The 121,896-nt window shown below is 48.3% G+C and overlaps 2 protein-coding genes and 1 long non-coding RNA gene across 6 annotated transcripts; 1 reads left to right on the forward strand and 2 right to left on the reverse strand.

The window, feature by feature from the left end:
• Positions 1-17,931: 17,931 nt before the first annotated feature.
• On the reverse strand, positions 17,932-24,601 carry LOC307196028. Its single transcript, XR_013831027.1, has 3 exons — positions 24,131-24,601; positions 22,959-23,080; positions 17,932-18,288 (listed from the first exon to the last, which is right to left on the reverse strand). It is a non-coding gene; the product is annotated as an uncharacterized lncRNA (long non-coding RNA).
• Positions 24,602-41,362: 16,761 nt separating this feature from the next.
• PDIA6 (protein disulfide isomerase family A member 6) lies at positions 41,363-64,882 on the forward strand. Its single transcript, XM_079941288.1, has 13 exons — positions 41,363-41,502; positions 46,882-47,023; positions 50,301-50,358; positions 50,803-50,929; positions 54,016-54,122; positions 55,813-55,943; positions 56,342-56,456; positions 56,988-57,128; positions 57,907-57,991; positions 58,114-58,186; positions 59,311-59,469; positions 63,298-63,394; positions 64,001-64,882. The coding sequence occupies exons 1-13, from the start codon at positions 41,484-41,486 to the stop codon at positions 64,067-64,069; spliced, it is 1,323 nt and encodes a 440-aa protein (XP_079797414.1). The 5' UTR covers positions 41,363-41,483; the 3' UTR covers positions 64,070-64,882.
• A 176-nt stretch (positions 64,883-65,058) lies between these two features.
• Positions 65,059-120,382, reverse strand: ATP6V1C2 (ATPase H+ transporting V1 subunit C2). 4 transcript variants are annotated; one of them, XM_079941289.1, is made up of 14 exons: positions 119,528-120,382; positions 118,200-118,354; positions 115,541-115,608; positions 90,106-90,191; positions 83,219-83,313; positions 78,883-78,974; positions 77,476-77,574; positions 76,801-76,869; positions 74,798-74,890; positions 74,586-74,679; positions 72,067-72,204; positions 71,144-71,241; positions 65,477-65,609; positions 65,059-65,198 (listed from the first exon to the last, which is right to left on the reverse strand). In XM_079941289.1, the coding sequence occupies exons 2-14, from the start codon at positions 118,326-118,328 to the stop codon at positions 65,109-65,111; spliced, it is 1,284 nt and encodes a 427-aa protein (XP_079797415.1). In that variant the 5' UTR covers positions 118,329-118,354; positions 119,528-120,382; the 3' UTR covers positions 65,059-65,108. The 4 variants fall into 4 exon arrangements, with proteins under 4 accessions (XP_079797415.1, XP_079797416.1, XP_079797418.1 ...); XM_079941290.1 differs by lacking the exon at positions 72,067-72,204; XM_079941291.1 differs by lacking the exons at positions 65,059-65,198; positions 65,477-65,609 and adding an exon at positions 69,344-69,921.
• Positions 120,383-121,896: the final 1,514 nt, after the last annotated feature.

Raw genomic sequence — 121,896 nt, forward strand, 5'->3', positions numbered from 1 at the left:
TGTGTAGGTTAATTCACAAAAAATTAACATCTATATGATTTTGACTATTTTGTATCAATAAACATGATACATATTCCCGTTTCTTTTCTAATACTTTTTAGTAAAAATTATATCATTTTCTCAACCTTGGCATTACATACTTTTAAATTTATTTCTATGCACTTATTATTATTTATACTCTAAGTGCTATTTTTAATATCATTCTCTTTAATAGACTGTTGGAGTATTAAAGTGCATTTGACTTTATCCTGCCTTTCCTCTACAAACTGTATGCCTGGTTGTTGAGGACAAGGTTATTTTTACCCCCGTATTCTAGCTGATAATTGAGGGAATTATAGAATTAAACTGTCACCATTTCACAATTCCTAATGGATTAATGGATATAAGTAATGATCACCAATAGCTACTGACATCCCCCCAAAATAAAGAGCCAGTCATTATGTGCCTCTTAATTGAAGAGTACAAGAATACCCTATGAGTGAAAAAAAAAATGAAAAAGAAAACAAACAAAATATAAAAACTTAAAAAAAAAAAAAGAATACCCTATGAAGTAGCCTTGCCTAAAAAAATTCAGTCTAAAACTGATCAAGCAATTAATAATTTACAGGAAAAACAGAGTATAGAAGAACATGTTAAACACCACGGGCATGCAGTAGGCAAAATCCACAACAAACAAACCAGTTTGTTCGACAAATAAATTGCGGGCTTCACTGCTGGCGCAGTGGTTGAGAGTCCGCCTGCCGATGCAGGGGACACGGGTTCGTGCCCCGGTCCGGGAAGATCCCACGTGCCACGGAGCGGCTGGGCCCGTGAGCCATGGCCGCTGAGCCTGCACGTCCGGAGCCTGTGCTCCGCAATGGGAGAGGCCACAACAGTGAGAGGCCCATGTGCCACAAAAAATAAATAAATAAATAAATAAATTGCAAGGAAAAATAAGAAACCACAGAGACGTATCTATAGATTACAAGAGACCCAAGAGACACATTAACAAATCACAGTGTGAGTCGAACAAACTATATGTATGAGAATTGGAGAAATTTGAACTCTGACTACTACATAATAAGGATTCATTGTTAACATCAGTTTTTAAGTGTAATAATGGTATTATTTTTAGACTGTCTCTATCTTTTAAAGATACATACTGAAGTACTTATGGGTAAAATTGTAAGCTGTCTGGGATTTGCTTCAAAAATAATCCAGGATAGAGGAGTGGGTGGGGATGGATGACCAGGACCGGTCATGAGTTCATAAATCATTTAAGCTGGTGATATGCACATGAGAGTTTAATAAGCTATTTTCTCCACTTCCGTACATTTAAAAATTTTTCCACAGTATAAACCTTTTTTAAAAAGCTAAAAGAAAATAATGTCACTTATCCATTGGATGCAATTTTCTATATATTGATATATATATTACATCAAGCTTTCTAAATGTATTTTTTTCAAATTTTCTATGTACAAACTGAATTTTTTATCTGCTTTCCCTATCAGTTAATGAGAGAGGTATAGTTAAATCTTCCAATTTGATGGTAGATTCGTCAACTTCCTCTTATAGTTCTTTTCTTAAACCAACTTTTGCTTTATATATTTTAAGGCGATATTACTAGGTAAATACAAGTTTAGAGTTATAATATCTTTCTGATGAATTCTTTTATTAATATGCAATAATCCTCTTTATCTCCAGTAATTCCTTAACCTCTATTTTGCCTGCAATTAGATTATATTGTATACCTGCTACTTACATAATATTGCACATCAACTATACTTTAATAAGAATAATCAAAAAAAGAAAAACAAACAAAAAATCTATTACACTAAAAAATGCATACTTAATAAAACCTGACGATAATAATTGTATCTTCCTTCCAAACAAAAAAACCTTATAATTCATTTGCTAAGTTTTCTAGTATATTTGTTCCACTTCATTTCTTTAATCTTACAAATTAGTAATTATTACTATTATTGTTGTTGTTGTTTTGGTATAATCAAAGGCTGCTTGGATTTACATACTTACCAACTTCTTTGCCCTCATCTCTTTTTACATTTCAGATCTTCCATCTAGAACGAGCCCCCTGCTTTTAGAATTTCCTTTAGTGAGATCGTGTTTGTGATAAGCTCTCCATTTTTGTCTTGAAATGTCTGTATTTTACCCTTATTCTTGTAGAATAATGTTTCTGTATATAACACTCTAGATTTCCAGTTATATTTCCCAGTTATGTATTACAGATATATAGTGCCCTTTGAAAGTACACTCTCTTCTGGCTTCCACTGTTGCTATTAAGAAGTTAGCTGTACTGCCTTTTTACAAATAGTACTGAGAGCGAAAAAGGAAACCCCCTACACCTCCAGAAAAGGAAGTCAAAACAAAGCCAAGAAAGTAATACAGAAAAGGTGCGCATAGTCACCACCAACAACAAAAAATGATGAGACGAATGAAGGAGAACTTGTTCCATGTCACCCACATTCGGGCAGCCCAAGACACTGCAACTCTGAGGTATCCAAGTACCCTGAAAAAAATGCACCCTGAATAATCAGCTTGACCCATATGCTGTCATCAGGTTTCCCCGGCCACAGAGACCGCCATGAAGATGGAGAACAGCTGCACACGGGTGTTCTCCATGGACGTCAAGGCCGACAAGTATCAGATCAGATGAGCTGTGAAGAGGCTGTCTGATGCTGGTGTGGCCGAGGCCGTGCCCTCACCTGGCCTGATGGAGAGAAGGCGGCACTGGAACTGGCCAACGAGATTGGGGGATTATCTAAACAGGGCAGAGCCGGTGAGTTCTCAATAGAATAAGCTTTTCCACCATCCACAAAAGGAAGGAGGAGGAGAAAGAAAAGGAGGAGAAAGAGAAGAAATCTCTTAGTATAAATTGTCATTCCTTTGAAAGCATCTGACTCTCTTCTTGTTGCCTTTAATGTCTTCTTGTCTTTGGTGTCCTGTAGATTCAGTTTGACATGATACCAGCTCTTTTTTATTCTTTACAACAGCCCATTGAGGCAGGCAAGACAGTTACTCGGGAAAAGCCCAAACGGACTTTTTGGCCAGCCCAATATCACTTGAAAGATGCAGAAGCTGAGGCTGAGAGGTCAAGGGTTACAAGGGAAAGAAAGACTGGAAGGCACTTTCAACCACGAAACGTCCTACTCTTTATAATAAAGGATGAAGAAACAGCTAAGTTAGATGTAGGTTCTGCCAGAACTAGAAGCAGAGACCTCAAAGAATGTCAGAGATCTCACTGAGGGCGTCGGGCTGGCCCTTAGGACTGCACACGTGTGACAGGAAGGTCATGAGAGTAGAGAGGCTAGTTCTCAGCTTCTCAGACCCAGAAGCTCCAACCTCCTGATCTCCCCACTGCTAACACCCAAGCTCTTGAGATGTTGATTGGGAGGATAAGAAAGGATTTCCGAGAATTAATTTGCAACTCAAAACAGAATGACCAGAGGGCTCAGACAGTCCAGAGCAGTGATCTCCCAATTTTTTTAATGTGCCACCCACCAGTAAAATGTCTAGAGTATGCATCCTCAATAAATGCACTTTTATCTTTTACAGATTGTTAAGTAGTGAATAAGACTAAAGTACCACATTATGTACACTGTAACAAGTAAACTGAAAATAGAATGGGGGTGCAGGTGGTGGGATGATTGGGAAGTTGGGATTGACATGTATGCACTAGTATGTATAAAACAGATAACTAATAAGAACCTGCTGTATAAAAAAAATTAAATTAAATTAAAAAAAAGAAAATAGAATGTCAGAAAAGGATGAAATATAAATACAAATGGAAGTTCTAATATTTGTCCCCAGTCTCCAGTGAACCATCTTGTCTCTCAAAGCAGCAATAACAAAACAATAACAGCAAGGTTCCTGCTGAAAACCTTATGAGCTACAAATGTTTTCTTTACATCTGAGGAAACCAAGGATAAGTAAGGTCACAACCTTGATCTGCATCACACCAAGTGGGGGACACAGCCAGGACCTGAACTCGGGTCCGCCTGGCTTCAAGTCCTGAGTATGACCTTTTCCCCCACTGTCTTTGCCCCAGTTTCAGGGGCAAGTTAGCTAAGACAGGAGCCTCAGCAGGAGTGGGATCACCAGTGCTCTCACAGTCAGTAATTACAGCTGAAACAGCCATGGCTTCAATACCATATTTAATTTTTGTAAATACTTGGCTTTCTGACTGCATATAAATAAAAATGCCCATTACACTAACCAGAGACCCAGAATTAGAAAATAAGCCATTTTTAAACCACCAAAACATCTAGAGGTATATAATTATTCACTGCCTACAGACTTGATATTTTTAAAAGGGTTGCAAAGAGCAGGAATAATGAAGCTGGCATTATTACTCCATCATTAGATCACCATTGTGTTTTAGTCACGTGATTAACAGATTTCCCTCCTGATTGAAACTGAAATGCCTGTCAGGATTAGCTGGATTTCAGGGTCAGTCATGGGAAAATATAAAATGGAAGTGGCGGTTTTGATTACACAAGCCTAGAAACTGGCAGGGTGCAGCCTCAGACACCAGCCTGCTGTCCTGGACAATCTACCAAGTAACAGTGTGAGCTCCCTGTGATGCCTCTGATTTGATGCAGTTGGAAGGAAATTCCTGTCCAGATGGCAAACTGTCACTGCCTGGTGCCCCCTCCCCTAACATCGACCTGAAGAAATTACAAAGCAAGAGAAGCACGGGTCAGAGGAGCAAACACCAAGAACCACGAGGTCAGAAGGTTCCGAAAACCAAAGAACGGCGTAAGCAATGCCTGGCATCAAAGGCGCCCCCCAAACATCACCCACACGACCTGCTGAGATGACCGGGCTTCGCCCACCACGGCCACGGGGAGCATCACCCCCCAGAGGTCTGGCAGCGTCTCGGAGCGGGCAGGACACCGGCAACACTAACTGAGAATTGGAAGCTGGTTTCACGCGGGTCTTCCGAATGGGGAAAGCTTGACCAGGACCACGCAGGGGCCATGACTCTGATTCTGAGGCCAAGGGTTCAACGAATCTGAGGGCACAAACAGGCTTCTGATGTTTTCCATCGAAAAGTTGATAGTCTTTCTGGAAATTTCTATAAGAACAACCAAGCAATTACCTGGAAAAATAAAGTTAGTGAAGACAGAGAAATAGCACAGGGTCCTATTAGTGTAGGCAGGAGGGGCAGTCCAGGCCTGGTATGGGTAGACCTCTGTTCTTACTGGTTGGAGTGGGGCTGGCGCTGGGGTGCTGGAAGACCCCCAGAGATGGCAGTGAGAGGGAAGGTTAGGGCACTTTTAAGTTCCGCTCTGGCCGCCATTCTGCCATCCTTAGAACAGTCATCGTGGGCCCATCAGGCCAGGCCCCTGCCCCTAGTCTCTGTGAGGTAAGCCGAGCAGTACGTGATCCTTCGCTGGGGTGAAGATATGAGAAAACAGGTGAGGACAGATCCCCGACCTCAGGCAGCACCCCAAGCACCCACAGCACGGGGGCCCGAGGGGACTGGCTCCTTCCAAGGCTGCTGAGCTTCAGAGATACAACCCCGACCAGAGCTTCAGGGAGGGAAACAAAAAATGGAAGTGATTCTGTGGGATCTGGACCTCCACACCCTGGGTTCTATAGGCAAAGGAGAATTCTTTTTCCTTCTCTCCTCCTAGGGTCTCCAGCTTTGAACTGGACAGGTTGACAAAGAGGAAAATTTATTAGCTGTGCGTCACGCATACACATGGGAGTACCCAGAAGTGGAGAACTCAAAGGGGGTTAGAATTTGGGGTCTCTTCATCTAATTTAGTAGCGGAAAGGGATGGGGAGAAAGGACATTTTGGGAAAGGCAAATGACTTTTTGGAAAGATAAATGGGCCTTTCGGGGAATAGACGGAGATATGGCCGTTTGTGACAATGTCTGGATGGGTGGTGCAGACTCCGGAGGGGTTTATGACAATTGAGTTCTCTTTGGAGACTCTGCTTTCAGGCAGATAAGGGATTTCAGGAACTCAAATGCCTTCAGCTCAAAATAATTCTTATGTCAACATGGCAGATTTGTGGTGGCAGACCCTGATCCCTTGAGCTCCATCCCTCCCCTCCCATTAGACTCTGGGATCGACACAGGCCTGGTCTTTGACATTCCTATGGGGTCCTGAACCCACCAAGGCCAAAGTAGCCAGGTTCCTGAGAAGGACAGCCATTCTGAAATAAAGACGGCCAAAGAAACATCATTTACCCCCTGAAGCAGAAGGATTGGAAGAGGACGACAAAAAATTTTAAAGAGCATAATAATCAAAATACCTAAGATAAAGGAAGACTTGGCAAAAACCACCTGTAAGAATAAGAAAACATTTTTTTTTAAAGAAGAGGAAGGGCAAAGAACTTGAGGAGACATTTCGCCAGAGAATATAACACAAACGGCCAATGAGCACAGGAGAAGAGACTGAACACCATTAGTCATTAAGGAAATGCAAATCGAAACCACAATGAGGTACCACTGCATACTCATCAGGATGGCTATTACGAAGGGGGAAAAGACAGAAAATAACAAAAGTTGAAGAGGTTATGAAGAAATTGGAATGCTTGCTGATGGAAATGGGGCAGCTGCTATGGAAAACGGTACAGCGGTTCCTCAAAAAGTTAATCACAGAATCACCATTTGACCCAGCAAATGGGTATAAACCCAAAAGAACTGGAAGCCAGGACTTGAACAGATACTTGTACACCCATCGTCATAGCAGCATTGCTCACAGCAGCCAAAAGGTGGAAGCAACCCCAGTGTCTACTGACAGATGAATGAATAAACAAAACACGGTATATACAAACAAAGGAATATTATTCAGACTTAAAAAGGAAGGAAAGGAGGGATAAATTAGGAATATGGGATTAACAGACACAAACCACATAAAATACATAAGCAACAAGGATTTACAGTGTAGTATAGGGAACTATATTCAATATCGTGTAATAACTTATAATGGAAAATAATCTGAAAAAAATATATAACGGAATCACTTTGCTACACACCTGAAACTAATGCAATACTGTAAATCAACTATATTTCAATTACGAAAAAGATAACTAAAAAAAAAAAAGGAAGGAAATTCCAGCACATGTTATAACATGGTTGCCAGAGGAGAGAGGAAATGGGGAGTTATTTTTTCAGTTTGGGATGATGAAAAAGTTCTGGTGGCGGTGATGGTGGTGGCGCAAGAATGTACTTAATGCTACTGAACTGTCCACTTAAAGTGGTTACAATGGTAAATTTTATGTTATGCATATTTTATTATGATTTTTTTAAAGATTTCATCCAGTTATCTCCATTGAGACAAGACTCTACTCTCGCTATAATTTGAGCATCGCTAGGAAGCTGCAGTGTCCCTGGCAGGGACATTTCCTGGGCACCCTGCGCCTCAAGCCACGTGTCCAGAGGTGTCGCTCTTTAAGGAAGAGACCAACCGCACGCCGGCCCTCTCTCCACACCGGTCTCATAAAGCAGTTTTGAGGATAAAATGAGTAACGCCTCCAATGTGCCTAAAACCATAGCTGGCTCACGGTAACCCCCGATATTTTAATTAACATTACGATTTCGAACATCTTCACAGAACTTAAAGCGTTTTAGTTTCTCGTTTAAAGTAGAATTGCAGATCTTTTGTCTTGGTTCTCCAGAATCGGCCTCATCCCGCGCGCAGATGAGAACCATGCTAAGTGAAAGCCCCAGAGCATCCCAGAAGCTACCAACAAGTTGCCCTCAACCTTTGGTCTTTATGCTTCCCTGAGAATCAGAAACTTTAGCTTACATCCCAGGTCCTCATCGTTGGCGCCGTGACCCCAGTCGGGCAAGTGGGTGAGCCTGCTGAGGCCTCACCTGTGCGCGTGAAGGTGAGCTGGGCCCAGCAGCAGAATTCTGGGCTCGGATGTGTTGTGGGTCGTGGAGGGCGGGGGGTGCCCAGATCAGGGCACTCGGGCTTGCTCGGGGAAGCATGTACGCAGGCGCACTGGCAGACGCAGGAGGCCTCGGGTCTCGGGAGGGCTGACTCGGTCATCGGATGGAGCCAGCCTGGCCTCCCGCCCAGAGAGCAGCTCGGGGCTCAAGGCCTGAAGAGCTTCTGGCTCCAGTAGGAGGGGCTGCCCGGAGGCCCAGGTGCAGCAGGAAGGTTGTCACACAGCCAGAGGCACCTAGCAGGCCACAGGCCCCTCGCCTGGGGCTTCACTGGGCCCACTCACTGCCTGTCCATTCCTGGGCGACTTCCTGAGACCAGCATCCAGGCTTCGAGGGTCCATCTCCAAGCCCTCTGGCCACCTGCTCTCACCACCAGGCCTCCCTCAACCTCCTCTAGCACCCCACCAGCCTTACCATACCACGACCGCTGCCCACACCCCAAAATCTTGCTTTTTCACAGTACATCTTAGTGGTGCAACTGAAATATTGGTTCCTCCTCCTTCCAGGACAGGGAGAGCTAATATCCTGACTGTGCTATAAGGCAGGGGATAATTACATCCCATTCTTCTAGCACAGAAAAGATAAGATTTTTTTGTTTCCTATGAAAACAGGCTGAATATTTATATTCTGCCATAATTTCAATGCATCACCTTCTAATGAGTGAGCTGCGGCCCCTGCCTTGAGATTCTGCTCAGTCAGCAGCTAGGTGTCAAGGAGAGCGCCCTCTGGTGAGGGAACTAGGGGACAGTTAGGCTGGGAGCAAGCGGTGCAAAAAGATGTCTGGATAGCAGCCTGGGGGCGGGACTACGGTGTCCTAGGACAGTCACTCGAGAATCAGGGTTTGGGCTGGGCGGAGATGGGGCTGCAGAAAGAGTGGAGCATTGTAAGAGCAAGTTGGCAGGAGAGGGGAACCAGCCGGTGCTTCAGGGCCATTTCCCAGGAGCCCTTTGACTGGTCCGAGGGGGCTGGCTTGGAGGACTTGGAAAAAGGCAGGGATGGAAGGGCTACGGTAGTCCTAGGAAGCAGGATTCCCATCAACTGAGGGAGGCAGTCAGTGCTCCCTCGAGCCTCTGAATTCAAGCAACGATACCCAAAACTGGGACAGACCCAGAGCGCCCTGACAAGGAACGTGTAAACGCAAGGCACCCTCCCGGCCAGCAGCAAGATGCTGCCCAAGTCCGCTGCTGGTGTACGTGGAGCCTGGGATTTGGGGCACAGAGCAGCTGACGGACGATGCATGGAACACTCTTGTCGACGGTGGGCAGCTCAGAGCATCCTTTCTTCTCTGTATCCTCAGGGCACAGGTAGGCACCCTCTAGGAGTCTGCTGACTGGAGCAGACTTCCGGCAGTCTGTCTCTGATGCATGCTCACCTCAAAACAGGCCTTGCTTTCTCTTTTAGTTCCTGTCTCTCAGAGGTCTGGCCCGAGTCCCCACCTGCCAAGCCTGGACAGGAGCCAGTTGTGTGTTTACGTGCTTGCTTGTTGTGTTTCTTCCTTGCCTCCTCCCAAAAAGGATCTGAGATCACTTTCCACGATATGAACGAGATGGAAAGTGGATACCTTTAAAAATCAGGGTGTTGGATAACAGTTGGTCAGTTTCTTACAAACTAAATATATTCTTACCGTATCATCCAGCAATCACAGTCCTTGGTATTTACCCAGATGAGTTGGAAACATCCCCACACTAGAACCTGCACATGGATGTTTATAGCAGCTTTACTCATAATTGCCAAAAGTTGAAAGCAACCAATATCCTTCAGTGGGTAAATGGACAAGCTGGGGGATATCCAGGCAGTGGGAAATTATTCAGCACTAAAAAGAAATAAGCCATCAAGCCATAAACAGACGTGGCAGAAACTTAAATGCATGTTACTAAGTGAAAGAAGCCAATCTGAGAAGACTACATATTGCATGGTTCCAACTACATATACGACATCCTGGAGAAACCAAAACTATGGAGACAGCAAAAAGATAAGTGGTTGCTAGGGCTCGGGGGAGGGAGGGATAAGCAAGAACAGCGGATTTTTAGGGTAGTGAAAACTATGCTGTATGATGCTGTAATGTTAGAGACACGTCATTATTCATTTGTTAAAATTCACAGGATCCACAACAGCAAGAGTAAACTGTAAACTATGGACTCTGGGTGATGAGGTGTGTGACGTGTGTTCATCATTTGTAACAAATGTACCCTCTGCGGTGGGAGGCTGATAGAGGGGAGGCTGTGCATGTGTGGGGCAGGGGGTGTATGACAAATCTCTGTACCCTCCTCTCAGTTCTGCTTTGAACCTAAAACTGCTCTAAAAACAAAACTCGATTTTTTAAAAATCTGGGCAATGAAAAACACTAGTAAAGTGGAAAGATAATGCCTGGGACATCCCTGGTGGCACAGTGGTTACAAATCCGTCTGCCAGTGCAAGGGACACGGGTTTGAGCCCTGGTCCGGGAAGATCCCACATGTCGTGGAGCAACTAAGCCCGTGCGCCACAACTACTGAGCCCGTGCTCTAGAGTCCACGAGCCACAACTACTGAGCCCGCGAGCCACAACTACTGAAGCCCATGTGCCTAGAGCCCGTGCTCCGCAACAAGAGAAGCCACCGCAATGAGAAGCCTGTGCACCGCGACGAAGAGTAGCCCCCACTCGCCGCAACTAGAGAAAGCCCGCGCACAGTAACAAAGACCCAATGCAGTCAAAAAATAAACAAATAAATAAAAATAAATAATAAGGAAAAAAAAGAAGATAATGTCTGAAGGAAAGTTAATGGGTACGTATTCAGTTACATATTCTGATACGTATTCTGTTTCCCTTCCCAGTCCTGTCCCCTTCAGTTACAAAATCAGGACAAAGATTCCTAAGAGCAGAAATTGAGACCCGATCAGTTAACATGTTTACTATACCAGGTAAAATAAAACAACTAGTCCTATATGCATCTGCATTTACAGATCTCAAAAATACAGAAGGTTGAGTAGAAAAGCAAGTTCGAAACATTGTCAACAAGAGAACAATAAAATATCTAAATACATTCTGTGACGCTGCATGTTGCTTACAGAAGCATGCGGGACAAATTATGAAATCATGGTATGGATGCATGCCGAATACATGACAACAGTCGCCTCTCAGGAGAGCTGAAGGGGACAGGACTGAGAAGGGAAACAGAAGGGGCTTCAAATATTACCTGCAGTGTTTTATTTCAATAAAACAAGCAAACGAAAATGTCTGAAGTTGAATATCTGTTCCTTTAGGGTGTCAGAAATGTGAGAGCTATTATCCTTTGCACTTTGTATTTTTAAGAATTCAAAATAACTATTGCTAACTTCATCATAAAAAACGTTACCACATCCAAAATGGTAAAATCGAGCCAGCCAGTCAGAAGGTGGCTTTTCCTGGGGAAAATGTGTCCCCAGGCGCTCATAAACAGGGCAGGTGGGATGCAGCCAGCAAGGGCCTCGATGACCAAGTGCTTTCAGTAAGCACGGTGGCCAGTCCTTCCACATCCCTCGGGACAAACCAAAGGCACAAGAACAAAAGAACTAGGGAGAAAGGACCTGAGTTGGACCCCACCTGAGGCCATTTTAAATTATTTTATATGATACTTAAGAGAACCAGAGGGGGGGGCCCTGACATCCATCCTCAAGGATCTGCAGGAACAGTGGCAACACTTCCTTAAAGTTCTCCGGGCCCGCGAGGACTGAGCTACTCCACCTCCATCAATGGTCTCATCGCACACCCAGGCTCAGAGGCTGCCTTCTGTAACCATGAGGGACAAGGGGACTGCCAGCGACAGGATGATAACATGGCAATTCACCCTGATTTGCCCAGGAAACGCCCCCTCTCTCTTGCCTAAAGAAAGACCTTGTCCCTGTCATGTTGTTCTTTGTTCGACAGCAATTGCTAGGTCCACCCCGTGCCAGGCACAAGGCCAGAGACACTACCTTCCTAGACTTTGGGTCCCGGCATTGCAGAAACACTGTACTTGTAGGTGCCCCATGACACGCCACGCCAGCCCACACCTGCGTGTTCTGCAGAGGCTGCTTCAGTGGTCGGAAACATCTTTCTACAAGTCCCACCAGGCTGACTCCTTCTCATGCTACATGACCCAGTTCAGGCATCGCCGCCTCCAGGAAGTCTCCGGGGATTGCCTAGTGCTGGATTAGGTGCCCCTCATTCTGGTTTCTTCCCTCTAGTTTGTTGCATTTCCTCCAAGGAACATGTTTACTAGGTTATCTCCTCCACTCAGCTGGACCTCAGGGGTGGGGGCCAGACCTTACTCATCCTGGCATCTCCTGAGCCTGGCACACAGCAGCCCTCGGTACTTACCCATAGAAGGGAACTCCACGAACAAACGCCTGCGCCCAGCCCTGCCTCGGAGACCAGCTCACTGTCTGTCTATTGGGAGATGGTGTTACTAGAACAAATATCAGACATCGGGTGGGCTAAGTGCTCTCCCTGAGGCGTGCGAGGTGCCCAGAGGGAGCACCCGCAGGGGAATGGCAGCCTTGGAGGTCTAATACCCCTCCCCCATTTTCTGCTCATCAGTAAAAGCTGCTGAAACTGAGTTTGGGGTCGCATCAGCCCCCACTGCTGCAGGAGGATCCACAGCGGGAGGGACAGAAGGGCACCGCCAGTGTCTCAGGAGAGCTTAGAGTCCCACAGAGGATTCTTAAGAACACTTAGTGACGTTTAACTCCCTAGGTGACAGAGTCCAACTCGCAGCTCATTTCCCTGCTGGGACCCTGCTCCTATCCTGTTCCCCCCCTCAGGTTAACGTCGCATTCAGGGAGGTGACCCTGGCAAAGCACTTAAGTTCTATTAGCCTGTGATAGCCTAATACGTGCCTGTCATCCACTACCTGGAAATTTAGAGGAAAGTTGGGGTAATTTTTACCAATCTCTAAGTACCTCTAAGTAGGAAATTGGCTGACAAACCCATGCAGACATTCTAGAACATCGTGTTCTTGTGTAATGTGGTCTCACTTTCTAGAACACTTATCCCTGTTGAGAACACGCTGTTGCTAGGTTACGACCAGTGAGTAAACACCCTGACTTTCTATTATTGTTTCATAGAATCCCAGCCCCTGTCACTTCATTAAAATGGCTCTGCTAAGGGTGCCCGTGACCTCCTAATCGGTCTCTCTAATGGACACTTTCTAGTACCTCCCTTGCCAGACCTGTGGCCCACGAACTTGGGTATTTATCTCTGTGGCCTCTGGAACATTCCTTGGGCCTCTTTGCTCCTTCCCCTGTGCCCCTCCCCTGCAGCCTGCCCCTTAAATATGGCTGGTCCCCAAGCTCCTCCACCACGGCCGGGATAGGGTGAGGGGATGAGGCCCAGGCAGCAATTCTCAGGAGTGCAGGGTCTGCGCCCGAGATGGAGGGCCTCCTGCAATCTGCAACCCAGGCCCCCGGCTGGCTTCTTCCCTCTGATGCGGTCTCCCCAGGTACACTGGTCCAGGCCGCCCCATAAGCACAGGCCTCACCTCCCACATCTACTGGGGCTTCTCCCCGAGCTTTTCCCCAGCCTCAGGCCCATGTGTCCACCTTCCTTCTGACGTCTCCACCAGGACGTCCTTGGCTGCCCCAAAGCAACCTCCCTCACCTTCCCAGGAGATTGCATCCCCCATCTCAGTGAGTAAGGTCACCTTTCTCCTTCAGTTACCCAAGGTAGGGAAGTGAAAGTCATCCCCCCACCAAAAAGAAAAAAACACATCTCTATCACCTGGGCACGACAACTTCATGTATTTCTCCAAATCACCCCCACTGTGACTGCCTTACATCAGACCCTCACATCTCTCTCCTGGACTGTTGCAAAATTCACCTAGTCACTCTCCTTGCCTCTACCTGGATAACCTACCTCGCCCAGTCATCCAAGACTCAGTGCATTCCTGCCGTAACGAATAGACTCACGAACAGGAATTTGTGCGTAGAATGAATTCCCTTCCAGTGCAGGACTATTTGGCAATATTTGTCAAAAATTTAAATGCAAATGCCCTTTGACTTAGCAATCCCACTTCAGGGAATTCATGCTCCGCACACATTCCTACGTATGAGGATATTAATTGCAGCCTTGTTCGTAATAGCGAGACACTGGAAACAACCTCAATGCCCATTCCTAGGGTAAATGTTGAGTACAGCATGCTGGACCCATGGAACATTTTATAGGCAACAGAAAGACCATGGCAGCTCTATATGTACTAATACAGGATGACTCACAATGCAAAGAGCAGAACAGTGTTGTATCATGTGCTACCACTGTGCTCAAAGTGGGTATATCCATATACACGCTTACATTTGGATTCTGTCTGGAATAAAACACCAAAAAGGGACAGTGATTGCTTTTGAGATGAAGACTCGGGGATAAAGGCCAGGGGAGACTTGTCACTACATACTTTTTGCACCGTCAAAAATTCCTTATGCTGGGGCCTCCCTGGTGGCGCAGTGGTTGAGAGTCCGTCTGCCGATGCAGGGGACACGGGTTCGTGCCCCGGTCCGGGAAGATCCCACATGCCATGGAGCGGCTGGGCCCGTGAGCCATGGCCACTGAGCCTGCGCGTCCGGAGCCTGTGTTCTGCAACGGGAGAGGCCACAGCAGTGAGAGACCCGTGTACCGCAAAAAAAAAAAAAAAAATTCTTTACACTGACCATGTTTTTAACCTTTTCAAATAAAAATACGTTCAACCCGTCTTGCATGCTGGGTATCTGGGACGGTCACAGTTGATACCTGTCATAGAGTAAGTAACATCTGTGAGGTATTTTTAGCACCTTTTCACTCCCAAAAGTGTCCTGAGTGGTTGACACATTATATCCTTTCTCCATCGGTGACACTAAAGATATAGTCTACCCTCCATAACTGGAGTTGCACATCTTCCTCATCTGGCCCATCTCCCCAACCCCATCCGTCGCGGCCCCTGGATAGCTTTCTTTTGTTTTGTTTTGTTTGTTTGTTTTTGCGGGCCTCTCACTGTTGTGGCCTCTCCCGTTGCGGAGCACAGGCTCCGGACGCGCAGGCTCAGTGGCCATGGCTCACGGGCCCAGCCGCTCCGCAGCATGTGGGATCTTCCCAGACCAGGGCACGAACCCGTGTCCCCTGCATGGGCAGGTGGACTCTCAACCACCGCGCCACCAGGGAAGCCCCCCCCCCACCCCGGATAGCTTTTTAAACTCCAGAAACTGTTTACTGAACGGCTTACTGCTCCCCTGCACACAAGGTATTTTTAGCCCCCTTTGTACCCTCTACTGGGGAAACCTAGGTCCCCACCCAGCCCCAGGCACAGCCAGCCACTCGGCCCTCCAGACTCTGGCCCCAGGCATTGCCTCCTGTCACTGCACTGTTCTGAAAGCCACACAGAGCCCGAAGCCTCCAGCACAACATGAAGCTCTTACATTCCTGATTTCTCTGCTATTCTTGAGGGCTGGAACTGTGTCCTGTTTGAAATCGAAGAAAACGGTAAAGCACTGACTTCCAGCCCAGCTCCAGAGTCAGAAACACTTGGTTTGAATCAGGAGTCTGCCACTTAGCTGTACATCCTTGGACCAGTTACTTCAGCTCCCTGAGTTTTCCTTTCTTCATCTGTTTTTCCACTCAACCTCCAATTTTTTTTTTGAGATCTGTGAATGTGGATGCATGTAGTGCTAGCTGGTTTATTTCACCTGGTGTAGTAAACATGTTAATTGATCGAGTTTCTCTGTTTTCGCTCTTAGGAATCTCTGCCCTGACTAACTGAATGTACACACATTAACTTTCCTGCGGGCATTGATCGAGTTTCTCTGTTTTCATGCTCTTAGGAATCTCTGCCCTGACTAACTGAATGTACACACATTAACTTTCTTGTGGGCATTCTCTATCTACTTCACCTATTTTTCTTCGCCCAGATTTTTTAATGTATCCACTCTTCATCCCGTTTGTATCTGGGTACACTGTCTCAAGCCCTTCTGGGGATGAGCAGGAAGGACACATAAGCAAGAGAGCACACTAACAACACCAGGCCAGACCCCCCCCCCCAGGGAAAGACCCAGAAGAAAAGGGGAGCCTGTCATGAGGTGAACAAGCATCAAACAACAGACAGCCAGCAACTGCTAGAATGGAGTCTCCCCACAGCACTGCTGAGTGGCCCATGAACATATTTGAGCCTCAGTTTCCTCATCTGTAAAATGGGGACAACAAGGGTGCCTACTTCACAGAGTTAAAGATGAAATAATTCAGGGAGTTCCCTGGTGGCTTAGTGGTTAGGATTCAGAGCTTTCACTGCAGGGGTCACAGGTCCGATACCTGGCGGGGGAACTAAGATCCCACATGCCGTGTTGTGCAGCCAAAATAATAATAGTACTAATTCATGAAAGACCTTCCTACAGTGCCTGGCACATAGGAGGGACAATAAATGTTGGCAACACATGAGCTGATACAGGATGTGGAAGCACTCTCAGAGCTCACCTAGAGAAATCCAGCCCCCCTCACTCAGGACTCAGAAAGAAGTTACTGGAGCTGTCCTACCATGCTCACAGGCTCTCCCCATGGAACTCTGACTCTGTCTAGGAAGATCATCTTCCTGCCTGGAAGACAGGACAACTGACCCGAGCTGGCATGTAGCCAGGTCCTGTCCGCATCGGGCAAGCTTGTCCTCACTCGTGCCTGCTATCAAGAACCCAAAGGAGAAGGCATTCTGCAGGAAGAGGTGCTCAGGGGTGTCAGAGGTTTTCTCTTCAAAAGAGAAAACCTGCCATTTTTAGAAGGCGGAAAGATTTTTAAGTGGTAGTTGAGAGAGTCAATTGAAAACCAGATCAGCGATGAGATATCTGCTCTTACATAGCCTGTGTGCACAGGGTCACAGGCTTTCACAGACCTGATCAAGGCCGGGTTCTAATACTGGTGCTTCTGAGGCCAGGGCACCCCTGGGGCCTGGGGCTACAGAAGGCAGTGTTTCCATGGCCAGGACCCACGTGGTCAGCAGACGGCTAAGTGGTCAAAGAAGGACAAAGCGAGGGCGAGCACTGAGCTCTGGGAGCGGAATCCAGCAGGGATTCCAGACCTCGTGAGGGATGCGCTAGAAGGAACACAAGAAGCAGATGAATACCCCTTACTCGCAGCGTGACTTCAAACGTGGTACTTAACGTCTCTGAACCTCTTACTTACTTACCTGTGCAGCACGGGTGATGATAACCGTGTAGATTAAGAATACGGATGACAACGGGGTGGCACAGATTACACAGTTAAGTAGTACTGGGTTTCATCCCTCTCACAATACTTTTTAACTTTTTTTTTTTTTTTTTTGTGGTACGCGGGCCTCTCATCGCTGTGGCCTCTCCCGTTGTGGAGCACAGGCTCCAGACGCGCAGGCCCAGCTGCCATGGCTCACGGGCCCAGCCGCTCCGCGGCATGTGGGATCCTCCCGGACCGGGGCACGAACCCGTGTCCCCTGCATCGGCAGGCAGACTCTCAACCACTGCGCCACCAGGGAAGCCCTCACAATACTTTTTCAATGCAGCCTTGCAACATCACAGAACTTTGAAAAGCTGTGCGGGAGACACACTCTTACCCCTCACACAGCCCACCATGCTTCTGGTCCCTAACTGTGTCAGTTGTCACTTTATTATCTCTCAGCTCCAAATTCACCCTGTTTGCCCGCCTTGGGGATACGGGAGCTGGACCCTGGAAACATTTCCCCTGGCCAGCTGGTGCAAGGTTAGGCTCTGTCCCTAGAGGGCGCTGGAGGGACACTGCAAGGCCACGCAGGGGAAAGGGCTTCTCTCCCGGCTCCCAGGCCGCCAGGAGGACTGGGGTGCTGCAGTCGTGGAGGCATTCCTTCTCCGGCAAACCTCACCACCACCCAGCAAGCCGCTTTCACTTTCGAGGACGAGCTCCAGCCTGCTCTCCCAGCCCAACAGCTTGGCCCTGGAGACCGCTCTGGCCCCCATTCTGGCAGGTTTTTTGTTCCTGCAGGGGTCACGCCCTCTCCTAAAGGTCTGAGTCCCATCCTGGGGACTCCAAGTCCACAGTCCCTTCCTTGTCTACTTCCCGTCGGCCCCCGCGGGGGCAGCGGCTCCCCGCACCTGCTATTCCTGTGTGTGCGTGTCCTCGAGGACTCTTTTGCCCTTTTAGTGGTGAACCACGTGGATTAGTGTCCTAGGGCTGCCATAAACAACTGGTGGCTTTAAACAACAGAAATGTATTCTCTCACCGTTCTGGAGACTAGAAGTCCAAAAGCAAGGTGTCCACCAGGGCTCACCCCTCCTGGAGGCTCTACGGGAGCAGCCGCGCCACACCTGTCTCGGCTTCTGGTGTCGCCAGCCATCCTGCGCATCCCTTGCCTTACAGCTGCATCACTCCAGTCGCGGCCTCTGTCGTCAGATGGCGTTCTCCTGCGCATCTCCGTCCAAATTTCCCTCTTCCTATAAGGACACGAGCCATATTGGATTAGGGTCCATCCTAATGACCTCATCTTAACTTGATTACATCTGCAAAGACCCTATTTCCAAATAAGGTCAGACTCACAAGTACCATAGATTTCGGCTTCAACACATCTTCTGGGGGGAGATACGATCCAGCCGATAACACCCCCTTTTGCTAGCTGATCATTCTTTTTATGACATTTCCCCCGTGCAAATTACTGCTGTGGTCTCTGCTTCCTGACTCACTCAAGTCACCGTGCCTCTCATCTCTACCCCTCCAGCACCCTGAGCCGCTCACTGCCTCTGCGCTCACCCGCCTGCAACCCCATTCAGAAGGCAGCACACAAGACCATGTCACTTCGTTGCTTACAACCCTCCAGAGGCTTCTCAGCCAGGATGAAATCCATGTTCTGCCCTGGCTTGCTGCCCTCACTCATTCTATACCTACAGCCCCCTGCTCACTCACCATGCGCCAAGCCCACTGACCTAGTTTTAGGCCTCGAACCTGCCAACGCCATCCCCATCTCAGGGTCTTAGCTGTGCTGCTCCTTCGGCTGGGCCTGCTGTCACTCCCCAAGACACTCGCCCGCTGCCTCCTGGTTGTTCAGGCCTCTGCTCAGCATCTGCTCCAAGGAGAGGCCCTTTCTGAGCAGCTGGACTGTCCTCCTGGTCACCCTCTGCCACATGGCCTCATCTGATAACCTTTCCCACATATATCTGTACCTAAGATCACTGTATTTGTTTGTTCTGTGTCTGTAAAATGTAAACCCCTGGGACGAGGACTCTGGCTTTGTCCTTGCCTACTGTCTCCAGCACCAAGTATGTGCCCAGCACGTAGTAGGTGCTCAATAAATAGCTGATGACTGACTACTGACATTTTAGAGTTTATTAGGACTGGAGTCTGAAGAATACTGTGGTTACTCACCCAATGTTTTCAAAAATCAGACTTTTACAAATAACAATAACCTAAAAGAAATTTTGCATTTTCTGTTTCCTTCTTAAAACTCAGCACCTTTGTCCTCTCTCCTTTGTGTCCTGGAAAACGCCGTATGGTCAGACCTGCAGCTGACTGAGGTCATATTCTGCTTTAGGGACCTTTAGTGACCCTGTGTGACTTCCAGGTGGACAAGGGCCATCCTGCCAAGAAGAACTTCCACACAGGCCTGTCCAGAAGCAAGGCCAGAAACTAGAAGGTTCTCCAAGTACAGGTGCTGGTTTCTGAGAAGCAGCACTTTCAGGTACAGAGAAGACGGACAGTCGGTTGTGGCGAGGGCTTTGCTTCCCAATGTGTCACCTCTGTGTCCTTGGACAGTCATAGATCTCCTCCTGGAAATAAGTGTATATTCTCCATCTGGGTCGGGTCAGGAGACCCTGCTTTGAGGGAAATGTACCCAGTGGAGAGATCACCTACAATCTTGCAGTGTTCCAACTGTGATAAATTTACTGCCAATTAAGCTGTTTTCTAATACAAACCAACATAATCATTAAGAGAACAATCTTGATGGAATTAGCATTTGCTTAAACTCCTGGGAACTGTTCACAAGATAAAAACCTACAAATGATTAAAGCAAATTGCCTGGAGTCTGCTTCCTTGGTTGGGGGGCTCCACCCAGATCAGCCTCCTGTAGGAAACCTGAGAGGTTTCCAAATGGAGCTGTCTTGCCTGGAGGCTTGGCATGTGTGTCAGATCCCAGCAGACTTGGATCCCAAGGAGATTCCATTCCTCCCTTCTCCACTTTGGGAGCTCGAGAGAAGCACATCCAGGTGGTGGGAGAATGGCCAGTTCTGGGCAAAAGAGCCTCCGTGTGGACCTCGGCACCCGCTGTATACGGCACCGTATTGTAGTGGTACAATACGCAAAGTGCCTGGCACAGCGTGGGCTGCCATCAGCGGTGCTGCTGGATCATCATCTCTAGGGCCTGTGTAGGGGAGGGATCGAGGCCACAGCCCAGCAGCCTCCCAGCTGTCCAGTCAGAACCCCTCAGCCCCTTGCTTCTCACAACCCCATTCCTGGAACACAAGGTGGGCAGGGCAACCTGTTGGTTCTCAGCTGCCTCCCTGGCACCCAGAACCTGTGTGCGCACGCTGGGACCTCCATAAACATCTGTAGAATGACCACGTGAATGAATGAGCACCAGCTCCCAACGCTAACCACCGTCTTTGCTAACGTGCCTCTCACCTCGAGAAGTTTCTAGAGGGTCTCAGATGTCATCCCTGGGTCCCTCTGTTCCTGAGATCCATGCCAGTCTATCCAAGTGGTCCCCTTAGCTCTCCAGAGAAGCCCCTGTACAGTCTCTACCCTTCCAAACCCCTAGAGGTGATGACGCCCGTGCCGGTAGAGCAGGTCTGGGCCCCCGGCAAAGACGGTCCACTGACCTCTTGCCTTCGGTCAGCATCCTTCAGGGTCTCAGGTGAAACTCAGACAGAATAAAAGTCTAATTCTAAACATCCCTTTGCACAGATATAGAAATAGGATGAAATAAAACGCAGAATGCACATGATTTCTGAGACAAAATGCAAGACTTCAAAGATATTCCTTGTTTGTCCTGCTCCAGCTCGGGCAGCTCTGCCCACACCTGTGCACGCCTGTGACATCAGGAAGCAGCAGGGGCTGCACGAACTTGCCCACCAGGCTGCCGGTTCAAACCCCAGGTCCGATACCCGGTAGCTGGGAGTCCTTGCGCAAGTTACGTAACCTCCCTGTGCCTGGGCTTCCGTGCCTGTAAGATAGGGATAATAATAGTACCTGCCTCACCAGGTTGTCATGAGGGCTAAACGAGTCTATATTTGTAAGACACTTCCAAGCATTCCTTAAATCTTCATCTGTGCTTTCTTTCCCAACCTCACCCTGGCTTCACCTTTTTTTTCCTCTTCTCGTTTTATTTCTCTCTGATTACCCACGTTTTAAAAATCTTGTCATATTGAATTATCTTTACACACTTTGGGGAGCTAAGCAGGGCACAAATAAATAATATACGCTCTGTTCTCCTCTCTGCTGCGCTCCTTGGATATCTAGTAAGTCTTTATGAGAATGTCAGTCCTGGAGAGGGGGTTGTACCCAGCATGGGGGAGGGGGCAGCGTGCTCGTGGCACAGCTAATGGAATAGGAGAGGGGGTGGGAGAGCGGTGACAGTAAGAACAGAAGCAAGGGGCAGAGCCAGGGCCTTAACCAGGCTGCTTCCAGAAGATACTCCTTCTCAGCACCAAACCCAGGCAGCTTCAGTGTTCTATTGTTTAAGAGAGGCAGGGTTTCCTTGTTGTAAGGGGGACATATCATTATTAACCTTTACTAATTTTTAAAGATGGGGAAACAGAGCCTCAGAGAGATGCTATCCTCTCTCTGTGCGTGGAGCATCAGGGCCTGGAGGGCTAGTTAGTTCCAGGTGGGTTTCCCTGGCCCTGCCTGCTACACCAAGGGCTTCCGCGCAAGACACACGTCCCTTCCTTGTTACATAGAGTAAGCCGTTTCTTTCTTTTTTTAATCCCCATAGAACACAAGTGGGAATAAAAAGGCACAATACTGAGAAAATGTGCTGGAATTAGACAGTGGTGAGAGCTGTACAACCTTGTGAATATTAAAAAAACAAAACCAGAAAACACTGAGTTGGACACTTTTAAAAGGTAGATTTTATGTCATGTGAACTATATCTTAATTTTTTAAAAGCCTAAAAATAATTTGTTTAAAATCTCAGAGCCCCAAAGCCCCAGTTCTATTCTAGACAAGGACGCTGCAGGCCTGATGTCAAGACAGTGCCCACAGCTGCAGCTGTAGGACGAGACAGCCTTAAAGGAGTGTGACCATCTGTAAGTGAACTGCAGGAGCCTTAGCTGATATCTGCTCGCTAGGAGAGAGACCCTCAGAAAAAGAGGGCTAGCTGCCCACTTCCATTCCATTAGTGACCAAAGTAATTTTAATTTGTCAAACAGATATATCAATGAGTTTAATGGTTTAATGAGTTCTTGGTGCGAGGAAGAGCTAAGGTATTTGGGTACCAAAAAAGATGTAACTTTACCTCCCTGAAGGCAGCAGATGGAGGTGTGTCTTCAGCTGGGCTGGGTAAATGTGTCCTTCTTTCAGGCTCTAATTTGAGTCCCTGGGATACAGGATGACCCAAACACTGGTGAGAGTGGCCGCGTCACCCCCACCCCAGAGGGTCCACAGCGCCTGCCCCAGTCCCCCTGGAGGGGATTCCGGTTTGTGGGACAGAAAGCTGACCCTCCAGCCAGGGTCTCCACTCCCCGGGGCAGAGCCGCTGGTCCTCTTCAGAGTGGCCTGTTGAATTCAGTGTGGTTGACTGTGCTGGATGTGGTGATATAAAGGCCTGGAGGGAAGGGGAACCCGGGCTTGGCCCCAGGTGGTGCTGAGGTGCGGGTGAGGGGTAGAGAGAGGAGGAGGGGTGTGGATTGAGGGTGCCCTGAGCATCCTTTACCTCTAAGGTGAGGGTTTGGGTTTTAGGGCCTCAGAAGTTGCTTCTATAGTAAAAGAAGCCGATTTCTCCATCCCCACACACAGAAGGTTCGGGTTCAGGAATCTGGGGACTCCTCCTGAGTCTAGGCTAACTTCTCATCCGGGTGCTACGGTCCTAGATTGAAAGTTTTTTAAAGAGACAGGCCTTTCTCTTCCAGCCCCGAGAGCAAGGTGAGGCCAGCAGTGAGGAGGGTCTCCTTACCTCCAGGGTGGACACATCCAGCAGACAGCTCTCCGGGGTGTTAGTTCCTGGGGCCGCCGTAACAAAGCACCGCGGACTGAGGGACTGAAACAACAGAGGTTGATGGCCTTGCGCTTCTGGAGCTAAAAATCCAAGATCAAAGTGTTGGCAGGGTTGGCTGCTTCTGAGTGTCCCTCTTTATAAGGACACCAGTCATACTGAATTAGGGGCTCGCCTCCTCCAGGATGACCTCATCTTAACTAATTACATCTGCAATGATGCTACTTCCTGATAAGGTCACATTCTGATGTGCTGGGGGTTAGGACTTCAACCCATGAATTTGGCAGGGTGGTGGCGGGGGACATAATTCAGCCCGTTAACACCTGCTTGTGGGTTTCTGTTCTCAGCCCCCAAGTGTGCAGGCTAGAGAGCAGAGCCAGCCCCTGAGGTCCCCTCTGCCCACTGTGGGTCTCTCCAGTCAGTCTCACCTCTGAGGTAAACAGGACCAGAGAGGGACACCCTGTTCTGTTCCCTTCATGAGGAAAAGTCATGCTTACAAGTGTCCATATTACTTACAAGGGCTTCCCTGGTGGCACAGAGCTAAGAATCCGCCGGCCAATGCAGGGAACACGGGTTCAAGCCCTGGTCCGGGAAGATCCCACGTGCCGTGGAGTAGCTAAGCCCTTCCGCCACAACTACTGAGCCCGCGCTCTGGAGCCCGTGAGCCACAACTACTGAGCCCATGTGCCGCAACTACTGAAGCCCGCGCCTAGAGCCCATGCTCCGCAACAAGAGAAGCCACCGCAATGAGAAGCCCACGCACCGCAACGAAGAGTAGCCCCTGCTCGCCGCAACTAGAGAAAGCCCGCACACGGCAACGAAGACTCAACGCAGCCAAAAATAAATAAATACATTTACTTATTTAAAAAATATATATTACTTATAAGATGGGGGTGTCGCCTCTCTTTCCAAATGCCAGATTTGAGATGCTGCTTCCTGATTTTGCCCTCCCTCTGTGCGAGAATTAGACCAGGTAAGGCAGGAAGCAAGATTTTGTTTCAGCTACTGCTGTCACTGTCCACACTGACCAATGGCCACTGTCACTTCATGCAGAACTCTGAGAAGTTCTGTCACAGAGAACCAGCCAAAACAGGGGGAAACAGGCCGAGGATCAAGTGACACATTTCCCTCACCTCGGTTAACAGGATCATCTCGGGCTGGAACAGCGCTTTACGGCTTCCAGGCAAGGCTGCAGCCCTTACTTAACTTGAGGGCTGAGGCTACGGTCCCGAGGAAAGGTGACGCTCGAGGGTGCAATCCAGGCCAGCACTCTGCACCAGTGTCCTCCCGGGTCCAAGTCAAACTTTGTTTAGTCTTAGTCCAAAACAAAATGTTTTGTTCACGAAAACAATGGCTTGATTTCGCTCCCCCAGAAAGGGATTCAAACGCACTTAGGAGCCCTACTTCCTGTTCCCCGCCAGCCTCCCGGCCTCCCGGGCCGCGGCGCTGCCCCCACGCCAGTCCGCAGCGCCACCTGCTGGGCGACGCCGGCCGCGCGGCTCCCCTCCCGCCGCTTTCGTCCCGGCCTGAGCCGCGGGCATCGAGAGCGCGGAGTACGCGGGGCTGCAAGAAACAAGCCCAGGAAGGAAGCCCAGAAGGTGATGGGTGGGAACGTGGAGTCGCATTGATTCACTGCGGGCCTGTAAGATCAGGAACACGGGCTGACGGTCTTGCGTGTGCCGCGCGCCGCCCTCACCTTCCAGACCTGTGACCCTGAACCTCTCTTGCCTTGTCACGTCTAAAAGAAAAATAACGCGTCTCGGCTCACAGACTGCTTGTGAGGTCCGCAGGACCTCAGGCCTGCAGGTAAAATGTGAAGTGGCGGCTGACCCAGAATACGTGCTGGAGAAACACAGAAGTATTGTTAATTTCATAAACACATGCTATAAAATCAATTCATTCGACAAACGTTTTCTGAGCGGCCATGTGTGCCGGCCGCACAGCGTCCAAAGGGAAGGGAAGAGCCTACCTCTCTGTGTTTAGAAAACGAAGGACCCGGCAGACTCCCCTAGGCCACCGGAGCCCTGGTCCTTCATCCAGTCAAAACCTGTTCACTGAGCACCTGGACCGTCCAGGCCCAAGGAGAGCACATCCTTCAGAGCCCCAGTCCGGAGGGGCCAGGGGCCAGCGGATGCCTGGGGCAGTACCACAGGGTGATGCCTGCCAGAAGTCTGTGCCCAGACCCCCAGGAGGGAGGGAAGCCTCTCAGAGGAGGAGGCGTACAAATCTAGAAGGTTCTGGAATGTTCTCTTTCCACTGAGAGTTTTTTTTCTCTCCAAAGCACACAGCTGCGGGCAGCACCTGTGGCCCACATAGAATCAGAGCTTCCGTTTGATCCAGCTTGAGATTTTTACCTTTTTAATCTCTGCTCAGAAATGGAGCCCGAATGGAAATGGAATTGCTGCCTCCTTTTGAAATCATGCAGCTGCTGCCGCCAGAAAAAAAAATTAAAATGCATCGGGGATTTTTCTTCCGCTCTGCGTCGCGCTTACTGTGTAAGCTCTTGGGATTCCGCAACATAAATTATGAATTGAGAAAATTCATAATGCCGGGTTTAGATCTTCTTCAGACATTTGGAGGTTGCAGGAGGATGAGGAATTTATTTTAGAATTCTGGGTCTCTGTGGCATCATCAAAAGATAAGAGAAATACAGAGAAGCACTGACGAGGGCTGGGAGAAAGGAACATTCTCTACCACGAGCGCCGGCGGCTTCTGATAACCAGATGCGGGCAGCCGCTCCAGGATCCTGGTACCCAGACTTCCGCTCCGAGACACTTTGTAGCTTCTAGCCCTGAGGACATGGTGTAACCTCTCCAGCGTTGATTTCTTTATCCACTTATTATCCTGGAGAGCCTGCTGTGCGTCAGCACTTTCCCCGGGGAATGCTCATGGGCCTGAGTCACGGCCTTACCCTGCAGGAGCTCCAGACCTCCGTCACTGCGAGAAGGTTGCGTCACAATTCAAGGGGTCTGTGCTAAGTACACGGGCATTCGGGAACCTTCTGAGAAGGGGCTCAGGAAAGTTCTGAGCAGACTGCAGTCACCATTTACTTGACAGAAGCCAGGGGATGAGTCCTCCAAGGGCTCGTGAGGTCCCAGGGCCTTTGCCTTTGTCTGTGACATTTATTTACGCACCTGCAGGACTGATTGAAAACCCCAAGTGTGGTGGGATGCATGCAAGCGTGGAGAAATTGCAGCAAAGAAGCCTTGAGAAACTGCCTCCCGGACATCCTGATCCCAGGAATCCCAAAGAGGGACAAGGTGGTGGCAGCTGTGTGGAGAAGGGGAGTGGGGGGGAGAAAGTGGGTGGTAGGAGGGGCGGAGACCCTGAAACTCCCTCAGGCAGGAACCAGCCCGGACCAGATTGGGTCTGGAGGCCAAACTGACATCCACCCCTCCTGTGAAGCTGGCCTGACCACTGGGGATGGGCTAGGTGGGCTGCAGCCTCAGGTGTGCTCCCAAGGCTGCTTATTGAACCTGGTCAGCACCTGGTGACACAGCCTGTCCAGGCTATGAAGAGGGCTGGCAGGGATCTAGCCCTGCCCTGTGTACAGGGCTGCCACATAAAACACTGTATTTGCAGCTGGAAGTGAGAGACTATGGCCACGCTGCCAGAAGAGGCTTTCAGTCCAGAAGGAATTGGTCACCTTCTCCCCAGGCAGCGTGACCGGTGCAGCATATTCTCAGCACTCCGAGTGACTCTGCAGTGGTGGGAGAGCCCTTGCAGATCAACCAGGCCAGGGGTTTCCACCAGTTAAGAGCGTACCCTTTACATAGACTATAATATAAACGGGGCCCCTGGAACTGGGCAGAGCTGTGGCCCCAGCCACAAGGGTCAAGGGGAGGCTGGGGGGGGGGCAGAGGGGGGTCACAGAGCCAATCAACTCGAAGCCTCTCTGTCCCCTCCTTGTACCCCTCCTACTGCAGTAAATTCATCTCTGGCTCTAAGTATTAAGTTGAAACTAACCCAAGCGAACTGTAAGTGAAAGGAATCCCAGAAAGAAAGACATTGGTCGAGGGATTCTTTCAGCAGGGGCTTGAAGCAGAGTGGAGGTCCCCGCGCTTCCCCAAGGGCCCTCCGAGTTTAACAGGTGGGAAAGACCACCTCGTGGCTCAGGGTCAGGGAGAGGCTGGTTGGCGCCTGTGCAGGACAGGGTCCTTAGTGACCAGAAGAAGGGGGCTGAGAGGTTAGCTGGGGAGAAATGAGATGCTCTCCCGAAGGGCTGCCCTAAGCGGTTCATGCCCGGAGGAGGCCACACCAGCCCATCCATTTACCTCTTGAAAAATCGGCCGAGGTAGCACTGGGGACTGCACCCGAGTTCTAGTCTGCTCTGTGAAGTGGCTCTAAACTGAGGCTACTTCCTTGGAGTGTTTTCTCCATTTAACTGAATTTAGGTATCATTCACAAATGTCTTTGCCTCCCTGGGCTGGATTTGGGATTTCAGAGTAAACTCATGAATTCTCCTTCCAGAAAACAATCTGGAATAATCTAGTCTCTTAGGATGTGCTCCCTTGGCCTGCAAAGGAGGGCATGGACGACACCACACAGCACGGGCGCTTAGCGCCACCTGGTGATCCTTCTAATTATACTGGGGCGCCGTAGACAGGCGGCAGGTGAAGGCATTTGGACTTGATAGTGTAACTACTGGGCCACTGAAGTTCGATTTGTGTCACCGTTTCACGCGGCCTCTAAGTCTCAAAGGAATCCACAGTCAGGCTTTCGAGGTTACCTCCAAGTGAGATTCACCATTTAGTCACGAGGATGCGCTGGCAGGTAGAAAAAGTGAAACATTCATTAAACTGCTTTGGACTTGCGTCATCAAGTCACACCACTTGGGATGGACTAGATCGTATTAACTTTTTTTAATTCTACAAATTATCTTGTGACGAGCCCTCCTGGATAGCATTACATTTTTTAAATTTAAAGCATTGATTCTCTTAAAAGTAAACATGTAAAGTCCATCATAACCTTATAACCCTGCTTTGACTAGTCTTTGGGTTTAATGTGTCCAAGAATAAAATAAGGAAGGGGCCTGGGCCTCTCTCAACCTCTGGAAGTCTCTGGAAAGCTCTGGAAAGTTCTGGGGAAGGATGGAATGGAAGAGAACCAGAAGGAGGTGAAGCAAGGAGGCACTTGTAATAGTTCAGGCCTGAGATGCTGGAACCTGAGCTGGGCCAGGATCTGTGTGGATGGAGAGGAGAGATGCTGCTTAGGTTTCAGGTTTGGCAGGATTTGGCGATAGATTCTGCGAAAGGAGTAAAGTGGTTTATGATGCCCTGCCTGCTGATGAGGGCAGATCCTGGTAACCACAGGACCTTTGGTTTGGAGAGCAGAGAGTCAATGCCCTTGGTGTCAATGGCAGAGTATCAGGCAGGGGAGGTGGCGGAATGAGAGCTTGAAGAAACAGGAAGGGGCCAAACTGCTCAACCAGGAAAGGGAGCAGGGATGTGAAATGTGGACATTCCAGAGGCTTCAGGAGCCAGGGGTCCTGGGGACCGCCCCGGGGAGGGTCTCCACAGGACAGGGCCCTGGGTATCACGGGACCCAGAAGACCTGGAGAGATTTGGTTCAGTCAGATGAGAGGCTTCAGGGAATTCTGAGACCTGCTGAGGTCAGCCCATAATGGGAACGGCCTGGGGACCCAGGCCCAGGACAGGGGAGGGAGGCGTCCAGGATGAACCCCCAGCTTCTCTCTCTGATGACCCGGCCTCTGAAGACCGAATTCTTGAGGAAGAGCCAGCTTGCTGGGGAGGTGATACAATCAGGTGTCCCCAGATCACACCAACCTGTGGGTTTGAATGGAGCTGTCCTATTATAACAGCAGAGTGCTGAGAATTCTCCCTGAGAATTTCCCCAGGGAGCCGCCGGTGCTGGGGGGACACTGCCTGACCCACCAAGCCAGAGCGGGAGGTCATTTCCCCTTTGTGCTCCTCCCTGAAGGAGGGGTCTCCCAGGAGCATGCTTGTGCCCCCAGTTCTCAGAGGTCCCCATAAGAATCAGGGGAGAAACAGAGCAAGGCTGGGCCATGCCCAGCATCGCCCTCCCCGGCAGTGACCGCGTGTACACGTGGCATTTCGCCTGTCCCCTCTCCTCCCAGGGTGCCGTCTGGATGTACGGGGAAGCCTCCTGTGTCCTGTGCAAACGGGGAAGGGAGACGGAGCCTCAGTGATATCTGCTGGGGGTGGGGGAACCAGTACCTGCTAATCCCAGCCCAGATTGGAGCAGGCTAACCAAAGACCCTGGAGTATTCTAAGGTCAGCCCCGGAAGTAGGGCATACAAACAGTCCATGACCGATACCAGAGATCCAGCTGGAGATCAGGGAGATTTGGGGAGATTCAGAAAGGGAGGGCCCTTGTCTCTGTCCTCAGGAAGCTCTCCTGAGACTTGCTAGAACAGCAATACCTAATAACTAAGGCTCAAACTCTGAAGTGAACACCCTGTTTTTCGGTTTTAGCTTTGCCTAGAAGCCCCACAAATTGTTTAGGAAGGTAAAGCCAGGCCAGAACATTAACCAAATGCCACTGGGTCGATATCCAAGCCTCCTGTTTGACTTGCTACAGGCCATGGAGGGTGGAGCTATTGCCGGGCTATGAAAGGCCTCCTTAGAGGAAAGACTCGCAGATAAGGAGAATACGCCCAGTTATCCCTGTTTGCTGAACTAGGATGAAAATCACTGATTATTGCCCTTAGCTGGGATCCTCACAGCCACAGAAACACTTACAATGCTGCAGAGGGACAGCACTGACTTCTCAAGAAAGGCTTCTGCTTTCTGGGTGTTTGCTTAACATCAGTTCAGATATTGCTGAGTAGGAGGTGATACCCAGGTGCGCAGCCAGAGGCCTCCCCTCAGGGGAACTGGGGACCTGGCCTTCCCGATGCCTCTTTCTCTTCTCTCTGCTGCTGCTCCCCAGGTATCATGTATTTATCCAGCACTCATTTATTGGAGACTTGCCTTGCAAGGGGTACTCTGTTCAGCCCCATGAGGGCTGATAGTTGATTGACTAAATCTTGCCCTCCACTTCTTACGGGGCAACGGTAGAGACGGAGGGAGCAAGGCGAAGTGAGTTGGGGATGCGCTGATACTTCCAGCTAAGAGGAAAGGAGGGGGGCGGGGAGTAGGCAGATTTCATCAAGGCTGTGAAGGATGGGCAGTATTTCATCAACAAAAAAGTGAGAAAAGGGCATTCCAATCTGTGAATAAATTTCCAACTCTGAATTAAATAAATCTCTGAAGACTCTTTTAGAACATGGCCCTGAAATGCTTTGCCACTCTTCTCACTCAGAGATGGGTCTAGTCCCCTCCCCTTGAATCTGGGCCCTATGACTGCTCAACTAATGTCAGTTTCCTGGTCCAGGCCTTAAACTGGCAGCTTCCTCTTCCTAACTCTTAGGATGCTCACTCTTGAACCCAGCTTCCAGACCAGAAAGGAACCCCCAACTAGCCCATGCGAAAAGACACAGGGAGAGGCACCTGTAGGTGTTCTGGCCAAGAGCCCCGGCGGAGGTCCCAGCCAGCAGCCAGGGTCAAGGTCCAGACATTGAGTGAGGCTGCAGGTGCTTCCAGCTCCTAGCCCCCGAGCCACCCTGGCTGCCGCCGTGCAAAGAACTGGCCTCCGGTAAAGTGAGAATAGTGATTTCCAACCTGCAAGGTTTGCATGAGGATTAAATGGAACAAAATATATGATGTATCCCATCACCAGGAACAAACCAGCGGCGACAAAGTTAGGCTCGGTAGCTTCCTGCCGTATGATGTGGGCTGGGGGCAGGAGGGACTGCAGAGAAACGGGGAAAACGCTCATCAAAGGGAGAAGTAAGATTGCTATATGATTTTGGAGAAGAGTAGAGTTTAGGTAAAACTTAAGCGAAGCAGCGTATCAATAGGCTCAAAGCCAAAGAGAATTTTGTATAAAAGGATCACCGTCCGACCAGAGCTACAGAGTGGACTCAGGGTCCTCTTTCCTTAGAAACCACGAAGTTGAGACAAATGTGTTCAATTGCGCCCAGAAAGCCCTGGGCTGGAAATAGAGGCGACTTCTCACCGTCACAATGACTCAGACCTTCCAGGCGAGACAGAGCTGTTCCGTACTTGCTGTATGGATCTCAGAACAGCGAAGCTTCTGATGATCCGTGCCTTTAGGGGACTGGGTTCTTCAGCACTGCGTCCTTTTGTTGATTAACCAGCTTTTACAGGTTCACGTATGTGAATGCCGGGCACGCTGCCTACATATAGTGAACGTTCACTAATGGTTTCCCCATTTCTGCACCTCGCCTCCTCTTCTCTCTCACTTTTCAGCCTAAGCTGCTTCTCTGGCCCGACCCCTGTCAGGGAAAAACCCCATAAGTGTCCAACCACCATGGCCATTGCACCCGATATGCAGAGGAAACTCCCCGAGTGAGAGCCTGCATCTGATTCACAATAGCCCAAAGGCGTGAGCATCTCCAGCGCCCACAGATGGATGAAAGGATAAGCGAACTGTGGTCTGTACATGCGATGGAATACTACTCAGCCTTGAAAAGGACAGAAATTGCAATAGAGGCTATAATATGGGTGGATCTTGAGGATGTTATGTTAAGTGAAATAAGCCAGACAGAAAAGAACAAATGTACGTGTGGTCCCACTTACATGAGGTGCCTAGAGTAATCAGATTCTGGGGCAAAATAGAAGGTGGTTGCCAAGGGCTGGAGGAGAGGGGAATGCGGTTACTATTTAATGGGCACAGACTTTCAGGTTAGGAAGATGAAAAAGTTCCAGAGACGGATGGAGGTGATGGTCCAACAATGTGAAGGTACCTAGTACCATTGAGCCACACACCTAAAAGTGGTTCAAATGGTTAATTTTATGTTGTGGATATTTTACTGCAATTTTTAAAAAGCCTCTCCCCACTTTTCCTTACTGAGAACAAGACGCCGCTCTGCTATATTCTGAGCCTCAGAATAGATGAAAGGGACTTCCCTGGGGGCGCAGTGGTTAAGAATCCGCCTGCCGATGCAGGGAACACGGGTTCAAGCCCTGATCCGGGAAGATCCCTCATGCTACGGAGCAACCAAGCCCGTGCGCCACAACTACTAAGCCCACGTGCCACAACTACTGAAGCCCTCGTGCCTAGAGCCTATGCTCGGCAACAAAGAGAAGCCACCGCAATGAAAAGCCCCAACATAGCCAAAAATAAATAAATAATTTTAAATAAATAAATACATAAATAAATAACAATTTTTAAGAAAGAATGAATGAGAAATTCAGACAGGAGCATCCCTAGGGAGAAGCCAGTGTACCCTGGAGGGGTCTGCCCCAGTCCTCTCCATTCGTACATTAGTCAAAGCAAAACTAAACTGTGTGACGAATTATTTCAAAATACAGTGGCCTAGAGCTATAGGGTCTCCTTTGTCTCTAAAATAGCAGCCGTGTGGCACTGACCTTCATAGTCCTTCTGGACTCACGTTCCTTCCCATCACTGTTCCTCACCCCAAGGGCACTGCGGTGGTCTGCGTGGTGGAAGTTGAGGTGCCCCACGGCTAAGGAGCAGCTGGGGAAGAGGGAAGAGAGTGCCAGGCTAAGTCGCTGGGACATCACCTCCTCTTTCATTCCATCGGCAAGGGCTTAGACAAGTACAGGGCAGCTGGGCAGCCACATACCCAGCTACAATTCTACTATGATGAAGGGAGAAGAGGACAGATTTTGGTGCTAAACTGGAGGTCTCTACCAAGAGTGACTCTGAAACAAGAGTCACCCTCAACACTGGTGCTTGAGGAGAGCTCTTTGCTCCGATCCGGAAGGATGACGAGGATGTCTAGAACTCGGAATTAGTGCCTGGAGACCCTTGGACCCAAATGGAGGAGGTTTGCCGCCATAACTCTATCCATTCTATCATAACCGTGTCACCATCAGCTGTTAAGGGTGAAGCAAGTGACTTGTTGCTAATAATAAAGTACACATGTCTGCAAACCGTTTACTATTTTATGTAGAGAGTAACCAGCTTAGCCTCTTAATGGCATCACTGTCCCTCGAGAAAAACCACATGGGCTTCCTGAGTGGGAGGGAAAGGCAGAGTGAGGCCCAGCATCCTGGAGTTGCGTGACGTGTGTTTGCATACGTGAGTTTTACCCCTCAGGAGCATCAGCAGGGCACTCCCGGCGTGAAGGGCTGGAAAGGCAAGGAAGTCTAAGAACAGGCAGGAAGATCCAGGGGAAAGAGCATGAATCCGAGACTCAAGGGACTCGGGTTCTAGTCTTCGATCTGCTGTTAACTAAGCCAAATGAGCCCATATCTTGAAAGCCTGTAACGTGCCAAGCACGTGTGCAGAAATGTCCTTGGGCGGATCACAGGACCTCTCTCCCTGTTGGTCACTTCCACCCCTGCCCCCATAAAGTTAAAGGTTGAATTCAGTATCTGCTGAAACCTCCCTCAACTCTATGATACCCGATTCTGTGACGTAAAACCTCACCCCCTGTGATCTTGGGGAGCGAAATGAATGGGACAAGAAGAAGAATTCACAGAGAAAAACCTCAGTCCCTGACACAGTCACCCTGCCAAGAATGCAGCTTGAATCTAATCACAAGAAAACAACAGATCAGCCCAAATGGGGAAGGTTGTATCAAAATAAAGTGGGTCAGAGGACTGTATCCTTTCAAAACATCAATGCCATAAAAGGCAAATTAAAATCGTGGAAATACTCCAGATTAAAAGAGGCTCAAGAAGGACTTCCCTGGTGGTGCAGTGGTTAAGAATCCACCTGCCAGTGCAGGGGACACGGGTTCAAGCCCTGGTCCGGGAAGATCCCACATGACACAGAGCAACTAAGCCCGTGTGCCAGAACTACTGAGCCTGCGCTCTAGAGCCCATGAGCCACAACTACTGAGTCCACGTGCCACAACTACTGAAGCCCAGGTGCCTAGAGCCCGTGCTCCGCAACAAGAGAAGCCACCACAGTGAGAAGCCCACGCACTGTAACGAAGAGTAGCCCCCACTCGCCGCAACTAGAGAAAGCCCACGTGCAGCAACAAAGACCCAATGCAGCCAAAAAAATAATTAACTAATTAATTTTTTTAAAAAAAGGTTCAAGACACATCACAACTTAATTAAACACCTGACCTTAGACTGGATCCCATGGGGGCAGGGTGTGTGATTTTTTTAAAAAAAAAGACATTAATGGGCCAACTAACAAAATGATACATTAGATGAAGTATTGTATCGATGTTAAATTGACTGAACTTGACATCAGTTATATGGCTGTGTAAGAGAATAACCACACATACACACAACGCACACATACAAAGAGAACAACTTATAAAGCAAATTGGATAAAAGGTTAATAACAGGTGACTTTGAGAAAAGGGTATACGGGAAACTTTGTACTATTTTTATTCTTTTTATATATGTATTTTTAAATTTATTTATTTCATTTATTTTTAATTTTTGGCTGCGTTGGGTCTTCGTTGTGCATGTGGGCTTTCTCTAGTTGTGGTGAGCAGGGGCTACTCTTCATTGTGGTGCACGGGTTTCTTATTGCGGTGGCTTCTCTTGTTGCGGAGCACAGGCTCTAGGGGCGCGGGCTCCAGTAGCTGTGGCATGCGGGCTCAGTAGTTGTGGCTTGTGGGCTCTAGAGCGCAGGCTCAGTAGTTGCGGTGCATGGGCTTAGTTGCTCCACGGCACGTGGGATCTTCCCGGACCAGGGCTTGAACCCGTGTCCCCTGCATTGGCAGGTGGATTCTTAACCACTGCGCCACCAGGGAAGCCCCTATTTTTATTCTTGCAACTTGTCTGTGAGTTTGAAGTTTTTTCCAAATAAAAAGTTATTTTAAAATGTCTTTCTCAGTCCTTAAATGTCTACCCAACTGTGGTCAGTATCAGAAATTCTGACACTTGGAAATATATTCCTTTGAGAAGTTTAGAAATAAGTTGTAGCGAGCACTCTCATATACTACAGATAGAACTGTAAACTGATTGAGGGCCTTCCTCTCCTCTCCTTTAAGGATGGAAAAGGTGCTACAGGAACTTGGGATTGACGGACAAGGGCAGACAAGCAATAATGACAATAACTGAGTGTGCGGGGCTGGAAATTATAAGGAAATGAAAGGAAAAGAAATGTCCAGTTTATTCATCAACATCACTACCCCTGCTTTAAAAAATTCTGGAGCTAGTGCGTACAAAGTTATAACCTATTACTTATTTATTATTATAATAATTATTATTGACTATATGAAGCATGGTGGGAATTTGAGTTATTAATTCTGCTTACTGTCCTAGACAAAAATCAGGGTTTCTGGACAGTCCTCCCTTGCTCCTTAAATCATCTGTTTTTTTCTTTTCTGGTTGGTGATCAAGGCTTTGAGGATAGAACAAGGAGAGGAGCCTGCGGTACTTCAACAATATTATTGCTGTCCTTTCTGTCTTTTCTGGGAACAGTGGCCCAGGGCTGGTGTTTGATCAGCTCAGCCTCCAGCCAAAGTCGGCAGGACTTTTTGAAATTGTCTCCAATCTTGGTCACCCAACGCTGAATGCTCCATGCTTATTTGCTGAGCGCCCAAAGAGCCACACAGAATGTGGGCTCAAAGTTCTAGAATTCGAGAAATTTAGTTATGTAAAATGCTTTAATCTCTTGTTCTTAAAACTCACAGTGTTGATAAAAGTGTAGCTGTTGAGACTGGTCCCAGTCAACCTGCAACGGAGGGCTGGTCAGGTTTCTCCACACACCATGCACTTCTCCACTTCTGTGCCTTTGGTCATGAACCTGCCCTCGCCTGGAACATCTCCTTGCCACACCAGAAACACTCTTCCACATCAGACTCCCTCAAGCAGAGCAGATTGCTGGCTTATTCCATGATCCCAGAGGACTTACTGTATACACCTTGTATGTACCTTCACTGTAGCTTTTTATTAACCTGCCTCCCTCATTGGACTGTGAGCTCCTTCGGGCAGGGAGCATCTCTTCATCATGTTAATATCCCCAGGACCTACCACCGTGCCTGAAATAAGGGGATATTCAGTAAATGTTTGTCGAATGAATGAGTGAAGGAAGGAATGAGTGAAAGAGTGAGTGAACAGTGAATTTTCCTTTGTTTACACCTGTAACCAAAGCCTTCTTTGTACTTTAGCTTTTAGATTCAAAGCCCTAAGAAGAGCCAGAGAGACTTCCCTGGTGGTGCAGTGGTGGAGAATCCACCTGCCAAAGAAGGGGACATGGGATTGAGCCCTGGTCCGGGAAGATCCCACATGCCTCAGAACAACTAAGCCCATGCGCCACAACTGCTGAGCCTGCGCTCTAGATCCCCTGAGCCACAACTACTGAAGCCCGTGTGCCTAGAGCCCGTGCTCCACAACAAGAGAAGCCACCACAGTGAGAAGCCCACACACCACAACGAAGAGTAGCCCCCGCTCGCCGCAACTAGAGAAAGCCCGCGTGCAGCAACAGAGACCCAACACAGCCAAAAATTAATTAATTAATTAATTTAAAAAAAAAGAAGAGCCAGAATGTTCTAGATGATAGCAAAGTGTACTGATAAACCTACCTTTTGATGGCTGAACCAGTGTTCTCTATATTCCCACACTAGGCCTTCAGTGCATAGCTGAGGGAAGCAGCAACATACCTCACGCCATAGACTAGCTGACTTTTTGTCTTAATTTACCACAATTCTCTTCGGTCCTGAGTAGTACTTATTAAGTGACCCCAGGCCTACTAAACAGTTTGTGTTGTGAGATATATTGTTGGAGCTGAGATTTAAACTGTAATACAATCATACACTCAGCAACACCTTGAAAATACCTTGGGGCATTGACAGGGAAACGTGTGTCTGGTCTTTTAAATACCTCACTGTGTCAACCTGCCGACATGATGTGGAAACAACCCAAGCGTCCATCAGAAGAACACGTACACCGTGGGCTGTTTATACAATGGGGTACAACAAGGGAATTTCCTGGCGGTCCAGTGGTTAGGACTCGGCACTTTCACTGCTACGGCCCGGGTTCAATCCCTGGTTGGGAAACTAAGATCCTGCAAGCCGCAAGGCACGGCCAAAAAAACAAAAAACAACAGAAAACAATCAGCCATGCCATGGATGAAACGTACCAACATAGCGCTAGATGAAAGAAGCCAGACACAAAATAGTACGTACTGATTGATCACACTTGTATAAAGTGCCAAAACAGGGCTTTCCTGGTGGCGCAGTGGTTGAGGGTCCGCCTGCTGATGCAGGGGACACGGGTTCGTGCCCCGGTCCGGGAAGATCCCACATGCCGCGGAGTGGCTGGGCCCGTGAGCCATGGCCACTGAGCCTGCGAGTCCGGAGCCTGTGCTCCGCAATGGGAGAGACCACAACAGTGAGAGGCCCGCGTACCACAAAAAAAAAACAAAAACAAAAACAAAGTGCCAAAACAGACAAAACTAATCTATGATGATAATTCATGGTATTAGTTACCTTTTGAAGGGGGTGTTAGGGGTTTTTCTGGGGTGCTGATTACATGGGATGTTTGCTTTACAAAAATGTCAAGGAACTCTTACCTTTAAAGATTTGTGCTCTTTTTTAGCGTATGTTTGTATGAGCCTGCTCAGAGTAACACAGACTGCGAGGCTTAAACAACAGATGTTTTTTGTCTCACAGTTCTGGACACTGGAAGTCCAAGATCAAGGTGCTGGCAGGGTTGCTTTCTCCTGAGGCCTCTCTCCTTGGCTTGTAGACGGCCGCCTTCTCACTGTGTCCTCACTTGGCCTTGTATGCATCTCTGGTATCTCTTCCTCTTCTTATGAGAAGGTCAGTCCTATCGGGTTAGAGCCCTGCCCCTATGACCTCACTTAACCTGTATTACCTCTCTAAAGACCCTATCTCCAAATTTAGTCATTTGGAGATTAAGGCTTTGACATCATGGATTTGGGGAAGACACAATTCAGTCCATAACAAGGTTTTATATATATATATATATGTGTGTGTGTGTGTGTGTGTGTGTGTTTGTGGTATGCGGGCCTCCCACTGTTGTGGCCTCTCCCGTTGCAGAGCACAGCCTCCAGATGCGCAGGCTCAGTGACCATGGCTCCCGGGCCCAGCTGCTCCGCGGCATGTGGGATCTTCCCGGACCGGGGCACGAACCCGTGTCCCCTGCATCAGTAGGCGGACTCTCAACCACTGCACCACCAGGGAAGCCCACAAGGTTATATTTTAATAAAAAGTTTACTTAAAGCAAAACAAAAGGCACAAACACAAACAAAAGAGTCCTTGGACTCCGAATCTTCCACAGGCAAGAGGCAGGCTTTGAAGGCTGGGCAGCCCCCTAGGAGATCAGGCTTCCTACCTCCCCCTTCAGATGTGAGTAGAAGACTAATCACCAGGGGAAGCCTCTGAGGATGGAGGGGGCCAGAGTTCCTCCCAGAGAGCAGAACTGGAACCTAATCGAGGAACCACCTTTCTCCAGTGTGGGAGCCTTACAGTGTCCACCCATTAGGATTTCAGAATTGCCCTGAACCAGGGACTTCTGTGTGTCTCCTATTCTCCTTTCTGAAAGGGAACATTTATTACGATTATCCTGTCCTGTCCCAACAACATTCATTGGGAGTTTCAGGGTGGGGAGGATCCTCTTCTTTTTAGTCCATGAGCTCTACACCATGAGGACTCACATCCTGACACAGGGGATCAACACCTCACCCAGACACCCAGGACTCTGAGCTGGGTGCAGTGATGGACGCTCCTCCTCCTTGGGGAGGGACTAAGCATGTTTCACGTGTGGAGGAAGAGTAAAGTGGATACACGGAGGTCAGAGGGTAGACTACTACGGAGATTGTCTTGATCCTAACCAGTCCACCTTCTCCGACACAGAAGACTATTTCCCATACTCCTTTGTAGTTACTTTGGGGTCACATGGCTGGCTTCCAGCCAATGGAATGTGAGTGGAAGGATGCTACCAGGCCTGGCCAAAAGTACCTGTGCAATCCTCCTCGTTCTCTCTTTGCTCTTTGGTCAGTTGGATGCAGAGGAGCCAATCAAGGACTCCAAGGAGGTTCTAGAACTGTGCTGTCCAATAGTTGCATGTGGCTGTCAATCACTTGAAATATGGCCCATCTAACATTAGATGTGGTGTAAGCGTAAAATATACACTGAGTTTCAAAGACTTAGTATGAAAAAAAGAATGTAAATAGCTCATTAATCATTTTTGTATGATCACATGTTGAAATGATAATGTTTGGGATATTTGGGGTTAAATTATATTATTAAAATTAATCTCTTTGTTTTTACTTTTTCAATGTGGTTACTAGAAATTTTTTAAATTCTGTGTGTGGTCGTTTCTCACATTATATTTCTGTTGGGCAGCCCTGTTCTAGAACAGTGTTTCTGCACTTTGTTTTGCATTATCACCCCCCTAAGGAGACTTTTAGATGTCTCTTCTCCTAATTTCTTCTCTCCTATGAAGTTTGAAACACATAGATATACTGTTTATCTGTTTATGTACTGTGGTCCTTGTAATATCTAAGATTTTCTCATCCTTCTGCCCCAAGAACCAATTGTGCCCCCTTGGGAGCAATATTTTCCATGTTGAAAGTGCATTTTTATTTTATTTTTATTATTATTTTTTTTTTTTGCGGTTTGCGGGCAGGCTCCGGATGCACAGGCTCAGCGGCCATGGCTCACGGGCCCAACCACTCCGCGGCATGGGGATCCTCCCGGACCGGGGCACGAAACCGTGTCCCCTGCATCGGCAGGTGGACTCTCAACCACTGCGCCACCAGGGAAGCCCTGAAAGTGCATTTTTAGAAGACAGTTTCTTTGTAAGATGGGAGGACCCAGATGGAAATCTGCTCCCTAATGAAAGCAAGAAACAAACCATTATGGTAAAAGCCACTGAGATTTTAAGGTTTTCCCTAAAATTTACCCCAACACACCAAAGCCTAGATTTTATAGTAGCATCAATAAACCCAAAGACATCTTACAGAATCAAAAATCAGGAATTGGGCTTCCCTGGTGGTGCAGTGGTTAAGAATCTGCCTGCCAATGCAGGGGACATGGGTTCGAGCCCTGGTTCGGGAAGATCCCACATGCCGCGGAGCAACTAAGCCCGTGCACCACAACTACTATGCCTGTGCTCTAGAGCTCACGAGCCACAACTACTGAGCCCATGTGCCACAACTACTGAAGCCTGCGCACCTAGAGCCCGTGCTCCGCAACAAGAGAAGCCACTGCAATGAGAAGCCCGCGCGCAGCGATGAAGACCCAATGCAGCCTAAAATAAATAATTTATTAAAAAAAGAAAACTCAGGCATCTACATCGCTCAGTCTATATATGATCTTAATGTCACACAGCCCCCAGCATCACCCCTTCATCTGGCTTTTGTTGCCAGCTTCCTTTTCATGGTGCCAGTTCACCCCACTGTGCCCTCTTCACTCCCTTTGCTCCCTTTGCTCTCTGTGCCTTGAATGACTTTCTCCTCCTTCCAGACTCAGCTCTAGTGCCGCTTCCTCCAGGAAGCCCTACCAGTCTCCACTACTCCCAGACCCCATAAATGCTTTGGCCAGAATCAGAGCTGTTTTATGCATTAAGCACTACAGAGAAATAAACCGTTAGTAATACAAAAAGAAAATGCTCGAGTCCGCTCTAAATGTCAGAGAGGAAATCACAGTGGAAAGATATTGAAGTCTTAGCCTGCTGTGCTTAAAATATTTCACTTTTGCATATTTTGCAAAACACATGACCGTGTGAACTCATTGCTAGGGCCCCTCTCGGGTGAGGAAGTAAACCCTGTAAGTTAGGAGCTCTGAAGCTTAAGCCCCACAGGGTTTCTACAGAGAACTGAGTGCCTGTCTGTGAAAAGCTTTGCAGTCTTGTGCCCTGGTCGTGGGAACTTTTAAAGTAATTCAACAAAATAAATACTTGTTGAATTATGTTATATACAGTATGTGTTTAGCAAGTGTTTTATGACTGAATACTCGTTCGGGCACAGGAAAAACTAATATGTCATTTGATAAGGTCGTAGATGTACTGAGGGCCCAAAGAAACTTATCCTCCCTAGAGACAAAGAGGATAAGGGTCGGGGGTGGGGGGGAACAAGGGATGAATGAGGGTTGGAAACGGTCTCGTTGGAAACAAGTGGGAAAAGAGAATCCTAAGGATCAGAGAGGCAAGCCAAGTACTGTACTCCTGGAGAGAAAAGGACGGAGAGCCCAGGAGCCACCGTAGGTACGTGAGGGACACGCGGGATGGAGGGGCTGGCCTGCCCCGCCCCCAGCTAGTCCCTCCTTCCGTCGCTCGCCCCGCCCCCTCAAAACCCAAACCGGTAACCTCTACCCGGCTGCCTCCCATTGGCTATGCAAATGAGAGAAGTCTGTCGGGACCAATAAGCCGCGGCCACGGCTTGGTGACGTCTTCCGGCCCTCCCCTGCCGCACCGCCCCGCGTTTGCCTCGCGGGCCGAGGACTGGACGTGAGGCGGCGGGGGCGCGGCACGGCGGAGGGGAGGCGGTGGCTGGACGAGGCGGTGGCTGGACTGCGCGGTGGCCCCGGACCTCGGCATGGCTCGCCTGGTGCTTGGTAGGCGCAGGCCTCTTCGTCCGGGGCGGGTGGAGGGGCAGCCTGGGAGACCGGGAATCCCCGTGGCGGGCCGCGGACGGGGGAGCGAGCGGGTGCGTGGCCTTGGCCGGGCCCGCGCTGGCGGGGAGGGTCGGTGGCCCGGCCCACGCGGAGGACGCAGTAGGGGAAGCCCCTGGGGCGGTGGGGGAGCTCCGGGGACTGGGGCTGCTCTTGGCCGGAGCCTCCTGCGCGGGCCCTCGGGCAGAAAAGTGCGGGGCGCGTGGGGAGATGAGGGCGCCCTTGGCGGGGGCGACTTCCCCCCATCCGGGAGGAGCGTGTGCGCGAGCGCGGCCGGAGGCGGGAGCCCCGCGACCGGGCTCGAACCCAGGGCGCCTGGGACAGCTCCGAGCGTGGGGCCGAGTGGCCGGTGCCGGGCTCCGGTGAAGGGGCGGCGTTGGGCGGGCCGGGTGTGAGCGAAGGCCGGGAGCTGCCTTTGAGCCCAGAGACCGGCTATGGCTGATCCCTGGCCGAGGTTGGGTACTGGGGGGCCACCTAGCAGGGGGACCTTGTTCTGGGCCTCGAGTGTGTGCGGGAGAGTCACGGGCTTCTCACACTGAAAGTTGTCCTCACCACCTGTTTTATGGAATTCCCACTTGTAAAAAACCTGAACTATCAAAACCCGGTCCTGAAATAAATCCTTCCTAAAGCGGGTCTTACGATGCAAGAGCACTTTAAATGTGGTTGCACTTCTAACAACCAAATTGAACCCAGACTTTCTGGACTTACGTAAATGTCAGTTTTAGAGACTACAGTAGTGTGGTTGAGGATCCCGTTCCTTCCTGGGCTCCCCTTGGTCCCAGCCAAGGTGCTCTGACAGTGGATACCTGAACACTGTGGATCCAGATAGCAGGGTTTGAGTCCCACCTCTCCGTCACCCCCGCATCTACTAGCTGTGTGGCTGGGAACTAGTTACTTAACCACTCTGGGCTAGTACTCCATAGGGTTGTTCTCAGGATTAAGGAATTTATATGTCTAAAGAGAGTAAACAAGATCGAAATATTTGCCGTATTAGAAACATTTGCCGTATTACCGTAGAGAGAATAGATGAGGGGGAAAGAACTTAGTTTCTGTACAGTTGCCTGCGAGTGACTTCAGACAGGGCTGTGGAAGACTGTACGATTCTTACAGTTAATTCATTATTATAAATGTAGTCAGCCTTTGGGGGCGCCCTCTCGGTTTCTGGATGAGTGCTTTGGGACCATGTACTCTTGCTGGCAGGTGTGGGACAGAGATGTTAGTGACGTGGATTTATAACATCCTTTACTACCCTGGAGGAATCATGGGAGGCCACAGATGGCAAGCTCATCTGCTCACATAGATTCTAGACCCTCGGGTGTTCCGGTTTCCCGTCGGTGCTGGTTATCAGCGAGTGGAATGGCCATGTGAGTTTTAGAAACAGAACGGTATTGGTCAGCCTTGACCTACTTTTTATCATCTTAAGTGGGCTGAGGGGTTTTGTGGGGGTAGTTGCTGACTACTTTTCAGCTGTTGGAATTTGTACCTCTTCTAATGCTTTTCTGAGTAGCGTGTTTGATTTCCTTGTAACCCTACTAGGTCTTACTGCCTTCTGAGGAACTTAGGTCTTGAACCTTCATCAAGACATTTCCACTGGCAGCCGTTTATGAGGAGGGAATGCTCCTGTGAGAACCAGGCCACTTTATAGATAAGAAAAGTCCAGCCCCCTTACTAGGGGGGGGAAAAAGCTCAAGTTCATGTCCTACTGAGTGTCATTAGGCATGACCATCTTTGTACAGCAGGGAGGCCCATTCCTGAGGTAAACAGTCATGGTTCATCCTTTGATGACTGCGGCCTGCTTGACACAGCATGAGGAGGAGGTGCATTGTTTATTGCTGTCCCTGATTGGCATGAGGAGGGAAAGAAGGCAACTCTCCTGCCACGGGCCATAGAATGCCCCTCCTGGGGTTATGCTTCTGTAGGCTCCAGCCCTTTGGTTAAAATTTGGGGTTGCATAGCAAGGTGCTGTTTCTAATTATGTGGCCTTAGGCAAGTTACCTTTTCTGCTCCATGTCCTGTGCTAAAAATGGGCGTGATGATACTCACCACATAGAGTAGATGAGCTACTGGTACACAGCGCTGTGTGAGTGTTATTCTTAGTTAAGACGGCAGTTTTTGGAGGGTACTTGGACAGATACATATATCAGAATGTCAGCCATACCCCATTCCCCTTGTAAGATTTTCTCTTAAAGAAATCATATCTATTTGAGGAGGGAAGAAGTATTAGAATTTTTAGTATTGGCCTGTTAATAGAGAAAAATGGAGACCATCAAATTATGTCAGTAGTGGATTAGGAACATGATACAGCCATTAAAAATGGTTACATGGGGGGTAATGGGTAATCCATAATTACTTATGTAGAAAATGTAACTTATTTTGAGTGAAAAAAGGTTACAGAAGGGAATGTATGTAGTAAGATCACATTTATATAAATTTTTAGGCCTCTGTATAGTGTAGATGTGTTAGTTAAGAGTACCCACCAAAATATTAATAGTTCATTCTGGTGGGACTGTTGATAGTTTTTCTTTTTTTGGCTTTTCTCATTTTTGAAACTTTCACAAGGAGCTCAGTATATTGAAAAACTAATAACTCCTACGGATTTTTTTTTTAAAGAAGATAAACGTCTTTAAACGTAGTAGATCTCCATAGAGGATTTCCTAAGACCAGTCTTCCTCTCACGCTTACTCAGATCTAGGACTGTCTCTGCTTAGGTTCTTGATTTACTTGCTTTATTAAATATGTCAAACTCTGTAATCTTCCCAGCAGCACCATCCAATAGAAATATAGTGCCAAGTTTGTATGTAATGTTATATTTTCTAGTAGCCACATTTAAAAAGACAAAAAGAAGTAGGTGAGATTAATTTTAATATATATTTATTTATCCAGTATATCTAAAATATCACCTCAAGAGGAAATCAATATCAGAAATATTAATGAGATAATTTACTTTTTTCCCCTACCAAGTCTTTGCGATTTGGTGTGCTGTTTACACCTACAGCACACCTCAGTTTGGGGCAGCCACGTGTGGCCAGCGGCTGCCATGTTGCACAGCAGTTAGCAAGGGAGCCTCGCTTTGTTTGGCTTGACCTCCATCCACACCCTTTCCCACCTCTTGAGATGGAAGACGAGGTCATTCGGTTGCAAGCTACCCCCGTCTCTGACTCTGGGTTCCCTCCCAGCCTCCTAATTCAGGCATTTTGTTACATTATTCCCTGTACTTTAGCCTCTCCCTCCACATATTTCTTCACTTTGTGCTCAGCTCACTCCCATCTTTAAAAAGAAAGCTTCCTTCTATCCCCCATTTTCTTACTGTCTCCTGCTCTTTCTAAGAAACTTGTTTAAAGAGTTATTGTGTGATTTTCACAGCTTGTCCCCTCCTGCTCTCTCCAGCCCTGTGCAGCCTGACTGCTGCTTACTTTCACTACTGTACCTCAACTGCCCGGGACCCCAGTGACCTCTCTGTCATTATATCCAGTGGACAGTTTGCAGTCGTTCCTACTTCACCTCCCAGTAGCCTTTGTTACTGTTGCTCATTCCGTCTTTCCCCTGGTTTATGTGAAACCGCTCTCCTGATAATTCTCCATCCACTGTCCACACTGCAGCCAGAATACTCTATAGAAAGCAAGTCTGATCCTACCCCCTGCATGGTAACCCTTTAGTGGCTTCACATCACCCTTAGGAAGGTCCACAGTTAAGTTCCTGCAATACTAGTCATGTCTATCATTCAAATGCAGTGTTCTCAAACAGTGTCATTGTTATTCATGCCCATGGCATACTGAACATTTTTATCTTGAACACTAAAAAGACAACATGGTTTAATGGGTAGAGCTTGGAAGTAGAAGTCAGGGAGCTGCTCTCCCAGTTATATGTGTGACCACAGACGGGCCACTTGCTCTCTATCTGCCCTTGTTTCCTTATTTACAAAATAGGGACGATTGCCACGTTCTCGTTAGTAGTGCTGTGAAAAATCAAGTGGATCCAATGCGTTTGAAAGTGATTTACAAATTCAAAGTGCCTTGTAAGTATAAGGTGGAGGATTTAGCAGTAGAACAATTAACACCAGTATACACTTATTCCAGAAGAAGTTTACCATTGGGTTGTTCAAAAAGTTCCATTTGAAATCTTCCAAATTCTGTTTACAAAGTAAGCATGTGAAACTGTGACTAAGATGGCATATACACACATGCTTTCTTAGAAGACAGGTGAGTCTCTTATAATTCTTTGCATCAAGAGATTAAAAGAAGGAAATTATATGGTCATCTTCATAGATGTTGAAAAGAAAGTAATAGAAATTTCTTTAATATCATTAAGTTTATCTGTTTCAACCCAAAAGCTAGCAAATGGGAAAATATACCTATTAAAGTAAAAAACGTTCTGTTATTTAGCATTATTCTGGAGATACTAGACAATGCAGTTAGAAAGCAAATTATATATTTTATAAAATTTCATATATAACATATATAATTTATGTTGTGTGTCTGTGTATACATACACAGACAAATTTAAAGGAGGTAAAATTCTGACATTACCAATTCAGAAAACTTGGATTTTTTAAATATTCAGAACTTGTTTTTCTATGTAATTGTTATAATCTGCATGTAAGTTCCCAGAGTAGCAACAAAAATACACTTGGTCCACAGTGTGGCTAAACTATGCTATTAATGATACAGACTCTCTGTCCTTCCTTTATAACACTATTCACATGAACATTCTTTGGGAGCTCATCCTGCAACAGTGTGAGCGCCTGATGATGTGCCATGGATAGTGTTAGTAGAAAGAAAAATATTTAAACAATCATTGCCCTTAAGAGAGTCACAGTCTAGTAGGGGAGGCAAATAATTATTTTTCCCATCGATAAGCTTTAATAAAGATAGCGTGCTAATACTGCAACTGAATAACACAACAAATACCATGTGGATTATCCAGGGTCACAGAGCTAGATGTAACTTGCCCATTTTCCAGTGCCCTTGCCCATGAAACGGTGATGATAGTACTGCCTCATGGAGTGTGGTTGTACAGAATGAAGGTGTTAGTGTAGGAAAAGCACTAAGAAGAGTACTTAAATCTGGTCCCAAGGCAGCTCAAGAGATGAGGGTGTGGGCTGTCTGTTCCCTTGTTCAGCACTGCACCGGGGGGACTCAAATTCCAGGGGCTACAGCAGCAGCCAGGCTGGGGGTGGGAGTTGGGGAGAAGGGGGTTAGGAGAGAGCTGACCCAGGCTGTCCTCTGTAAAGGGCCTTGGTCAGTTGAAAAGGACTTTGGTGGCCCACATTTCCTGTCAGCATGAACCCTGATGTTGATGGTGTGCTTTTTGTTGTTACTCCAGGTCTGATGAGCTGTACCCTCTTTATAGCAGTTAATGGTCTGTATTCGTCTAGTGATGATGTAATCGAATTAACTCCGTCAAACTTCAACCGAGAAGTTATTCAGAGTGATAGTTTGTGGCTTGTAGAATTCTATGCTCCATGGTAAGTATTATAAAATAGTTGTCAGTTATTTATGGTACTTTATAAAATTAAGAAAAATACTACATAAAAATGTAATTTTATTCAGCCGTCTCGTTTACCTAGTTTACTGATTAAGAGGTAGAGGACACATCCATGTAATACTAATAAGAATAGATCTCATAATGGCAAAATATAAATAAATAAAAGAGGTACAGGAGAGGGACACTGTTGATTGAGTCTGTTAAAGGGTGCAGAGATTGAGCCAATGACAAAAAAAATGGTGGAAGTAGCTAATAGTTGCAAGAAAGAAGGAAGGAAAAAACCCGTATAATTTTAGGAAGATACATCTTTATGATGAGGTAAGTGGGGTGAAGATGGAAGGGAAATTGAATTTTTTTTTTTTTTTTTTTTTTTGCGGTTCGCGGGCCTCTCGCTGTTGTGGCCTCTCCCGTTGCGGAGCGCAGGCTCCGGACATGCAGGCTCAGCGGCCATGGCTCACGGGCCCAGCCGCTCCGCGGCATGTGGGATCTTCCCGGACCAGGGCACGAACCCGTGTCCCCTGCATCGGCAGGCGGACTCTCAACCACTGTGCCACCAGGGAAGCCCGGGAAATTGACTTCATGCAGAGAGAATATCGGGCAAAGGAAAGGGAAGGACCAGTGGTTGACTCCATTTTGTTTCTTGAAGAGGGTTGCTTCCAAAAATAAGTAATTAGAAAATTTGGTTTGATTTAAAAGCTCTTCTCTTGCCTTACATCTGTTTCTGGGGCGGGGGGAGGGGAACAAACTTGTAATTACCATTCAAATTAATAGTGCCCAGTTTCATACAGCTGACCCTTGAGCAGCACAGGTGTGAACTGCGCCAAGTCCACTTACATGTGGATTTTTCTTTTTTTTCCAACAAATTTGTACTGCAGTGTTACACAATCCACTGTTAGTTGAATCCATGGATACAGAGGGCTGACTGTAAAGTTACATGCAGATTTTCCACTGCAGAGGGTCAGCACTTCTAACCCCCATGTTATTCAAGGGTCATCTGTGCAGTCAAAATGCAGTATTATTTATGTAGTTAAAACCTTTAACGGAAACAAAACAAAAAACCAACAAATACACATGTATAAAATAAAGGCTATAGGATCACAAAGGAAACCTAAAATGTTGGAATAACATTATTAAAATAGCAAAATAAATCTTGATATGATTATGTACTACTTATTTACTGGAACGTAAATACCAACATCTAACAGCTAGCTACCATAATACTGAAACAGTGATGAACATAAATGATGTTTAAAGATACCTGCAACAACTATAGTGGTGATAAGAAAATAGCTCTGATTTTTATTTGTGACAGTCACAAGTACTAACCAACTATGATATGTTGTTAATGTTTATAACTGAAGGAAATCCTAAATTTCCATTACAGGTTAATGAAAATACAGGATTTTTTCTTTCCCCATCAAAGTTCACAGAGCCCCTCAATTTTTATCCACCAGTCCTTTGGGGATTCTTAGACCCCAGTTGAAGAACCCTTGAGTTACAGGGTGTGCTGCTGTATTTATATTTGTGGCATTTTGATCTGTCTTTACATTGCTTTACATTGGAATTGAAGGGGGTATATACTCTGACAATCTCCGATTTGAGTCCTTATTTCATTAGAATAAATTGAAATTAAAGAGGCACAAAGTCCTGTAAAATTTTGACTTGTGGACTTCTAAGTAGCTCACCTAAATAGCAAAACATACTGTATATGTAGTATGTAGGATCAGCATTTCAGGACGTTTTGCTGAAAGATCCTGACTTTTAAAATATTGGATTGGACTTCCCTGGTGGCGCAGTGGTTAAGAATCCACTTGCCAACACAGGTGACACGGGTTCGAGCCCTGGTCTGGGAAGATCCCACATGCTGTGGAGCAACTAAGCCCGTGCGCCACAGCTACTGAAGCCTGCACGCGTGGAGCCTGTGCTCCGCAGCAAGAGAGGCTGCGCGGTGAGAAGCCGGTGCACCACAACGAAGAGCAGCCCCCACTCGCCGCAACTAGAGAAAGCCCGTGCACAGCAATGAAGACCAATGCAGCCAAAAATAAATAAATAAAATAAAATATTGGATTAAACTTAAGCCCCTATGAAAGGTGATGTTATATAGTGATTAAGAATGTGGGATCTGGAGCCAGGAAAACCTGTCAGGCAGCTTTGTCACTGGGTGGTATTGGGAGGGTTTCTTAACTTCTCAGGCTCTGTTTCATCATCTGTAAAATGAAAATGACAAAGCCTGCTTGCAGGATGGTTGTGCTGATTAAATGAAATCCTGTATGAAGAGTGCTCATCGTGGTGCTGGCACGTGGCATTGGCTCATTAGCTCCTTAGAGACTTAATTAGAAGAAAATATACTTTGTTTAAAAAAGGAAAAAGTCACCTATATAGATAAACTAGCTATGCTGTCTTCATACAATGGGTATTATACAGTGATGAAAATAATACAGCTACCTATAACCTCGATGACTGATTTAAACATAACAGATTTCTGTATATATAATGTTTAAAAGCAGTTTTCTGTGTGTGTTATATTTCATGATAATTCTTTGCAAGTACTGGTACCTAAAAGATTAAGATTATTTTTCCTTGTGTTCATGTGACTGTCACTCATTCGTGTTCTTTTATCACCACCTTGCGGTATCAAGTGCTTTTCACTTGTTAGCCATACTAAATGGGGACTACATGTGCATTTTTACCTCTACAAGCTGCTTGTGGGAGCCAAAGAACGTTGAGATTTAGGCACTGGAGATCTAGACTCTAAAACAGTTGCCTCATCTATAAAATGAAAAGTTTGGACTAGATCAGGGACTATCAAACCTTAATAGATTTAAGAGTCACTAGTAGAACTTATTAAAATAGAGGTTCCTGAACCCCTTCTCTAGGAACTCTGGTTTCTTGGGGCCCAAGAACCTGCACTTTGCTAAGCCATACAACTGGGACCGCACATGAGGCACATTTGACCAGATAAACACTAAAGTTTCCACTCAGGGAGAGAGTTATGAATGATAGTGTTTGTTTAAACTCTTTAAATACACTTTAACTCAGCAGTAATTTGGAAGCTTTTTTATGATGATATGAAAGAGGATCATAGTAGAATCAGGACAGTGAGTTCCTTCAGGTCACCGATCATGGTTTTTAGTGCTCTTCTCCCTGCAGGTCCCCACCCTCAGGGCATGTCACTCAGTAGACTGTTGGTGAACGTTTCTTGAATTGGGAATCAAGGACTTAACTGTTGCCTTCTTTGTGTTTTCATCCCCTGAAAGGTGTGGCCACTGCCAAAGGTTAACACCAGAATGGAAGAAAGTAGCAACTGCATTAAAAGTGAGTTTCTGAGATGTCCACATTCACCTGTGTATGTTAAAATAAGTTTAATTAAGCAAATGGACTTAATGTACAATAGGAAGTTAATTTGCATATTGAAGCCCAATACTCTTGTTCTGGTGCCAAAATTATGTAGGGAGCAAAGGGGTACTGTACATTCTAATATTTCTCTTGTCTGCTTCTGTTAATTCTGCTGCCCAGTCGAATGGCGTGATTATGCTTCACCGAGCTAGTTCTGGGAGCCGCACAGTTTCCTCACAGCTGACTTGCATGTTGCCCAGCTTTCCATTTAGGAATGGTTTCCCAGGCTAAAGTTCTCATTGATTCTGTTGGCGAATGGAACCTTTACTATCTTGTCTCTGAGTCTACATCATCAGATGATGGGTTCTTGTGGAACCTGCTCTGGTTGAAAGAAAAATAGATATTTCTTTTATGTTTCCACAGGATGTTGTAAAAGTTGGTGCAGTTGACGCAGATAAACATCAGTCCCTGGGAGGTCAATATGGCGTTCAGGGATTTCCTACCATTAAGATTTTTGGATCTAATAAAAACCAACCAGAAGATTATCAGGGTAAGGACTTTTCCTAATTACTTCATTCCATTGGTTGGAATTTTAATTTGAGCAGGTAGGTAGAAAATAGGGAACCTGGGACTCTATAACCTGTTGGCCCTGCTACCTGCAAGTTTCTCACCCTCTTCGTGCCTGAATTTCCTTATCTGTCAAATGGTATAGAGTAATTCCTACCTCTTCTGGGTTGCTCTAAAGACTTAATATGTGTCAAACAGGTTAAAAGTTTTTTTATTAACTGTTTATACTAGGTTAGGCCCACGGGCTTAGCAATGGGAGAGTAATGATGTTTCGTGCTTCCCTCTTTTTCATTACAGTTTTTAAAAAATACTAGTTACTGAATATTTTATAGTTAGTTAATATTTAATAAGTTTCTTTAATTACTTAATATTTGAAAAGATCTGCAAGTGTTTTCTTGCTCTGATTGCTCGTCCCTTCACTGTGGGGCGGGTCTAGAAGAGTCCTGTAATTTGGAAGTCAGTTTAAACTATTGCTATTACTATGGAGTATTTTGCCCATGAATCTTTATGCCTTGTAAACATGTATAGTATCTGAATATTAAAGCTATTACTTAGTCTTTTAAACTATTGATAATAAAGAAGTCCCACAAGTTCTTCATTTTATAGACAGTGGTCAGTTGTATCTGCTGTGAGTCACTGAGGCAAGTGGGCAGAGCATCTTGGCTCAGATTCCCTGTTCTTTTACAGAATCGCCTGTTATTTAAGATGTCACAAAGCATCATATTTAAGACAGGATTGCTAAGTTGAGCCATACCCAGGGTCCAATAAAAGTATTGGGCGTAATGTATTTAAAGTTTAAATTATGGCTCATTTGATCTTTTTTTAAAAAAGATTTTGTTACAAGGGGCATGTAAGTGACTAAACTTAGAGTCTAAAATCTTAGGTTTTGCTTTATGTGAGAGGAACAAGTTTTCAGGGTTGGAGGCGGGGAGAATCAGCATCACGATAAAAACAAAGTGACTGTTGTCTTATCTGTACTTGGTGTCCTGCATTGTATCCAGCAGATTGAGAAAACATTCTCAGAAAAGGGAATGTGAAGGGAGCAGAGAAACTATAGCGTGAGCTTTGAAGACAGCCTGGCCTGGGTTTAACTGCTGGCTAAACAGAATACCTTATCTCTCTGGATCTGCTTCTTGTTTGTAAAATGGGGATGTGAAAACCTGTTTTAGGCTACTGGAAGTTTCACTGAAATAGTACATGTAAAGCATGTAACTTGGTAAATGTCGGTGTGGTTGGTACCTCACCAAGATGGGGGTCAAAATACTTGGGGATGAGGCCTTAGACACATCATTTCTCCTAGACTCCCCAGCTCTAAAGTTCCATAAAATGATCAGTTTCATTTTTCTGACTAACCACCTGCTTTCCTGCTTTGGAATATAATTTGTTCATTTTGCTAACTTGTAAAAATGGAATGTTTAGAGCAGGGGTTAGCGTTTGTCCTGCTGCTTGTTTTTGTAAATGAAGTTTTTCAAAACATAGTCACACTTGTTCATTCATATGGTCTATGCCTACTTTCACACTAAAACAGCAGAATTGAGTAGCTGCAGCAGTATGGCCTGCAAAGATGAAAATAATTACTGTTTGGTCTTTTGCAGGAACAGTTTGCTCACCCTTGGTCTAGAGTGAGAAAACCCTCTCTGTCTTTTTCCCTAGTGTATTTCTTTTTTTTTCTCTTTTTTTTTTTTATATTTTCACTTTAAAAAAATTATTTATTTGGCTGCGTTGGGTCTTCATTGCCATGCGCAGGCTTTCTCTAGTTGCAGCGAGCGGGGACTACTCTGTTGCGGTGCACAGGCTTCTCATTGCGGTGGCTTCTCTTGTTACAGAGCACGGACTCTAGGCGTGCGGGCTTCAGTAGTTGTGCCACGTGGGCTCAGTAGTTGTGGCTCGTGGGCTTTAGAGCACAGGCTCAGTAGTTGCCGCGCATGGGCTTAGTTGCTCCATGGCATGTGGGATCTTCCTGGACCAGAGATCAAACCCGTGTCCCCTGCATTGGCAGGTGGATTCTTAACCACTGTGCCACCAGGGAAGTCCCCCTAGTGTTTTTCTTGATTTGGTATATTTCCAGGTGGAGATTGGTGGTGGAAGGGGCACTGGTTCAGAAAGTGGAGGTGTCTGCAGTAGATAAGGAGCAGAAGGCTGTTTTTATGTTGAGGTCTTGCCTTTCTGTCTCAGGAAGTGACATACTTGGTAATCTCAGCCAGGATGTAGTGCAGGATGATCTGAACACACTCCGAATGCTGCTGTTGTGTATTTTCTTTCTAATGTCAAGTCTGAAGCGTTCTCAGAAGTTTTTAATCTCTTCCTGGGCAGTTTGATTAGAAAACTCTATTTTTAAGAAAGGAGAAGAAAGAAGAAACTTTCTAAAAAGATTTTGTTAGTTTTGCCTTTAAACTCTGAAGATAGTCTCAAGGCATATATTATCCATATTCTTCTGAGTCAGTTAATAGTCCCCTAACTTCTTGAGCACATAGTTTTTGGTAAACTTCCAAAGGCTATTGTCACTACCTTTAATACGGGGCTTGTTAACTTCCTGTATTAGGAGTAAGTTCAGCTACAGAACCTAAAAGCCCCAAATAAGTGTTTTAAGCAAGGTAGAAAACAGTGGATTGCTTTCCAGTTTCTTAGCTTCGGACCCCTCGTATCCTACTTCTTATTATCTCAGAAATAGTTTTTCCATTTGCCTCATTTGGTACTTTGTGTTTAGAAATTTCCCCTGCTCTCTGAACTAGATAACCTTCTTTTTCATCTGTGTACGTGTTATACATTCAGTAAACATTTGTGAACTGTTCTCAATAGTAGATGGTATTTATGGGTGAACAGAATGTCCTCGTTCACACTAATAACCTAACACTGAAGAAGAGGATTTAGTTTTTCCCAGCGTAAAGTCTAGCAGGAAATACATTCTGGAAGAAACTGGCTGTCTTAAAGATACACGTGGTGTTAGGTCTGTTTGAACATCAGATGAAGCTGACAGGTATGTAAAGGTTCAAGTCTTCAGGTAGCATCCGATGTAGGCTCCCAGCCCGCCCGCCCCCGCTCACCTGATGGCCCGTTGTCTTCCCGTAGGTGGCAGAACTGGTGAAGCCATCGTAGACGCTGCTCTCGGTGCTCTGCGCCAGCTCGTAAAGGGCCGCCTTGGAGGCAGGAGTGGTGGATATAGTTCTGGAAAGCAAGTAAGGCTGTGTATAATGTCAGTTTTTAATGTGGCATGATCTTTAAGCCTGACTGTAAACTCCGCGTAGAAGATAATTACTTCTTAAAATATTTTAAATTGGTGGACTTTCGGTTAAAAAGTAATAGGAGGTTGACTCCCTCCAAAAGGGAGTCAGACACCCAGCCTACTCGCGTGGCCCCTCAGAATCACTGTCGCCATAGCCAGTCCCAGGGCGTCCGCCACAGCCGCAGGCCGGGAACCACGGCCCGAGACGGCTTCCTTGGCCCAGGGCCGAAGGACAAGAGCTTGGCCTGCAGTGGGAGAAAGAGCCCCAGGCCGTGGGAGTGGGAATCTGGCTTCCATGGCGTTTGTAGTTCCAAAGTGGAGAGAGGGAGACCAGCTCTCCTCCAGGTCAGCTTTGGGCAAACGTGGATGAAATTTGGATGACCTCCTGGCCCGTGTCTGTGGCAGTCGGGCTGAAATCCCTGGGCATCTTTACATAAATGGACAGGGAAGAAGATTCCTGTTCTCTGGATTGGTATTACAGATTCCCGTGTGTGAAATGTGGCGTAGTTATGTTCTTGCGAAAAGGCATTGAATTCTTCCTGGTACACACAGGCACACCTTGTCGTGTTGCACTTTTTACAGAGTGAAGGTCTGTGGCGGCCTTGTGTCGAGCAAGCCTCTTGGTGCCATTTTTGCAGCAGCATTTGCTCACTGTGTCGCATTTTGGAGATTCTGGCAATGTTTCAGAGTTTTTCATTATATTTATGGTGATCTTGATCGGTGATCTTTGGTGTTACTATTACAAGAAGATTATGATTTGCTGAAGGCTCAGATAAGGGTTAGCATTTTTCAGCACTGAAGTATTTTCTAATTACTGTATGGTCATTGTCTTTTAGATATAATGCTAGTGCACACTTACTAGACTACAGCATAGTGTAGACATAACCTTTATGTGCACCAGGAAACCAAAGCATTCATGTGAGTTGCTTTATTGTGATGCTCACTTTATTGCAGTGGCCTGGAACCGAACCCGCAGTATCTCCAAGGTCTGCCTGCGTGTGTACACACAGCCCTTCACTCTCTTAGGAGGCCAGTGAGACTAGCTTCTTTAGACAGACTCAGAGCTCACCAGAGATTTCATGATTTTGCCTTTTATTTCAGACTTAGACATTTAATGAGCACAGTTGTCTTTCCTACCCCCATGGCTTTTGGCCCAGGCAGCGGAAAGCACTGTATCGATCCTGACTGCTTCGTGGGTTTAGTACTGAAGAAAACTCCTTGAAAAGATAAAAGGATGAAATGTTATTTTTAGCTTTCTTAAATGGTAGGGACTTTATGAAGAGGTACTAACTGGATGTCCTGGGATGAACCAGCGCTGTTCTGAATTAGAATGGTGTTATTAAGGTGGTTCTTTGAGCCATGCTGAGGTTTCTCTTAATGAAGATAGAAGGGGGGGTGGAGTTCAGATACACGTTCCTTATTACACTGAGTGTACTTTAATTGTTTGAAAGTAAATACTGTTTGCCAAGTAAAAACAATAATATTAAGGAATGTCCCCAATCTGAGTAAAATAGTTTTCAGTTGAAAGAAGAACTCAAAACTTTTAAGTTGTAGAAATGATTATTGTTATACATATATTTAGAATAGGATTAGTGTTCGTTTTGGCCAAGTTGTAACTTAAGGTTTAATGTCACAAATGACAGGGTAGAAGTGACAGTTCAAGTAAGAAGGACGTGATTGAGCTGACGGACGACACCTTTGATAAGAGTGTTCTTGACAGTGAAGATGTTTGGATGGTTGAGTTCTATGCTCCTTGGTGTGGACACTGCAAAAAGTAAGTGCTTTGTACCAGGTGCTTTTTTAAGTCAGGTGCTTTTTAGTCTGTCCACGTGGCTCACTTTGAAAGAGCTGAACCAGGTCATAGGTAACCTCCAGGATCTCCTCCCCAAAAGCTCCGGCTCTGAATGAATGTTAAACATCGGCATTAGGGCCGAGTGTTTCCTCTCGTCATATTTTCAGTGATTAACAGGGAGCTGGCATCCAGAGTTGGGGGGCGTGGTGGACGAAGGACCAGGAAGTGAATGTGAAGGGGGCATCATGCCTTTCGTAAAGCTACACACAGAGTGTTTCCCAAGTGTGATTTAACCGGATTGGGCAGAAATGCACACACCAGTTAAAGTATTTGTGCTTACAGTTAAAATACACTGTTAAAGCGCAGGTATTTTTCTACAGTCTAGAGCCAGAATGGGCTGCGGCAGCTACAGAGGTAAAAGAGCAAACGAAAGGAAAAGTGAAGCTCGCAGCTGTGGACGCCACCGTTAACCAGGTTCTAGCCAGCCGATACGAGGTGCGTGTGCTTCCGAGGCTGATGTCTTTGTGAGGTGCCCTGTGTTTTCACCTGCTACACCATCTAGTACTCCTGGGCTTTCTAGGACGTGGGAGGGGGGAGGCTAGCCGTTTTGTAATGACGAAATTAAATCGTTTTACTGTTGTAACAAGTGAATCTGGCACTCAAGACTGTTGGGGGCTTTTTAGTTTTGTTTGTTTTGTTTTCAGTATCGCACTGCCTATGTGTTTAATGTGAGCCCGAGCTTTCGCGGGTTATTCGTACAGCTTTTGAAATTGGTTTATTTGTTCTAGAGCACATAGACTGTGTTAAGTATATATCCAGGGTTTGAATAAGATTCGGCTAAGCCTGGCAGTGAGACTGTTAAAACCCCCTGATTAACAGACCTCTGTGTGCTGTCCCTTACACATCGATGCAGGCTAGGGAATATTTTTGTTACATTAAATTACCTATAAGGTAGTTTTAGAAACCATAAAGATCTTATTTCTTATGAAATGGTAATTTGATTTGGACTCTGATATTTTTTAATAGATTAGGGGATTTCCTACAATCAAGATATTTCAGAAAGGCGAGTCTCCTGTGGATTATGATGGGGGACGGACGAGATCCGACATCGTTTCCCGGGCCCTTGATTTGTTTTCTGATAACGCTCCGCCTCCTGAGCTCCTTGAGGTAATTAAACCTCTTCAATCACTTGTAGTAAGGGAAGCTTTTCCGGGCTGATGATAGAGGATATTAAAGCAGTAATAGCTTGCTGTCTTTTCCAGTAAGCTCTTTCTCTTCTCTTTTAAAATTCTCTCTTTAGAGTGTTTTTGTACTTTCAGATGGGGAAAACTTGTCTGAAAATGGCTGCCTGTCATAAGTTTTAGTGCCAAAATAATCGCACTGTGAGCAGAAGTGTACCTTAGCGTCTTAAAGATAGAACGAATCCATTCTTTCATGTATCGCTCTCAAAACAATAGCTAACATCCATTGAGCACCTGACCATGTGACAAGCACGGTTCTGGTGTGTCTGTGTGGACTTTTCTCATTTAATTCTCCTCTGAACACTCAGAGGTAGATACTGTTTTTAATCTCCATTTTAAATATGGGGACACAGGCACAGAGAGCCTCAAATTCATGTGAATGTATGATACGTGTAAATGTGTCTTTTTTATCTGTCCAAACGACTAAATGTCGTAGCCAGGCTACGCGCAGGTATTCTGACCGTCCGTGTGTGTATACAAATGCCTCAGCACCACCGCGGATAGATGGCTGAGGGATAAAAGCAGAAGTCTTCACAGAACGTCTCGTGGTGTTTCTGTAACGCACACAGAAGTGTTACTTGGGAAGAGGCTTATCTAGCTCTTGAGTTGCTTTGCGCGTAACGAGAGTGACGGTGCTCACGCCAGCTTACCTCTGGGCTTTGTGTCACGTGGCCTTCCAACACCCTGTCTTCTGCGCCCCGCAGATCCTCAGCGAGGACATCGCCAGGAAGGCGTGCGAGGAGTACCAGCTCTGCGTCGTGGCTGTGCTGCCGCATATTCTAGACACGGGTATGGCGCGCCGCTTTCCATTCGTTGTGCTGTGTTCCTTGCTCTGAGAACGCTTAACTGACAGATTAATTTTACCCATTCCTTTATTTTTACCTTAAAATTTTTTTGTCCATTTACATCAGGAGCTGCAGGCAGAAATTCTTACTTGGAAGTTCTTCTGAAGTTGGCAGACAAATACAAAAAGAAAATATGGGGGTAAGTTATCGAACTGTCTCAGTGTCGTCCGGGTGGAAGAGTGCAGCGCTGCGCGAAAGCGGCTCCCTCTGTGTTTTCTGTAGGCTCTGTTCCTGGGCTCACTTTGGCATGTTTTTCTATTTAGGATATAAAAACACTGACCACCTAGGAGGAAATGAAGTCATGCAGGCCTCTTATTTATAACACACTTATTTGTACCCCAGCGCACTTTTTCTTAGAGGAATCGTGTTCTGATGGCGGTTGGTTCTAGGCTAGCAGGGAAAAACGCCATTAGTGACAGAGTTCAATTTTAGCAGAGCCTCGAAGGCTAGATAAAGAAAGCAGAAGCAGAGGTGTGTACCCTCTTCTGAGTGAGGGCCGGACGCAGGCAAATGTTTAAAACAAAGCTTGTCTCTGTTTCCATTGTATTAATAATCTTTTTGCTCCATGTCGTCCTTATCCGCTGCTGTCCCAGGCACCACGTGTCCCTGCTGTCCCTCTCACAGTGGCCTCACACCGCCTCCGTTAGTCCAGCAGGTGTTTACTGTGTGCCTGCAGAAGGCTGCGTGCCCAAGTTCCTTATTCTTCTCCCTTGTATGAGTGGAGGGAAGAGGTTTTTTTTTAGCGTTTTCTCCTTTTTTTTCTTGTGGCCTCTCTGTGGGGCATGCGGGATGTTACCCCGACCAGGGACCGGACAGCCCGGGAAGCCCCAAGGGCAGAGATGTGGTTGAGCATGTTTGTATGTATTAAACAATGGCATATCCTTAACTTTTAAAAAGAAGTTGTTACGCTGCTGAAGAACGTGCTTAATAACCCAAACGATGTTGGTAGGATTTCAGGTGACAGAGAAAATTCATCAGGTTTGTTGGACAGTATTTTGGGGACTGAGGGGAAAAACAGTCCTAGAGATAGACCAGTCCGTTTGGGGGACTTCCGGGGTTAGGGTCTAGGGAACATAGGAGAGGAACTGTAGTTACTTCAGAGCACATCTAGAACACATTATTTTAAAAACTAATCTTGAATTTTTCATTTATTTTTTCACCTATTTCATTCAAAAGATGTGTAATCTTTTGCTCTTTAATTGTTAGTCAGGTTCTGACTAACTCAAAGGGGATCTTTGCCCTAAAACCAACCTGCTTTTCTAGGTGGCTGTGGACGGAAGCCGGAGCCCAGCCTGAGCTTGAGAATGCGCTGGGGATCGGAGGGTTTGGGTACCCCGCCATGGCGGCTATTAACGCACGCAAGATGAAATTTGCTCTTCTGAAGGGATCGTTCAGTGAGCAAGGCATTAATGAGTTTCTCAGGTAAGTCCTTGCTTCTTTGAGTTGTTTTTGTTTTGTCTCTTTGTTCGGTTCTATTGTGGTAGTTGGTTCCAAACTAGATTTATATAGACTAGGCAATAAATGGAATAGTTTTGTGTTTCACATTTCAGAGAATTAACGTTTATAAATTAGAGCTTTGGAGTCGTCTTCCTGTGCGGTGGAAGTCTTCTACTTAGTGAGTCATACTAGCACATTCCTCCTCTCGGGCCACCTCGCCATTCTGTGCACTTGGCATTGGGCTTGTCCTCATTCTCATAAAGGTCTCATATGGGCTACAAGCAGTCCCGTCTCACCCACTCCCGCTCTAGGCTGCTTTGTACCCCTGGCTTCAGGTGATAGAGTTTCCACCCCTGGGCATTGGATTTAGAATGTAGTTATTTGAAAATGAGTGCACTAACTGAAGTGACTCCAAAACGTGCAAACAATATGATAGGTTCTCAGACTCAAAACCAACTTACAGAGCTCGCTAAGCTGCCCTGTTGTTCAGCTCATCCTAAAACTGACTTAGTCTTCATTTAGGCAAATACAGAATGTTAACCCATACTTTTCTTAGATTTGTGGTGATTTGATTAATGCCTCTTCCCTATTAACTGTGAGTTCCACAGAGTTTGAATCTTTTACACAAAACTTACCCCTAGTCGCCACTGTAGAGCCTGGCTGGTAATAAGCTCTTGTAAATATTTATGAATGAACGATTGACTTCTTGTCTCTGGAACAGTTTCAGTTAGGAAAGGCATCCCTACCCTCAGGGACATTGGCAGGAAGACTACTCATAAGTGTGCTTCATCCTTTTTCAACAGCGAATTCCAATCTAGAAAACCTTAGAGCTCTGAGTATAGGAGAGTAGTAAGTAACCTTGAGACTAAGCCTCTGGACTCACGTAAAGTACAGAGGAGGTAAATGCTTCCAGGAACAACAGCATGTTGTAAACTTGAGACAGTTACTTTTGCTTGAGATCATACAGGTCACTGGTTCTCAAACTTTGTGTCTTGGAGTTAACAGAAAACCTCAGATTACCAGTGGAGAAAAGTCTGCGGTAATGAATAGGAAGGAAACAAAACGTGGCAGTATGCTTGTTTCTAGCCACATGTGAGTCTTCTTTTCTAAGGAGACTGAACTTGTACGGAGCATGTCACTAGTGAGGAGACTGCTTCCAGCTGGCCGGGGTGGGGCCTGGCAGAGAGCTGGCGGATACATCTGCTTGGTGGCGAGAGGCACCAGCGTACGTACTTGAAAAACCACACACCTGCCACGTTCTGCGTGGCTATTGGAAAACCAAGGACAAAAACCATCAGTGCGTATACGCAGGTCGTCAAACAGCCCATAGAAGTTAATGGTAACAGTGAAGCTAAACTAACAATTTATAAATGTAGGGGCAGCAATTGAACACTGTGGTCAACCCAAGGTGACATTAGTGGTTTCTGCATCTTTCCTTAAGAATGTCATGTTATGGGAGTTCCCTGGTGGCCTAGTGGTTAAGATTCCGGGCTGTCACTATGGCCTGGGTTCAGTCCCTGGTTGGGGAACTGAGATCCTGCACGCTGCACGGTGTGGCCAAAAAAAAAAGTCATGTTGTGTTCTATTGGAGTAGCAGCCAGAAAAGGCAAGTATATAATTGTACTTTACGCCCCCAGAAGTGAAAAAGGGCCTGAGTCATATATTGGCTTGGCCAGAAAGTTCGTTCACGTTTTTCTGTAAGATGTCAAGCGAACTTTCTGGCCAAGCCGGTATATGCGTTCGTGGCCATTCAGTTTGAAGGCAGTGGCCATGCTTCTCCAGGCTTTCTTAGTTAGAAGAAAGATCTGTTAGCATTTAGCCTAAAAGGAAGATGGAGCCAGAGGGCAAGTGCGTAATTGAGCAATTAAAAAACCTTTTTTGTTATTTTTTAAATGATGATTGAACTCTCTGCCCTCAAGGTTTTGTTCCTTTTTGAAGGTTTGACATCTTTCCTCTAGTCTGTTTGCTTTTGCCGCTGACATTATTAAGTAGGAACCTAGAGGCTGATGTCGGGAGATAATAAATAACCTGATTAAGGACACAACTAGTAAGAAGCAGAACTGCTGACTTTTTATTATATACACGGGTTTGTGTTTCCCACATAAACCAGAGCCTGGCTTGTCCTGTGCCTTTCCCTAGTAAATTGAGCCATTCTGGCGGACGTAGTAGCCTGCGTGTGACACAGGTCTGACTTATTGCGCTGAATACCTCTGTCCTACCCGTACAGCACAGTTCATGGAATGGTGGTAAAGTGGGCTTTTACATATTTATAATCCTGTTTTCTGAATGTAACTGGCATGTGTACATCAAGGTTGCTCAACGTGGGCACTCTCAACATTCTGGGCCGGGTAGTTGTTTGTCTTGTGCATTATAGGATGTTTAGTAGCATCCCTGGCCTCTACCCCCGGATGCCAGCAGTGTACACACACACACACACACACACACACACACTCACACTCAGTGATTTTTGAGTTGTGACAATCAGAAATGTCTTCAGACATTTGCCGGATGTCCGCTGGGGGCAAAAATTGCCCTCAATTCCAGAACCGCTGACACACGTTGTCAAGTGTGCGAAGTAGCCAGAAGCGACGGGTAAAATTACCCAGTTTTCCTACCGTGCACAGTAACTATTGTCGGACACATACAGGAAACTTGACATCCTGTTTGTTTTTCTTTTACCCATATTCTTTTTTTTAATCGAAGTATAATTAATTTACAAATGTGTTAGTTTCAAGTGTACAGCGAAGTGATTCAGTTATGCATATATTTATCTATATATGTATTTTTCCATTTCTTTTTCCATTATAGGTTATTACAAGGTATTGCGTATAGTTCCCTGTGCTCTACAGTAGGACCTTGTTGTTTATCTGTTTTATATATAGTGGTGTGTAAATGTTAATCCCGAACTCCTAATTCTAAGCACCCTTCACCGAGGATATCTGGAGGCGCCTTTTTTTTTTTTTTTTTTTTTTTTTTTTGCGATACGCGGGCCTCTCACTGTTGTGGCCTCTCCCGTTGCAGAGCACAGGCTCCAGACGCGCAGGCTCAGTGGCCATGGCTCACGGGCCCAGCCGCTCTGCGGCATGTGGGATCTTCCCGGACCGGGGCACGAACCCGCGTCCGCTGCATCAGCAGGCGGACTCTCAACCACTGCGCCACCAGGGAAGCCCAAGGGGGCGCCTTTTATAAAGCAGCCTTGCTCACCGTCTGGTGATCGCCTCTACATCCTTCCAGGGAAATGTTTATCGATACCTGCCAAAGTCAAAACCTAACACACTGTTTCGTGGTACAACTCTTCTGTCTGAAAGCTTGACATGTGTGAAAATTGCCACCATCACCTATAGATCATTGAGGGGGCCTGTGGGTTCTGCTTCCTGTTAGAAATCTGAGAAAAGGATTTCAGTTTTAAGGTACCATCTTTCAAAAAGCCTTTCTAAAGTTAGTGTGGAATTTTGTTAATCAAGTGTTAGTGTTGGTCTAGACCATGTTCTGGGTCAACTTTGATCGTTTTACACACTTAAGTTGTATTTTAGCAAGATATGTTTGCTATTTTGTTTTAATTATTGGTAGTACCTGGCTTTACCTACTGCCAAGGCCTTAGTCAGGAATGTCATTATATTGTCATCTGGTTACATTGTTGTCCCTGATTGAAAAGATAATACTGTTCATGAAGTGCTTTTCCGGGGAGGGAGGTGAGAAATGCCTCTGTGCGGACATAGCAGGGAGTAGGGAAATCGTTACTTTGAAAAGTTGTTTCTCCATCCGCACCAGCAGTCCGTCGTTAACCCCGTGCTCTGCTCACTTTCCCCTAAGGGAGCTGTCTTTTGGGCGTGGATCTACAGCCCCCGTGGGAGGTGGGGTCTTCCCTGCCATCAGCACCAGAGAGCCCTGGGACGGCAAGGACGGCGAGGTGAGTCCCGGGGCCGAGCTGTGTGTGAGCAGGACTCGCTGTCGGGGCTTTGGTCCAGCCCCTTACTTTCCCGATCCCTGTGCATCTTTGCTACGTGTAAACCAGACCTTTGCATCACACCTAAGCCTTGCCGTGAGCATAACCTGAAGAATCACCCTCACGGGCCTTTCGGGGTGTTCTTTGTCGCAAGACCCTTCATCCCATCCTCCGTATTACACGGTGCTACGTGGCATAGGATATTCGCGACAGAGACACCGAGATCAATTTCAGCGAGGTTGCTTTCCTGACTGTTACCTGTAAAGTGAACATTTAAGCTAGAATTCATTAACTTTGAGAGAAGTACAAAATTGTAGCTTTGAAATTAGCATTTATTCCGGTACACTTCTGCCCACCCCCCTCCAAAGGACCAGTTAAATAGCTGTTAGTTTTCTATCTATATAATAATAGGCAAACTTAAAAGCAGGAGCTGGACTGGGGAGAAACTTGTGACCAGAGCCCCTCTGGAAGTTCAGTGCTCTGTAAACTGAGATGCCAGACTTCCAGGTCGCCCTGTCTGTGGTTCCGTGTAGACCCTGCAGGGCCTGATGGTGGCTTTCCGTTTTACAGCTTCCCGTGGAGGACGACATTGACCTGAGTGACGTGGAGCTCGATGACCTGGAGAAAGATGAGTTATGAGAGGTGCCGCACAGACTCGAGTTTTCTTTTCTTGGGAGCGGATTTTCCAGCAGTGAAGGAACATTCTTTCCAATCAGATGGATCTACCAGTGGCCTTTTTAACCAAGAAGTAACACTGATTGGTCATTTGAAAACACTGCAACAGTGAACTTCTGCGTCTCAAGAAAACAGTGAAAAATTCTGTGAATTGTCACAGCCGGTGAATTGGGTTGTTTCTGTCAAATAATATTTTGAAGAAAACTGATGGGCTGTTTAAGCGTTTTTCCCTCCCTCTGACTGCTGCTTGAATGTTCTTGGAGGCTGTTTCTTACATACCAGTTTTTTTAATGTGATCCTTTCCTTTGAATATTAATTGCTTTTTTCCATTAAAGAATAAAACTATTTTGGACAATGCCAATAAATGTATGAAATTAGTGTCCACATCCTAAATTCAGTAAATTAGTACTATGAAGGGATGACCTTGATGTCTCTCCTCCCTGTAAACCTGTGGTTCACATGACACCGTCTGGATGCCTGCCACCACACAGATTTTACACGTGTCCTGCAAGGCTGAGTTTCAACTGTAAGTGTGAAACGTAAAGCGAGCTTATATAGAAGGATGAAAAACAATGGTTTGTCAAGTGAGAACTGCATTCCACCCCCACTGTTTTGTCTTTGGGCCATCACCAGCGACTACTAGGGTATACAGTTAGCCCACGGTTTTTAATACGCTATTATTAAACCCTCACAAAATGTCCCTTAAGACGTGAAATAAGCGGCAGGTTAGCAGTTTATAGGAAGTCCCCATTTATGTAAAACATTCAGAAAAGTGAAGCTTTGAATCTGTTAGAATGTAAATGAAGAGACAATTCAAAGGATTGAGAACATTTCTTTATTGTAACTTAAAAAAAATAAATACAACTGTAACTAATTTTTGTGAGCAATATTTCTCTAAAAATTTAAATTCTGTAGGATACTTAAACTCTTCTCTGGCTAAAGGAAAGAAGTGTCTGTGGTAATTTGCACAAATATGCAAGTTTAGCGGTGCCGGCTCATCTTTCTAGTCAAGAAGACCAAGGTCGATGTGGAAATAGACGTAAGGAAAGTAGTCTTGGTTGCTGAGTTGCAATCCAGGGATCTCCACGGATGCCTGCAAAAGACATGGTCACATTCTAAGTGCATGAATTCGTTTCTTGTTTTACTTTCCTGTTTGAGGAAAGCTCTCTAGGCATTGACTGTATTTTCTGCCCCACCGTCCGCCCCCTACCCCAAACACACACACACACAGCCTCTTGTTAAACTTTCACATTTGTGAAGTGTAGATTTTCCTAACAGTCTGGCAGGTACCACTTTTGGAAAGTACCTCCCATGTGGAGAGGCTGACCTTACTGTAGAAAGGCAGCTCTTTCTGGATAAAAATATACCTACATCCAATATACTTGCGGCTCCAACTTCATCCAGATGTCTGAAGACGGAGTTCAGAACCTCTCTTAAACGTTTGGTGGATGACTTCTTATGCGGCTGGAGGAGAACCGCCTGGAAGTTCACTGGCAATCCATACCTGTTCAAAGTGCAGAGGAGTTACTGCAGATACGGGTAAAATGAACCTGACACTGTAGTAAGAATGAAAAACGAGGCAGCATAGCTCAGGAAAAGAAAACTCGAGTGCAATGTCTGCGGTCAGAAGTGAGACTAATTGCTAGATCCTTGTGTGTGGAAAGATCTCTAGAATATGCTCACCCACTTCTGATGGTGACAGTTTTTTGACTATAGAGCCACGGGGTCTCTGGGGTGTGTGTAATCATCAGGTGGTGAGGGGTCAAGCTGAATGGAGGCTGTTTGACTAAATATTCTGACTCCAAAGCCTTCGTCTAAAACCCAGCTTAGCTGACATACTTTTCTCCACTGAAAAAAGCACACGCACACACACGCAAATCTGGTTTATCGAGATTGTGAATTCCTTTTGCTGAGTTTTGGGTGGACAGAAAGGACTTTAAATGGACTTTGTGTGCATGAGTACCTCTGAAACCACCTGCTGGCAGCTCTTCGTGTGGTGGTATCTCAAAACACTTGAAATGTTTCCACTGAGTACTACATACACAGGAAACACGCATTTTGTGATTCTCAATGTTTTTAAAATACATGTCTATACTACCAGTGAGCAAAGGCTTGGATGTTCGATACTTATCACCTGTGCTGCTTCATGCCGGAGCCCAGCATGTGAAAGCTGGCCTTAAGATGCCCTTTTACTGCCTGACCTGTTAGTATTACTTAGTTTTAATTTCTCAGTCAATGCCCATAAACTAGCCCCTGGCTCTCCCGTCCTCATTTGTGGCTGCTAACGGTGCAAAGTGTCCACTCAAGTCCTGAGGTCTCCTGGTGGATCTGCAGAAAGGTGAAGTAAATACGTGAAAGGGCCATTTGTTAATTGCTTCACTGTAACCAAGCATAAGACGCACCTAGTCCCGTTGCCTTAGAACACTGGCTGAGCGGGGCCCCGCCAAACCCGAGAGGTGAGGGCCACGGAGGCCGGCAGACGCTGGCAGGGATGGCGGGGACACCTGCGCCAGATCGTGGGTGAGAGGGTGGCCCAGCGGACCGCCCTCATTCCTTTGTTCCTTGTCACCAAAGCTCCGGTCACCCAGATGACGCTGAGGACCGGGTTGTAGTGCTTCTGGAGAGCCCCTATTACCCGGACGCGCAGTAACCCTCGCCCTGCCTTCCCTCCTGAACTTCCTCCCCGAGCTCCCAGTGCCCTGGATACCCACCCCACACCCTCGACCTCACCAGCGCAGCTCTACCCGCTTACTACAGGGAAGTCTGCAGCCTTCTCAAAGGGCGACGGTCACCAATCTCACAGCCCAGGCAACATGTATGCCAGGAGATGGCACTCCAGCTCCCAGGTGCAGCTGCTAGACCATCACTCTGCTGCCGGGACACAGAACCTGCCTCTACCACCCTCCAATCCGGTCATCCCACCGATTCATCAGCAGGCTGCTCTGGAAGATTACCCTCCTGAACAAGGACCCCGTCTTTTGAGCTCTCCTCCCCTGACCAGCCTGTGAGCTCCTTGCAGGCAGCGGTCCGCATCCGTCTTGTTCACTCACGGCTCCCCAGTGCACGGCGGATAACAGGCACCCCATCAGCACTGGCTGAACGAATGCTCTTCGCCCCTCATCCAGCCTCCACGCCCTGCACCCCTTTCTCAGCCCACTCCCCTCTTGGTTTCAGGGTTTGCACATTCTTCCAGATCCTTCCAGACCTGTTCCTGCCAGCCCTCCCTCCAGGTCAGTTTAGTGAACACCTCCCCATCCTGCTCAGAACCTGCTTTCCAGGATCGGCAGGTCAGCTCTCCGCTCCTGCCTCCTCCAGGCCGCCCCCCTGCTGCCCCCTCCTGGATGCCTCAGTAGAGTAGCCTCCTTCTACTCCGGGCCCCCTGGCGGTGAACCCTCCACCTGCACCCTCCGTGCTGAGAATACTGCAGCCGCCACCCTCCCCTTTAACATGGCACGACTGCAGCTCTATTTACAACAGCCAGGACATGGAGGCAACAAGTGTCCATCGACAGATGAACGGATAAGGAAGATGTGGCACATATATACAATGGGGTATTACTCAGCCATAGAAACGAAATTTGAGTTATTTGTAGTGAGGTGGATGGACCTAGAGTCTGTCCTACAGAGTGAAGTAAGTCAGAAAGAGAAAAACTAATACCGTATGCTAACACATATATATGGAATCTAAAAAAAAAAAAAAGTGGTTATGAAGAACCTCGGGGCAGGACAGGAATAAAGACACAGATGTAGAGAATGGATCTGAGGACACCGGGTGGTGGAAGGGTAGGCTGGGACGAAGTGAGAGAGTAGCATGGACATATATACACTACCAAATGTAAAACAGATAGCTAGTGGGAAGCAGCCGCATAGCACAGGGAGATCAGCTCGGTGCTTTGTGACCACCTAGAGGGGTGGGGTAGGGAGGGTGGGAGGGAGGGAGATGCAAGAGGGAAGAGATATGGGACATATGTATATGTATAACTGATTCAGTTTGTTATACAGCAGAAACTAACACACCATTGTAAAGCAATTATACTCCAATAAAGATGTTAAAAAATAAAAAAATTCTACATGTCCAGAAATAAAACAAACAAACATGGCACCATCGTGCCCTGTTTAAAATAAAAATTCCCTCAACTCCCTCCCGCTCTCGCCCCACATCCGAGAGCACCCAGTGTCCTACGTCACCCAAGCGTTCAGCCACTACACTCGAGCTGCCCACACCAATGGCCTCCCAGCGGCCGCATCCCAGAGGCAGCTAAAGCCTTACCCTTCTGATCCCTGACTCACCCATCTCTCCCTCCTCCGGCCTCTGACATCACACAGGCTTCTTTGCTTCCACTCCTTAAATGCTGGTACATTCCCCTAAGCGACTCTCTGTGGGTGAACCCATCCACACACATCAGTCATCACTGGTGCTCCCTGATATCCATTCCCCACTAGAGCTTCTCCCAAGATCCAGACTAATGACCCAGCTACCGGCTTCTCCAGTCTCGCCATGGCCCCACCACTCACCCAGGGCCCGTTTCCATTCTCACCTTGGGTGATTTAAGCCCGATTCACTTCACCCTGAGAATGAACCAGCACTTCCTCAGCTGAGGACTGGTCCGCTTCTCTTTGATTGGATTCAGGCCACAAACGTGGGGCACCTCCTCTTTGTCTGACTCTGCGCTGGGTGACAGGCAGTGAGGCCAAGTCACCCCAGCCCTCCCCTCCAGCTCTCAGGGTAGGGAAAAAGGGCAGAACCAGCTCTGAGGAAAGACACAGCAACAAGTGCGAACCGGGGGAGAAGACCTATGCGGGGTCCGAGGGTCAAGAAACAGGCGAACTTTACCCATCTGCTCTAATCAACTTGTTGGTTTAACATCTATTTTCTTAGCTTACGCTCTCTCCATACGATGGAATATGAAAAAGCCATTAAGGAGGAGCGAGTATCTCTATGCATACTGATAAGACTATAATGCAAAGCAGATGAAAAAAGCAAGTTGCAGAACGTTAAGTATAAGTGATGACATTTGGGGGATGAGAAGAGTCTTGAAACCATTACCTGGGATGATCTATGGGCAGTGGGGCTGCGAGGAACTTACATACTTTCCACAGTACATATTTCTGAACTTGAATTTTTTTTTTTACAGTGTTCATGTATTACAACAATTCAGGAGAAATAAAAAGTACAGTTTTTGAAAATGTCATACATTGATAGTTTTGGAAGGAATTATTCTTGCATATACTCAGTTGACTGAGCTTAAACAAGATATTAGGGGCCTCCCTCTCGACCTCTCACTTGAGCAAAACGGGCATCCTGTAAGGATGGACAGGCTTTGCCACACTGGGCCTAAGAAGCCCTGAGTTTCAAGGTGAGCAGGGACAGACTGGGGCCCGTCTACACTGTCGATGGCTGGAACACTCCGGGTCATCTCGAGTGTCCCTTCAGCCCAGCGCCACGATCCTTGCCATTACAGGGGTCTGAGATGGTTCAGAGGATGAGGAACCACCATCAGAGCCGGTCTGTATTTGGACAGAACCACAGTGGCAGCCACGTGGAGGATGCACTGAACGCAGGGGCCCAAGTAACAGCTGGGCGGGAGAGAAAGCAAAGGCACGATGGAGCGCTGTCAGGGGTGCGTGAGGTGCAGGGAGGTGCGGGGGGACGTGAGGATGAGGCAGCGGAGGTGTCCAAGCGGGCCCTGAAGGTTGAGGAAGGACCTGAGGCCACCGGTAGAAACGGAGATCAGGAGGAAGGGACGGGGAGGGAAGATGAGTCAGGAATCCAGTGAAGCCGGTCGGGAAGTGCACGGCAGCAGAGACCTAGGAAGCCTGGGCAGGAAAGAGAGAGCAGGGCAGTCAGCCTGGCAGAAGGGGCCCAGCAACACCACCCCAGAGGGGCCGAGGGGCCCTGGAGCCTGCAGGCCAGAGCAGGCCAAGCTTTGGGAGAAGGGGGCAGCGGCCGTAAGCAGTGCTGCCGAGACCCCCCCATAGTTCAGGACACGGGATATGTTCAAACACAGGAGAAAGCAGGCTTCAACAGATATTTCCTGTTTGATCCCAGTTTTGTAAAAATTTTGTAAAAATAATGCGTATCTGCGGAATCTAAAAAGAAATGATACAAATGAACCTATTTACAAAACAGAAATAGACTCACAGACTTAGAGGATGAATTTGTGGTTACCAGGGGTGAAGGGTGGGAGGAACGGACAGTTAGGGAGTTTGGGATTGACATGTCCACACTGCTATATCTTAAAGGGATAACCAACAGGGACCTACTGTAGAGCACAGGGAACTCTGCTCGATGCTATGTGGCAGCCTGGCTGGGAGGGGAGTTTGGGGGAGAATGGATACATGCATATGTATGGCTGAGTCCCTGTGCTGTGCACCTGAAACTATCATCACAACACTGTTAATCGGCTATAGTCCAATATAAAATAAAAAGTTAAAAGAAGTTATGCATGTCTGCAAATTTAAAGAAACAAACCCCAAAACTCTGAAGGATGCTGGTACACCAGCATGTTAGCAGTGTTTCCTCTTGCTGCTTTCACTCTTTGGGATTACCTATAGTTTCTACAAAACAGTGAACCTAGTTTGCATTTGTTTAAAAAAAAAAAAGGTAAAGTAAGTTTAGCTGTTGTTGGTTCGGTTTGGTTTGGGTTTTACTTTTTGTGCGGCCTTGAGGGTTAGGCCTCAAAGCTCAAGGATGGAGACGGTCGGTGCTGGTGTTTCTTCCAGGAGCCCCTGGCCCCTGGTGGGCTGCACAGAGGGGGTGGGCGCAGCAGGACACTAACCCCATGACCGGCAGGAAAGGGCCAGAGCACCAGACAGCAGGGGCCCTCAGGACTGAGGGAAGGGTTATTTGACGGAGGAAACCCTAAGCCTGTTGCCAAGAGCCAGGAGTTGCAGAGGAAGAGTGTAGGAAAGCCAGGGCGCGTCCCAGAGGAGGCTGGAGGGGCCAGAAGAGGGGTGGCAGAGCCCAGGTGGCCCCGGAGCTGGCTACGCCCGCCCGCCCACCGCAGGACAGCCCAGGGCGGGCGTCTCGTCCACGCACCTGAGCACAGACTCCACAAACACTCTCAGGGCCTTGATGTGGATCCAGGCAATAAAGGCTTCGCTGAAGTTCACCTTGAGCCATCGCAGCAGCGGGCCCTGCAGGGACAGGAGTGCGGTGACCCCTCCCGGCCAGTCCACCCAACGCCCGGCCAACAAAGGACGTGGGTTTCGACAGAGCAAGCCCCGAGCTGAGAAGAAACGCCCAGGGGCCAGCAGGAGCAGCGAGGCAGTCCGACGAGGCCAGGGTGAGGCCCAGGCCCACGTTCTCCAGGGCACCTGGCGCTGGGGCAGCTCAGTGGGCCTGCCAGCCAGCACACGCATGGGGCCATCACCCACCGGGCTGCGGGGGGCGGACAGCCCCTGACCTCGGGGCGTTCAGAAGGCAGCCAGCAGGCTTCTGGCTGACACTGCGCCGCCGAGGAGCCCCCCTTCTCGAAGGCTCCACTCCAAGTCCCGGCACCATCCACCAGCCGCCACTTCCAGGGGGTTCCTCACAGCCCCACTGCACGTGGCCACAGCCACTGTCGCTAATGCTGGCATGGCTGGTCCTCCTCGGATGCCCACAAAGGTCAGGGGTGGGTCAGGGGCGGGCACCCAGGGGAAGAGAGCTGAGCTGCCCGACCACCATCCCCCAGCCGGGACCTGCCCCATCACCAGCTCCAGCCACCGCCAGCCAGGACAAAGGCACCCTGGCCAGCAAGCACCAATCATTGCTGGGGGAGGGGGAGGGGGAGCGGGAGGGGCAGCTCTCAAGAGACCCTGCAGATTAGGAGGAAGGCATGATTCTGGAATCCCTGAATTTAAGACCTCAAAAGCCATAGTAGATAACAGGAAACGCAAGGATTTGCTTTCTCCAAAGATGCCTGCGCGGGCAAGGACATGCGAGCCGGGGAACCCCAGGGCTCCCGGGGAGATGCTTACCTCACCCTCGCCCTCACTCTCTCTCTCTCTGTCGTTCTGCCCCGCAGCGGGCCTATCAGGGTTCCCTAGCGGGGTTACCTTAACCTGGTGGTCCGGGAAGGTGGATGATCCCTTTTTAAGAGCAACACAGGAAGTTTGCTAAAGGCACAGAAATGATTTATTAATCTTTCAGCAAACATGCATCACAAACAAATAGAAATCGATTATTCTCACGGCCTGAAAAGCACCTGAAGGTGGGCTCAGGCATGCCGGCCCACCCTCGGCACTTGCGTGCTGGTTGGACCGGAGGTGTGCCGGTGCCATTGGCACTCCCCCTCCAGGGCGGAGGGTGTTCAAGTCCTCGGCTTCCATATTCCAGGGGCAGAGCCCACAGCCCCTCCCCCGGCCTGGCCTCCACCAGGAGCTGCCCCTCCCTGGACCGTCTGTGCGACCAGCTCCGCCTTCCGGGCTGTCTGGGCTGAGTCAGGGTGTCTCTCCCAAGTCCAGCTCACAGTAGCCTCCTTGGCCGTCAGGATGCACTTAAGCACGTTACATGCAGAAAACTGGTCAGGCGTGCTGTTAGCACGCATTCGACCCTTTATCAACCTTCTCTGCAGACAGGTGCAAAGAGCGGGAAAATCCCACCCTGTGCTCTCAGAGGGAACTGACACCCAGGACCTAGGTAACAAAAGGACGGACGCAGGATGCTGGTCCTACGCACCTCCAAAAAGCCTAAAGGGGGAAAGAGATTCTTAAGAAGCCGGGGTCGGGCTGACCCCAGCTGACCCCTGCTCGCTGGCGCCCGGCAAGAGCCTCGCAGGCAACTTCAAGTTTCCAAGTTAGTTTGTCCTTCGGAGCTCCGCTTCCCCTCCACGGAGACCGGGCAGGGCTCCCGGGGGGAGCAGGGAGCGGAAGTCTACACCACACGAAAAAACGCCAGTGAGCAACCTGAGACAGAGACGCAGGCGCTGGGCTCGGGTGTATCACCCGGGGGTCTGTGCCAGCGCGGAGGTGGGTGCCAAAGACTCGCCCTGGTCACCTGTGAAAGGTGCCACCGCCTAGCTCCCTCCAGAGACACCGCGGGGGGCTCGGGCCAGGACTAAAGCAAGCGGGGAAAGGGCTCAGCTAAAGAGAAGGCTGGAACCTTCCTGGGATATTAGGGTTCCGGGCGAGCTCAGGTGGAGGAGGAAACCCTTTGGATCTCAGCTCTTGCTGGTGAGCATCTTTCCTGCCTGGTGAGTCGGGTCCGAGGCCAGGGGCTTAGGGCTCCAGCTCAGTCCTTAGTCTCAGGAAGGGCCCGGGAGCCTTGGCCCAAGCCCGACAGACTACGGCTCTAAGAAGTGTGTGTTCCCTCAGCGCGCACACACGTGTCCACACACGTATGCGTGCGTGTGCGCGCGCGTGCCTTTCTCCTCGGGGACAGAAGGGTTTTATACGATCAGCTCCCATTTCCTCCTCAGAGGGGGATGGGTCCATCCAGTGGGGCTCTGGGGACCCCATTTCCGGGGCCCCGTGGCTGGTTCTCACTCCTGATGGGACCAGGTGTCTGCAGTCCCTGTGCAAAGGCCACGGACCCAGAGAGGTCAGGCGGGATGCACAGAATCCCCCAGCCCGAGGCAGGAGGAGGCCCGGGGCACAGGCACAGCCCCACGGGAGGCACTGGCTCTTCACCCAAACACACACTCACAGCTTCGTGTTTACACACCAACTTTCCTCACCCCTCCCTTCCTCTCTACTCTAGAGGCTGAACTGGAAGTTTCTCTGAGAACCCTCCCTGGGGGGACTGTAGGGCAGGGGACCTGAACACATGCCCCCCGGCTCAGCCCCGCTCTGAGCTGAAGGATGCTGAGTCCCGAAGGTGCCCATTCTACAGAGCGACTTTCTCAAGGCTACACCATTCACGTTTCAAAAATGAAAATCTGTTCTTCTCTCTCTTGAGCTCAGCTGCCCTCACACATGAGAAGGTTCTGAGTGGCTGTGGTTGGAAGTCTCTAGGATAAGCACCCACTCTTTGCTAAAAGCCTTGGGGAGGTAAATACAGGTGCCGGTGATGGGGATGTCACAGCACGCCTGGACGTCACACGGACCAGGGCTTCGGGTGGCAGCTACCTGCACTCTCCAAGGCGGCGGCCCTGCCACTCTCAGCACAGGCGCTCCTGCCCGGAGCCCTGATAGCCTCGCTCGACCCCAGGCGGCCAGGTGGGGTCCTCTCCCAGGGCCAGTGCCCGTTCACCTCTCAGAGCCTCACTTCCTCCTCTGCAGAATGGAGCTAAGAGTTCCTTCCCGGAGGGCAGTGCCGGGCTGCGTGAGATCTCCTACAGCAGGGCTCACGGCTCACGTGTCACCTCCAGGTTACCAATACTTGTCACCCTCCCCCAGACCCTGTCTGGCAGCCCCAGGAGTGTGCACCGGGCAAGTAGGGATGTTGGCGTGGGTGTTGGGACTTAGGCGGGGCCCTTCTGCTCCAGGCCTTGGGTGCGCTGCGCGGGCACCAGCCAACGCCTTCAAGAAAATCCTCGGGGCCTGTATCATAGACTCACGTATTGTTGCTTCCTATCCGACAGCAGTCTGGTCATCTCTTCCCTTTCCCTTTTAATTTCTTTTTCATCATAGTAAAATTCACGGACAGTGAACCTTAAAACAAGCAAAGGAGAGGCTTCCGCTAAGAAGCTTCCAGTCAGAGCAGAGACCCCCCCCCCCCTCCAGTGGAGACAAACCAAACCCGGAGAAACCCACCGAGGCCAGCCCTTACTTATTCTCTTTGGCTTTGGTTTTGAAATCGTCAATCACTTTTCGAAACAGAGTCACGGTGAAGAGGCCACACTCGTTGTCCTCAGCTATCAACCTGTGGGAGAGAAGCGTTTGTTCCCTGGACTCACCACCAGGCCCCGGAGCTGGGCCGGAAGGAGCCTGTCCTCTCCCCGGCGGGGGGTGTCGCTGCAGGGGGAGCCTGGTGGCCCTGGCGGCAGCGAGGGTGGAGAAAGCGAGGGCGTCCCTTCCTAGCGCCTAACTCCTGGCTGCGCGGTGTCAGCTGCCGGCGCCTTCCCGGCGTCTCCTCTCCTTCTCTCACCCTCCAGGCTAGGGCTCCAGGGGCGACCCAAACGCCGGAGACCTGCTCGGATCTGGGGTGGGCCCCAGGTCATGAACTGGCCGAGAACAAGCTGCACGCAGGTCTTAGTCACCTACTGCGCCGAGCGGGGCACGCCAGCTCTCACGCGCTGTGGTTGTAACGAAGCAGAGGAAAAGGTTCCAGATGGTGGAAACCATCCCACGTGGGCATTCCACGCCCAATGGCACAATGTTCTAATTAGACACGGTCTCCCTGGCACACCCTGATGCAGGACCACTGCGGTCGCTGTCCTCAATGTGGGGGTCACTGGGGCCCGTGGTCTGAGTGTCTTTGAGTCCCGCTGGCCAGATGACCTGACCATGGGCGCCCTTGGGCCCAAGCAGGGTCTCGGGTCACCTTTGCTGCTTCTCCGAGCCCACACCCATAGGGGCTGACCCAGGTTCCAGAAACCTTTCCAGAGTAAGCTCAGCAGACTCTCAGGTGCCCCCCGACAATGGAGGGCCTGGGGGTTCTGGTCTGAGAAGTCAAGCCACCTCCTGAAGCAGCCTCTCCTGGCAGAGTTCCCAGCACTTGGCCATGGAGAGCCAGCATTGGAGAGCAGTGAACGCTCCTGCCAAGCAGGCCAGCGTCGAGGGCCAGCTCCTCTGCCGGCCTGTACGCCCTCCTCCTCCAGCCTCCCCCGGTGACCTCAGGCTGTGACTGTCCTAGCCCTGCACCCTTCAGTTTAGCTCCTGACTGCTCTCTCCCGTGAGTTTGTGACCCTGGGAGAGCCAGCAGGCGCCCCAGGCCAGAGGCCTCTGGGCTGGGATGGGAGTGGGCAGGGCTGCCCAAGACTCATGGAGAAACCATTTAAAGTGCAAGCTATTTCAGGCATGGGAAAAGGCACAGAGAATACACACCCACGTATTCCCCGCCCAGCTTAGGACATAAAACCATTTTCGTACAATAGAAGCCCCACATGCCCTCCCCAACCTCATTCTAATCCCACCCCTAGGTCACCGCTGTGCTGAGTTTGGCGTTTCTCATCCTCAAACACCCACAATTCCGTGCACCTGCATTACCCAAGTCACATACAGTTTAGTTTTGTCCATTTTTAGATTTTAAATAAATGGCTTCGTGCTGTGTGTCCCCTTCTGCAACTTGCTTTCCGCTTAACACCACAGAGCGAGATTTATCCTTGCTCATGCCCGTAACGCTAAACTGTTGATTTTCCCAGCTGTGTGGTATTCATGGTTCAAATATGTTCCTCTATCCCTTCTGCTGTCACTTTTCCAGCCCTCACTGGCCGCTCCTGCTCTGACCCCAGCAGGCCACACGTCGAGACTCTTTTTCTCCCCTGCTCGGGCTCTGTGGCCATCACAGCCAGGCTCTTGATTGACCCTCAGGTGGGGAAGAATCCAGGCCAAGCTGAGAATGCAGAGCAGAGCACAGTGCAGGCCCTGCATGCCCCGAGGGCCGGAATGTAGTCAGGGAGGGCTTCCCGGAGGAGGGGGCAAGGAAGCGGGATGCTGAAAGAGGGAGGGAGTCTGGCATGTGGCTGAGTGTGTGGCTGTGAAGGCACAAGTGTGGAGGGCTGAAGGCACTTGTGCTCTTGGGGCATGTTTGGTGGCTAGGTGCCCCGGAGCACCCACACACGCCCCCCCCCCACACCCCAGGCCCTGGGGCCAAGCTGAGGTCTCACTTACTTCGTCGACCGTGGGACCACCATGTCCGAGAGGGATTCGTAGGTTTTTTGCCATTGTACATAGCTTGGTCTGTGAGAGTACAGAATCGTTCAGTGATTTTTTGCAGAAAAGACTGTGGAGTGTCTTAAGAGTCCAGGAAGCTGCATGCCCCTTTCCCTGAGGGCCTGAGAGGAGCAGGGCCAGGGGCCAGACAGAGCCCCAAACATCCCCTGAGGCACTGCCGTGTGGGACCCCTGTCCCCAGCCCCATCTGGGGCTTAGCCTCCCCATGAGGCCCCAGGCACCATGGAGCGGCCGTGAGAAGGACTCAGGAGATTCCTGCTGGGGGCTCTGATCCTGGTCCTGTGTGAGCGTGGGCAAACCAGCTGACCTCTCCGGCAGCAGAACAAGGGAACAGTAACAGCCCCCGCCTGACCCCAGGCGTGTTGTGAGGGAAACGAGCTCCTGCGTGTGGCATCGGGCACACAGCAGATGCCCGAGAAATGACCGCTTCTGTCACTATTACCGCCACAAGCACTGTCACCTGCTCCCCTGACCACCCCACAGCTGCCATTTAGGGCTCTAGGATCTAACCTTGGGGACTCCCGCTTCACCTCTGTTGGGCAGGACGAGTGTCCTTCTGTGATCACCAACCCAGATGGAGACCCCAAACCACTCACCTTCCTGGTCCACTTACTTGGGAACAATGACCAGAAGTGTGATCAGATACTCAGAATCCAACACAAAGTCTTCTTTGCTCACAATATCGCTCAGTGTCCGAGTGAAGAGGTTTCCCCTGAATCCACGTGGGACAAAGGGGTTGTGATCAGCAGAAAAGCACACAGAGGCATCCCTGGGCCTGTGGGATGCCCAGACCCCCAGCCCTCCCACGACACGCAGGTGTTGGGACAGCAGGGGCAGCAGGGGACAGGAAGGTTCAGGATGCTTCCTGGGGAGGGGGGGGGGCCCGGGCTAAGTGTCCCCCGGCTGTGTGTCTGGGCGCCCAGAACTGCTGTGCCTGGCGGGACCCCAGGTCCTATCACCAGTCACCCGAGCTGAATCCAACACCTCGGTCAGCTGCGCTGCCCCGGCGCAAGCCACCGGCTGTTGGGAGGGGATCGCTGGCGCCAGGCAGCTTATGTTACCCAAATGGAACACAGCGGTCGGCTCACGCCACCACCTGGGCCACTCCGGGCAGAGACAGGCCCAGAAGAGGGCTCACTTTACACACCTTACAGGTCCAGCAGCCAGGGGACATTCACCTGAAATAGCTTTGTACGTGTGTCCAGTGGAACCTGTCTCATCAAGGTCATGGTATTTTTAGCACAGGGACCAAGGCTATTGTATCAGCCAATGGGCCAGAACACAACTACTGGGACGGTCTGTAGCATCAGCACGTAGGCCATGAGGTTAAATACCCAAGCGCACGTTGCTTCCCGAGGAAAGAGTTCGCGAGCCCTTAGTCAAGGCAGAAGCTTTAGGTAAAAAGCCGTCCCACAGGGCTCTCCAGACTGCCCCGCCTGGAATCCACACGCCCCCTTCCCCAGGCCGACCAGCCATCACTGATAAGGCCCTTAGGGTCCCGGACTCCTTACGCTATCAGACCTTATCTGTCCGGTCTTATCTATAAGACCTTATCTTACACCTGCACCCCTTGCGCAAAGCAGACTTTCCATAAATATTTGTTGAGTGAATAACTGTGAGCTCTCCAAGTGCAGAAATGATATTTTATTCTGCTTTGTATCTTTAGGGCCTAGCATAAGGCCTGAGTATGGTGGGTACTTAATAAACATGGATCCGAAGAAGAAAAAGAGAAACATCAGAGGGAGATGGAGACTGTCGGACCCTCTTCACCCTCCCCTCCTTCACTCCGTGTATGTTCAATCAACCACTGTTACTGTTGGCCCTCCCTGCCCAGCACGTAACTCCTGAAGAGGCAGGAGTGTCTCCGTGTCTGTCTGTCCATCTGGCTGGCTGGCTGTCTCTCTCAGACACAGACACCCAGCTCACCCAGTGATCTGAAAGGCCCGTGCAGGAGCCCGGCTTAGACGCTGCCCTGGCCAGGCCCTGAGGCTGCAAGGAGCGTGGGACCCCGAAGACTCACGTGGATTTCTTCTCCAGGTTCTCCAGATTTGTCTTCAGAGCGTTGTAGGCGGCCGTGCGGGACTTCAGGTCCGTCTCAATCTGTGCCAGTTGCTATTTGGAAAAGCAAGAGTTTAAAGAGTTTAAAGAGTTGGCTGAACTTTTCACAATTGCCGCAAATTGCTCCTGGCGTACTTAAGGCAAACGCTGCACCCCGCCCGTTTGCCGGGATGGCTTGCGTTTTTCTCCCCTCTGCTCTCCCAGACCTTCCAGCATTTGACCCTACAGTGAGCTCACCCCGGGAGGCAGGGAAGGGATTAATGGCTTTTCTAGGCTCACTTAGCAAGCTGAGTCTTGTCCCGATTTCAAGCCCATCTCGTGCTCTCAGGGCCCCCAGGGCCCCAACTCCATGTGCTCTCAGGCTCTGCTAGAGGTCAGCTCGGGCTGACCCCCATTCCGGCTTCTCAGGGGACCCGCTGTAGCCCAGCCCCGACCAGCACCCAGGTCTCCAGGCTCAGCTGTGCCCCACGGCAGCCCCTTCCTGTTCTGTGTAGGTAGGAAGGCTCTTTTCAGTTTGGAGGCAGGTCACCAGCCTGACGTTAGGGATATCCCCCTGTTCTGGAAGTTTCGGGAGCACGTCCGGGATCCCCTCCTGCGGTGGGCAGGGAAATGAGGCTCAGCTCTCCAGACGCCTGGCCTCAGGTGCCCCACCTGCTCAGCCGGGGTGATAACTCTTCCACAGCAGTGAAAGAAAAATGCTCACCACGCCCAGTTCAACGGAAGTACTCAAAACTCAGCAGCTGTTACGACGATCACCGCAAATCAGTATCTCGAGGTCGCTGACGCCCGCGGCTCAGCGACAGCGGCGAACCCCTCTTGCCCGTGGGAACTGTGGGGATTTTCTGGCTCCCGCTTTAACAGCAGGGTCCACGAACACAGAACGGGCCCGACAAAGCACGGCTCCCACACCACGGAATACTGTGCCAGCGACACGGTGCCTGAGGGCTGGTCCCACCCGGAGGAAACACATTCAGGGACGCTTCCCTGGTGGCCCGCCCTCGGCTGCGAGGGGACATTACATCGCACCAACACACACAACAGAGCAGCACACCACCGCTGCTACGGGAATGTCTCGGGAATCACTACACAGAAAAAGGAGGCAATCTGTAGGATATGCCATTTTGGGTTGAAATATATATACTTTTAATATAGATGAGAGGATCCACTTTAAACTTGTAAACATTGGTTACCTTTAGGGAGATTAAAGGGAGTGGCAGTTGGAGGGGAGGGGACGTGTGGGTGATGTGGGGGGGGCTTTCATCTTTCGATTTTGATTGTTTGATTTTTAAAATAAGATTTATAATTTTTTTTTTTACAATTTTTAGAACCTTTTTACTTTGAAATGATTATCGATTCACAGGAAATTGCAATGATTATCGATTCACAGGAAAGAGGTCCCATGTACCCGTCTCACCCACTGCTAACATCTCACATAACAAGAGTACAATATCGTAACCAGGAAATTGACATGGCTACGAGCCACAGATCTTGATTTTTAAAATAAGATTTATACATTTGTCTTTTTTTAAAGGAAAAAAAATCAAACAAAAAATCCTGCGTCGTCTTTATTCTTCTGATTTTACCACAAGCCAAGGAAAAACTACAGAGTTTTAGAAAAACTGCAGTGTTTAGAAACCCGCAAAACAACGAGAGGAACTAAGACTTGGGCACCCATCAGGCCCGAATTTGAATGCCAGTTCCAGCTCTGGCTGTGTGACGTGGTGTCAGCTCCTGAACCTCTCTGAGCTCAGTGCCATGGAATTACCATGAGCTGCTACAGTCCTCAGAGCAGGTCATCCAGAAAGGTGAGCCCTTTCTTCAATAGACTGAGCCCCTCAAGGGCAGGCTGGGTCTGGGTGATCTCTGCGATTCTGGGCAGAGCGGCCGGCACAAGGCGGTGCTTCGAGAACATGTCCAGAGCCAAGCACTCCCACAGTCCTGCCCCTTCTGGCATGTGGCTGGCGTGCACTTCCCACCACCGAGGGGCAGGTGCGCCAGGCAGAGCCTTGAGACCCCCTGAACCTCCCTGCACAGCACCCAGAGATGCTTCAGGTGGTGGAGACGCCAGCGGCCGCTGCCCGAGTGGTTTGGAGGGAGCAGGTCCCCGTCGAGCACCGTGGACATGTGTGCGGTAGGCATAGAAACTGTTTGCTATGTTATGCCGGTGAGATTTGGGAGCCTTTTTGGAACTACACCATGACCCAGCCCGTGGAGACGGACACAGCCAGGGGCTGGGTCCCCATCCTCGCTCCCCTTCATTAGGGAAGGCAGGTGGGCTCAGTTTCCAGCTGTTGGGAGGGTCGGGGGCCCAGCCCTGAGAGTGTCAGCACAGGGCGCCTCCCAGGTGGGGAGACCCGTTCGGACACCTAGAAGACACTGGGCGCTTTCAGAGAAGGGAGTTCCTCTGACTAGGACGTCTCTAGTTAACAGGTTTAGATCTCGCGATGCGGGGGAGAGGCCTGAGCCGTGCTAAGGGCAGCGCTCGAGTGCTCCTGGGGCGGGACAGGGTGAGGGAGACGATGCCCGCAGCCTCTGTCTGGCCGGCCTCAGAAAGCTGATTCCTGGCAGTGGAGCCAGCCCAGGGCTTCCTTGGGAAGTGATGCCAGGTATACGGCCCAACCGAGACCTGCATCCCCATCCCAGGGCAATACTTCGACACCTGCAGGTCCTGGGGGATGCCACGCCACCTCTCAGCCAGCTTCCCCATCTGAAAGCAGAGGAAGGTGACACCTACCCCATAGGGGTGACGTGGGAAGTAAAAGCCCGGCATGGCTCCAGGCACACAGGGAGCGCTTTCCAAACCAGTGCCCTCCTCTCCACCCTGCTTTCCTGCCAAAGTCACTCTTTGGGTCCCCCGGACTAGAGAGAAGCCAGGTCCTGTCCTCTACAACTGCTCTGCTCCCCCGCTCAGCTGATGCCCCGATGCACTCTGGGAACCCTCCTCACTGCCTGCGTCCCCGGGACAGCCATGCCGGCGAGCGCTGTCCCCAGTGGACGTTTGGCACAGCCCTGGCCATGCTGCCTAGCTCGGTCTGGCCTCACCAGAGCAGGGCGGGGAGCGGCCAGTCCCACAAACTACTGTGTGCTTCCAGCTTGGGGGTGGAGGTGCACAACACCCTCCTGGATGCCACACCTGGCACAGGTGCTCTGGGAGCCCCTCCTCGAAGGGCCTTCCAGAATCATTGCCCAATCGCCCCAGGAGGGGCTGGGACCTCTGATGTAAAGGGGGCCCGATGAGCTGCACCCAGATTCCAGAGCCTTCTGATCCCACCCGTGCTCCCAGAGACACAGGCCGGGCGCCAGCCCGCCAGCAGGAGATGCACAGGACTGCAAGGGGGTGGGTCCCAGCAGCACATCGCCTTCACCTGAGCCGCCCAGACACACCTGGGCGCCTCTGTCGCCCTGAGACAACAGGAAGGCTTTGTTCCCGGTCTGGGTGAGATGCTCCCCAGCCACCCAGCCACAGGAGACGTGACATATTAGGGGCTCTGTGCATCTTAGAGGGAGGGGAGGGACAGTGGCCATAAACCATCAGGCTAAACCTCAGAAGCTTCATCAGCGCCCACCCTCAGGGAGATCAACGGGAGTCAACACGCTGCAAGACACCCGCGATGTCCCCAGAGGGCTCCACCTTGGTGCTCTTATTAACGCAGCAGAAGCTGGAGGCCCCCCGCTCATCGAGACAGTGCAATCATGGGGGCAGCACCCACCGGCCTCCCCACTGTCACCAGGGGTGGGACCCCGGGAGATGCCTCCCAGGAGTCAGGGCTCTTAAGCCAAACTCTCCACGGAAGCAGATGGTTTTTGTTAAGTGAACAACGGCCGTCGGGGTCGGGAGAGTCAGGGTGGGACTGACTTCTCCATCAGCACCTTTCAAAGGGGAGCGCAGTGAACAGGCGCCAGGGTCTGGGGTCAGAACACCAGGGGCTCAGAGCACCCGTCGAGGGCAGTGTCCTGTAAGACGAAGCCACCCTGCCCAGTGGCAGATTTGGAAGAGGTGTAGGGAGGACAGGTGGTCACCAAGCCGTTTCCAGGGCTGCCCTGAAACCCAAAGGTGTCTGACCTTGCCCAGCGCACGGAAGGCCACAGCTCAGGGCCCAGTCAGGGCTGGCGGGAGCCAGACGCAAAGGGACCCCACCCAGGGCCACTGGGCAGGGCGAGGACCCACCCAGCCTCCCGCCTCCGGAAAGTCCCTCCTCGCTTCGCTAGGGTGCAAACGCCGTGTAGCTTCACCCCAGATGGTCAGTGACGCCGGTCACAGCAGTGTGACGTCCCCCAAGAGAAGGCCCTTCCCTTACCTTTGCCAGAGTGTCTGCTATGCTCACCAGCGGCTGCTTCGCAGGATACTTGGCCATGTCCCATTCGAAGTGGGTCACAAAGGACGTTAAGTCCGCTGGAAGAACACAAACACATTGCACCGGACGGTGGACTCCCCGCCTCTCCTGAGACGCAGGCAGGCCAAGCAGCCCCGCTGAGACCGAGGAAGCGATGAGAGAAACGGAAGGACAGACCCAGGGCGCCCTCCCCCTCCGGGAGAGCAGACGCTCCCCACGGGAGCAGAGGGCCAGGCCAAGCATCAGCCAGGACCACGGGTAGCCCCACCCTCAGGATGCTGTAGAGGTGCGCTCCTGCGCCCAAGCTCCAACTCAGACGCTGCCCCAGAGCCCCGCGCGTGGGAGGCCCTGCTCTCCCAGGGGGTGGCCACGAAGTCGGAGATGTTCTGCGGCACCAGATGAATCCCCTGCCTTTTCCAGTCGGTTCGACCACACTCCCAGCTGAGTTGTCAGTTCGAGGTACCCCAAAGGTACCCCAGAGAGCCCCAAGCCAACCCCCAAGACCCCACAGCCACCATGGGTGCCACCTGCCCAGCAGATGACCATCTCCCTGCCAGCGCTAGACATGGGCCAGGTCCTCACACGCGTCTATTTCAACAAAGGCATTTTCAACATTAGCGAAATACTGGAGTTAGTGAAGGTGGTTTTTACCACCTGGTACAGATGTACATTTGTCAGGGTATGTTCTTTATATAAAAGTGCATAGTGAGTGGAACGAATCAGTGTTTTTTCAAATTTTCTTTTCTCTCTTACCTTCTCCGAAAGCAAGCCTAAACCTGTGTGCTCAGGGTGTCTGTGATGGTCTCTAACCGGCCGCGGGTGCAAGAAGGGGCTGGGAAGTCAGGCAGCGGCGCCTGGGGGCCCTGGGGCGTGTTAGTAACCAAACCTCTTTGCACCTCAGCCTCCTGACCTGAGAAGTGGGTGCGCGAAGGGGTGTCCGCACACCTCCCGAGGGCCCTCTCTCCTCAGGTGAGCTCTAGGCACATTGAAAGGATGCGACCCGGGGGCCAGCTGCAGGCTACACCCCGGTCCATTACCCCTTCAGTGTAGGATGCGCTACGGGGGCCCCCAGAATTCCATGAACCCCAGCAAGATGGGCCTTGCTAACCTGGGTTCTCACCCCAGGTTATGTGGGCGCCGGCCCTTCACGCAGGTAAAAAGGGACTGGTCACCGCTCCCTCAACATTCAGTCACCGCGACTGAAGGCCAGCTCACTACTGTGCTGGGGACAGCAGACCGTAGACCCCTCGCCTTCAAGGTGCTCCCTGTTTGCTCGGGACATGAGTCAAACACGACACCACAGTGAGCAGTGTACACACGGCTGGCAGGGGCTGAGGCAGGAGGGGGAGAGCCCACACCTGCCTCCTGTCCTGGGGGGCACTCCAAGGGCTTCGTGGGAACCCCGTATTCACGCAGGGACGGAATGGGACAGAGTTTGCCACGTGGCCGGTGAAGGAGGACTGGTGAGCGTCACACGGGGGGCGTGAGGACTCCCTGGGTCACGCTGATGGAGCGGGGCGTCTGGATGGAGGGGGAACAAGAAGGCCAGGCAGGGTCAGGAAAGTCACATCTGCACCTTCTCCTGTGGCGATACAGACACCAGGCCCACCTCCTGAGCCCCTCGCACATGCCAGGAGTGGGACACGCGTCACTCCAACCTCAACAGCACTGCGGAAAGGTCACCAAGAGGTCAGGACATAGCCAGGGGGAGGACATTGGTGCTCTGAGGAGCCTTCTCTGGGGCTGTGAGGGAGACAGAAGGGAAAGCTAAGAGGGGCCCATGCCCGGGGAGTAGACAGACGCAGGCGGCCAACAACGGCACGCAGGGACAATTACCCCTGGGGCACGAAGGAGGCTCAGGGTACACCTGGGTTTCCAAGTTGGGTGACTAGGTGAAAGGAGGGGATGCTCACTCGGCCAGGCAGCAGGGAGGCGGCAGCCTGGGATGGAGCAGAGGCGAGCGGAGACGGGCTCCGCTTGGGACGAGCTAAGTCGGATATTCGGGTCAGTTAAGTTCCCGCACGGCAGATGGAAATGAAGTGGGGCTTGGAGGAGGGAAGTGGGCTGTGGGAGGGAGGTCAGCAGGATGACGACGCAGGTGGTGACCATTCCAGTAGCTGACGCTGGCTGGTGCTTTACTGTGGCCGGGACGCATGAGTTACTTCAGTTCATTTACCCTTCAACCCTGTTCAATATTATTATTATCTCCATTTCAGAGATGAGGAAACTCTGGCACAGAGTAAGTCGTGTAACGTCCACCAGAAAAGGAGACAAGGAACGTGGAGGCCAGGGAGGACCACACCCCTTCCCCGCCCCGGCCTCAGGCAGGAGCGGCCACCCTCTGGGGGGACAGGGAAGCTGCCGTTGTCGGCACCTCCGCAAGAACCACACTCCGATACCTCTGGTCTCCTGACTTAGAGGGTCCTTCAGATTCCAACGGTGTTGGGATTGACAAGAGGGCCTCTGAGGCACCAAGGGTGGGGCCCTGACCCAAGTGGACTAGTGCCCTTATGAGGAGAAACCAAAGAGCCCCCACGCCCCCCGTGCTCCCACCAAGCAAGGGCCGTGTGAACATACAGGGAAGGGAGCAGGTTCTCACCAGGAACCACATCCGCCATCACCTTGATCTTGAATTTCCAGCCTCCAGAGCTGTGAGACATAAACATCTGTGGATTAAGCCTCTGGTCTGCAGTATTTTGATACGGCAGCCCGAGCTAATGCAGACTTTGGTATTAATTTGGTTATTAACATGGATTTGGAGATTGCTACACTAGGGCAGGGAAATGACTGTGTAGGAAGGATCCAGGCCTCGGAGGAGCTGCATTGAGGTCTGCATGATGGCAGGGGCGCAGTCAGAGGCAGAACTGACGGTCGCAAAGGACTCCTCGTGTGCCAGCAGTCACCCGATCCTGCTACTGGACCCTACTGTGGGCCAGGCCCTGGGCAAGCACGACGGTCACACACCTCCCATGCGGTCACATGCTGCCCGGTGGGAGCCATCGCCCACCACACAGGCCAGGGAACAGCCCGCCCCAGGCAGGTGCCAGGCAGGTATGTGCTCTAGAGACTCCTGCCTCTGCCCACCCCAGACCCCTGGGCACACACCACCCAAGCTAAGCCACCGCCGACTCCTCACTCTCTCTCTCACTGCTGCTCTTGTCCTAAACATCAGGCTGGAGACCAACTCCTGCAAGCCTGCCCGGCCCTCCCTCCCCCTGCTGGCCTGAGCCCCGGGATGCCTGCCTCATCACTAATGACGCTGCACGATCACCCTTGCTTCCCTTGCTCTTTCAGCCTCCTTGAGGGCAGGTGATCATCTCTGTGTCCCCAGAGCCTGTGACAGTGCCCAGCAGGGAGCAAGCGCTTCGTATGAGAATCTGCCTATTAGCCCTGATTGTTGTACTAACACTATCCAGGTTGCTTAGAAGAGGTGCATTTCAGACAAGGTCTCGTGTCCATGCATTTTCACAAACTCCAGGCTTTTACGGCGCTCAAACCAAAGAGAACGCGTCCCTCTTTTCTACTAGAATGCCTGTGACTCCTTTAGGACTCAGCCCCCCTCCTCGTGGAGGCTCCTAAGTACTGGGTTTCCATCACAGCACGTCAGGCACTGTGGGTCTGGTCCCCAGGCCGCGAGCTCCTGGAGGACAGTCATCGCTGGATGCCCGGCACCCAGCACACTGCCTGGTACTCGACGGCCAGGCCCGCGTGTCTGATGAGTGAGACAAGGAGACAGTGAAGGTCTCCCGACAGAAGCCTCCAGAAACCTCTGGTTCGTGACTGTGAGTTCTTCACCTCCTCTTCCAGGTGGAAAGCACCAGCTCCAGACACTGCCCCCTCCCCGCAGCCCCAGCTCCAGACACTGCCCCCTCCCCGCAGCCCCAGCTCCAAACACTGCCCCCTCCCCGCAGCCCCAGCTCACGCATCCAAGGGCCTTGTCCCCTCTGCCTGAGGACGCCCTCAGCCTTAGAAAGCGGCAGCCCTGGGCCCTCCTGTGCTGCCAGGACCGCAGCCTCCGCTCCGCCTGCCCCGGAAATGACAGGCTCCCGTCCCCTCCCCTCTCCCCAGCTGAAGTCCGGAAGCCTGGTCTCGAGGGAGCAGTATGGGCCTTGGATCAAGGGCCTGTGAGGTCAGACCACGGCCCGGGCAGGCTCACTTTGAATCAAAACACGCTGTACACAGGCGGCTGCCCTTGAGCAACAATGATGTCATCTAAGAACCAAAACAAGGCCTTCCCGGCAGCGGCAGAAAGAAGGACCTGTGACCACACAGGCGGCGGTCTGCTGCCTGGGCAGCCAGACGGGCCTTCAGATGGTTCTGACTCTGCGCGCTCAGCCTCTGCTGCAATCATTCCACGCTCCAAGTACAGCGAGAGGCAGAGAACCAACAAAAACAAAGGGTGCCCGGGCAGAGCAAAGAGCCGTAAAGAGATTAAGTCCATTGACAGGTGAGAAAACCAAGACCCAGGGAGGTGACCTGCCAAGGTCACAAAGGACCAAGCCTGACTGGCCCAAGGCCAGTACTGCTGGCCCTCCAGCAAACACAGCCCAGAAGACTTGGGTGTACCCTCAGGGACATCAGATTAAAATCCCACCTGCTGGGGGCAACACTGAGTTTCTCCAGTGAATTCTCTCAATCACTAGTTCCCTGGGTGCTCTGCAGAAGAAAAATACTTCCCCATCCAGATAATATCAGGAAAGCCTGAGACAAGCTGTCTCAAAGGTCTCTTGACTGCAGTACTTTTCAGAGTCTTTACTACACGTGCATGAGCAATGTTCAGCAGCCGGCCATGAGCTCTGCCCTAGCGTCCTTGACCTTTGTTTGCACAGGGCTGGGGTACGGGACCAGCTGGAAGTTGTGGGCACCCAACTCCCAGGCGGCCTAGAGATAATGCAACACATACGAACAAATGAAGCTGAATTCCCACCTCCTGAGAGGAGAAGCAGCGGCTCTTAGAGTCGTGCCATTTGGACTGGGAATGGATACGATGTAACAATAACATCTAATTTTAATTGACGTGGATTTTGAATAGAATGTAAGCATTTTGATCATTATCGTAATGTGAGCTCAAATCCTAGAATCCTCAGGACCAGGTTTTTATGTAGAAAAGTAGCTCTAGGCCCTAAGTCGCGCTTCAGTCTAGGGCCCTATGAGTTACCTGCTGGGAAGTAAGACCAGTTCATCAATTGAACAAAATAATTTTTTTTGATTAGCCTCGGCAAGAAATCTCAGTGTAACTATCAGATTGCATTTGGGAAGGCATTTTGGTGACTTCTAATCTGTAAAGATTTGTATTTGTCCTAAGAGGATCTGCTGGCTTCAATTCCACCAGTCTGAGCAGGCTGGAGAAAAACCAAAGCAAATGACACCTTCGAACAGGGAAACCAGAAATGGCCTGTTTAAGCACAGGGACTCTCCCAGGAGGGGCCTGAGAGAAGAGGGCTCCCTGTATGAGCCAGCCCCCAAGAACAGGCAGGAGGACGCTAGGGACAGCCATCACGGCAAGAAGCGAACCGCAAGCCAAAAGATGCCCAAGTTGATCTTGAACTCCAGGGTCAAGGCATTCACCACGCCAGGAGGCATGCAGTGCTGCATGCCTTGCCTCCCTCGAGGGAAGGGAGATGCAAGGAAGAGCGGGGAGGGAAAAAACAGTTGCTATCTGTGTTATATGGATATCGTGACCACGCTACGAGATTGTCACTTGAGAAATCCATCGTCACCTGATCACTGTATCCCTACAACCAGACTGAGATTCCACCTTCCGGGGGACATGCAGGTGGCACACTGAGCACACACACAACAAACAACGCACAACCTACTCTTTAAACATTTCATTTTCTCCTTCAAACCTGCAACGTAATAAGGTGGAGTTATTAGACTGCATTAACATACAAAACTAAGTTCAGATTTGGGAGTACGAACATTTCCATGTATCAGTTAAAACAAGCAAAGAAAAAGCTTTCGAGTGTTCCCAGGAGGGAATTCCCTGGCGGTTCAGTGGTTAGGACTCCACGCTTCCACTGCAGGGGGCACGAGTTCAATCTCTGGTCAGGGAGTTAAGACCCCACATGCCACACGGCGGCCACAAAAAAGAAATGTTCGCCGAAGGGAAAAGACTTTAATTTATATGTAATAAATGATATAAATAAATATTAAATATAGAATATATGTTCTCATTTTCAGTATACTTATGCATAGAGTCATAGGTCTAATTATCTCTACAGATGCTGAAACACCTAATTCTAAGGTTTCCAAAGCCTCAAAGCTTTTGTCTTGCACGTTTTAAGTGCACTCAAATTGTTTGTACACTAATTCATGGACCAAAACATCCTTGGAATCTAAAGATTTATCCTGTTTGCATAGGGGAGACAGAACGCCAAAGGCAAACATGCTACCCAAAGTGTTTTTGGTCCATCTCTCCTCCGCCTACTGGGCACAACTAAAGAATTCAGTCTGAGGCATTCCCAGCAATGGAGGCATTTTTCAGCCTCCTTTGGGGAAAGGGATAAATCGGTTGGAGGGTGGGGACGGAATACTCCATGCGGGATAAAGTGGGGGCTGATAGACAAGGTGGGTGAGCCAACCAACCATTAAACCTCATTGAACCCATTTTCATTTCAAATTTCACTGAGGAGTTCAGCTACAGGTAAGAAATGCCAGATGCTTTAGAAATGAGACAGCAGGATTAGAAGCTTGTAAAGGGGCACGTCTTCCAAACAGCGGTGCCGATGTGTCAGTCTAGAGCCTCCGTGGTACCTGCATCATTTCAGCCACTACTGTGTGGTCACATCTGAGGCCACTGATGGACCAGAATGGGCTGGGAAAGCACCGTCATAAACGGTGGAACCTACCTCCATTGGCCAGGAGGTTCTCCTGGACCTTCCCCTTTGCATCCTCCATCACTTCCACCACACTCTGGGCCATTCTCTTTATGAGGCTTTGGGGAAAGAACAAAAAGCCAGTTAGAGCAGGGAACTGCCCTCAGAATACTCTCACACTCTGCTGGCAGGAAAAGGACCAGAGTCACCCTTTGGGAGAACAACCCAGCAACATGCATGAAGAGACGTAAAATGCTAACCAGTATTTAAACCAGTGTTTCCACTTCTGGGAAACTATCTTGAGGAAACAGGACAAACAGAAAAAGCTTTCTGAATAGAAAGATGTTCTTCGCAGTAACGTTGCTGACAGCAAAAAACTGGGAGCCACTGGAAGGTCTGACAATAGCGGATTGTTTAAGTGAAGGACGGTATACCCAGCTGAGGGCTTATTAGCAGCCACTGAAAATAGGTTTACAAGGGATTTCTAATACCGTGGAGCAAGGCGTGCATTTTAATGTTACCTGGAAAGAAAACAAGATACAGACTTATACAGACAGTACGGCTGCAGCTATGTGAAAACGCTCTTCCTACTCTACATATTTTCTATTCCAATGCAGTATTGCTTTTATAATTAGAAAATTAAAACTTTCTAAGTCCTCAGAAAACATACTGAAGGCTCCAGAAAGTACGAGAAAGGAAAGGAAAGTATGAGACTTGGAGGCAGAAGGGCTCAAGTTCACTGTGGCTCTGCGAAAGGTATGACTCTGGCCAAATTTATTTAATCTCTCTGAGCCTCAGTTCTCTTCTCTGTAAAATGGGATGATACCCATTTTGCGGGATTGTTATAAACATTAATAGAACTAATCAGGCAGGAGTGTCTGGTGGCAAAGAGTGTCCACTCCTGGAGGCCCATCAGTTAGAAGTCCAGCTGGCAGCAGGCCAACCAGGATCAAAGTCTAAAAGCTCTGATGATCTACATCTTTGCCTCAGGCCCTCTCTACTCATTCTCCTGGCTCCCAGGAGGGAGCAGGTGTTTGCAGGCAGGAGGATGAGGTCACTGAATTCCAAATGGAGAACACGGTTTTCTGCTGATGCAGACACTGGCCATGTGGCCACTCAGAGTGGAGCCCAAGGGCCTAGGGCCCGACACAGAAAACTGAGGCAGAGGGCACTGAAAGGCCCCAGATTAAAGAAAGAGAGGGAGAGAGGGAAAGACGGAGAGAGGGAAGGAAAAAATGACAGAGTAGGCAGGGAGAGCAACTTGTTTTCGCATCTAACTTATGTATGTTTGTGACCATAAACTGAAAAATACAAGTATAAAGTAATTAACAAAAAATGAGGGGGTTTTCCTGGTGGTGCAGTGGTTGGGAATCTGCCTGCCAATGCAGGGGCACAGGTTCGAGCCCTGGTCCAGGAAGATCCCACATGCCGCGGAGCAACTGAGCCCATGCACCACAACTACTGAGTCCATGCGCTACAACTACTGAGCCTGTGCTCTAGAGCCTGCGAGCCACAACTACCGAGCCCACGTGCCACAACTACTGAAGCCCGCGTGCCTAGAGCCCATGCTCCGCAACAAGAGAAGTCACCGCAATGAGAAGCCCGAGCACTGCAATGAACAGTAGCCCCCGCTCGCCGCAACTAGAGAAAGCCCGCGCACAGCAACAAAGACCCAATGCAGCCAAGAATAAATATAATTAATTATTTAATTAATTTTTTAAAAAAATGAACAACCACACTCTCCCACCCAAAAGGAAACACGTGCTTTGAATTCTGGCATACTTCCAAATACTTAACACTTCCACAGTTTATATTAAGTTGAGGTCCTCTTTTGTTTACCAAGTCCTCTATCACTGTTATCGAATCATCACAAAAATTCTCGAATTTTTGCGATGATTATCATCCCATTTTACAGATGGGAGACTGTGGCCCAGAGGAGTAATTTGCCTCCCAACTACCCAGTTTGTCTGTGGACCCCAAGGCTCTAGGCCACCTGGGCTCAAATCTCCACAAATGTGTTGGCATTTCTGAGGATAGCAGTTCTGCATCTTACTAATGACAACGGGGCAAGTTACCTAGCTAATCTCATTCTGTTTCCTTGGCAAAATGCGGGTGATGTTCCTCATCTCACAGAGTTTGGTGCAATGCATGTCAAGAACCAGGCCCCCGGGAGCTTGTGGTAGGTACCTTCAGATGAGCTCTCGGCAGCCTGATGGAGGCGTCTGGGCTCTCTGCCCTCTGGCTCCCCAGTAGATTCGATAGGAGACGGTGAGGGCAGGGGTAGGGGGTACAAATCTGGTTCCCTCCCAGTTCCAGTAACCTATCTCCCCTCATCTCCTATAGCCTAGGGGTGTGGCAACCCCTCTGTGTCTACCTGGGTTCCTGTACCATTGCTTGTGCTTCTCAACAGCCCTCACACAACTACACGCTCCTTTATGAATAGACCTTTCTCAAATCATCCTAATTGGAGCATGTCTTCTGTTATTTGTTAGAACCCTGACCCTATAAATTCATTCGCTCATTCACTCATTCATTTAGCAAATTCCAGACATTAATCAACTGTGTGCCAAGCACTGATTAGAGCGCTGTGAACCTAGATGCTATGCACAGAGCAGCCCCTGCTCTCAGAGAGCTTCTTTCTAATGCTGTCAAGCGCTCCTCTTTATCATTATTATAGCGACACATGCAGGTTGCTGTCTCTTATTACCATAACCTCTGTCACATTTTGAGTAATTTCTTTACATGAAGGAAGTAGTAACTGCAGCCCTAATGGCAATGCCTGAAGCACAGCAGCTGTTCAGGAAATGTTTGCTGAATGAATAAACGAATGTCATAGCACCTAAATAACACACATGCTTCCTTCCTAATCGACCTAAAAGCAGAACTCCCTCGTCATTCTGTTAATGACTCTTTGCTGTTCCCAATTCTAGCCTCCAAGAAATGTTTAACTATAACACGCATGGAGGCGCACCTGCCCCTAGGTGTGTACACCACCACGGAACATCTCAGAATAGCACGGTCTGACGAAGCTTAATTGCTGGAAAACTTGCTTGTCGCACGTAACAAAAATTCCCTGACTTACTGTGATCATTAACTACAGTCATCCGTGAATTGTGGTATGACAAAATCAGAACATTTTTCTCATTGAAAGGAATCTAAGAGTCTAGATGCTGTTTTAAATTTACTTTTCTCACTTTACAGTTCATTGTGAAAACCTTTACACGTCACGGTAGAGCTTCCTCATTCCTTTCATTGACTGCATAGCATTTCGTTGCAAGGTTGTATCATAACTAATTCTCCCGATTGAACATTTGGGCTGTTTACGTTTTGAATGATTTTGCAGCAAAACATATATTTTGCCCATTTGTGCAGGCACATATGTAGGATAAATTGCAGAGGAGTAAACTACTGGAATACAGGGTGTGAGCACTTGCAGTTCTAACAGATAAGGCCAAATTATCCGCCAAGTATACAGAGCCAATGTACCCTCCCACCAACAGTGGGTGAGACTGCTTGCCTCCTAAAGTGATGGATTACGGATCTTTTTAATCCCTGCCAATCTAAGAGCTGAAAAGTTCTATCTCACTGGTGCTCCGACTTGCATCTGTTTGATCATCGATGAGGCTGGACATCTTTTGATAGGTTTATTAGACTCTACCGATGGCTGTCTTCTTCTGGTAATAGAGTGTTCACATCTTTCACTGGTTTCTCGTCTTTTTTTTTTTAAAAAAAACATCGATTTGTAAGGGCTCTTAGGTGTTTTGGGGACTCAATTCTTGAGACGCTCTTTTGAGCTAGGTAACATCCCCACTCTGAAGATGAAAAAATTAAGACTTAAAGAGCTAAAAGTCCCCCTACAGTGAGTTGTAAGTGTCAGAGCAGAAGTTGAGCCCAGAGCTACACGACTCCAAAGCCATGCTCTTCAGTGCCTGTCTAAACTAAACTCTGGCTCCCTCCTCTAACACAAAAGCTTATACTAACCCACAGGGGAAGATACAGAAATCATATTTTTAATTAAAAAGGCAAATCGCAGATGATGTGCAACCTTGATTGGGGTTTGGTTACACTGAGGCACCCAACAAAATTCATCAACCTGTTCATACAAGATGTACACATTTCACTGTATGTACATTTTACCTTATAAAAAAAATGTTTTGATGGCCGACAGGCACATGAAAACATGCTCAATATCACTAATTATTTGAAAATTGCAAATCAAAACTACAATGAGGTATCACCTCACACTGGTCAGAATGACCATCATGAAAAAGTCTACAAATAATAAATGCTGGAGAGGGTGTGGAGAAAAAGGAACCCTCCTACACTGTTGGTGGGAATGTAAATTGATATAGCCACTGTGCAGAACAGTATGGAGGTTCCTTAAAAAACTAAAAATAGTGTTACCATATGATCTAGCAATCCCACTCCTGGGCATATATCCAGAGAAAACTCTAGTTAGAAAAGATACATTCACCCCAGTGTTCATAGCAGCACTGTGTATAATAGCCAAAACATGGAAACAAACCCAAATGTCCATCGACAGATGAGTGAATAAAGAAGACGTGGTACATATATACAATGGAATATTACTCAGCCATGAAAAAGAATGAAATAATGCCTTTTGCAGCAACATGGATGGACCTAGAGATTATCATATTAAGTGAAGTAAGTCAGAGAGAGAAAGACTTATATGTGAAATCTAAAAAAATGATACAAATGAACTTATTTACAAAACAGAAACCGACTCTCAGACATAGAAAATGAACTTACGGTTACCAAAGGGGACAACGGGGCGGGGGGGAGATAAATTAGGAATTTGGGATTAATATACACTTACTACTATACATAAAATAGATAAACAACATGGACCTACTGTAAAACACAGGGAACTATATTCAATATCTTATTGAATAACTTATAATCACCATTACATTAACCTATAATGGAAAAGAATCTGAAAAAGAATATACATATATGTATATATATAAAACTGAATCACTTTGCTGTACACCTGAAACTAACACAACATTGTAAAATAACATTCAATTTTTAAAAACTGGTAAAACAAAGAAAAGAAAAAATTTTTTTTTACAAGATACTATCTTTGTTTTTTTTTGGCCACACAGCATGTGGGATCTTAGTTTCCCTACCAGGGATCGAACCTGTGCCCCCTGCATTGGAAGTGCAGAGTCTTAACCACTGGACCGCCAGGGAAGTCCAACAGATACCATCTTTTTTTTTTTTTTTTTTTTCTTGTGGTACGCGGGCCTCTCACTGCTGTGGCCTCTCCCGTTGCGGAGCACAGGCTCCAGACGCGCAGGCTCAGCAGCCATGGCCCACGGGCCCAGCCGCCCCGCGGCATGCGGGATCCTCCCGGACCGGGTCATGAACCTGTGTCCCCTGCATCGGCAGGCGGACTCTCAACCACTGTGCCACCAGGGAAGCCCTATAATCCCACTTTAAAAAATTATATGTCAGTATACACCTAAACGAGAATCCTGAAAGAAAAGACACCAAACTGTTAACACTGGTTACCTTTGTGGGTACAAGAACAGCACTTTTCCCTTTCTATGTACTTCTGTAATGTCATGCTTGAATTAAGACATAATGTTACTTTTGTAAGTAGAAAACAAAAGAAACGAAATAAATAATAATATAATAATTAAATAAATAATAATGAATAAAAATAAATATACATAGCAGCATTATTTACAAGAGCCAAAAGATTGAAGCAATCCAAGTGCCCGTTGGTGGATGAATCGATAAACAAAATGTGGTATTACCCATATAGTGGAATAATCATGCAGCCTTAAAAAGGAAAGAAATTCTGCTGCCTGATACAACATGGATGAACCTTGAGGTCATTATGTTAAGTGAAATAAAAAAAGAAACACTGTATAATTACACTTAAATGAGGTACCTAGAGTCAAATTCATAGAAACCTTAAGTAAAATGATGGTTTCCAGGAGCTGGGAGGAGGAGGGAATAAGGAGTTAGTGTAGTGTAAAATGGGTTAGCAGAGTTTCAGTTTTGCAAGATGAAAGAGTTCTGAAAATGAATGGCAGTGACGGTTGCACAACAATGTGAAGGTACTTAATGCCACCGAACTATTTTAAGAATGGTTAAAACGGTGATAAGTGGGAGAGAATTCCAGGACGACGGTGGAGTCAGAAGCGCCAGGAGTCTGTCTGCCCACCTAGACAACAGTGGCACTGGCAGAGTCTGTCTGCTGTTCTGTGACTGTTTTGGAGCTCTGGAGCCTATTGAAGGCTTGCAACTGTTGGGTGGAAGCTTGAACCATAAAACTGTAGTCAATCTGGGTCAGTTTCAGCTCTTAGCACAGTAGCAGCCATCCCTCCCCACCCCCAGCCATGGCAGGCAGCCCTGTGTTCCTGGAGCAGCTGATACAGTTTGCAGGAGCCAGGGTGGGCAAAGGACCCTGTCCTCCAAACAGTGGAGAATCTGCTCTGACTGCTACTTCTGATCACAGAGGCACAGACGAAGAGGTGGGCAGCCATTGCTGCCACCTCCCCACATTGTTGCAAAACCCCCTCCCTCTAGCTGTAGTGACTCCCAAGGGATTTAAAGGGCCAGTGCCCATTTTTCCTCCCTTCTTTTCTCTTTTTTTCCCATTTTTGGGAGCCGGACATTAAGACTAGGACATTCAAAAACAACTGTGCACATGGGGGAAATCAGAAAATGGCTGTGCATGTCCAGGGAAAGCCTCAGAAAAGACTTAAGGGGACTTTAAGTTTACGCCTCAGGCTGGTCCTTGGCACAGAGACAAACTACAACAATAATTTTTTTTTTTTAATAATAAGCAAAAACAACAAAACCCAGCAAATCCTGGGGAAGGTGGAGGATCTGATTTCCAGAGTTACCACATTATTAGATTCAAATGTCCAGGGCTCAACAACAACAAAAGAAATCACAAAACATACAAAGAAACAGGAAAATAGGGCCCATTCAAAGGAAAGACATATATCAACATAAACTATCCCTGAAAAAGATCTGATGGCAGATCTACTAGACAAAGACTTTAAAACAATTGTCTTAAAGATGCTCAAAGAACTAAAAGAAGATGCAGAGAAAGTTAAGAAAACAAAGTATGAGCAAACTGGAAATATCAATAAAGAGATAGAAAACCTAAGGAGAAACCTAAAAGAAATTCTGGAGCTGGAAAGTACAATAACTGAAATAAAAAATTCACTGGAGGAATTCAAAGGCAGATTTGAGCAGGAAGAAGAAAGACTCGGTGAATTGAGGACAGGACATTGGAAATTATTGAGTCTGAGGAACAGAAATAAAAAGATAGAAGAAAAGTGAACAGAGCCTAAGGAACCTGTGGGACACCATCAAGTAGATCAACATATGCATTGTGGTAGTCCCAGAAAAAGAAGAGAAAGGAGCAGAGAGAATATTTGAAGAAATAAAGATAAAGCTGAAAGACTTATATTTCTTGATTTCAAAACTTACTACAAATCTACAGTAATCAAAACAGTGTGGTACTAGCATAGACATACATATAGACCAATGGAATAGAATAGAGACCCCAGAAATAAACTCTCACATATATGATCAAATGATTTTTCACAAAGGGGCCAACAGCATTCAATGAGGAAAGGACAATTATTTCAACAAACAGTGCTGGGAAAACTGTAAAAGAATGAAGTTAATTTAACCCCTTACCTAACACCATATATAAAAATTAACTCAAAATGGATCAAAGACCTAAATGTAAGACCTGAAACCATAAAATGCTTGGAGTAAATCACAAGGCAAAAACTTAATGATATTGGACTAGGAAATGATTTCTTCAATATGACACCAAAAGCACAGGCAAAAAAAGAAAAAAAAATACAAGTTGGACTTGAAAAATTTTAAACAGTGCATCAAAAACATTATCAACAGGATAAAAAGGCATCTCACAGCATGAGAGAAAAAAAATTGCAAACCATCTGATAAGGGATTAATATTCAGAATATATAGAGAATCCCTAAAAATCACAACATAAAAACACACAACTTCATTCAAAAATGGGCCTAGGGGGGCTTCCCTGGTGGCGCAGTGGTTGAGAGTCCGCCTGCCGATGCAGGGGACACGGGTTCGTGCCCCGGTCTGGGAAGATCCCACATGCCGCGGAGCGGCTGGGCCCGTGATCCATGGCCGCTGAGCCTGTGCGTCAGGAGCCTGTGCTCCACAACGGGAGAGGCCACAGGAGTGAGAGGCCCGCGTACCGCAAAAACAAACAAACAAACAAAAAAAAAACAAAAAAAAAAACAAACAAAAATGGGCCTAGGGCTTGAACAGACATTTCTCCAAAGGAGATATACAAATGGCCAACAAGCACTGAAAAGGGCTCAAAATCACCAGCCAACACTGATGGTGAGGAGGCCTGGTAAAATGCTTGGCAGAACAACAAAAAGTCACCCGTAAACATCAGGATAAAAGCTTAACCTCACTTGCTGGGATAAAGCATTTTTCACTTACCAGATGGGCACAGTAAAAAGATTTATAATTTCAGCACTGGCAAGTACTCTAGGAAATGGGAATATCCATGCCCCGTTGACACAGCGTGTCAAATGAACAGCTTTACAAGAGAGTATTTTCAGAATATCGATCAAACGTTTTTAACACACAGATATTTTTGCCCAGCAATTCTACTTCTAGGAATTGGCCCTTCTGATACGCTGGCTCCTGCGCAAAAAAACGTATACACAAGGATGTGGGCTGTGTCATGGTCTGTAACTGCAGAAGACAGGAAGTCATCTCAATGTTATTAATAGGGGACCCAGCTGATATAATGGATCACCAAGGAATCTCTAAAAAACAATGAGGCAGAGGGACTTCCCTGGCGGTCCATTGATTAAGACTCAGCACTTCCACTGCAGGGAGAGCGGGTGTGATCCCTGATTGGGGAACTGAGATCCCGCATTCCACGCCGCATGGCCAAAAAGCTAAAAACAAACTAACAAAAAGCAATGAGGGAGGTATCTCAGACTGCCATGAAAGGTTGTACATCACGGAATAAAAGGAAAAAAGGCAAATAATAAACAGTATCTATAGTTAAGACCACGTTTTTGTAAAAAGCAAAAGACATAAACACTCAAACTTGTATTATGTATAGAAAAGTCTATAAAGATTCAAAATAAATTGTGGAAATGGTGTCCTTTGGGGACTGGGACTGTAGAGGTGGAATTCGGACTTAAAAAAACCAGCATGATTATGTATTAATAATAAAAAGACCAATAATGGTCCTGCAAATACACAAAGCAAGAAGCTAATAAAGGAATAAGTCAAAAGCATCTACCTGGGCACAGCCCATTAAGATTTCTTTCAAATTAACTGCTGATACCGTGGCAGTCATCTGGGGAGCCCCCACGGGGAGAATGACTAAGATGGGGGTGGGGGGGGGAGGCATCACCCAGGCAGGAGGTGGGGCAGGTAGGGAACGGAGAAGGGAGGAGCTAAGCAGGCAGAATCCAGAGACCTGGAATGGCAGGGATAAGAGTCAGGAAAGACGGAGATGCCTGTGGCCGAGTATGTGACAGAAACACCCTGTCCTCCCTTTCTACAAATCTTCTGGGGCACCTTGAGCACTGCTGATTTCTGCACCCTGGGCTCCAAGGGGGCCCAGAATCCCTGCTGCGCCTTGGGGTATATGAGGGCTCAAGAGCTAAGAGCACAGGTAGGCAGGTGTTCCTGAGATCTCTCTGTCTACCGCCTCTCCTCCTGCAATCTCATCTGGCTGGCTGGCGTGCAGGGCCTCAGGGCTTTTCCAGGCCCAGGTCTGTCGGAGGAAGGAGTAGCCGGGGCAGGAAGCCTGCCCCGCACTAGGTGGAGGTGGGCTGATCCCCACTCACCTGAGTGCCCCTGCCCCAGGGCTCAAGCACAGAGGTGCTTCCTAAATGGTGTCTCCACACCAAACTGTGCGCAGCAAAGCATCCCCGTGGGCCACGCTTTCATCAGGGCGCTCCGCCTCGGCTGGGCGATCTGTACCCACCTGCCTCTCGCCCTGCTCTGTGGGAAGGGCTGGGTCTCCTATACCCAGTTCTCTCATAAAGAGAGCACGGCTCTTTTATTCCGAGGTTCCGAGCTCCTGAGTGCAAGTGTACGGGACATGAAAGAGGGCATCCCCCCTCCCCTGGGTTTTCTGGGTAATTCAGGCAGAGCAGACTAAGGTGGGTCTGGTTTTCTGAAAGGACCCCAAGCCTGGGGGAGAGGGCCAACAGGTGACAGGCAGGGAAGAGGGAGTTTCCATAGGGTCTTAAGCAAGGGTAACAGCGGCTCCATCTAGCGAGCTGCCCTCGGTCCTCAGAAGGGCCCTTGGCACAGATACATCTGAATTCTCAGGACAGAGAAGGAGAAGCCCCCAGGAGCTGAGGAAACAGATTCAGGGAAGCCAAGAAACTCCCCCCGCCCCTGGCCCTTTGCTGGTGGCCGCAGCATCAGCTAGTACCAGTCCTGTACCCCTGCCTCTAAAGTCAGTCTCCATCCTCCACACCAGCTGCTGGCAGCGCACCTGGGATTGACGTGCCCCGCTATGGGGGACCCAAACCCCAAGCCCCTCCCTCAGCGCTAACTGGCCTCAGAGTCAAGGTAAAGGTGCCACCACAGGCCCAGTCTCCCTCTGCAGCCACACGGCGGCCCTGAGCAGTGAGGTCCAGAGGCTTCCACACAGGTAGGCAGCCTGCTCCCCACGGCTCCTCTGGTGACTCAGGAGCCCCTAGGCACCTCACCCGCTCCTTTGTCTCTCTGCTTCCTCCTCGGCCAAGGGACATGTCCCGCAGCAAAGTCATCAGGAAAATGTGAGGAGAGCAATTCAGTGACTTTCTTTTTAGAGAAACAAGATCCAGTGAGGTCTCTGGGAGGTCCCTGCTCTGGGGACTCTGGCCCCACTTACAGCTTACTTTGAATTCTGCCCTTGATTCTCAGAAACTCGGTTTCAGAAATAGACAAATATTTCCACCTTTGGAGGAATGCCACTCAGTTCAGTCACCCCGCCCCCTGCCACCGTCACGCAGAACAGAACGGGTTCTGGCCAGGTTGGCTTTGCGCAGCTCAACTTGCCCACAACACAGCATAGAAATTCTCGGTCCTCTCCAAAAAGCCAACCTGCCGGGACTTCCCTGGCGCTCCAGTGGTTAGGACTCTGCGCTTCCACTGCAGGGGGCACGGGTTCGATCCCCGGTTGGGAAACTAAGATCCCACATGCCACCACCAAAATAAAAAAAAAAAAAAAAAAAAGCCAACCTACCCCCAGAGAAAATTTGCCCCCTAGTGGAACGTGGAGGAGAGGAAGGCTACTTGTTCTGAAGTGGTACTGAAATGCTCTGGGGTCTTTTAGGAGTAACCGGGCAGTTAGACCCTGAGCATCAGCACACACTTGTCTACGTTCTGGAGAGTTTGCCAAAAGTCAACCCACCAAGCAGCCCGGTCACCACGCCCAACGGCAGGGGCCCCAGGGCTCACAGGTGAAGGGTGCCACCAGACTGGTACCACCCGCAGCCTTCCCAGGGGATGGAGGGGTCAAGGTCAGAAATGGCAGATCACAAAATGGGACGACAGGTGACTCAGGAACACCCGAAAGTGTACTTGCTCGTGCTGGTGACCCAAGAAATCCACATTCACACAATCATACGTCATTTTCATTTTGCCAGGGACGTGAACGACGTTTTTTAAAGGCACTGAATCAATGAGGGTCTGATGAAACAGCACGTTCTCGCAACCTCGTTGGAAAACAATTTAGCAACGCGTACAAGCAACTTTAAATATTTCTACACCCTTTGAACCTGTAATTTCACTTTCAGAAGTGCAACTTTAGGAGGTAACCAAAAATGAAGACAAGGATTTATGCTAAGATGCTAACTAGGGTGTTAATTATAGTAGAATCATCTGTGTTTTATTACCATTAAAAAGTAAAACGGAACAAGCCCCCCACCCCGGCCATTAAAATATCTTTAACATTACTTTAGAGCCATGGAAGTATGACCACAACATAATTTGCCCACCCAGAATCATCATATGGGGTCACAGCTGGAAGGGCCTTCAGGGGCCAAGGCGAGGTGGGGACTTGCCTGAGGTCACACAGCTCCTGGGGAGCTGACCAGGACAAAAACTAGGCCTCTAGGACAGCTTGACGCTCCTTGGGAGGGGACGGCAATGGGTTCCAATCACCCTTTGGGGATGATGGCGACGTTCTGGAATTAGGTAGTGGCAATGGCTGGGCTACTCTGTAAATATACTAGAGACAAGTGAAGTTTATACATTAAGGGGAGGAATGCTGCAGTGTGGAATTATATCTCAATTTTATAAAAGAATGTCTCGGCCTTTTTCTTGGCTCCAAGGGTGGAGGCCCAGCGTGGAGAATGTCAAGGATTGGTTTGGTCGTTTATGCTGGACGTCGCCACCTCCCCCAGAGTTCCTTGCCTCTACCCCCTTTTTTCCCACCACCACTATATTTTACAATTACCAGAAATCTGTCCAAGCCCTGCCCTGGGTCGCTGTCCCAGGCAGGTCAGGCCAACTTTGTCCAGGTTTCCTTCAACAGCCTCCGCTGTGCTTTCCTCGCCTCTCCCAATCTGGCCTCCTCCTGCCCCTCCCTCCCATGGCAGCCAGAGGGATCTCTAAAAATACACATCTTAGCATGCCATCGCATTGCTTCAACTCAAGAAGTTCAAATATTGACGTTCCAACTCCTTAGCAGAGTTTACAAGGAACACCCCTCCCTGTCGGCCTCCTCTTTCTCCACCCTCTTCCCCTCCTTTGCTCTTCCCAGGCCAGTCTTCTGAAGCTACCTGGATGCTACTCACCCTTTATAACAGCCCAAGTGCCCCCTCCTCAAGGCAAGTCAACCCTAACAAATATTGTACAAGAGAGCGTTGGAGAACACCTCCACCCACAACACGTTGCTTCCTCTGCTGCACACCTGAAACTAACACAACATTGCAAATCAACTGTACCCCAATTTAAAAAAAAAAGGAACTACCATTTAAAAACAAAAATTGTTGCCTCCCGCACTCAGCAAGAACATACTGTATCCGCTATGCACCAGGCGATGTTATGGGAAACAGCGGTGAACGAACAGACCACAGTTGTTGCCCTCAGGGGGCTTACACCAGGACCCTCCCTCCATCATATAAATTATCACGCTGCTAAAGTGCTGGTTTCCTCATCTGGTCACCACTAAACAAACAGATCTCTGAAAATGTATTAATTGAGCTGTCATCAGCTCAAGCAAACATATAGTGCCTCCTAGAAAACACACAGACGCTCAGCAAACCCCGGCTGGCTAGTGGATAAGCGCCTTAGGGTGCGAAGCAAGAAATCAGCCCAGTGGTCCTCAGAGCCACCACGGTCCCCAGCCTTCCCTGCTTCACTCACGTGCCACCGACAGGATCCAGACGTTTGCTTTACTCTGCTGCCTCATCTCCCAGAACGTGAACTTTTCAAAGAATGGGCATTTCTTTAAAAAAAAAATCAGTATCCCTTATGTCTACAAAATAGTAGTACTCAATGCAGCTGTAATATCAAGCTTAGTCCATGGCAAGGGGGCCACGCCCTGGGACACCATGCTTTAGAGGGTCCTAATCTGGCCCTCATCTAAGCCACTACCATCCCACAGGGTCAGGAAGCAATGCAAAGGTTTGAGGGTCAAAGGGGAGGTATGCAATCACACTTTGGGTACCAGGAGCCTAGCTGCCTCAAGGAATAGGTATTTACCCAAGAGAAATGAAAACTATGTCAATACAGAAATGGTACATGGATATTCATAACAACTTAAATAGTGCAAAACTGGAAACCATCTAAATGTCCTCCAATGGGTGAATAAATTGTGGCTTACCCATAAAATGGAATACTACTCGGCAGTAAAAAAAAAAAAAAGACAATTAATATACACACTACAACATCGATAAACCTCAAATAATGATACAGAATGGAAAAACCAAACCAAAAAAATAGAGTACATACTATATCATTCCATTTATATAAAAGTACTAGGACTTCCCTGGTGGTGCAGTGGTTAAGAATCTGCCTGCCAATGCAGGGGACACGGGTTCGAACCCTGGTCCGGGAAGATCACACATGCCGCAGAGCAACTAAGCCCGTGCACAACTACTGGGCCAGCGCTCTAGAGCCCGCGAGCCACAACTACTGAACCCGCATGCCACAACTACTGAAGTCCACACGCCTAGAGCCCGTGCCCCGCAACAAGAGAAGCCACCGCAATGAGAAGCCTGCGAACCGCAATGAAGAGAAGCCCCCACTCAACACAACTTAGAGAAAGCCCGCAAGCAGCCACAAAGACCCAACGCAGCCAAAAATAAATAAATACATAAATGTATATATATATTAAAAAAGAGTTCTAAAGCACGTGCACACTCTTACAGTGACAGAAAGCAGATCACTGTTGAGGAGGTGACACAAGGAGCTTTCGGGGGTAACAGATGTGCTCTATCTTGACTGTGGTGATGGTTTCACTGATGTATATATGTCAAAACTCATTATTCGAAATGTACACTTTAAGAATTTGCCATTTGTTGTACATCATTTACGTCTAAATAAAGCCATTTTTTAAAAAAAAAGCCTACACTACACTGAGGTACCATTTCTTACCTATCAGGTTCATAAAAACCCCCAAATTTGACAGCATACTTGATTAGAAAGATTGTAGGAAAATGGGGACCCCTTAATTTCATTGCTTGTGGAAATGCAAAATGGTCAGATAAATCTGACATCCATTAAAATTACAAAGGCAGGGCTTCCCTGGTGGCGCAGTGGTTGAGAGTCCACCTGCCGATGCAGGGGACACGGGTTCATGCCCTGGTCAGGGAGGATCCCACATGCGGCGGAGCGGCTGGACCCGTGAGCCATGGCCGCTGAGCCTGCGCGTCCGGTGCCTGTGCTCCGCGACGGGAGAGGCCACAGCAGTGACCCGGGGATCCAACAATTTGCTTCTGAGAATTCATCCTGCAGATACACCTGCACAATTATATGTGCAAGGGAATGATGCTGGAGCAAGATTACACCCTACAGCACTGTTGGTAATGACCCCCTTCCCCATAAAAGTAAATAAGGCAAGCGTCCACTTCTAGGGCTAGTTAATAAACTATGATACCTCCCCCATGTGGAAGTCAAGGTAGCTTAAAACCGAGAAGGCTCTCTATGTACTGACGGGAAAAATCTCCCAGGATATACTGTTAAGTGAAAAAGAAGCAAGATGCTAAACATGTGGATTACTACTTTGTATTTGAAAAGGGGAGAAATAAAAATCTATGCTGGAATTTGCCTGTATTTGCATAAAGAAGGACTAGAAATGTATCCAAGCAATTCATACAAGCAGCTTCCTAAGTGGGGGCTGAGGAGGGAGCTGGACGGGGAGAGCATAAGGGAAACTTCTCACGTAGAGCCTTTTATATTGTTTTTATCTTTGATGCATGTGAACTTATTACCTGTTCACAAACAAACAAAAAAAAAAACCACACACACACAAAAACAAAAAACTTTGTTGTAAGTTTTTAAATATAAATTTAGAATCCCTGGCCTTAAGACATACTTCCTAGAAGTACATTAGGATCCAGTGGGCTAAATAGCTGTGTAAGCGCCATTACGAACACCGGTCCTCAAAGTCAGAAGCCCACCTGCCTCGGGATCACCCAGAGGCCCCTTTAAAATGCAGGTTCCCAGGCCCTACCCCAACCGGACCCCATCAGCATCCCTGGAGGTGGTGCCCCAGGACCTGTAAATCTTTTACGTTCCCCAGGAGATGGTACAGGTGCTAGAAGAGGAGGCCCACTACTGTGAGATGGACGTGTACCCGGTAGATATTAATTCAGCACACACTCTGAGCCAGGAGCCGCGCACAGAAATACCGTCCCTGTTTCCTTGGGGCATATATTCTACAAGAGACACACAAAGACAAACAAGGAGAGTGTTACACAGTGGTGTGTGGAAGGCAGAGAATTAAAATAGGGTGACCTAGAGGGGCTCGGCTGGCTGGTAGCCCACAGAAGGCCTCTGGAGGGGGTGACATTCCAACTGACATGGGATGACGACAGGGGGCCCCCCCTTCGAAGGTGAGGTGGCAGGTGGCGGGCCTGGGTCAGGAGTTTGGTGCAAAAATACAGAATGAGAAGAAGGTGGTTTGGTTGAAGGCAGGGGAGTGGACGGAAACGGGACAGGTTTGGCAGGCGGAGGCCGCCGGGCTCGGTCCTCACTGGGGTCTCAAGTGGAGGGTCAGGAAGGAGGGGCCCAGACCGTTTGCTCGGTGCCTGGGCCCCGGGAGCCTTTGACTGAGGTGGGAAAGACCACATAAGAGGAGAATGGAAACATATAAGCTGTCGGTTGAGAATGATATTAACTTCGGACATAAAGCCAGTGCCAAAAAAGAACCATTTAAAGCTGCCCCTTAAGCCTCTGAAAATAAGTCTAAGTGGCTGCCATCTATGTAAGGCGTGAAGAGTGATTTGTGGACAGGACTGGGCTGAGGTCTGGAGAACAGTGGAGCCGTGGCTCCCAGGAGCTGATCCAGGTCTAAAATGGAAGGGGGTACTTCCCTGGCAGTCCAGTGGTAGAGAATCCGCCTTCCAATTCAGGGGACGCGGGTTTGACCCCTGGTCAGGGAGCTAAGATCCCACATGCCGCAAGGCAACTAAGCCTGCGCACCACAACTACTGAGCTCAGTGCGCCTCAACTAGAGAAGAGAAAACCCGCACACCACAGCTAGAGAGAAGCCTGCCGGCCGGCACAAAACCTGACAAAGCCAAAAAATTAAGAAAATAAATAAATGAAAAGGAGGGGCCTGATACTAAATTTAACCTCCAAAGAATCACTCTGTGAGTTTCACAATGTTGCCTGAGGCTGGCGCTGGCCCGTGGCCTCCTGCACAGAAATCAACACCCCCTCCTTCCCTGCAGGTGGGACTTCCGCTTTGGTGAGAACTGCGGGAGCTGGTTGGGGGCTGTCAAAGCAGAGATTATCCCAGCAGGCTTTGAAGGAGGGGATGAAAGGCAGGGCAGGTGGGAAAGAAGTTAACCCCGCCACCTGCCAGGAAGGGAGAGAAGCAGGGGGACCAGTGAAGGCCTGACACACGTCAGCAATGATCCTGCACAGTGACTTAACTCTGAGAACATCAATGTTCTCATCTAGAACGTGGGGATATTCACCCAGTTCCTGGGACTGTGGTGAAGATCTCATGAGGAAATAGAGAAATGGAAGGCGCCTAATACAGTGCCTGGTATACAACGGGTAATCAAAGAATGGCCCCTAGCAAAACAGGGACGTGACAACCGGCAGGTGGTGTGGACTCAAGACAGGGAACAATATAAGAGGCTCTAGAGAACATCAAGGGGCAACCCTCAGTGGAGTCATAACTGTCACAGACCTTTATGATCCAGCAGTAAGAGCAGCAAAGTGCATCAAGGTTAGAAAATGGACCCAGCAGATATGGAAATCATCGATACTGTGGGTCCAACAGACATATATCAACTCTATACAATGAAAACAAGAGACCACACCCATCTCAGGCACCCATGCAACACTTAGAAAAAGCAGCAAAGAAAACTTCAAATTCCCAAAGGTAGAAATAGCACTTATTTTATTCTCTAACGACAAAGCAATGGAATTAGAAGTGAAAAACGAAAACAGAAACAAAAAAACTCAACAGTCCAAAAATTTTAAAAAGCATTTAAAAACTTGCAGAACATCTAGAAAAAAATGATAATGAAAATTCCAAAAGTTACATAATATGCCGAGAAAAATCCATCGCCTTAAACATTACAGAATGAAACAAAAAAGAACATAAATGAACGCAGCATGTAACTCAGTTATGTTTCACAGAAAAGAGCAGGAAAATAAACCCAAGCAAAGCAAGAGGAAGGAAACTAAGATAAATGCAGAAATGTGAAAATTAGAAATCAGAAAAGGGTAACATTGATTTTTGAATATTGAGAAAAAAGGCTGCTTCTCTTAAAGAGTGATATAGGTAAAACTGCTGGGTAGCCTAATCAAACACACACACACACACACACACACACACACAAAATGAGAAATTAGCAGAGACAATTATAAAACTCACAACAATATCGAACTCAATGCAAATAACTTGGAAAAGTTGATGGTAATAGATTATTTTCTAGGAAAATGAAATTTACCAAAATCCATACACCTCTTCTCCCAAAGAGAAAACGGAGAGAATACTGGAAATTCAGCAGGAAGCCCCAATATGTCACAATGACATATTTTAAACTTTCCAGAAACGGATCATCCCAGTACCATCTAAAGCAGCTGTTCTCAGCTCAGTGCTCTGTGACCACCTAGAGGGGTGGGATAGGGAGGGTGGGAGGGAGACGCGAGAGGGAGGGGATATGGGGATGTATGTATGCATATGGCTGATTCACTTTGTTATACAGCAGAAACTAACACACCACTGTAAAGCAATTATACTCCAATTAAGATGTTAAAAAGAAAAAACTAAAATAAAATAACGCAGCTGTTCTCAATCACGGTGCCAGGACAAGGAGCGGTATCAGCATCGCCTGAGAACTCGCAGAAATGTAGGTTCCCAAGCCTCACGTCAGACCTGCTGCATCAGAAATTCTGGAGGGGGCCCAGGAACCTGTCTTACCAAATCTTCCAGATGACTTGACTCACACACTTTGAGAGCCCCTGTTTGACCACGCCATGCCAAGGGCGGTCTGCCGCAGCCCCAGTATCACTGGGAGCCTGGGAAAATGCAGAATCCCAGGCTCAGCCCAGACACACTGAGTCAGACTCTGCATTTTGTCAAGACCCCCAGGGGACTCGTGTGTGTTTGAGAGGCACTGTCAGAGCTCTAGCCCAGTGCTGTGCAATAGAAACAGAATTGAACCAGACGTATAATATAAAAATTTCTAGTAGCCTCATTTTAAAAAGTAAAACGACTAAATTAATTTTAATCATATATTTTATGTAAGTAACTCAATATCCCAAATATTATTATCTTAACAGGTAACCAACATAAAAATATATTGAGATATTCTACATCCTTTTTTTTTTGTACATACAGGTTCTTCAAAATCTGATGGGTATTTTAAACTTCACACATCTCGATTCAAACTAGCCACATCTCAAGTGCTTAGAAGTCCCATGTGGTCAGTTGATGTCATTTTGAACAGTGTAGAGAGAATGGAGAAAGAAGGAAAGCTTCCGGAATTCTTCTTACAAAGCCACCACTTTTCTTACGCTAATATGGCTTTTTAATTGTGTGCTGTCACACAATAGACCAATTTTAATACTGTGGTTAAGAATGAGGACTCTGGCAGAAACTAACACACCATTGTAAAGCAATGATACCCAATAAAGATGTTAAAAAAAAAAAAACAAAGGGTTACATTTCAGGAGACAAAGCTTGAGCTAGAATAAAGGAATGAGATTCACAAAGAAAAAAAAAGCATGAGGACTCTGCAGCCAGACTCCCTGGCCTCCAACTTTAGCTTCACCAGTTATTGAAAGCTCTGGGCTGTCACAGAGTAGGCATTCAATAAATGTTAACTATCACTATGTTATGATAACATTATGATGTTAGTATTATTGTCATTCATGATTACTGATGCAAAATCTTACAACATTAGCAAACAGAGGTCAACATCCCAAGTAGGGTTTCTCCTTGGAATGCAAGGATGATTCAATAATTATGATATCTATTAATAAATATACCATATTAAGGTCAAGGGAAAAGAAAGAAACAACATAGGACCAATTCATTATATGCCACAAAAAGAATTTGAAAAAAAATTACAATACTTATTCCAGATGAACTCTTAGTAAAACAGAAAGAGATACTTCCTTAGCATGATAATAGCATATTTAAAAACAAGAGCTCAATGATATTTAATGGAGCCACTAAAATTATCCAGATTAAAGGCAGGAACGAGAATACGATGTCCGCTACCATCACTGACGAATTAAACATTTTTCTGGGCTACTACCCTCTGCAATTAAGCAAGAAAACAAAATGAGAGAAAAGCAGGGAAAACTGTCACTTACAGACAATATGATCACATGCCTAAAAACCTTAGAAAATAAGTTGAAAAATCATTAGAAACAACAAGGAAATTCCATAAGTTGTCACGTCATTAAGTTAATGTGAAAAATCCCTATTTACAAACAATAAGCATTTAAAGAAAAGATCTCATTTACAATAGCAACAAAATAAAACCTGTAACACTTGGGGAAAAAATAAGATATTTTGCAGGACCTTCTGAATAGACCATTAAAGCTCTACCAGAGGAACAAAGAAAAAGAACTAAGTCAATTGAAAGATGAACTGTGCTCATGGAAACACTCAAAGTTTTACGACTGTTAATCTCCACTAATTTCAGTGCAATCCGAAATGAATCATCAATAGGATCTTTGCAAATCTGTTTGTGCTAAGTAGATATCTCGAAATAAAATTTGTAAATATTGGGTTGGATCGTGAATGTTCGTGTGCGTGTGCATGTGTGTGTGTGTTTCATTTTGTCTTTTTTCACCAGGGAAGGAACCACACAAAATCCTAATAATGGCCACCTATGGGGAGAGCGACTGGGGTGAAAGTGGAACTTTCAATTTTCTTTTTGTACCTTTTTATACCATTTGATTTTTTTTTAATGTGTAAATATATTACCTTTTTAAAGTGTCAACAATAATTATCTGAGCAATGAATAAAACACAAGTAAGACACCTTTCAAGGTCTGTATTAAAAAATACTATTAAGCTTCCTGTTGGCGCTGGTGGGAGCCACTGAGAGGAAGGGTAGGCACAGATGGACACATGGGTGGATTAGTGAATCTGGTTCAAGGGTCTATTCCCCCTCCACTGCCCCCAGCCCACCCAGCTCTTTCTAGGAACTTCTCTCTGGGCATGTTTCCTCATCTGGAACATGAAGGAGTTCGATTAGATCTCTAAGGACCCGTTCAGCTCGAATATTCCAGGATTCTTTCTTCCGTTCACTCATTCAGCTGGTCTTCTGGAGCTTACAGTCTAGCTGGGAAGACAGACAGTCATCAAACGATCCCACAAGAAAATGTACAAGGCCACCATGGAGGGTGTTATGAAGAAGCGGGCGCACTCAGTTGTCCTAGGAGAGGGTCAATCAGCAAGTCTGCAGGCAGGGGGTGTGGGTGAGAGGAGAGTCTGGGGGAGCTGAACAGGATTAGCAGGCGATAACAGGGGCGAGTGGGGCATCGGGAAAGTTAGTCATTCCAGAGAGCAGGAGGTCAGCGCACACACGGCGGGACTACCAAGCAGCCCTGAGGACTCACAGCACAACAGCATAAACAGGCATTCGACTGACATTTCTCCAGTGAATCTAAACTGCGTCAATGCAGGTAATCTCATCCTGATGTTCTTGCAGTGACAGAGAAGAGAAGCTTGGGTCATTTTTTTTAAATTATATTTTTGCTTCTCTTTAGAATGCCCTTAGAAGAACCGACTTCCTGAGACTTGCATCACTAAGCAGACAGCCACCCTCGGATATGGAATCTTTGATCAGCCAACCCTCAGTCAACTTCACGGAGCCACGTGGCTGAAGAAAAGCCACCAGCCATTCCGCAAGCCAGGTAATGCACTCGGGGCAGCTGACGGTCACCAAAGTACCAGAGAAACTCATGAGGTGCCTCTGACAGCCGAAGCACCAGTGAAATGTAATATTTTAACCAGCACTGCGAAACAGGCTAAGATACTGGGAAGGACTCAAACGTAGAAGAGAAAAAAAAAAGGGAGGGAGGGATCTTTTAAAGGTAAAATCATTTGGTTTCTCAAAAGTTCATTCATTACAGTGCAAATACAGAGTAAATTACCAAAGACAGCATGGGGGGATAAATCAAAAACAAAAGGAAGGCTCCAGTAAGCAAAAGCTGCCTTCCAGATCCGTGGAAAAACACTCTAGCGCACCGAGTAAATAAATAATAAAAGGATGTGGAAACAATACACCTTGAAAACTGCTGATCCTTCTCTGTTCTCCTGGCCAGTAGCAGTGCTGACAGGTTGATGCTGCCCGGGTTACATACCCAGCTAGGGTTTATTTATCCAATAACACCTGCGTCGTTTTAACTGAAGCTGATCTCTGTATTTTATGAGTGTATCCCATTATTTTACCCCAAGCTCCAGCATTAACCCCCAAACAAAAGTTATCTGACCCCTAGACTAGATAAATGCTAGAAATAAGAATTTCAGGGTGTCCAGACCACACCGCTTTTCTTCTCCCCCTGAGAGGAAGGCTCTTGGGAATATACACCCACAGGGAAATAATAAAACAATGCACAGTGATTTTCATTCTTCCATACCTCACCCTGTTTAAAAAAAACCAAAAAACTCTTTAATTCATTCGGGTGTTATCTGTTTCACAATTACAGCCTTAATTTGGCTTACTCACGCATTTTCTTAAACACGAGTAACTTGTGCAACCGATAGCTACGGGACAAAACACAAACGCTTAGTGAAAAAAACAAAGAAACAAAAAAGGAAAGTGGGAGCGATAATAATCCAAGATCACAGGATTTTATTAGAGGTAGAGGGGGCTTTGGTGAATAAGAAAGAGGTTAAGGACTTGCACCAGGGAAGAAAATTGGTAGCAAAGGAAGGTCTAGAAAAATAAAAATGCTGACTAGCTGTCATTTCTGCAGCAGGCCTGAGAGCAATTCACACTTTTCTTTTTTTTTTTAACAATTCACTCCCCTGAAGCCAACACTGCTGCACCTCACCGCGTAGTAGCCTCGTCCTGTGGTGTGTCCGGGCTGCCGAGGAAAGGCATCTCCAGCCCAGGACAGTGGGCTGGCCTCCACGGTATCTGCTAGACCCACCTCCCCAGGGGGCAGAGCAGCCTAAGAAGGGAGCTGATACTTAGGGATCAAGCCACTTTTTCTTGGATGTTAGTTTTTCATAGAACACTTCCTGGGATTTGCTCATTCTTGATTCAACATGATTTCACTCCCCTTCATTGTTCCCTGAAAGCACAGAGATGATCACTACTGTCCCATTTCATAGATGAGAAAGGTGAAGGTTAGTTTTCTTTCTCGAGGACTGTGAGCTACAAACTGCTTGGTGATTAGGATTTGCCTTGGTGTGGTTAGTGCAACATCCCACATAGAGCAAAACGTTACTAACAAAGGATTCTTTTTATTCTTAGGCGATGGGTGGCTGAACAGCAACTGGAACACAGAAAACGTAATTTCTAGCCCATGGCACCAAGCTGCAGATTAGAAACCTCAAAGTATGATCACTAGAACTCCTCACTATACAATTTCCGTAAAAATCCATCAGAGAAGGCAGTAGCATGCACATCACCATTCCACTGAGAAGGTAAAAAGCACATGTCCACAGGCCCTGCAAATAGGAAACCCTCTATTTAGGGTCAGGCAAACCCTGGTCTCCCCTGGTCATGCAGATTGGTAGGTGTATGCCTTGGCCCCTGAAGACTCCTTCCTCACCTATCTCACCTGTATTTTTCTTAAAACCAAGTGAAAACACTTGTTAAACAAGTTTCATCTTCACCAAGACAAGGAAGTATTATTATTTAAAATCTACCTAAAAGGTAAATTATGGCAAATCCATATGGTATAACATTACAGTGGACGAGGTAACGGTGAGATCCAAAGAACAAGATATGAAGGGAAAAGCAAGTTACAAAATATGTGTAACATGGGGACTTCCCTGGTGGCACAGTGTTTGAGAATCCGCCTGCCAATGCAGGGGACGTGGGTTCTAACCCTGGTCCGGGAAGATCCCACATGCCGTGGAGCAACTAAGCCCGTGCACCACAACTACTGAGCCTGCGCGCCTAGAGCCCGTGTTCCGCTGCAATGACAAGCCCGCGCACCACAATTAAGAGTAGCCCCCGCTCATCGCAACTAGAGGAAGCCCGTGCGCAGCAACAAAGCCCCAACGGGGCCAAAAATAAATAAATAAATTTATTTAAAAAAAATATGTGTAACATGAAGTCACCTTTATTAACATATGTATGCATAAATAATACGTATGTATAGAAAAAGCTAGACGTACATACTGCAAATAAAACAAATATAGCATATCCAGTTATCTCCGGGTGGCATATTTACAAGTGATTTGTATCGTATGATTTGTATTTTCTTTTTTATGCTTTTCTATGATCTATAAATATTTCCCAATGTTCATGTACCAGATTTGTAATAATTTTTTTAAATAAATGAGTTGAAGACTAAAATATCCTCATACACTTTTGGTGGGAGTACACATAGGAACAACTTCATGGCGGGGCAATATGGACATATCTGTAGATGTTTACACGCAAATACTCCTTGATGCAGCATTTCAACTTTTAATTATCCCACTCCTACATGGGCACAAAGAAGTACAAAAAAGGACAGTCATTACAGCATCGTTTGTCATAGCAAAAGACTAGAAAACTTAAATGTCCATCAATAAGAATATTCAAATAAATTCGGTAACATTTATTCAAGGTAATGCAGCCAGTTTAAAAAAAATGCACGGGCTCCCTGGTGGCGCAGTGGTTAAGAATCTGTCTGCCAATGCAGGGGACACGGGTTCAAGCCCTGGTCCGGGAAGATCCCATATGCCGCAGAGCAACTAAGTCCGTGCGCTACAACTACCGAGCCTGCGCTCTACAGCCCACGAGCCACAACTACTGAAGCCCGCGTGCCTAGAGCCCATACTCTGCGACAAGAGAAGCCACCACAATGAGAAGCCCACGCACGGCAACAAAGAGTAGCCCCCACTCGTCGCAACTAGAGAAAGCCCGCATGCAGTAATGAAGACCCAATGCAGCCAAATAAATTAAATGTTTTTTTAAAAGATTAAAAAATTAAAAATAAAATAAAAAAAAATTTTTAATGCTATTATGGACTGACATGAAACTATCTCTAAGAAATGTGATTAAGGGGAAAAAGCAAGGTGCAGAATATATGCTATCATTTGTATAAAATTATTTCTAAGAATATGTTCATATTTATTTGTACATGTACAGGCTGTCTCTGGAAGGCTCTCCTAAAAATTATAATAACATTGCCTTGAAAGAGGAAAAATGAGGGGACAGGAAACTGAAAAATAGGTGAGAAGAAAACAATTTTCACTGGATAACTTGCTTTCCTTTGTACTTGAATTTTTTTACTACGTGCATATGTTCCTACAAAAACAAAACCAAACAAAAAACTTAAAAAGCCTTGTGGGGAAAACTGCACCAACTGTTTTTCTAAGTGTTTTAGTATCTTATGCCGTAGCCCTCTTCATTTTGAAGGCAGCCCCCTAAAAAAACTCTGCCTCAGCAAACAAAACTACGCAAGGGACCCCACGTGCAGCTCTGGACCTGGCCCCCTCACGGAGACCTGCCCTGTCCCTTCCTGTGACTTCCAGGACCGGGTTTAGGCAAGTATGGCCTCAGCAAAGCAAGAGCACTGTGTCCTCTGACAACAATGTCAAATTCTCACTTGTATGTAGTAAATAAGAAATATTTTACCTTTCAGCAAAGATATCGACTTTCCCCAACTCATCAGAGAGGCCAACAAGGGAATCCAAGGTCCCCACCTAGAAAGATGGGAGAGAAGTTAGATGCTCAGGCTTTGTAGCTGGTGGAGGGCACGGGGTTTCAACTATAGCACAGGGAATTCTTCTGTCTTGACTCAGTTGTCCTTGGTCAATGGTGAAACTGGAAACTGAGAAGAGCTCTCAAGGGAAACCAGTGGATTTGGGATGATGATTATTATTACTATCATTATTTTTTTGGCCAACAGGATAAACTGTCATTTCTGCCACAGAAAGGAGTGACTATGTGTCGTGGTCTACCCTCAGCTTATTTTCCTCTAAGAATGGCAGTCTGCTCTTCCAGGGATTAATCACCTCAGCCAAGGAAGCAATGAGACAGAAAGCACGTCAAGGAAGTTATCATTTCTGAAAGCCTTTCTTCTCCAAGGCAGTCCAGCCGATCCCTATCTCTGGTCCTCTGTGCTGTTATTAACAATGATCTTTCTGGGGCAAGGGCAGCTTTTCCTCCCGCTCCCTTCATGAAAGTCCTTTTCCTTACAGATTACTTAGGACGAGCTGTTTCTTGTGGAAATTATTACTGTGTCCAAAATTGTATTTAAAGGTCTACTCACAGAACCAGAAGGAAAAAGTCTGTTATCACATCATCAATCACCCGTCAGATGCTGCAAAGTAATCAGGGAACTATGAAGTCTGGATATTCCTAGTAAGTGTTGTTTCTTTTCAGACAACTTAATTTTAAGCAACTTTTGGCAGAAGTCATGTCTTTTTTTCATCTTTGTACCCTCGGGCCTGGCACAGCGCTTCCCACGTAGTAAGCAATGAGAAGATGCTTAATTTACTAACCTTCACAGTATCTGACCCTGGACAAACAATGGCAGGCTTGAAAAATCAGCAAGATGTGGGTTCAGAACCCAGTGTTGCCACTTACCAGCTCCACAACCCCGGTCTCCTTTCTCAGCCCATCCTGATCTATAAAGTGGGAGTTGTGAAGATTCAGGAAGATGCGCTTAAAGAGCCTGGCCCCCAGCATACCGCTCCGTAAACACTAACAAATGTAGGAGCTCATTAACAACTATGCAGAAAAGCCCAGAGGGGCAAACTGAGGTTTGAAAAAGGATTACGCGGCAGTTTAGCCACCTCTGGGCGTTTAGCACCATCCCTCCAGAATCCATGACGTAGTTGTAGGGCAGAGAGACTGCCTTAGGCGTCTTCCCCTAGGAGGAAGCGTGGCCAGAAGTCCACTCTTTTGGAAGTAAGAAGATTGCACTTTATCTTCCTCCTCTTCCATGTTTGTTTCATTTTAAAATCTCTTTCTGGGACTTCCCTGGTGCTCCAGTGGCTAAGACTCCGCATTCCCAATGCAGTGGGCCTGGGTTCGATCCCTGGTCAGGGAACTAGAGCCCACATGCCACAGCTAAGAGTCTGCATGTCACAACTATGAGTTCGCATGCTGCAACTAAAGATCCCACGTGCTGCAACTAAGATCCGGCGCAGCCACATAAATATTTTAAAAGTAAATAAATAAAATAAAATCTCTTTCTGCCATCTGCCCAGTTGTCACTAAGTCTCCTTCCTTCTCTCTCCACCAGAACCAGAGGGATGCTGGATTGCCTGCCCTGCTCCCAGTTCAACAACACAATCAAGGATGAACCTCTTAGGCTTCCCTGGTGGCGCAGTGGTTAAGAATCCACCTGCCAATGCAGGGTACACTGCTTCTAGCCGTGGTCCAGGAAGATCCCACATGCCACGGAGCAAGTAAGCCCATGTACCACAACTGCTGAGCCTGCACTCTAGAGCCCGTGAGCCACAACTACTGAAGCCCGTGTGCCTAGAGCCTGTGCTCCGCAACAAGAGAAGCCACTGCAATGAGAAGCCCGAGCACTGCAATGAAGAGCAGCCCCCACTCGCCGCAACTAAAGAAAGCCCGCGTGCAGCAACAAAGACCCAACGCAGCCAAAAATTAATTAATTAATTAATTTAAAAAAAAACGATGAACCTCTCCTGGGATGGCGCAGTGGTTAAGCATCTATCTGCCCGCCAGTGCAGGAGACACGGGTTCGATCCCTGGTCTGCAAAGATCCCACATGCCGCAGAGCAACTAAGCCCTCAAGCCACAACTACTGAGCCCACGCGCCGCAACTACTGAAGCCCACGCACCTACAGCCCGTGCTCCGCAACAAGAGAAGCCACCGCAATGAGAAGCCCGTGCACCGCAATGAAGAGTAGCCCCCGCTCGCTGCAGCCAAAAATTTAAAAAAAGGTTGAACCTCTCCAAGCCTGCACATTTAAAGTATATTGTTGGTCTTCTTAGATGTTGAAGATAAAACAGGAAGAATCTGAGAACTCAATGAGGACCCAAGTGTGTTTAAGACACTCTTTCCACTTTTTGAAGACACTGCTAGCCGCACCCTTGTCTCCCTCTCATTCTGTCCTGTAGCTCTAAGTCCATAAGCATCACAGTTAATTTGGGGCTATTCGTGAAGTCCCATCCAGACCAGTCCCCCCGTACAGCTTCACAGCCAGGCTGATCCTCAGCATTGGTGCCATTGTCCTGTTGTTTTCTCCTTGGCTTTCCAGAAGACACCCACACCACCCCAGCCCGTCACCTCCTTCCTCCTCCTGGGGTATTTTACCTTAAAATCAGGAATCGTGAATTTGCTGTTATAAGACAGGTTTGACTTGGAGGTTACTGTATTCATCCTCTCCAGCGCTTGTAAATTTTCCTTATCTCCAGGGGCAGAAATTAACCAAAATTCGGACATGTTTCCAGTCTTCTTTTATCCAGTTACTGACCAGAACCACAGCAACATACACAAACAGAAACAGGAGAGAAATGTCAAATACCTCTACCTGTTCACCACTCCCTTCCCTCTGAATTAATCCTCTCCACTCTTCCCATTTCCCCTTCGTTCCCCCCTTTGACCTTCCAGTTCAGATTCTACAGTTCCAAGGACAGCCATCTGCCCAAAGCTTATCTCCACTTGGAAAGCCCTCAGGTCTTTGTAAAGACTGCCAAAGACACTCCTTCCCAGGGTGGTTCTGACTGGTTTTGAGGAGAGAAGGAGGGGGAGTGTGATTCCTGTCCCTCCTACTTCAGCGGAAAAACCCATTCCTGGCATCATAAAATGGGGGCCACTAAGCTGGACTTGGGCACCTTCTGGACTATTTCTCTCCCTTCCACGCTGCATCTCCAGGGATGTAGGATTGGGGGGTTAAAGGGGTGGTGAGGCAGGAACCAGACAAGGAGGCGCTTCCACAATGGGCAGGCTGGGCAAACCCAGATCTTAACTGACCAACCTTGAGATTGGAGCTAGCTTCACAACGACTTCAGAAGAACCCCTTTCTTTATAAAATAAGGAGGGGAGAGGGAAGGTAAGGGGGGCTATTAGAGTCGTTTTTCCACAGGACTAGGTGTCTACTCTTCAGAGGTGGGTAACGCGCTGGGTCCGGCTGGGAGTTTCTGTCCAGCGTCTAAAGTCGATTAGCTCTGCTCATTCAAACGTGTACACACCCACACCTTTCTCCCCTCGGCCTGTTTCTCCCTTCCATCGCCTCCCAAAACGTCTCCGGGTGGCTACGAACAAACCAGGATAATAGCCAGAGACCCATCGTGCAAGCTCTTCTTGTTGGCCCCCGTCTCACCCCCTCCAAGACAATCTTAGCCCCTCCCAACACTGCGCACGCCGAACGCAGCTCCTTTCACACTTGACCGCTGATGGCCTGGGGACAAACTGGCCCTGCGCAGAACCTGGGGGGATGCCACCTGCCCGGCCCCTAGGAGGGCGCAGCAGAGACGCCGGTTCCCCGGTTCCCACGGAGAAGGCTCGGCCCTGGACGGCGCCCCTGGGCCGAGGCAAAGCGGGGACCAAAGCGACGCGGGCGGCTCGAGCTGGGCCCCCGGTTGCGACGCGCGACCTCTCCCCACGCCGCCTCGGGCCCCCGACCCGCCGCGCGTCCTTACCGGGAGCCCGCGGGCCTCGCGGGCTGGGGGCGGACTGGCGCCGGGCCGGAGCGCACGGCCGGCTCCGGAGAAGCAGCGGCTTCTGCGCGACGCCCCGCCCCGAGCTTTTATCCGAGCCGGAGGCGGCCGCCCCGCTGGACATTTGCATACCGGGCCGCCCGCCTCCAGCCGCCGCCGGGCAGGGGGCGCCCGCCGGGCCCCTGCGGCCGCTGTGCCACGCGAGAGGCAGGGGGATCCAGCCCTTCGCGACTTGGCCAAGATCCCCGAGCCCCGAGCGGCTGGGCTGGGTCCCGGCGGGATTCTGGGGAGCATCGGACGGGGTCCCCAACCCCATGACGGAGCAGAGCGGACGACCGAGAGAAGCGGGGTAGGCGAAGCACTCGGCACCCGGACACCGCCGCCTCGAGTCTCTCCACCTCCGCCCCATCCCCGGACAGTGACAGGGAACAGGGTCTCAAGGGGGACCACCGAGAGACAGAACTGACCTGTGGAAAGTGACGCAACAGGTTCACATAGGTTTTGGAACACACACCTGGGCAGAGGAATGATCTTCCTGCTGACGTGGGCGTGAGCTTGCCCTTGGTTGCCAAGGAAACTCTCCACTGCAGGATACGCCCACCTCACCTTACCTCCTTCCTAATCGCCTGGACTTACTATCTAGCACCACGGCGTGAGTTTATGATCCGTGCTGTTCGGAAGAGAGGGAAACCCCAGAAATTAACATGTGAGTGTTTTAAAAACAAAAACAAAAAACAAACCTCTAAGAATTCATTTTCTCTGGAGTCAAGGAGGAAACTTTAGTGCATCCTTCTCCGTGGATGGTATTTTCAGTGATTTCTGGGAAAGATTAAAATCTCAGAATTATTCTCTAGGGGGCAGGGGGTGTTGAAGAAGTTTTGGTGGCTACCCTGAGAATGGGGTCCCCCTTACTGTATGAAAGTAGCCAGATGGGCAACCTATTATCAGGAATGCTTTTAGATCTTTGGAAAGAGGTGTAAGGTGCCCTGTGCTGGGATGGGAGGCCCCAGATGCAGGACAGAAAGGTGACTTTCAAGGTCACAGCAGGATCGCACTGCAGTCCTACTGTGGATTTGGGATTGGCAGATTGGAACTCCCTGCACCTGCATTCTGCCTCATCACGCTTGGGCCACTCAAGTGCATTAGTCAGTCCTTGCAATATCTTCCTGAGGGAGGACACCTGAAACCGAGGGATGAGGAAATCCTGTGTGTACAGGAAGGTTAAGTGGCAATTCCAGGGAAGGAGCGGCCCGGCCAGACATTGACGTGGGGTCTCCAATTTTGGACTTTATCTGGGAATGCCATTCTTTCCAGCCAGGGAAAACAGAATCCTAGAGCCGGGAGCAGACCTCTTTTATGAACAAGTGTAGCGATCCCCACAGATGTTGCTTGAATTGTCAGGTGTCACGCAACTGATAAATGGCAGAGCTATGAGTGGAACTCAGGCCTCTGATCCAAATCCTGTGTCCTTCCCACTGCTCCCAGCAAGCCTGCAGGCCTGGGTCCTAACTCTAAGAACCGGTGCTTTCCATTTCAGTGCACGTTTTTCTAGCCTTCCTTGTTCAGAGACCTGGCTTCCCAGAGACTGGGCAACAACTTTCCCCAACTTTGCTTATGAAACCTCTTCTTTCTGTAAATATGGTTTCCTCCAACAAGCTTTTTTCATGAAATAAGAGTCCAACACAAAATAACTGCTGGCCATCTGATTAAGAAAAGAATAAGAACTATAGTGTTCCTTGTCTTGCTTAAAAATCTACAGTCTTTCTGGTCTTTTCACATCTTAAGTTTCTTCTTAAGTATTGGAATTTACAGTAGTTGATATCTACCGCTTTAGGGGTAGATATCAGCTATTCTACCCTTAAGTCTGCTTGACTTTTTTTCAAATAACTTCTTTTTTTCCCACTTATAAGTAATTCTACACATCTTATAAAAATTTGCAGAACATAGAAAAGCATAAAGAAGAAAGTAAAAATCACCTGTACCTCCACGATCTGAAAATAACCACTGTTAACATTCAAATTCCCTTTGTTATTTTTTAATGTATATTCATATGTACAAATGTGGACTTCTGGCCTGACTGTACGTGCTATACAGAAAGTTTGGTATCCTGCCACGGATTGTTTTTTGTTTTCTTTTTCTTTTTTTTTGGCTGCATTGAGTCTGTTGCTGCACGCGGGCTTTTGCTAGTTGCGGCGAGCGGGGGCTACTCTTCATTGCGCGGGCTTCTCATTAGGGTGGATTCTCTTGTTACGGGGCACGGGCTCTAGGCACACGGGCTTCAGTGGTTGTGGCATGCGGGCTCAGTAGTTGTGGCTCGCGGGCTCTAGAGCGCAGGCTCAGTAGCTGTGGTG

Source organism: Stenella coeruleoalba (assembly GCF_951394435.1).
Source record: "Stenella coeruleoalba genome assembly, chromosome: 13".
In the NCBI taxonomy this organism is placed as follows: domain Eukaryota; kingdom Metazoa; phylum Chordata; class Mammalia; order Artiodactyla; family Delphinidae; genus Stenella; species Stenella coeruleoalba.

What these genes read in the sequence shown, in the direction of transcription:
- PDIA6 (XM_079941288.1), top strand. An exon ending in AAGTAGCAACTGCATTAAAA is followed by an intron (nt 50,359 to 50,802) that starts GTGAGTTTCTGA and finishes ATGTTTCCACAG; the next exon opens with GATGTTGTAAAAGTTGGTGC. An exon ending in GCCGCATATTCTAGACACGG is followed by an intron (nt 57,992 to 58,113) that starts GTATGGCGCGCC and finishes CATTTACATCAG; the next exon opens with GAGCTGCAGGCAGAAATTCT.
- ATP6V1C2 (XM_079941289.1), bottom strand. Translation starts at nt 118,328, where the DNA reads ATGTCCGAATTTTGGTTAATTTCTGCCCCTGGAGATAAGGAAAATTTA. An exon ending in TAGCAGACACTCTGGCAAAG is followed by an intron (nt 78,975 to 83,218) that starts GTAAGGGAAGGG and finishes TTTTCCAAATAG; the next exon opens with CAACTGGCACAGATTGAGAC. An exon ending in ACCAAAGCCAAAGAGAATAA is followed by an intron (nt 74,680 to 74,797) that starts GTAAGGGCTGGC and finishes GCTTGTTTTAAG; the next exon opens with GTTCACTGTCCGTGAATTTT.